Source organism: Telmatherina bonti, assembly GCF_933228915.1.
Source record: "Telmatherina bonti genome assembly, chromosome: 2".
Classification (NCBI taxonomy): Eukaryota; Metazoa; Chordata; class Actinopteri; order Atheriniformes; family Telmatherinidae; genus Telmatherina; species Telmatherina bonti.
The window spans coordinates 20,733,554-20,877,732 of NC_136620.1; the positions used below are offsets into that span (position 1 = coordinate 20,733,554).

The following is a 144,179-nucleotide window of genomic DNA, read 5'->3' on the forward strand; positions in this document are numbered from 1 at the left end:
TGCCTTAAAGACCTCTGAAGTGGAGCACAAATCTTATAAATGGTACTACCTCATCTCAGGTTGAGATTATCTGTAAACTAACAACAGAATGTAACAGGGATGTAACATGTATGTAATGTAATAATTTTGCATTTTTAATGGGAAGTACATGTGAGCTTTAGCTGGCGGCAGTTAAAACTGGTTCTGAAAAGCGAGGCTAGCCATCGACCTCATCTTCCTGCAGGGATTAAAGAAGTTACAGTCCGGAAGGACTAGTTCTGAGAATGTGCTTTAATCGCCGACAATCATCCAAGTTTTAGTCACCAGGAGGATAATTAAATTGGAATGTGAAGAACTCAATAATAATAATGTTTTATTAGGTAGCGATCTGACATTAACCGGAGCTAGCTTGATATGAAGAAAGACACAGCCATTCTGGGCTGCTCGACCCAGTGAAGGAAGGTTCTGGAGGTTCATTCCAAATCAGATGTGAGGCCAGGCGAGTGATGCCACACATGCTGATCCTGCGATATAGGTAAAATACACCAGAGGGACCTCTCCAGGAAACACCAAGACATAAAGCATTGACAATTTGACCCACATCTGTGACGTATTTGGATACCCTGCTGAGTAGGTTCACAGCAGCCCCTGAAACTTCACAGACACATATCCTCGTGTTCCCCATCTCCTCTGCGACTCCTACAGGGAGGGAGGTATGGCAACCATCAGAGTCTGGCATCACTTCCAGGACTGGAGGAAAGGAAGTCCCATGGCTGTTCAGATTTTGTCAAAGAAAACAGCTAACACCAGGGATGTAATGCTCAACAGGACTGTGCAATCATAAACCAGCAGAGAATTGGCATTTTGCAAGAAAACACATACAGAGGACAACGGCAAACAAGACTGGTCTGTGAACACAGGCAAGCTGAAACCACTGCTGCCTCAACAGGTGGAAACCATGCTCCTGTTTCTGTGAGGGTGATGCTGCTCCGTCCTGCATTTGGAAATGCCCACAACACAAAGTCACAAAGCTTTGCCCTCAGCTCTACCTGATTCTTTCATTTCCAGCCACCATATTTGATTTAGAATAAATGATGTGAACACTCAAGCAGAGTCTTCACACTATCTTGAAAATTCAAACTATTTTCGAGGAGGAAATGAAAATATCTGCTTTTAGAAATTCAATTAGGTTCTTTTCCTTTTTTTAAACTTTAGGTGTGTTTGGGGGGAAACTACAATCCAATTTAGCATGTAACCTGCTTGGCTTGGTGCCAAACTCATGGTTTTAAGAATAAAATCAAAATAGTCTAAGAAAATGGGGGTAATGACTTTTTAGTTAATAATTTGGGGATAAAACAGCTTCTGTCATCCATGTTCTTGTCTAGCAGCAGAAGGTAATCCACTTTTTTTAATGATCTGACCAGATGAAAGCAGACGAAAGTGCTGAGCATGCTACTAAAACTTGCGTACATTTTCTGTCAAGCTGTCTTAATCATATGTTTACATTCAGCTAGGAAAAAATGTGTGTGTGTTTACGGTAAAGCTTTGCTTTGCCAGGCACAGCCACTACTGGCATGACTTGCAGTGTGCACATCTACTTTATGTTTCTTACATCACATTACATCCTCATAAAACTGACAAACAATACCACACACAGCCTGTGCTCTGTGTTAATAGGAAGGGAACTGAGCTTTCCTAAGAAACAAAGAAGCTACTGAGTTGGAATCCACTTCATGTTTGTCAAGCACAGCGTAGAAAACAGCCAGCAGGCCAGCACCATACAGAAAGTTGATATGGGATCAAACCAACATTTCCTCAGAAGTTGGTGCTTATCTCTAATGTTTTTTTTTTTTAAATCTGCTCTACTTCTCTCCTTACCTTGCCCCGCAAGTGAGATCCCATGTGGAGAATTCATGGTCATCGCTGTCAGTGATCACCTTTGTAGTTCTTGACCAGATGGCGTGACGTTTAATGGGAACCAGCTCATGACCAGCCTCCCTGACCAGGTCGCGACTACAGCAGGTCCCCATCCTTTCACAGCAGAACAACTCTGAGAACTGATCAGGCTCTTAGCTGCTCACTGTCATGTATTAAGCACTCTTGAAATGTCCTCCACATCTCAAATTTACACTACAATATCCTGCCACTTCTGTTTACGCCACAGTTTTCACTTAAAGCATCACAAAAGCGCACGTTAAAGTCACAGATTCTCCTCTGTCTATTGCTCAGTCCAAGCCGGTGTCATCCTTCCTCTGCTTGTCATCTTACAGTCTCAGACCTCCCCACTCCTCACATGATACCCGTATCTCCAATTTGCATTACTAATGTTTTGGTTGATTGGCCCAGGCAGCTTCCCCCTCCTCCTTGTTCTGACAGAAATGTTACTGTCTCCCACCACTGGCCAGACTTGAAGGGCCACAACATTGTATCAACCATCTTGTTGTTTCTCTCACTCGTTGTTTTTTCCTTCAATCCCTCCTTTGTGTGCCCTCCTTTGCTCAGCACGGAGCACAGATGGAGGCCACACATTTTCCAATCCCAAGCTTTTCTAGCTGTCCACAGACAACAGTCTTGTAGCAAGGAACAAGGCATGTTGGTCCCACACTGTTGCCATGTGTGGGTTTGTCAAGTGGAGAAATTCAACAAACTGTCTCCATGTTTCCAACTGTGGGCTCTACATTTCATGCATTCTTTCCATATCTGACATTAAATAACATCCCATGTGCTTCTTAATAGCATGTAAACCCGTTTGATATGTATTGTAATCTGTAAGACAAATGGAAACTTTTTGAATAACAACAGCAAAAGTGTAACAGTTGAAGTTACTTAGTTTCAGATGTACCACTAGGCTGAGCTATTTGTAAGCTAATGTCATTAAGAAAAGTACATTTGCGATTTATTTTACATAATTATTTTTGTATTCCTAGCATTTCAGTAATCTTTATAGGGTCATACATTTAATAATATGGTACATTTAAGAGAAATTTTGTTTGTCAAACTATTAAGATAAGTGTAAGGTCATGTAAAGGTCACTTCCTGTGTAGCGCTAAGCAGTGAAAACAGCAGAAGCCGACAGACCCGACATCGTGCTCGTTAAGAGAGTTTTGAAGCTAAATAAGTATTTTCTACAAGCACCGGTTTGTTCACTAGCAGGCCAAAGTGGTATGTTTTACTTTATTGTTTGTATATTGTATAATTTATGTCATTTAAAAGCCTATGTTAATTTTATGTACATCATTTGTGTGTCACCAGTTCTACGGTGTGCCTGTGGTGTAAGAGAAAAGACTGCGGTAAACATCAGTTGAAAAGAACTCTCGTGCCTCCTGTTGTTTGTGTGCAACCCGGCATAAAAAGGATTGGGCTGAGATTTATACTCTTTGCGATTGCATAAAGATACTTATTACAATTGTTTAGGTCAATTCTAATTTCTGCTTTACCTGTTTGTCTTTATTTCCTTAAAGCATCCTTGGTTTTTCTTTTGCAACCCAAGAAAATGACTTCTGTAATTGCTTTTTATTGAGTGTTTAACTGCATTCATAATACATTTTGACAACAAGTAACCATAATGGGGCTTGCATTAAATAAATCAAACAATGATATCAGCAAAGGCTTGTGGTTACAATCATCAAACCTGCTACAAGTATTGGAAATGACAGCAAATTCATTTAAGGCTAAGTTGAAAGTCAGAATAGATTAGGAGTGAGAGTTTTACGCTCTTTAAAATGAAAAAGGGTTTATACAAAAGAAAGAAAAGAAATAATGTGCATTTTAAGCTTTCTCAATATGCAGGATGCTTGATGGAGTTCTCCTTCAGAGACACAGCAGCTATGCTCAGCAATCTACATTTTTATGACAGGGTTGACATTTGAAAAAATGTGTGGGAAACCTCTCTGTGAATGGATGGGTGGCATTTATATGAAGTACAACTTGTCAGAGAAATTTGACTTTCACAACTAGTTGAGGCCTTCTGTGTGTCTGTTTATAGCATGATTAAAAAAGAAACAACAAAATCATACTTTCTCAATTAGTGCTGGTTGTTTAATTATAAAAAGATAGTAAAATTGGATTATTTTGAGTATTTCAAAAGGGAATGTCATTTTTTTTAAAGTTTTACCATGATGAAAACTTCAAATATCAAAAACCTATTCAAACTTAAAAAAAGGACACTAGGCTCTCAAAATACTATTATCAAAATGCTTAAATAAGGCAACACAGAGGTACCGGTACACATATATACATGAGTCCACATCACCTGATTACCTGTTTTAGAGCAAAGTCTGCTCCAGCAGGTCCCTTGCTAGAAGATTTAAAGATTTATATGCAAAGATATGCAATCTAGTTACAGTAGCATGATACACATCACAGTTACGGCCTGATGTGGAATGACAGAAAACTGAACATCTGTCCAAGCTGCAGAAACCGCATGCAACACACTGCATGGTTGTAGTAGTCACTACAGACTAAACAAGTCACAACACTAATTTGATTTGTGCCAAATTATCTTTACTGTTTATCTATTAATAACGAAACAGAAAGATAGTTACCCAAAAAATGGTTTATTTCAATATTTTTTCCAGCTTTACAGTTGCTTTCCATCTTTTATATCCCCAAAGACCATCGTGTTGAACTATTCATCAGCCTGACAGATTTGTTGTACACAGATACCCCCTCTTAGAGAGCTGGTGGATTAATAATAGAGCCTCAGGCCAAGGTAAAATATTCAAGACATCCATTTTCAGACTATCTTCAAAGAAAGAACTGAACACACATGCTGTACTGAAAAGGCCCCAAAGAGAACCATTTGTATCCATAACAGTGAGAAGAAAAGGTAGAGAAAGAGGAGAGGGAGAGAGTCTCCAAAGATAATGCATCAGTTTGAAGAGGATCAGGAGAGAACATCAATGAGTGATGAAATATCAGCTACACAGAAGTGTATTGTCAGGACAAACACTCCTTCATGCATTTATGTCAATATGAGCAGGGAGTCGTCACGACAGCACAGCTTTAACAGTGCTGAACTCAAAAGACACCAGCTTCTTGATAAGGGAATAAATTATGTTAGAGAAGAAAAGTCAGTGATACAGCCCTTCACAATGAGACCCAAACCAACAAGGCAACAGCTCAATAATTACCCTGCGTGCTCAGCACAAATTGATCTGCTGAGTCATGATGGAAAATGGATAAGAGACAATAATAGAGGGTAGGAATAAATAGTCTTGGTATTTATATCCATTTACAACAATAATTTAACATTTTTGGGTTCATGTTTGTTTTCCTATAGAGAATTTGATAACAAAAGAGAACATCAACAATCATTACACACAAAGCTCAACAACTAATATTCCATTTTATTTATTCATTCATGAACAAAACAGAATAATAAAAACAAATAGATTCAGTTTTTCACAAACAATGATTATTTTGTGATGCAAACCTAATTTTCCCTTTCGGGACAATAAAAGGAACGGTACTGAACTGAACTAAGCCACACTCCTAGTTTAGGATCCACAGAAAAACAACATGAGTTATATTGATCCTGAGGCAAAATGTCCCACAATATTCCTACTACATGTTAACAAATATAATCAAAGATAATTCCATCCAAGCTGACAAATATCTTTCACCACAAGCCTTTGGATTGCCAAAAGTTTAAGATTTAGTGAGAAAGAGGCAAAGAACTACATTCTAGCTACATAAAAAGAGGCCAGTAGCCATGTAGGGCAGCAGCCACAGGAAAGTTTTATGAATTGCTGCCTTTATTTAGTATTGTCTAGAATAACAAGTAAACTTTACATTTCTCAGTATTTTCGGAATGTGAATCAGGCATCACATTTATAATAATAATAATATTGAATGTTCTCTTTGTACATTAAACCCCTTTTTGTACTGTATTCAATTTAATATAGGTTTAAAAGGATTTGAAGTCATGACTTTTCCACCATGTAAACCAGCCGCTTAGCTTGCAGTGAGATATGCAACACGACTCCATCTGTGCTCTCTTCCCACCAGCATCCCTTCTCATCATATACATCATATACATCATCATATACACTGTAATAATAAGTTTCCTGATGTAGGTCGGAAAAAATCAGCTAATGTATACCACAGTATATTCTCCAGACTTGGTTACTGATAATTAACGGAGTAAATCAGGTTACTGTCCTACTTTTGAGTGCACTTTTGGAAGTAAACTGCTGTTGTCATCTTCACAGTCTTCATGTAAGATGTTACTCTAAGGATATATGTTTCTGAAAAACTGTGTTTTGACCATTTCTGTTGGACCAAAGTTAATATCATCAGTCACGACTTGAAATAGCATGTGCAGGTTTGTGCACATAAAATTGGAGGGGGTGCACCTCATGTTTAAGGGCATGTGCACCTGTGCAAGTATGGAAAAAGCCAGTAAAAGCCTTGCTGTGTTGTCAACTTATTTACTATGCCACTATAGTTAGCTAGTATTCGGACCCTAATAGCATTTTTTTGTTGTTTTTTTTTGTTTGTTTGGTTTTGTTTTTTTATGTAACTAGCAAGATGTCTAGCGACTGTGTTTCTTCCTCCAGAAAATAGAAGAGGACAGTTTTGCTTTCAGGAGCAGAACAAGATGAAGCAGTAAATTCCAGACGTACTTTATCACCAGTCATCTCAACTTCCCCATGGTGTGTCTGAATGAACCAGCTCAGTCTGCACTACAGCGTCAAGGTATAGCCGTAACTGTTCAACGGAAAAACTAAACAAAACTTAAAAACTGTCTGCTACAAAACTGCTGCCATTCCTGTTGACAAAACTGGCAGGCATTATGGCGCTGACGTCACTTTCGCCTCCTTCGTCAGTTGATAACACCGCTGCAGTCCAGACAGATTTGACTGAATGACGGCGGTTTTTTGTTGGTCATAACAATTTTATGCAGGCACGTTTATTATGCAGTTCATCGAGAAAGACTTTTTGGTTTATGAAACATGACTAAAAAAAATATCAAAATTGTTTCATGAGTGCTTTTAAAACTGGAAAAAAAAACTCCATTTACTTTATATTGTTTCAAGAACAAAAATGAGCAAGATAAAAGTGAACAAAAAGGTAAGAATTAAAAGGTACAGTAAGAGGGGGGAAAAGACCAGAAGAACAGAGACAGAGTACTGTTTAAAACTAAAATATCAAGAGAAATGCCAAGAAATAAAAAATGGTCATATATCAAGCTGCTTCAATAAATGCGCTCTAATGGGAAAGTTCCTACATGATATTAAAAAAAAATTTATTTTTTTAAAAAAAAAACGGAAAAAGAAATGCACAACTTATTAAAGTTATTCACAATATAAAAAATGTTATTCAAAAGAAAAACTCGTTCAAAAACTTTCTTTTCCTTGGAGGGTAGGTATATTTCAAATATTCACTCTACTCAAAAGCTAACATTTCTGCAGTGGATGTCTTTCACATGAAACTCTTCTCAGCTGTTTTCTTCTTGGTTCACCTAAAAAGCTAACTTTTAATTTGGGGCATTTCATAAACCACAAGTTTAACATAAAATCCTTCTACTGTTTTTGTCGGTAACCTAAGCACACTAGGAATAACCTGAAGGCCAAAAAGTGTAAGCAAATTATTAACCATGTTACTGATTACCTTGATGAAAAAAAATGCAAATTGACAGTGAAAAACAAATGTATTCCTGCTGTGTGTGGAGATTATTTCGTAAATAAACAGGTGTTGAAAGCAAATATCGAATCATCAAGCACATGAAGAAAAACTGGATATTAATGCTGTTCGCAGGCACACATTTCCATTAAATAATCTTTAACTATCCGGTCATTCAGAAAACAAACACACAAACTGGTTTGCACCTTCAACAAATGAAAACAGAGAAGCTGCTGTTGACAAAGCTGTCTTTTCCAGTCTTTATTTGTCTGCCAGGGAACTGTTAGTTCTTCGGTTTAGCCACAGCTCTGCAGCTAAACAAAGCCTCTTTTTCATTTAAGAACAAAGAGCATTAGACAGCAGACACAAACCAAGCCTATGTTCCTCAGTCTTTGATACAATTCATCAGTTTTATCAATAGGTTGACAAATGTTTTCCATCAAGATGAGAAACAATGCTGCTGCTGGGAATTAATACCCATGGCATGCAGCTGATATTCTTGTAAGAGCAGATAACGTCAAAGCAGTAATGTGGATGTCTTCCCTCTGACATGTCACAGCTAACATCAGAATGTAAGTCTCTTCAGTGTTTTTCCTCACCTCTCAACCAGAATTGAGATTTTTGAAGAAAAAAAACAAACCAGCTCATAAGTAGTACTGGAGGACATGGTTTTTTGTCATTGTTCATCCACTGTTTCTTCCTGTTGCTTGTTTGTAAGTTTTGTGACAAAATAAGTCATTTCTATTTAGGGGTTCAGAAAGGAAAAGTGGACGTCAGCTACTGCGTTATCTTAATGGCCATGCTCGTTCATCATTTCCACACCTCTCATGCCGGATGGCCTAATGACTATGTCACTGCACACTGCTGACAAAAAAACCTGCTCAGCAAACCTTTCGAGGATTAAAGTCAACATTTCCTGACATAAACAACTCCAGCAGACCTGATGGTATCTGAAGTCAGCCTAACACAGAGCCTTGAAGAGTTTAGGTCTTACAAGGCCGTACTCCTGACATTATTGTAAGCTGCTTTGAGATAAGCCTCTTTGTCACAGCTCCGTGATACCATCATTGTGCTTACGCTGCCAGTCCACCAGTGTATAAATCACCAAATTCAGTTTTCTGACAAGAACATCACCTGTGCCGAACAAAGTTACTGTCTTTCAGTGTGAGCTAAAAGGAGCTGGGAAGACATTCATCTTAAATGTAAACGACAATGAATTGCATCAATCAGGACTTTTAGATTTCCCTCAAACATACCAAACTTATTGCTATTTAGATTATACCAACCTGTTATTTGATATCTTACAGTTGTCTCCATTTGTCACTGAAGTCCAGTTAAAGCTCTTATGAATTTTTAAATAAAATATTGCTGCTAATACTTATATTCATACCAAGTTTTATAGCTTTGTCTGGCCTTTAGTTTCATACCCTGCGGTCTTCTAATAAAGCCTTGCAGTACATCAACAAGTTACCTCCTATAAATATCAAAGCGATCATGCCGATGCAGCAAGAAATGATTTTAAAAAATGATTTCATAACTAGGCAAAGGTCACAAGAGCTATGTTACGTTTGAATCTATAATCCAGGGTTTTATCATCATATTAGGTATTTACCTTTGGTTTAATTTATAAAGAACAAATCCTAAAAATCAAAAGTCAGCACACAAGGAAGAGCAAAGAAGTTAAGGAAATGTATCATAGGAGACTTGTGGAAAAAAGATAAATAAGCAACATCTATCACTGAGTACTATGTGAGATCACTGGACAAGGGATGAGCTAATGGTGTGAGCGTAATGTTAAGTTTAATAGAGACAGGGTTGTACGTAAACATCTTTATAACACAGGAAACTTGTGGATCATTAAGGCAAACAGAAGTTAATCAGAGCATGCTGAAGAAAGAGGTGGATGAAAAGCTGCTTTTATTACCACCAAATGGCAGTAATCGGGTGGTATTACGTTGAAGGACATGTTTGATGCCCATATATTGACCTGAAAGCCATTGGGTGGGGTACACCATACAAAGGGAGGTTTTACATAATCTTGTCTTTTTCCTTTTTGTTTCCCTCTTTCTCTTTAAGTTTCACATCAGTCAATCTGTACTGACCAGGCAACCATGTCTAATGTTGCAGTGCAATTCCAAATTTATTCTTAGTGCTTTCTTGTAACATTCTTCTTCTCTTACAGTCAGATACATACAGAGTAAGAGTGAAGAGTTGTGTAATTCAACCAACGTGGAGACTACCTCGCATGCCTTTTTACAACTTGCCAATCTGAAAGGGATGATTGCAGCACAGTTCACAAAAAGAAATAAAGGAAGAACAAAGAATGAAAAGACATGAATGGAAGTCACAAAAAAATGGTGCCAAAGGATCGTGTAAATTGATTTCAACATAAAATTTGACTGAAATAGTAAGCTTAGCATACTATTACATATGTACATACATATTCTCATCCATATGTTTAGCATAATTCTCCTTGTTTCCACAGCAGGGCAACAAAAAAAACAGACTAAAGCGGCAAACGAGTGTTTGACGACAAGAAATTTGATACCAAAAACTGTGTTGTTGTTGTTCTTTTTTACCTTTAGTATGATATGAAACATATTAAACATTGGGGGGGGGGGGGTTTATAGATAAGCTAAAGCTAGAGGACACAAAAGTCCATGGTCAGTGGAATAAACTATTTTTGGCCCATCTGCTTTAATAATTCTCCACTCAAATCAGTATAAATGCTGCTCGGAAAAGATAAATATCAGACATAATAAAACTGGTAGAATTTTGAAAAATACCATGATATATGATTTTTTTTAAAGCACGACAGCACAAGTTGTTTCACATTTCTATGATACTGCCCCCAAGTGGCAGCAGAAAGCTGCAAAAGAAACCGTACCATGTTGTTTAACTGCAAGCAGAGATGGAGGGAAAACTCTTGTCTCCTTTCATAAACAGGCATTGTAACCAGATGTAAATGGACAGCTTGATTCTAGTGTTAATATATAGAGCTAAAGTCGTGATGAACATATCTGGTTCTTGAGGTCCGATGTCCTGCATGTTTTAAAAGTTTTCCAATTCCAACACTGCAGATTTAAATTAAATTGATCTCAAACAAATTGTTCACAACTTTTGCACAATTCTGCTCATATGCAGATATCCTAAATCTGGTGTGCTGAAACAGAAAACATCTAAAGCATGCAGGACCAGATGATCATTGTGCTGAGGACAGAAATACTTTTAAACCACCCAAATAATTTGCTGCATGGTGCTGCAATAACTTTGTCTGTGTTTTATAGACTTCCATATTGTACAGACATAATAGGTAAGTTAAGTTGTAAACTTTATATATCTCTAATTAGCTAAGAGTTTGATAAGTGCAATTTTGACTAAGCTCAGATTAATAGTCAGGAAATTAAATTGCAGAGTAAAACTATTCTGGGACTTTAATTTGTTCCTGTGAATGAAGGATCCTAAATGCACTGCAGCTGTGTGTGTATTTTTTCTTCTTTGTGTATGTGAGTAAAAGAAAATACAGCAATTTGTTGATAACACCGGTTATAACAGGATGCAATCAGTTTGCAACCAGTTATAACTTAGTAACTTAATTATCTAGTGTGATTTAAGCTAATCAGGCCCGTAACGTTAGAGGAAATCTTTAACAGAGTCACTGGTTAATTAGCACTGTTGCTATGTTTCTAACTCCTTTCTGATTAGTAGAAGCCCAGGATAAAGAGGTCTGTTGAACTGGACCAGCTGTCCTCTGCTACCAGCAGGCATCTTTCACATCTCTCAGATCTGCTCTCTCCCCCTCTTGTTTCAGTGTGTGCATATGCGTGAGTGAGTCCTAACCCCCACCACCCACACCCTACCTTCCTTCAATCCCCTCCAGTACAGCTAAAGTCATGCAGAAGCTCCTGCAGGTGGTTTATCTCTCTCCGGACCTGATCGGCTCTGCTCTCCACCTCCCTGCGCAAGGAGCCCCCTGCTGGGGGTGACTACAGAGTAGGGAGGAGGAAGACGTCAGTAGGCCTCTCCAGAGGGGGAGAAAGATCTGCATGTCATTTGTGTGTGCATGCATGTAGCTATGGGTTTCAGCAAATTTGAGACAGATGCTCAAACAGTATTAAAGTTAAAACATGATTAAGCAAACAGACTCGCTAAAACTTCTGAGGAGAGGTATGTGAGGCATGGTTTAGCCCGCAGAGAAGGAATGTGTCAAACAAGCCAAACGCATACTTAGACCCCACTTGACCATAAGGGAAACTTAGAAGGGGGTTGTTAAAGCAAGTCCAGGCAAAGAACCACTCAATATGAGTTTGACGACAGACAAGAGCAAAAAGTAAACAGCTATAAGCAGACAAACAATCTGGCTGCTGATGCTCTACAGCAAATTCATCAACAGTTCTGGGACTTTAGGGCCAAAAATGGGCATCTCTATGCCAAAACAAAACACTTTTATGCTGTGATTCAATATTTATCAATGAGCAACAGAGCCAGACGGGTTATACAGACCTCATATCATGCCGTGATCCATTATGTGGGCAGTAAATCCCCCACAAAGACAAAATTATGTCTTACCAAAAAGATGAGTATAATTTTCCCTGAGCCTCTTCCCTTTTTTCTGATGGTTTAGATTTTATTCAGAGGCTTTCAGTAGGTTTCACTCAATAATTAAAAGAAATTTAGAGCATATCAAGTCCATTTTAAAAACCAAGCATCAATGACAGATGCTTCCCTGCATCTGAAGCAGAAATTAAACTCTTCTCAGAATAAGCTGAGACCAATAACTCTGAGCATCTGAAAAAATATAAAGGCATAGAGGAGGCTGTGTTGTTCTTTTTGTCAAGTAATAAAGACATGAAAAACATTTTTCAGATAGAAGGGGATCCAGTGGTGGAGCCCTGGTGAGCTGTTACAAAAACATGGCCCCTAGATAAATAGCCCCCCTTGACGTGAAAAGGATATTGGATGTCAAGGTTGTTATTACTTCTTTTTTTATTTGGGTTCAAGAAATACCATCTATCAGCCAATTAAAAGTTTAGAGAAATTGTCAGGAAATAAATAAATGCTGTGCCAATGCAAAAGAAAACAGTTTGTCCTTGAAGCATGAGGAGCTTTCTCCGCAAACCTTGGGTATTTCCAGGGCCTGATTATGTGTCACCAGTGAAGCTGACAATGCAAAAAATATTTTTTTTAAAAACTCAAAGACATACGGACTATTTGTTGACACTTCACAGTAGACAATCGGTGTTTTTAGCCAGCAGGTTTTAAACACGGCAAAGCTTGAGAACCTAACATAGCAGACAAGCTACTTTCACTTCACTGTTTCAGAGCGCTGGAGCCCAAACTCAAGATAGATAAATTATTTACCAAACTGATCCAACAAAGCTGATTTCTCAACAGCAGAGTACAAAAGGCACATTCACCTGCCAATGCAAGAAACACAGATATATTCTCTTATTCCTCATCCACATAGATAGACCCAGTTTAAAGCACAAGAAATCATTCATGTGATGCCATACTCCCAGAGCATCTCCTAGTTCAGCTTGAAATAAAACTGGACATGGAAAAAAGCTGATAATGCTTAAGATTTTCAAGGTTATCCAGTAAACAATGTTTGCACTTAGCCTGAAACCTGATCATTCTCAGTTAAATTACATGAACAAATAAACAGGTTGATGCAGCAAATATATATATATATATATATATATATATATATATATATATATATATATATATATATATATATATATATATATATATATACACACTTTTCCTTAGCAGAGCAGAGTGCAAAACTTTACAGATCAAGTGCAATTTGGAAGTATGACAGTCCAAAAATCAGTGAAACATGAAAAGAAAAAATATGAACTAAAATAATAAAGGTCAGTTGGCATTATGTTGTTATATACAGGCTTTGCATGGGTTGCATTAAGCAAAATATCAATTCCTCATATAAAACACAAATATATTCGTTCCAAACAAAATAATAACCAAAAAGCATAAGATCATGCGCGAGACTTAGACTGACATGCAGCGATATCTGCATCATATCATGAGCAGTAAATAAGAGCAGCGAGGTCATCCAGGGGTCAACATGTTGGTCCCAGACACACCTGATTTAAATCCACAGTGTCATTAGTTTTGCTACTAGTGGGGAATTACGGACAGCAGCCATATTAAGCTGCATGGTAACTTCACGCAGCGACTGCGCAGGTGAGCGTGCCAAAAGCTGAGACGGCAGCTATCTTTTTTTTTTTAGGTTACTTACTTTATGAAGAAACTGGCCCCTTCATTGGTGAAACCCTCCTCCCAGCCCCGCGGTAGGTCTGAAATAAAACCAGACCACAGACTCATTGGTGACATCTGAAAGTTTATCCGGCACGCAACGTAAACCCAAGTCAGCAGCAGTAAAGTAGACATAAGGTCGACATGAAAACAGGTGAAATTAATGTACGTGAATAGCTTCGCTAGCTACCTGAACGGATCATGTGTCCGGAGTTTACGGGTTCACCGGAGCGGGGATGGAGCCAGGTAGTGGTCCGTGTGTCATCGCTGCCGCACAGACAGAGCAGAGAAAAACACCTGTTACACCGCCGGGAGGAGAAAAAAAAGAGAAGGAAAGCCTGCCAGACCCCGCCAACTCCCGTTAAAACGGGAGAGACGGCGTCATATTATATCCCTCTTACTTTATGAAGAAGACCCTGCCGTCCCTACAGACACCGTACGACCAGTGTTCAGGTAAGGCGTCCCGCCCGAGTGGCGCCGCCATGATCCACTCTGAAGTCCTATTTCATCTCAGTCCCTCTCCATGGAGTCTCCCGGGAGCTCAGCGATCACTGGCAGGGCCGGCGCTGCCTTCAGGGACTCCGCTGAAGCCCGTACATCTGAAAACCCAAGGCTGAACACGTGCTACGCGATGTGGCGCTGGCAGCAGACTGTGATTGCGGAGAGCAGTTGTGTTTTTTGTTGTTGTTTGTTTATTTGTTTTGGGGGTTTTTTTAGGTGGGATGCTTTTGTTTTGCCGTCATTGGGCTTTGAGTCAGCATTTCTCACACCGATTCTATTCAGTTCTTAAAACCCACAGGGGTTAAGAATTCTGTTATTCCTAAAACTTGTCGGCAATGTTTCAAACAAGGGAATTAAAGCATAAAAGATATTGCCATGGTCATCGACTGGTTTTTAATGGTTTTAAATGTATTTCTTGCTACACAATGCGTGCGCGCGTGTGTGTGTGTATACACATACGTCAGAAAAAGAAACACTAGTAGGCTATTTGTCAGCACCAAGGTGTAAAAAGACCAAAAGTGAAAAACTAGAAATGCTTTTGTAAAAGCAGCTATTTAAATTAGAAGCGCGATTTTTTTTGTTTGTTTTTGTTTCCTCAAATGATTGTGGGAAATATTTTTGAGTTTGCTCTAATGGCAAAATCATCCCTGTCTCTTTATAGTCAAGTATCCTTTTTAAAAGTAAAGCCTGGATCAAGGCAGTGAACCAGCCACACCCAAAGTCTGATGACTTGTTCCTTATTACATTTCAGAGATATGCCTGAAAATGTAAAGAAAATACATTCCTAGCATTTTGAATTGTGTTGATAACAGACACAAACCAACGCCACCAAGTATATGACCACCAATGCTGAAAAATTCAAGAAAATGGTTAAATGGATGGTTAGGACTATAGCCATCAAACAGTTCAAAATCCAGTCAGGGACCTTGAATGGTATCTCATGGCAATCTAAAATAATTGAGGAGCCAGTAGAAATAAATATATATATATATATATATATATATATATATACACACACACACACACATTCTAGGGGCGGGGGATTGAATAAAAAATATCAAATATTGGTCATTTTTGCTTCACAATTTTAAAACTGATATTTCTGTTTAAAAAAATCTATTTTTTTCCATATAAATAAAAATAAACCATTATAAAATTTGTCATTTTTATTGATGTTTTTACTTGTCTTCTTGGGCGGTATAGCGGCAGAATGTTCTGGCTCCTCCTTTGTTTTTTCCTAATTGAAATTTGGAAAAATGACTAGCAAAGAAGATTTTTGTTTATTATTTAATCTACAAAAATCAACAAGATCAAAGAATTGCCAGAATCACAATTTAAGTCAAATCGGCACCTAAAACAAATCGAAATAGAATCCAGTCGGGATGAAAGCATGTCGTTACAGTCGTTGTAGTATAAACACTGCATACACTGCTAACTCCTCCCAACCAAATCTCAGTGCTGTTTTCAGCCGGAACAGAGTCACATACGGCTAGTTCAACAACTCCTGGTAAAGTAGAGTACCCACTGTCTTTGCCCTTACCCAAATTCTCAAGCTGTACAGCAAAAGCAGGCTTTTGACCTGTCTGCTGATAAGCTGGATGGTCCGTCACCTCTTTGGTTAGCAAGACATGGTGTCCATGATCTCCAAAACAAATGTTCTAATTTAACTTTATCTAACCACAGAACAGTTTTCCACTTTGCCTCAGACTATTTTAAACAAACTTTGATCCCAGGAAGTCAGCAGCATTTTTGGATCATGCTTCTTCGCACGACAGAGCTTTAACCTGCATTTGTGGATTATATGGAAATCTGTGTTCACAGACAATGGTTTCTGGAAGTGTTCCTTAGGCCATGCTGCTAGAGAAGAATGACTGCTTTTAATGCAGTGCTGCCTAAGTGTCCAACTATTACAAGCATCCAGTTTGACTTTCAGCCTTGTCTCTAAATGTCGACTTGTCTGACTCTTTTGATGATCTCTAAAGTCATAAGAATTTTTCATTGAAGAATATTTTTCTATTTGTTAATCCAGTTTTCAATGCAGTTTGTCATATCTGTATGGAGAAACTGCCTCCTTAAAAAGCTTTTTTTATACCCAGTCATTTTATTAACTGGTTGACAATGAACTAGGTTCATTGTCAAAAGTTTTTTCTGTTGTTTGCATTTGTACCAATCACCTATCCAGCCTTTTCTTGCTCCCATATTGCTACCGTCAAATTAAAAGGGAATAGTTTAGTTTCTTCAAGGTAGCCTTCACAACATGTATCACATTATCAGTAATATATTAAACTAACTGAAATGAAATGTCAAAGCCAATTAAGAACCAGTAAAGGAAATTAAGTGAAAGTGTGATAAACCTAAACCAGCAGTGCCAGGTTACGGTCCTCAAGGGCCAAAATCCTGCAGGATTTCCATGTATCCCTGATCCAACACACCTGACTCAAACTAATCATTTACTGTGCAGAACTTCATTGGCTGCTGGATCCATTTAATTGAAGCCAGGTGTGTTGGAACAGGGATACATGGAAATCCTGCAAAACAGCGGTCCTCAAGGACTGACTTTAGGTACCACTGACCTTTATTATTAATAATTTATTAGGGTTATGAGCTTCATTATACTGCTAATACCAACTGAGACCATCTGAGAGTAGAGTGGAGATCCACACTTCTCGGGGTTTAAAGTCATGGAAATGTCAGCTGAGGAGTGGTTGAATCAGGCCATTTTTTGATCAAGCTGCTGCAAACAGAAACACTTGGACCAGGAAACACAACTCTAACGTAGATTTTCATATTTTGGTCTAAACTTGGATATCTATTTCCAGCTTATATGTCTTTGTAGAGTAATGGACTGAGACTGTCTAATGCAGAGGTCTCCAACTCGGTCCTATGAGGTCCGCAATCCAGCAAGTTTTCCATGTATCCTTTCTCCAACACAGCTGATTCAAATTATCGATTGTTTGTGCAGAACCTGATTGGCTGTTAGATCCATTTAATTTGATTCAGGTGTGTTGAAGCAGAAATAGATGGAAAATCTGGTGGAATGCAGACCTCATAGGACTGAGTTGGAGACCTCCGGTCTAATGGTCAGATCCACTTTCTGTAAAGTCACAGAGCTGAGCCATTGACCAATATCTCCACAAATCCCACTATGGGCCCATCACATACAATCACATACAGTATGTCATGTCCAAAAGAACTTGGCTGAATATAGAAGTGACTGATGTGAGTTTTCTTTGGTGGCCAGGATCATTTGAAACATTTGGAAATCTGAAAGAGGCTCAGAAAAATCTTGATGGTCCTTTGCAGTGAGATTACCCAATAGAAGTGGTTCATTAACCTGATAAGGATGCCACACAGTTGCAGATTTTTAAAGACCTACCATGTTTGCCTACTGGCCATATGGATTCCATCATCCAGATGGTCTAAAAGCAGTTTGGGATCTGCCCAGAGGACCTGGAGGAAGTTACTGCGGATCTGCTCCCCTCTTCCATAACCTTGAAATAGACTGCTCTGACAATTCTATAATGTAGAAGTATTTCATCTTCTGTATGTCATGATTTGCAATAAATATTTATTGGTATTTTTACTTTACAATATACTAAACTGAAAACTAAACTATTTCTTCTAGAAAAGGAATTTTCAATCTAATACAGTATTGATGTGAAAAATGAAGATAATGAGATCTAATTATTGACTTAGATCCTTGAGTTTAAATTGAATTTCCAGAGGAATTTCTTTCAGAGTGATAAGCTTCAGTTAAACCCCCGAAAAACACACAATAACAAAGAAGCCTCAGGGCATCCATAAACTTTAGATCCTAGCAGACAGCCCGTACAGTTCCATACTGATAAGACAGATAAGCCACTATCACATCTCTGCCCTCTGACAAGTCAGACAGGTGTTAATGTTTACTTGTGGCAAACATGTTGTAGTCATCCGTCCTCAGTGGACCATTAAGTTAAATAAGAGCCTTTGTTGGCTGTCAGACACAGTTTGTCATGAGTCACTCATAAGGAACTCTGAGTTCATCAGAGTTTTCTTTTCCAAAAGCATCTCCAGGTCCATAGCACTTGTCTTGGCATGCTCCCTCCTCATGACAACATCCTGTTATGTGTTCCATAAAGACATGTTATTTCTTTTAAGCCACACCTGGAATAAAAACAGTGCAACAAAGCTCATCACCAAAAACAGTCATTTTCTAAAGGCTGCAATGCAGTGTGCAGCGCAGAAAAGGCTGTGTTGTTATTTATCTGTGGTTCTCATCTACCACACCCTGGAGAGAGGGATTCCAGAGCTGCAGTGATCAATATTTCATAGTAACAACAAGCTGAATATCTGTGAAAAGTAAAAGATGGGGTTATGAGCCAACAGAGAATTACCCTCTGATGTTTCATCCAAACTATGTCTCATCTTTAGTGTCAGCTCATTATCTTGGTTTTTATGGGCAGTATTCATTTTTTGGAGTTTTAGTTTGTATTGATGCTCTGGCTGCACCAGACTCCACATCACCTGTGTACTTCACCAACAACATTTTTATTTGCAATTATTCTGTCATCCAGTCTATGGGCTTCTTCAAGCCGAAATAAAAAAAACCAAAATCCTAAGGATGATGCGGAAAATTCACTGTGGCTTACTGAGAAGGAAAGATGCCTGGACTTCACAATAAATCATCTGGGCAACGAAAAAGAAAAACATAACCTCATAATCAAAAGCAAAAAAAAAAACCTAAGTAGTTTGGGTACAAGATATGGGTTTGATTTGGTCTAAGATAGACTTGTTAAGAGCGCCATGTTGGTAGAGGACATCTTTAAAACTTCCACCAACAGCAGCCTTTATAGTTGTAAAATTTTTAATGCAGTAGGCTGTAATATCAGCTTTTGGACTATTTTGTCCACAACTAAACCCATGCAGCATTTCTGGAAGGAACAGAAACAAGAGTGATGACAAGGTTGTGGAAACTCTTCAGTCCACTATCCTTGTAGAGGGATGTGGTTGGTTTGTTACCAATGACAACCATTTGATTGTTGTGACAGCAAAAGGTTTCCTATTAACCCTTTAATGCCATTTATTTAATATTGAATACATATAGTATTTGACACCTGTTGCATTTTTTTTTTCAGAAAGAAAATTCTATTGAATACAATCTGGTGTTTGTCTTCTGTCCCCCTACCTTTTGCACTATGATCTCTGAAATAGCTTATTTAAAGGGTAATAAGTCGTAAATATATGTTGTATTATATTTATTGTTGTTGTTGTCATTGTTGTTGTTATATTTTCTTGTCCATCCAATTTGCATATACTGGAACCCATTCTATTCTATTCTATTCTATTCTATTCTATTCTATATTGTCAATAATGTTAGTTTTTTGGCACTTCATCAGTTGCATTTGCTGATTTAGTGACATTTATATGAAATATGTGAACTATAGATAATTGAAGCATTTTTAACCTACATTTAACATCTGTCTTGTATTTAACAGAATTACTTTTATACATATGAATGAGTTTTAAATATTCACTTTTTGGACAACGGGTTCTTAAACTCACATTTGCTGTAGAGCTGGAAGGATTTCTTTTACTGAAGTGATTCCAGAGCTTGGCTGGTAAAGCATCTCATTGTTCTTTTTGCTTTTTGAGCGCTTTATCTCTTCAAACAAACACACATCACTTGGTAGAAAGATTCCCTGAGCTGTTAGTGTGTGCCAACCTCAGTCTGGCCCTTACCTCACTCTACCCGATCAGAGCTTGGTTTTTGTTGATGTTGAGGTGGCTCCAGAGAAAGTCCTGCTGAGTGAAATCACACAAACACACATCAGACTCATCAGATTTGGGAAAATATGCATATGCCCCTTCAAAGAGTGTGTTTTGAATAAGTGGGTAATGTAAACCAAAGTGGTTATTGGGAAATCTAGACAGGAAATCGAGTACATAAAAGTAAAAAGTATGGATGTAGAAATCAATGGCAAAATTCATGATTGAGTGCATTTCTATATAAAATATAAATATACTTTCAAGATAATAATATTCTTAAACACTGGCATCTCTCAACATTCAGTTCATTTATATCAGGGTCTTTCTGATTAACCAGACAGATACCACTCCTTTCTGCACAATCCTGTTCTCTTGTCTGCCTCTTTCGTTTCTATCCCTCTTCAACTGAAGTGCAGATGCTCTTAATGCACAGAGACACTCAGAGAAAAACATTTGCTTCCTGACTGCTACACTCACTCCCCCAATGATTTTCTTTCCTGAATAATGGCCGTTTGAATTAAGTTGAGTTTTCTTTATTTCATGTATTTTATTTGATTTTCCAGCATGCTGGCATTATTTTACTCAGATGTCCTTGTTTTCTTTTATCAATCAGTCATATGTTGTGTCTGTGTTAAAAGCTACACCAAGGATGCCTTTAATCTTGCAGGATGTGGCTGATGCAAACAGATGGCTGTATGCTTCCAATACTTGAGTAAAATAGTCTAATTTTGAATGGTTTACCGACAGAGTAATGCATTGAACAAAGTAAATAGTAACCAGCTGATGTGTTTATCAGTTTGTGCCTGTTGCTTCTCTGTTTCATTCATGTTGCAGAAAGCAACACCCGAAAGGACAGCTACTATCTATGTTTGTGTGTGGAGCTGCTGAAGGACAAAAGAGAAAACAAAGAAAGCAAACAACATTGAGACGGAAGATGTGTGACTAGCTTCAGGATGGGGATTTGAGCCTCAAGCCAACCTCTGTAAACACTGTGGGCCTCTCGCCACATAAAGCTGCCAGCTAATTGATAAATAAAATATAAAAGCAGGAATACAAATAGTTTCCCACAGATGCAGCTGAATGTAGAAAATGAACATTTGCAATATGAATTTTAGTTAGACTGTACAACGTCATTTCTTAAGAAAGACTTAACATGTGTAAAATGTGAATGAAAACAGAATCTGGTTATCTGTAAATCTTATAAACTTTTGCTTTATCGAAACAAGAACATAATCCTCAAATTTTTAAAGAAATGCACTGTTTTTTTATTTTTTATTTTCATATTGGTAGCAACATGTCTCATCAAAAGTAGGGACAGGGTAATTTCTACCACTGTGTAGCACCCTCTTCCACAGATGCACCCGGTCTAGGAACTGATAACTGAGGAGTTGTTTCCCATTTCTGATTGACATAAGCTGCTACAACCTCATCTGTCCTGTGGCTTGGTCACATATGGCATTTAATGATACACTTAGAGGATTTTAATAGGAAGAAAATCTGAACTGCGGTCTGGCCAGTTCAGCACCTGGACTCTATTAAGTACCCATATTATTGTAATAGATGCAGATAATGAATAGTATGTCTTTGTACTGTCTCACTAAAATGTGCAAGTTTACAGACCTCCGCTGTCTTTTTTGCATTATATCCGGACTCAGAACTCTGTTATGTGCGAGGTTCAGTCAGTGGCTGATAGTTTACCATCACTGGAAGATGTGCACGTTAAGCACAAAATAACTTACACTGTCATCGACAGTTGGGCTTACATACAAACACATTTAAGTTTGCCATCTAGAGGCAAAACAGGTGTAAGTAGTACTGACATCTGCAGGCAACTCATAGCTCTTGCTGCTTCCTTTTGTTCTTTTTAGAGCTTGGATATTCATCCATCCTTTAGTCATGCTTATGATGTAGAGAGGTTAGCAGGGAGCTGAAGCCTGTCCTAGCAGTCCACGACTGCTGACGGACACTTTTGCTAGAACAAACTGAATTTACTTCTTTACTAATCAATTTTAGCCTGCTACAGTAAGTAAATCAGATGAAGACAAATGCTTTAATTTATCAGAGGATTTTAAGATAAACAATTAGCATCTGTTGAGGCATATTTACAATATGCCACACCCAGCTATTCAAACATGGTGAAGGAATTCTATAGTAATTTCTGTTTATTTAACAGAGTCGCTAATTCTAGCTTGACTTCAGGCCCTTAGCAAGCAGAACCTTCAAGTACAAAGACAAAGACACACAGAAACAAGATGAGTCTTCATCTGCTCTCTTCCTCCCTGTTTCTCTAGTCATAATGTGTAACTAAGGATGAGTTTCAGATTCCTTGCTCTTGTCTACATTGCGTCAACATCCGCTGGCTATAAGCAGCCAAAGCCTCTTGTGGCAAAGACTCAGCTCAGCCATGCAAATTCTTGGCACTTTTCTTTCATTGTTTTTCATGTAAATGCAGAGTCAAAAATGCATTCAACTTATAAATGCAACTTGTTTAAACCCCACAGGCCTGATGGCGCCTCACCCTTTCTGCACAGGTCTGGATTTAGAAACTTCATTCCTCATTTTGGCTGCAAGCAGCAAACAGAGAAACAGCTCTATGTCATAATTGCAGTCCTTTGTTGCTCTGTCATGCCAAGATGTTAGATTGCTTGATGTAAATCTTATTGGAAACTTTCAACAACCCATCAAGGAAAATTTGTTGTTGTTGACAGTTTTATTTAGCTCAAATAATTGGCATTTTATCCTTAAATATATACAAAGGAAGGCTTATAATGAATGCAGCAAGAAATCATAAGATGATGGTATTGATAGGATATTTGTCACAACAGATCATTATTATAACTTTAATGAAAACGTATTTATCTTCACATTTACAAAACAAAATAAAAATGTTTTAAAGGCCTTAGTTGCTTTGATATTCTACAGATGAAAAAAAAGTGAATGTAGATAAAAGTCTTGGGGTGGACCATGTCAAAACAAATAAAACTATGAAGATTAATTCAATCAGTCAGTCAGTCAGTTCTTCAGGATCTAACTATCAACTTAGACTGTCTGAGGCCTTTAAAACTTCCTGAACCATAGAGAGTTTATACATATCAAAAGCTTCAGGGAAAAAGAAGAGCAAATTAATGCTTCACTGTAAAATTATGACAATAAAATGTCCTGTATTCAGTGACTACATTTTTTTTTTTTTTTTTTTTAAACAACAACAACAACACATTTTACGAAGAAATTAATTTCAGGCATAGCTGTTCATTTTTGTCAATATTTCTACAAATAATCATGTTGATTCTCTGGATCAAAAGCTCTCGGGAAAAGCTTTCTGTGACTCTGTCTCCCTCTGTTGGATATCAGGATGAACTGCATCCACAAGACAACTGCTCCATCCTCTTCATTTCAATACAAAAGAAATAAAAATATTTACATGAAATTCTATCCATTTAAACTGCAAAGTACAGTAATTTCAAAATACTTCCTTCCCATTTTGTGATTTTCCATATTACCAATAACAATGTAGACATAGAATCTAATGCACTTGGGTAAGAAGTTGGGGTTTTTTTGTTTTTTGTTGTTTGTTTTTTTTGTTTTTTTGTATTTTCTTACAGATGTAATCAAATAATTTTGCTTGTAGGTGTTTTTTTATTGTCATTCTATGTAAGTAACTTAACTAGCTCTGATTTCACTGTGATGCAATCTCCTCCCATGTTGTCACAACCTCCCTCCAGACTTAATAAAAATCCCCATGCCCCCAAGCTGTCACTGGAATAGCACATGTCATCATCGTGGCTCTGATCTGATGAAGAAAACAATAACAACAAAAGTATTTGTGTATCAGTATGTAAACTAGTAATATAAAGAAGAAAAAGATTTATTTGGCATCTTGTGACTGGCTGAACTTTTGTTTAATGTTTTCTTTTAAACTGGATATGGCAATAAAGGATTTAATTCGAAGCATTTGTTGTGCATGTCATGTGTTGAACCGCAGTCTGGACAAAATGGCAACTAAAGTCCTACATGATTACTAACTGTAATCTTCGTGGACTACAATGTATAAAGACTTTATAGAGAAGATAAAGAATAAAAACTAATCAGTTGCAATGAATACCTTACAGCAGTTACAAATCTTAGTAAATATCAAACCACGAACTGAACACTGATTTAACCAGATTTATCTGGTTTATTCCTAAACTAAGAACAAAAGCATGAATATAGGAGTTTTGTTTATCTCATGATGACGCATAATTGTCTCTCCTCAAATTCCAGATTATTTTAAATCCAGAGCACTAAAACAAGAGGCTTTATAGGAAGAAACTCTTATCTTTAACAAAACAACCACCAATGCTGCTTATTAGTCTGAAACAGGTCCATTAACTAGCTAAGGACAAGAGAATCCTTCCAAAAGCAGATTAGAAGATGGGATTACACAGCAAGGATTGTTCGGCTTCAGTCCATTGAACTAAGATGTTCTTGTTTATATGAATAAAAGTAGCCTTATTTATACATAACAGTAGGATGAGGTACACACAATATTCTCACAATAACTTTGTTAATTATTTTTTAGAAAACTTAAAAATCTCTTAAATTTAGGTTTCAAAATAAGGTGATTTTGTTCTTTCCAATGCTCACAGACCTCTAAAAACAACATTGACGTTATCTGTTTTTGTTTACGTGTATCACCAGAGGGCAGCAGAGTCGTTGTTTACTTTGTATTTCTGGTCTCCAGAAATTAGCTTTAAAAAAGCCTAAATTCCATTTAAAAAACGAGGTTATGCATAATTAAGGGAAAACACAGTTTGTATGGTTTCATTTTTTTAAAAGAGTTGCATCTTTTATTGTTGTTTTTATTCTATTGGGGTGAGTTGAATTTAAATAAACTCAGTTGTACTTTGAAATTAGACCCAAAAATAAAATACATTTAGAAAATAATAAGAATAAAAATAAAGGTTTTTTTCAATGTTGTGTCTTTTTCCTGCTTTTATCAGTCATTAACCATGAATGAAGTGTGTATGTGTTAACTGTCACGTACCAGGGGGGAAATTGTGCGCCCCCTAGTGGTTGAAATTAAATACTACATTCATTCAAGACGTCATCCTGAACCACCCACGATCCAGTTTGGGTGTTGGTGCTGGTCACACTAATCTACATGACTATTGTGTTGGAACTGCTAAGTATTTACTGACTTACTCACTATTTCATGCTTTCCCTTAATGTTTATAAACAGAGGTTTTTTTGGTCTCTTTTTTTGGGGGGGGGGGGGGGGGGGGGGGGGGGGTTATTATCTGATTTGGAAATTTTTTAGAACCTCTGTGGAAGATTCTTCCAATTTTAGATATAAATGAATGAGTATGTTCTCATATTTTTAAAAGCTAATTTGCCTCAAAAGAATATTTGAATGAACACAATTTGAAGATTTTTGCTAAAAGGGGTTTACATTCAGTCCACACCCAGAATAGACTTCTTGTCTCTGCATCACATGCAGTCTGTCTGTGTGAATCAGTGTCAGACACAATAGCTGCTGGTAGGTTGCATCATTGGTTAATTGTTACCCGAGAGATACCCTTTTCTTGCAGGCAATTTAGAGGGGTAACCACATCACATGCATACGTGTGTATGTGTGTGTGTGTGTGTGTGTGTGTGTGTGTGTGTGTGTGTGTGTGTGTGTGTGTGTGTGTAACTTAAAAACCCACTGCCCCTGCTGCTGCTGATTCTGCCACTGCTGCAATCACCTGCAATCCTTTCAACGCCTCGCAGATCCAGCTGGTTGCCTGGAGACGGGGTCGCCTGGGCCACAAAGCTTATGATACAGGAGAGGATGAAGAAGGGAAAGATGGGGGGTGGAAAGATACGGAGAAAGAGGAGGGTACAAGAAGAAAAATGGAAGGCAAGGATGAGAGGCTGTGCTATTTGTTTTCTTACAGGAAAGTCATGGGTTCAACTGCCCATGTGTGTGTCTTGTTGCAGTGCCATGCTGCAGGACAATGAGCCTTTTGCTGTTTACTCACTGTGAGCTAACAGCTAAAACCCTGTTGTAGTGTTTTCATTAACAGGAAAATCCAATATGGAAATTGTAGCGCCAGGAAGATTAAATGAACAAAAGAACCCCCAATGCACTTGCAGTACATCCCCACCACTGTGTAAGCACACCACAGAAAAACAGCCTGTTGTTCAGCTCACCGCAAATGTTATCAGGTCACCCAGAACAAAAACACATTTCATCTAAAAATTGTACTTCAAATGAAAATCTTGATTTTATTTTGAAGGAGAGCTCCAAATTTAATCAAACAGTATCATGATTTTAAAAAACTGAACATGTCTTTAAAAAACTGTTTACTTGCTTTAAACGAGACCAGAATGATTTCTGGTGCTGATGACAAAATGCATCAGGCTAATAATATTAAAAACATAACTGAGGCGAAGTCCCATTAAAAATTAAAACAATGTTTTAGTTGGATTTGGACTCATTTTAAACCTCCAGCATAAATAGATTCTTATTTTTTGGGTGTGTGTGAGACCAGCAGGTGATGGATTACATACCAAATGTGCAGGGTGGATAGTGGTGGGAAAACATCAGCAGATGAAGACCTACTGCTGAGTTGACACAGTTGATTACTCACCTTTGCACCATACTGTGTGTGTGCCTGAGATAGAGAGACCTGTTAATTGATTTCCTCCCTTAGGAAAGTCATTTCATCATACTTTGTGTTTTTTAACCCTGGTGTGACGACAGCCTCACAGTAGTCAGTCGGCACAGAGACTCACAACCCACTGGGGAATTATGAGCTCCTCACTGGGTATGAAGACTAGAAAAACTGAGGAGAAAAAGCTTGAGAGGAAAGCAGTTAAGTATTGATCAATGTAGGAGCACAGGGAGAAAAAATGTATGCCAAAACAGAATTTTTGACATTTGCATGTATGAAATAGATGATGCACATTTAATCAGAGACTGAACAGGTTTAACTTTTATTTTTAAAGGGGCTTGAATGGTTTAACATGTAGCTATGTTAAAAGATGAAGATGTGCTTGTGTTTCACTAAACCAGTTGGTGTCGCATACTGAAAGCTTCACAGACCAACTGTGCTGATAGTGTCCAAGCAGGATGAGAGGTTAAACTGGCTTATATGACTGCAGGGAGTCTGGTGTTGTTGGTTTCCACTTTTAGATATGACCTGAAAATCCTGATTGTATGTTTGTGTTTAACAGTAGTCTCAAACATAGCGTTGTTGCTGTGGTATGCGGCTTTCCAACATCATCTAACACTTGCTTGTACTTCAGTTTGAATTGATACCTCCCCGCTTTTTGTTAAGACATATTTGGAAGAAAAGAAAAGAAACAAAACAATATAGTTACAATTTTTATTGATTCAACAGAATAACTACAATCAAAATTGCTACAAACAAATCTTTAGGCTACATGGTGTTACCATGAAAGCTGAGTTACTTCAGACAAAGTGTTGTGGCACATTTTAAAAAGGCCTGTTTTCACACTTAACATCAAAAGGCTGCCAATAAATGCAATAATATAGAAAAATACATAAAACAAAAATACATATCAAAGTGAAAAGTACTTCAACAAGGGGACAAGAATTGCACCGGACCTTGATATGTTTCTATCATGCTTGTATTAAACATCCCAAAACACTTTGTAATATAAAGCTCTGCTTTCTTATGATACCAGCATTCACTACATTAGTTTTCTACATTGACATTATTGTAGTTCAGAGGTAGGCAGCTCCGGTCGCCGAGTGCCACAGTCCTGCAAATGTTAGGAGTTTCCCTGCTGCAATACACCTGATTCAAATCAATGGCTAATTACCAGACTTGTACAGAATTTGATGTCAAGCCCTGAACAAGTCTGCTAATATCTTCTGATGTGTGCCAGGTGTGTTGCAGCAGAGACTCGTAACATTTTCAGGACTGTGGCACTAGAGGACCAGAGTTGCCTACCTCTGCTGTAGTTGCTTCACACATGTAAAAATGTACAAAACAATGTTAAAAAATAAACAACAAGCCCCATAGAGCATAAATAAGTTACATTACTAGGTCATTATATAAGGCATATAAAAAAAACAACATTCCACACATCAATGCTGAGGTTAATATGAGAAAGTGTCAGTCAGTGCAACAGGTACACAATGTAAAAAAAAACAAACCTTTTTGAGGTACAAGGTTGTTCCACTTGACACCAAACATGTAAAAATGGCCTAACATACAATTTCTAATTGGCCTAAATCAAAAATCACTGTTGCATTGCAACTAATCCAAAGTTCTCATCCAAAAAGGAAATAAAACATTCAGTGTGCAGGACCTTCGAAGTATTTCAAGGCACCGTCCAGGTATGCCCGGATCTTCTCTCTGTGGGACTGGGAGAAACAGTGACTGATGGCCTTCTCTGTCTCCAATATTCGCCTTCGGAAGCGATCACGGTCTCGCGCCATTTCTTCCCAGTGTCCTTTACGAGACGCCTGGCGAGCAAACGGCCAGGTGTGCATGACATGGACTTGGACAAGAGGAGAAAACCGCACCTAAGGTTCAACATAAAATAAGAAGCAAAAATTCAGAACATTTTGATAAAAGACAAGATTACAGTCAATTAAATAACTTCAAGAACATAGTCACACTACCCAATATATTAAAATAAACACAAATCAGTCATTCCTTCTATTTCTACTTCTGGGTTTATATTTGGAGTCTGATGTAACAGAGTATTTACTGACAGGCTTGAAATGTCATTTTGCAATCCTGCTGTAACATCCCTTGTCCATTTGACAATCAAATTCTCTACTGACTCACTGGAGTCACATGACCAGTATGGTCATGACTACCAACAGTGTTGCTAACCAACACCAAACAACAACAGTGCTTAACACACTGCAGTACATGTGTCACTCAGAGAAATCAGCTTTTATCTCTGACTTTGTCACAATATGCCATAAAATTCAGAAGCATCCTGTGACCCCACTCCTCCACCACCCACTCCTCCTCCCAACATGATTATGTTCTAACCTAAAAGACTGCATGGTCTTCATTATGTCTGGGTAAATTCAACTGAAGCGTTATATAAAATAGTATAAAAGTAATAGCAAATAACATTCCTATTATGTTGCTACTTAAAAGTTAGCTAGATAGACTTCTTATATCATAAGCTGTCAGTTAATGCTATATTTATTACTGTTAGAAATCTCTTTAATAACTAAAAAAAATAATGACCTTTTTCTGTGTGGCGCTGGCCTTGCTTTCCTTCTTCTCTGCAGGGTACTGAGGTGACTGCTTGGGTCTTTTCCAGGGTGCCAGGGTTTTGTCTGGGTGACAGTGATTCTTGAACTGCCTCTCTGGGAGAGTAGGCTTGACAGCTCTGGATGTTTTGGTTTTCTTCTTTGCTTTTGCTGGTGTAATTTTGGTGTGATGGGCATCAGGGAGAGTCTGGTCTTCATCATGCTGGAGTGTTGTTGAGGAACTATGAAGACAGGCCTTAAAATTTAGAGGGTGAAATGGGTCATCCTTTTGACAGAGAGATTTCCACAGCAGCTCTTCCTCATCATCTTCAGATGGAGGAAAACTGCTTTCCTTCTCCTCTGTGACTGCTTCAGGCTTGGGGGGAGGTGCAGGAAGTGAGGCCTGTTGTTTAGATAAGGTGATAGAGGTTGCTTGGGGAGATATGCAGCTCACTGTGCTGGCAGTGAAGCACATGGGATTGTAGGGGTCTTTGGGACTGCTGAAGAACTCCCACAGTCTGTCACTTTCCTCCTTGTCCGTATCAGCAACTGAACCCTCTGAACTGGCCCAGCTGCTCCAGCTGCTCTCACTGTCAGAGCGACAGACCAACATGTTCAGCCCTGCAGACCCCAACATCTCTTCACTGGCCTTGGTCACTGACTTAAGGTCAGCCTCGCTGTTGTCTCTCGCTTCACCTTTAATTTTTCCCATGTCTGTGTTGGTTGAAATGCAAGCAGAGAAAAAGAAAGGGTTGTATGGATCACTGGACTTTGACAAAGACTCCCAAAGTGCCTTATTTTCCTCACTGTCAAATTCAACTATGCTCTGCTCCTCCTCACTGCTCCAAAGAAAACTTTTCTCTTCCTCAGAAGTGTCCTGCTGGAAAACTTTCTCGTTAGACAAATCTTGTTTGAAAACCTTCTCACAGCTTTTATGGTGAGCGTCGTTTGAACTACAGCTGTCGCTGCTTGATACAAAGATGTTCCATTCACCGGGGAAGCCCATTTTCCACGTGGATTGGTGTCCAAGAAAGATGCTGTCCTCTTTACTTGCTGTTCTGGACACAAAATCGTCCACAAGTCCGCAGCACAGATCTTCGGCACGCAGGCTGGACAGCAGGGCTTCAGCAGCTGATTTGCCTGTGCTGGTGTCAGCACAGAAGTTAGAGAGGGGATTTGAACCACCAACCACCGAGGAGAACAGGAAGGTTTCTGGTGAGTTTGCTGCTGTGCTCATATGCTGGATGTGCTCTCCTGTTTCATCAGTGATTCTCACATGAACTTCAAACCTGAACATTTGGAAAACTGTAAAGGAGGAAGAAAACAGTGGATTAGACTTCAACAATGATGTGAATTAAAGCGGGACTTAATGGGAAAAAACAAACAAACAAAAAAAAACTTCTGCTATTCAAAAAACATACTGAAAGGAAGTTTCTGCTACAGTTGTGCTGAATTATTTTCCCTTAGACCGTCAACAATATTCCTGTCACACTGCAAGTAAAATATAAATATCAAGGATAAATTTGACATGGCAAATAATTTACACTGTAATATATGAAAAAGGTGCTTTGTAACTGTCTGCTTAGAGTCTAAGCACACAGTTAAATTAAATTATTACATACATACAGTTAAACTAAATTAATTATTGGTCTAAGCCTAGACCAATAATTAATTTAGTATGCTGTAATAAAAACGTTATTAAGGTGGTAATTACCACCAAACACGAAACTGGAACAATGTAAACAAGAAGGAAACATGCAAATAAGTCCAATACCATATCGTACACTACACTAACAATGTCGTGTCAGAATTTTAATACTAATATTGAATCAGTTTTAACATTTCCCTTTATTTCCTGGTTTGGGCGTATTGAACCAGCTTATACAAAGTTCATGAGGGTGGTGAAGGTGAAACCAGCAAAACACCCACATTGAGCGGTGAATAGTTTAAGAGGAAACTAACTAAAAATCTCCCTAGTTGCCCACGCAATAGCATTTCTGAATAGCTCACCATTTTTTCGGTTAAAAAAAAAAAAAAGAGGAAAAAAAGTTTAAAGGCAGGTAAAAGTACAAACAAAACACGTATCAATGCTATATGGTTCTCACCTGACATGAAAGTGTAGTAAATGACCTGAACCAGCAGCCGAAGCTGTTCCCACAGCACGGTGAGGATTTGTTTAGTCCAAGGCAGAAGTGCCATTCCTCCGCTCCCAAACCTCTCCATAGCCGTCTGCTCTGAGCCCCTCTCGGAAACACTAGTAGCCATTTTATAACTTCTTTCTTCTCCAATTAAAGCGAGTATCACAGAAAATCTTCACGTATTCTGGTATTCTTCAACGAAACCCAACAGATTCCGGGTATTAGTCGGTGACAGATATACGTCGGTATGCTGTCGCTTCATTTTCGGGCAGGTTTGCGCCATTTTTTGCTCTTCTTCGTCAAACGTACTCGTACAGTTTCTCCATGTTTCTCTGTTGTCTTCGTTGTAGTAGGATTGTCTCGATGTTGCGACGCAACCCATTTTTATAAAGCCTGTGACGTCACATCGTACAGTGATTGGACGAAGCTCATGTCAATCACCCAGAGAACTCCACTTAGTACACCGGTTTCTCCCGCCCCTGACGGTACGTGACATCTGACGCATAGAAAGAGCCCGTAATTTCCTCGGCGATCGGGAAAGCCCTTAAAATAGCCCACGGCATACTAGTAAAGCAAATGATCTAAAACGAAATTTTAGAAGGAAAGTAAAAAGATCTTCTGATACTGTGGAAAACGAATAAACATTTCTTACACTTGCACTTTTTGAAGTCAAATATTTACATGTTTCTCGGCCAAAATTATATTAACATTAATTAATGTGAATGAATTACAAACAAAATTTATTTTCCAGATTTAAAACACCATTAAGACAGAGGAAAGAAAGGAACCCAGCCAATAAGACATTTTCCAATTTAAACTTTTATTAATCCAAAAGATGTTGAGTTTATGCCACCAGAGCAGAAGCTGTAGAAGACTCGCTGTAAAAAGAAAATAGATATATATATAAATAGAGGTAAAATGATCTGACAATAATTTTTAGAGCATATTTGGACATACATGCAATATTTAATTTCTAGCTAACTAAAGTAAGATACATTACAGGAATGACATAGTCCGATGCCTAAAATGTAAATGAATGCAGGAAAAAAATTATTTAATGTGTGAAGGGGACTGGCAAAAAGGCCATCAAGTGACCATTCTGCTAATTTACCTTCCTTTTTTTCTAGCACAACAGAAATATCACTACTCTTAACAGAAGTGAAGAGCAGGACAATGAATTGTGCATATAGTTAATTTAGCATCATAAACTATATAGTTCACTAGTGGTACCATACCTCTAAAACTGCAATTAATTTAACATGCCAATTTTTTTTTTTTTTGTTATAAGTGGTTACAAAATTTGTAAAACATTTTGATCAATTTATGAACATTTTATAAAGAAACTTGTGAAGTTGAAACAGGCACTGAAGAAACAATACATACTACTTCCAGTTGGGGGCCAGTACTCTCTTGGTCTTGTAGTAACGGGCCAACCTGTGGATCCTGCTCTCAATGAGAATCAGGCGGAACTTGGCGTCCTTGTCCTGCAAGTGAAATATGAAAAGAATAAATAAAACCATTTTAATGAATAAATCTGCTTGTGTAAGTATTAAAATTTTATATATATATATATATATATATATATATATATATATATATATATATATATATATATATATATATATATATATATATGTGTGTATAAAAAATTGTAGCACGAATGCATTTAATTGTGGAATGTTAATTGTCAAATTACACTGATGCACACACTTGATTTTTGAAGAAAAAAAACAAACAAAACTAGTTTTTTTTAGTCCCCTCTAGCTAGTTTAAGGAAAAAGCAACTGTCAACAAGTCTAGATACTTTTTCTTGTGTTATTCAAGACTTTTGGTGTGCAACTTGAAAGCGTGCATCGTTTACTCTTCTAAGGAGCAGCTGTTGCTTAAGCAGGAGGAGATCATCTCTGCTCTGACAAGACTGAAGCCTCAACACACTCTGGTTTACTGTCACATAATGTGTATTAATGAAGAGTGTGAACGAAAACATAAAAAAGTTCAAAATACTTTAACATGTTATAACTAGAATTGTTACATTACTTAAAAGGACATTTTCATTTTAAGCTTCTTCAGTTTTGGCAGGGGATATTTTTTATTTTTCCCTCTGTTTTGAATAGAAATTAAATGTATTTTTCTGAATAATAATAGTGCCAGAGTTGAGTATTTTTGGTCTGACACTTACCTTTCTGTTTCTCTCCAAGTGCTTCCTGACTGCAACAGCCTTCTTGATGAGGTGGTAGAGATCCTCAGGCAGGTCAGGGGCAAGACCCTTGGATTTGAGGATCCTCAGGATCTTGTTGCCAGTGACAAAACGTACTTGGGCTACTCCATGCGAGTCCCTCAGAATCACACCTAGAAAAGGGGTTAAAAAAAAATACAAAAAAACCCCAAAACAAACAAAATAAACCTCTAAGATCTTTCAAGTAGGCCTGAAACTTGGCAAATTAATTCTGATGTATTAGAAGCAAAACTTTAAATATGGACAAAGAAAAAAATCTATGAACTCTAAATCATTCAACAACCTATTGCCCCCAATATCAGTAGTTTATCAGTAGTATTTCTGTTTTGACGAATGAGTTATATCTCCTTGAGCAAAAACAGTTCAATGGGAAAGCTTCTCAACAAGACTTCAATTTTACTTAGGAAGGTCGTTATTATAAATAACCATAATTTAAAACAATAGAAATAAATATGGAAGATACAGCTTGCATTTTTTTAAAACTACTTGCAGTCACCAAAGTGAAAGCTCCTGCCATTTATAGCAATGTTTCTTAATCTGGGTCCACAAGATCCACTTCCCTGCATGTTTTAGATGTGTTCCTTCTCCAATACATCTGATTCAGATTGTTGAACTTCCTAATAAAGTTCTTTGCAAGCCAGTCGGTACATGACGTTAATGTCAACTTGCATCGTTGTTAGGATACTAAGCAGCTCACATTTAAGAGGTCAAGATAATCTTTTATGTACAAGACCCCCCACCCCCCCCCCACCCCCAAAAAAATGTTAATGCTAATGTGAGTTATTAACCTGTGTGATATATAAGTAAAAGGCTAATCTAAGGTATACATTAACATTAAACACTGATGAAAGAAACATAACCATCCCATCCACTACTTGTCTTCTAAAACCAGCGCTTGACATGTCAAGATTTTTGTTAACGACATGATCAATAGCGTTAGTCTATCCTATACTACATTAGAGATACTTACAATTGTACGCTGACTGTAAACATGAACTAAAACTGAATAAGTCCCCTTTCTGGATAAAACATTGCAATCATTAAAATAAATCTCACTGTATGTATGATTGGATGTCATTGCTTTTATATGTATTCATATACGTACCAGAGATAATCAATTAGGTCCTACGAGGGTTGCAATCTAACATTTTTTCCTTGTATTCCTAATTCAACACTCGTCAATTATATTAAATGGGATCTAGCAACCTATCAGGTTCTGCAAAAAGACATCAATTTGAGTCAGCTGTTATGGAGCACAAATACATGTAAAACCCTCATAGGATCCATTTGAGTTGGGTGTTATTTGATCTTACAGGCAGAATCAGTGACCCCGTGTGCGTTTGTGGTACCTAAAACTCCAAAACCCAATTAAATAATTAGTCTGTTATCACATTTATTTGTTGAATTAAAATAAAAACAAAGCAAAACACAGCTAAGCAGTTAAGGATAGACTTGAATTACTCAAAATTGAGCGTACATTAACATCCAATTAACATGTCTTACTTTGTCAAACATGCTGGTGGTTCTACCCAAAACAGCTGAATTACAGGGTGTGCAACGGAGAAATGCTCTACAAAACCTAAATTTTCATTATGTGTAGTCTTATTTACCACTCCAAATATATTTCCAAATAGTCATGACAGCATTAACACCAATCTCATGAACAAGAAAGTTATAAAAATCTGTATTTTTTTTTTCTTTTTTCTGCATCTTGGGAGGGGGACATCACATGCCCAATACATACACAAACAAAACCCAAAAAACAAGTTTTACTGTTTAAAACGGCAACGTTATATGTGTAATGGACGCAATCTGTTTCAGGTATAACAACTCACCAATCTGAGAGGGAGTCAGACCCTTTTTGGCCAGTTTGAAGATCTGCTCTTTGACATCATCAGATGTGAGCTTCAGCCACTACAAGAAGAAATATCTTGGATTATCACCTAATACACCAACTCACTGAGAAGCTAAAGTTAAAATACTGTAATGCCATAGATATACTCACAGTGGGAACACTGCGCCTGTAAGGCAAAGCTGACTGGGACAAGCCCTTTCTGCGAAGGGAGGGGAAAAACATGTATAGTTACAATGAGTACTCAATTTGATTAGAAAAATGGAAAAACAACTGTTCTGGGGATACACACGCTGAATATGTAAAAGAAAAAGAGAGATAGAGAGAGAAAGAAACAATTGAACCCCTAATGCAGGAACTGGGCCGGCTAACTTTGGCTTCGTACCATATAGTACACGGCATGCACCGTAACTATAAGGTAGTGTTTGCAATGTTTTGATCTCATCACTAGTTCAAGACAGATTATGTTTTTGTTTCAATGACATAGTGCAATCAAGAAGAGAAAACAGTATGTCCACGAAAAAACAGAAAGGCGCTTACTTGTGTTAGCAAGTTAGCGCATTTGCCTGAGATGGATGTTCACTGGTGAGTCTACTAAAGACCCTTTTCCATGTTGAAACTTGAAAATACAAACTTATTTTTTCTATTTGTGAACCAGAAAATATTAACAAGCCATGTTGTGTAATTGAAACCGATATATCATAAATGAAATCAAGGTTTTAACGGTATAAAAAGAGCTCACCCGGGAGCGTGCATGCGACCCATGATGGCGGTAGAGGAAGAGAGGCCGCACACGCGACAGAAAATGGTATTTTGCCCTTGCGTCGGAAATGACGTAACCACGCAGGAAGCAATCGTATATTCGTTTTTTTTTTTTTTTTTTTTAAATTTTAATTTCATTCCAAATATCATACATACATAAAATATACATAAAATACATTTGATATACATCAAATGCAGTATTTTATCGAGAAAGAGAGCATACAAAAAGAAATGGAAATACCATTATGTCGGTAGTATCATTAAAGTATGACGAAGTCCGATGATAAGCTTCCCTGTCACCGTTCGTATCATAATTACTTTATGTGGTAGTGATACTTTGTTTAAAAAAAAAAAATAAAAAAAAAAGTTAATTTATTTTTTCTGAAAAAGTGCTGTCTATATAATTCTGACATAAGTTTAAACATAATGCAAGTCACATGCCTGTATCAAATAATGTATCCACCTCACATATTGTTTGAATAGTTCTATGTATCAATGTATGTTGATTAATATATTAAAAATAGATTACAATAGTCTTGACCAAACTCATGCAAAGTGATTCAAAGTATCAAGTTGGAGCCTATCTTAGCAAGTAGCAGGCGAGAGGCAGGAATACACCCTAAACATATTGCTAGTCTATCTTTCACCAAAAATAAAATAGTTTTATATAAAGCTGAAAAAAAGGATTTACTTCTATGCAAAAGGAGGAGGGGTTGGGATAATATAAGGTTTTACTTCCTCCCACTCCTTTTCAGATATGTATAAAGACTATGAAGTTGTCAGTTTGTTTGCTTTATCTGTGCATCACTATTTTTGACTGTTTAATACTGTATGGCTATTATTTGCCTTTTATATGTTCAAAACAATTTCAATTCAATTGATAGCTCTTAAATAAAAGAGGTTTGACTTCTAGCTCTACCTCCCCATCACATACAAATGAATTTATGTGCCCAGCTAAGGACAAAATTAGTTAATACACTCCAAACTCAAATATAAACGGTCATAATTTAAAGAAAAACAACTTTTTATAAGAATAAAGAGATTAAGAAGTTAGCTTGCTAGTGCAGTTTTCTTCAGTGTTTTGTTTACTCGTGAGTTCAAAGAAGAAAAAACTGCAATTTAAAGGAAAAAAACATGCATCTGCAGTCATGTTTTCTTAAACAGTCTGCAGTTTCACCAAGAAACTGATTTTTTTTTAGGTTTTTGGATAAAAAGAGAAGCTTACTCAACAATTCAGCTAAAGTACAGTCCCCAGAGCTCATACACACATCCTCACACAAAGTGACACTTAATATTCATTCAAAAAACATTTAATTTGCTTTAGGAAAAGAGAGATTACAGTACACACTGATCCATTCTGGCTAGAGGTCACGAATTAAGAATAAATAACTGGCCATGTTAATACACACTCTCCTAATTTATTGTACAGTCACTATAAGAGCTGATAAAACCACCATCAGTTATAGTGTGACATAACAGCTGTACTGCAGATCTTAAAAAGCTTTTCTTGTAAATTCATTTTATCTCTTTTTTTTAAACAACATTTTTCTAGTTAGGTGGAGATAAAAGCAGTTAACTCTTGCTCAGAATCTTGTTCCCTTCTTGAAAAGATGTTTTACATCAAAGTTGCCGATCACAACATTCAGACAATTTTCTCACTTAAATACGAAACCTTATTGGCTCTGGACCTCACTGGCAGTTAATGCTGACTTTTTGCCCAGTAATTTATCACAACGTCATTAAACCACATTTAGGCAGTGGGAGCAGAAACAGCCTCATGTCCAGACTCAAAGAGGGACTTGGTTCTTCATTTGCGGTTTAGAACCACTGAACTGACTTCTGATCAGGATTATTAAGGTGTCTGTCATTCTCTTTTAAAACACAGATAAGAGTGTGTTCCAAAGCTTATAATACAATTTCCCCTTTAAAGTGTGCTATGTAAAAAAAAACAAAACAAAAAAAAAACAAAACAGTCAAGTAATAGAATGAAAGAAAAACCTAGTCGAGTGCATTTAGTGACAGTCCACTGTTAGAAAGGACCATGATGCCTCTGGTCTGGCACCAGACCTGCTCTGGAGGAACTACTGATTTAACTTTATAGAACCTATTTTTTTTCTTAAATGAGGACATATCACATTGTTATTAAAATACATATATTAATAAGGCCAAGATGAGCACTAAAAAGAGATTGTGAGAACAAACAAAGGCACCCTGATCTGCTCCCTACTAGGGAGAGTGGTTTGATTCTCTGTTCTCTCTATCAAATTTGGCACATTTTGGGGGAATCGTAAGGTCACTGTTGATTTTCATGTAAATGGTGTGTTAGACTTTTCTATCCAGAACTGTCCGATGCAAAGCAGAATCCTCTGTTGCCCCCTATAGATCTATATAGAAAATAAACAAGTGTAAAAAGGAGCCCCTCTCATTTCCTTAAAAAATACATGTCAGTCTATATATAATATATACTCTTCTGAAAGTAAGCCGTTTTGGTCCTCTAATATCAAAATGTACAAAACATTACAGCTCTTTGTTATACTTAAAGAAAGAGAGACATGAGATTGTTTGTCACAAAAACAATCTTGATTAGTTTAAAGGTAGAGAGATGAAGTGAAAATGGAGACCAAGTTCCCCTTCCAGGGTTAATTAATGGTCTGTTCGGTTGCCCTTTGAAGTTGTGCCTGGAGGAACACATTCATGTCACATGAAAATAACCCACAGAGCAATATGAAACTAATAAGCAAACTCATAATAAGATGAATCAGAATCAAGTCAGGGCAACATGTTTGTAAATTGTGATGCACTTTTTCGGCTACAAACACTGCCACGTCTTACTATGAGATCCTAATTATACCACCTACAACAGGATTCATAAGAAAGAAATTGCAAATTTGGTTTGTTCAATTTAAAGAAATAAAATTCTTGTTTATATTTCAAATGTGAAATTGTCAGAAATTCCTCATCCCAAAGAGAAACCAGTGTCTACCCCCAAGGCCACAAATCCTGACTGGTAAAGACCTTATGTATTGCGAAACTGAGACAACCAAATTTTTCAAGTAAGGTCACATTTGTTGTATTTCCCATATGATGTGAATACACGTCTTGTCATCATCTACAGGACTCAGAAGTAGGGGACGGCCGTTAATTTGTACCACTTGACTGTCTCCTTGCTGAGGTCAAAGTCTTTGAGTCTGAGTGTAATACCACCCAGAAAGTAGTTCTCACGCAGTGACTCAGCACTGAGCACGCTCAGCTGCAGCTCCCGTAGACCAAGTGTTTCTTTGCTGTAGCCGGTGTACACCAGCTGAGGGAAAGAGAAGAAAAATTATTAAAACAAGCAAAACAATGTTCAAGCGCATCCGGGTTAGAACTGTCTAAAAGTAGGCTGCAATAGGATTTTCTTACCATCTCGTTGAAAGTGGGGTTCCTGGTTTTCCTGGAGATTTTAGTCTTGCGTTTGGAAGTCTTGTGTGGATCTGGAAGCAGGTAGGTTTTCACATATGGGTTGGGATCTGTTCCATCTTCAGAAACCTGAAGGAAAGGTTGTGGGTTTCTGGTGAGAAAACTGATCATCAAATTAACAATAAAGTCACAAGGGATGTGTTTTATATTAGGTGTTTACCAGGTCCCTGATATGCATGACCATGATGAAGAGTGTGCTATTCCTGTAGGAAATGGAGAGCTTTACTTCTCCTTCAACTCGACCAGAGGTGGGACTCAGTGGAGGATCTGCAACAATCAGATTTGACAAACGTAAAACATTTCAGAACTATTCATCAATTCTGCTTGTTGACTCTTTCAACAATGTAGCTGTCCAAATTAATCAAATGATTGTATACATTTTATCTAAACAATGTAATGATGGAGGAGAGGAAACTAAAATCAGACACAATGAAATGCAAATGAGTTGAACAACAAGAGGAGCAGGTTTTTACCAGGTGCTTTGGGTGTGGCATCTAAACCCTCCGTTTTGTCATCCCGTGCAATTGGATGGAAAAAGGTGTAGATCAGGTCACACTAGAATAAAATAACATGTCAGTCCTGTAATTACTAAAATTTTGGTGTGCTGATACTGAGTGTGTATGTGGGTACCTGGGTGACTTCTGTGGAGCTCCTCATCAGATTGTGGACATAGTTGTTGAGCTCCAGCTTCCTCTTGACTGCCACTTCTTTGATGTGAGTGCGACCAAGCACCATTTTGTTTGGAAAACTATAAATAGGAGAGAAAGTCAAGGTATTTAATGAATACATTTCATTTACATTCCAACTGCACAAAAGGCAGATAAGAAATACAAGGCAGTTTTAGGAGAATGACAAATTAAGGGACATTTTTTGACAGTTTTTTATTAAGACTACAAAATTTGTCGTTTATTAATTAAGGTATATAAATGGAGGTGGTGGTGTCCTACCCTGGCAGCTTCCAGAGAGGAAAAAGGATGGTCAGTTTATTGTGAAGCTCCTGAAACTCGTCAAAAGTGCGGAAGACAAATTGAGGCTCATTCTGACCTTCCCTGAGGATCCTCACTACGTATGTCTGAACAGAGAGGATGGAAAGATGATCACACGCTCTGGTATATTACAGTCTGGTGAAATGCAACATGAGTTGGAACATAAAAAACAAAATTAAAAGTCAAAGAGCTTTGGTGAGGCTCACATAGTGCTTATCAGGGCTGTATCTCTTCTGGAAGGAGAAGATGGAGGCATGGAGGATGCGTCCCTCCTGCTTCAGAGTGTATGTCTTCGGAGAGAAAGACAGGATTGGCTCATCGTTGGCTGGGAGGCCAGAAAATCGGAGCTGGGCAAGGTTGTGGATGAAGAAGTTGAACTTGGTGGCCACGCTTCCCAAACTAGACTCTATCAGTCTGCAGCAGAAAGAGGGGAACAAAGAAAACATGGAGGCAAATAGAGCAAAATGGGGTTGACGTAGAAAACGACAACAATAAATACCACAAAAAGAAATATTTCCTGTCAGCAGACTGACTGGTGTTAAGTTGTCAAGCTTTGTTGCTGCGAGACAGATATTAGTTTCTTCTTCTAAGCCTGCTCTGCCACCTGGTGGAGTTTTTGTTTCTAGAAAAGGAAAATCTCCTGATGTGAACATGAGATCACACTAGATTAGAGTCATTTTGCAGTAATAAAGACAACAGTTTATTTCTTCCCTTATCTGTCACCACTGTGAGAATGGAAGTCAATCAATTTACCTTGTAAAGAAGATGGTGGCCTCAGCATCTGTGTTGTGGGGCTGTAGGGCATCAAAAACATACTTTAGATCCTGAGAGCCTGTCAGCTCTGGAAGGCCTGACGACATCATCTATAAAACAAACAGACCAAACACACACAGTTGAAGAAATAATTGCAGTATAAGTGCACTAGAGAGTTGAATTATTATTCAACGTATCACCAAATTTAAGTGGGTTGCATAATGGAAATTCATTGCTTCTTTGCAGATGCACCAAACAAATAGTGATTCTTTTCAGAATTAGTATTTAAAAGTCAGCAGCACTATGGTATGCTCTATAAACAGAGCAGTGATTTATCACACTATTAAGACTGAACTGCTGCTTGGTAGCATACTTGTTAAACTGGGTTGTGCAGGTGCAAAGAGGAAAGAAAAATACACCTTAAAAACGGAGGCCAAAATGACCACATAACCCAGATAAAAAAAAGCTTAATCAGCATAAAGATAAAAAAAAAAGAAAAACATAGCCACCAATACATTATATGACGTTAAAACAATCCAAGAGGTCAAAAGCAAAGCATTCTTTTCAGCCATCTATGTGAGTTTTATGGTACGAGTGTCTGTGTGTTCTGCTTCACCAGAGACAGCAGGTTGAGGAAAAGCCCAGAGTGCTTGCGGATGAGGTTGTAGGCCTGGCAACATAGGTCTACAAAGAGCTGGAAGCGGCTGGTTGGACGCTCACCCCCATTGATGACGTACGCCATGTCAGAGGTCAAAACAAATGGAGCTCTATCTCTGCAGGACGAAGAATAACGGGGGGGGAATTAAGTTTCAGCTTCTCATTCAGAGTGGGCCAGAAAGTAGAAGATCAGTGGTTTAAAACCATGACACCATTAGTTATGAACATGATGATGTGTTATATTTTGCACCCCTGCAACAGAGACACATTTCCTGCTGAAATCAGCTGATATAGGACCTTTCGCTTACACTCAGATAACAACATGGTAATAAAACAAAGTCAGCGGTCAACACCCTGGTCCACCCACACAGAAAAACCTTCACACCCTAATAGCACAGAAGGGGCATTCATCTGACAAGTATGTGTACATGTACAAATGTGACCTCATCATCACCTTTTAAAGCTGCCAAACATCTGGGCATGGCCCAGGAACTTGCCAAAGTCAATGTGAAACATGTGACCAGTGGAGCGTAGCATGATGTTGTCATTGTGACGATCACAGATGCCGAGTACATAGGTCGCAACACAACATCCAGCACAGGAGTAGATGAAGTTCTCTGATGCCTGGAAAGATTAAGAAGACACTTAAACATCTGATGAGCAAGTACTGGAGTGATGATGATGGGAAATGACGTCTGAATTAGTTTGGATGGTCTGATGTACAACTGCTTTAAATGTCTGATATCTTTATTCAAGTGGCTATGGCTAAGGGTCAGAATCTCTGCAGTAAATGTTCAGGGTCAGAGGTTGGGAAATGAGAGCAAGTCAAGTGAATGTTTATACACTTTATCTTCACCTTCTCATACTCATCCTCAGCAGGGTTGTACTTGCGAAGCCACTCTGCCAACGGTTTGTCTTTAAAGGATCCAGTAACACCATACTCCACCTGAATCTTTCTGAGTGTGTCCGAGGATGGGACCAGCTCCACCATACCTGCAAACAAAAAGTCCTCTGTTGACACTTTGCAAGCCAAAGGTTTTCAGGATGCCCCACTGGAACAACCATGGCATTAAGACAAGTGAATACTCTACAATCAATTTAAAGTGGAACTATTATGTGCATTTCAGGCTAATTTATTTTTATTTCTGAGACCAGAAGGGCTGGGATTGATCGAGTTATTGTCACAAATCGCTTTATTTACTTCAGACCGACCCTCTCTGTAGGCTGTCAGATCAGCCTGTGGGCAAAACGAGTGGATTGAGACTCTTCCACATTAAGCCCCGCCTCCCGCCACTGCACTACATCGGGAGCGCGCACCGCAACTGCTTTCGCCGTCATTGTAACATCTCATAAACAGAAGGATTAAACTCATTAAAAAAAACAAAATACAATGTTAACACATAGCATACAGCCCTACATGTTGGAACCTGAATCAGACCCTGAAAACAAAGTGGAAAACAGCAACCCACAGCAACAAATGCAGCAGGATGTCTCTCTTTGGTAAACTCACCAGCCATCATTGGAAATAACTTTATCCGACGTTTTCCACCCGCCTGATGTATTTGTACATGTCCTTGTTAACTAGTAGAAGGTAACCAATCACCGAACCTTATTCCCAGGACGTCACAAGAATTTCCAAGTAGAAAAAACTCTCTAAAACGACGCGTTTTTCGTCGCCATGGAAACCGAACGGAGAGAGTGCTGGAACTCAAACTCAAACATGCATTTAGGTGATAAAAAAAAGGTGCCGTTCACATGTCTGATGAGGATTCAACACTGTAACACTGAAGAAAGCTCAGAAAACTTGAAATACCAAAATTAGACCCCTTTAAGGTTCTGAAAGGTTAAAAATTGTGTGCTTTACACAATTAAAAAATTCAACAAAAGGCAACGTGCCTCTGTGCATTTATGAAATTACCTTTGTCCTTGCCAGTGGAAATACATTTAAAGTTGACTATGCGGAGGTCAAGACCCTCCTGTAGCCAGATGCGGTCCATGATGCGAATCATCTGAAGAGCCAGCATGTCCTGCCTGAGGTCCTCTCCCACCTGACAGATAAACAGACAAACTTGAAGAGTCCTCTCACACCTGATACATAAACAGACAAACTTGAAGAGCAGGTAACAAGGATACAGGTTTTTTTTGTTTTTTGTTTTTAATAAAGTCAGTTTAGAGTTCAACCACCAGGGGGTGCAGTGTTTAAATGAGACAAAAGTAAACAACAGTAGGTTACAAGAGGCTATGGTGCATTTGATGACAACTCCCTGGTTTCACTAATGGAGTACTTTCAAGCTAAACCAGCTTGTAGGTTAATTGTTTTATTTTCCATAAAATGTATGTAAGGCACCTTAAACATGACATTGATCTCCTCTCCAAGAGGGTCAGCGTTGACCAGGGCCAGCTTGAGCGGAACTGCGTTGGAGTTGAAGAAGGAACAGGCCTACAAAAACACAAGTAACTTTATTTTTTTTTCCCTTAACAGAGATACTTGAGTGTAAAGTGAAACAGAAATCAACTTCTAATGACTAATTAAAGTATCAGGCCTCTGTGATGCCTGCAGGCTGCTGGAGGAAGCTTGCAGTCTTATAGGACACATTCCTTTGTGTCTAATTAGAAGATCTTTTAACACCCACCTTTCCTTTTGAGCATGGAAGACATGCAGCAAAAGAAGATGATGTTTAAGAAATCTTTCATTGTTCATAACCAGTATGTGATACCTTGACGTTAAGTTCTTTGGCCACCAGACTGGGGCTGAGGGGCAGTCGGCAGCTGTTCCTCTGGAAAAAGTTCTGGACATTTTCAAGACCCTCCTGCAGCGCGACCTAAATGTAACAGGCGCACACAGTTAGAGGCACATAAAAAGTTAATTGTTATCACAAAAGCACAAACACAGACACACCTGTCGCGTGGATCCGCCTGCCTGTCTGACCCTCTCGGCCACAGCTCCCAGTAGCGTGACAAGGTGAGTCTGTTGCTCCAGCTCCGCCCTCAGTCTACCTCCACACAGGCACAGCAGGGCCCCCAACACCCGCTCATAGCGCTGTCCCCAGGTTGGATCCTGCACAGCATCTTTTAACAGCCTGCAGACATTACATGTATCACAAAGGGACACTAAGATCCTCTTTTCTAGCTTTTATCACCATGAAAACACTTCGACTGCAGGATAAATTGTGCATTTTTCTTTTGGCACAAATGCTAATTTCTAAATCAGCAGTAATTAAAGTTAAAGGATAAACCACCAGATAACACCTGTGTTATTCTGCATTGTCTTAAATATTAACTGATCCATACCTGATTCAAAATGTGATAACCATGATTAAGAGATGCATGAAGTTTTAATATATTACTAGTTGTAAGGGGAAAAGCAATGTCAGTAATCCACTGAATTAATTTTTGGATTTTTGTGATCTATGCTTTTTTAGGTTTAGGTAAACTTTATTCATCTCAGAGAGAAAATTCAGGTTCAGGAACAACTCGTCCAAGATTTAACAGACAAACATTTAATATTATACACAAACATTTGATACATTATTGAAGTCTGTCTTTGAACTTCAAAACTTGTCGCTCAGTTGCTACTTACCAGTAGAGGTAGTGGGCTATATTAATGTTGCCTTGTGCTCTGGACAGGAGGAACATGATGAGTGCATTCTTTAGGTGACACTCAAACTTTATAGCCTGGAGAAGAAGTAATAACAGTGATTTGTAATACCAAGTTTAAGAAAGTTAAGGACATGATAAAAATAATAGACTATTTGAAAGGAGCATATTCATCTACTTTTGTGTTGTTAGCTAGCTATACCTGTACTAGTTGAGGCAGGTAGTCAGCCAGCTCATCATCACTGCTCTTTTCAATCCAACTTACAGCCACACTTCTCACTTCCGTATCTGCAAACCTAGATTGAAGATCATAACAATTATACAGGCTGACAACAAACAAAAAGAAACTGAAGTTTGGCAGCATTTATAAATCAATATGCATGTTGTACAACCGCTACACTCTGTTACAATGTTATGCGATTTTTGTTTGCATGGTAAAATGCATTACATAGTCTATGTGCAAGTACTGAGCACAGTGCATACTTTGAGTCGAGCAGTTCCAGTGCAGTGACAGGGGGCAGGGTGGGCCAGTGGTGCAGAAGGGAGTGAATCTGTGCCATACTAGCCCAGTCCCAGCTGGGGGCACTGGCTAACACCTTAGGGAGGCTGTTGGGGTGGTCTCTCCTGCAGTGGAGGCGATGATCCCATAAGAGCTGGTGATCCGACCGTTTCAGCCTGGAGCAAAGATGCAGATAAGCAACAATACATAAGTTCTGACCTTAAAACTTTGTGTTTCTGATAAGTTTCCATGATTCATAATGTACAACCCTTGTGCTGCCATGTGCTGCTGAAATGCTAAACTTAACCCCCCCCCATTATGGATTTTGCTTTATGGCATTGCACCAAACTCAACAGGACATTGACAACAGTGTTGGGTACATTTCTTTAAAAAGTAATAATCTATTGTTACTAGTTACATCTCCCAAAACAGAGATAGTGTTTGTAACAGTCACAGCATCATATAAATAATTACAATAAGTAATGGTTCCATTACTTATTTTTCAAATATTTTCCCTCTACATAAACTTTAGATGCATTTGTGAGTTCAGTTATTCAGAATAAAACCGAATGTTAGTTTGTTTTTCCCTCAACAGAGCTTCAGATTATTCTAAATGCTTACAGCCAACATGGAGGAACTCTTTGATTCTGGTCATAATGAACATTTCTCATAATCGCCTTATCTTTTATATCCAGTAGGGAAAAGGGATGTTCGATTGATACATTCAAACATTTTCTACACCACTCCAATGGTCCAATCCATGGTTGCGGGGAAGCTGGAGGTTATATCAGCAATAACAAGTGAGAGGACGAGTCAGTGATCCGACATAGTTTTGCCACACCGTCTCCAGTTGTTACCTGATTCAGATTTGACATTGTGTAGTGTTTTTTTTTTTTTTTTAGGAGTAATGAAAGGTTTTCCACTAGTCTTCAAAGACTACTTACAATGAAGACAACGTCATTGTCCTGAATTATAGTTAAGTGCTGCATTTCATTGTCAGCAACGGCATTATAATGATCAAAACAATAGCTTTTTTTCCACATCAAGCCTAGATTGCTGCACTGCAAAACATAAATATTGCAATAAAAAACTGAACAGAAACAATTAAAAAACCTCTTAAATTTTGTTAAAAAGTTCTTGTGGTCTCATGATGCTGTTTTTTTTTTTTTTTTAGGTATATCAATATAGAAGTATATCACAAAGGTTTAATGGACACATTTTTTCACATTTGCATGTCACTGGAAATGCAAATGTCCACACACAATTCAGGGTAGTATGTAGGGACAGAAGAGGAGAGGGATTTTTTTATTATTTTTTTTTATAAAAATACAAAAGAAAAATGAAATCACTATGCTTTTGCTCCAAAGTGTAAAATAATTTGTATCTCTTTTATCCTCAAGTGGAGTATCTTGGGATGAGATTTTACGGCTTATGGACCAAGCACCATTCAATGGAAACACCTGCAAACCACAGTTGCACTTTGTTGTCAATTTAGAAATAAAGCTTTTATTTTGCAAAAAGTACACTGTGTGATAGTGATTAGATCACACATTACTGAAAAAAAGTTTATTTTAAGTCGTTATTCCCATTACTAATCAAAACACAACATAGCCAATTCAGCGAAGAAACACAAGAAGATATTATCAGAGGAAGAGAGGGGGAAAAGTGATCAGGGGAAAAAGCGAGAGATGGAAAAGAGTCAACCTAATAAAAGAAAATGCATGCTTGTATGCTGACCAAGTTTTATGCAAACACACAAAATGTTCCTCAACATCTCAGAAAAAATGCATCCCCATGAGTGCTTTGCTTGCAGAAGCTGTAGAAATGAATGGGCAGGACAGAAAACAGCCGGTGAGAGCTCAGTGAGAGAGGGCTCTGTGCATGTCAGCTGAATCTCACGGATGTTTGGCAGCATGGTGGGGAGATTTGGCTGGCGGGAAGCATAAGAGGGCATTAAGCTTGGCTCAGAGCAGCTGGACGAAACAAGACGCACTGGAGCAGGCGTTGATGGGGAACTGTTGCAGGCAAGTCTGTTACATCCCCAAAAAATCTCTCTTTTTAGATCTACTAAATCCAAACGATTTTAGGTGGTCTGAGAGAAAGCCAAAATAAAGCTGCAAAATGGCAAATTTATGAAGAATTTATGTAGTTTCTGTGCATTTCTTTTAATTTTAACAATGCTAGAGAATGTATTTCTTGGGGAAAAAAATGTACTGTATGTTTAGAATCAGGTTTAGGTATTGTGTCATTTTGGAGACATTGCAGTTAAAATAAGTTAAACTACCAGGTGTTGCTTCAACATTGTTTTATGTACACAAGTAGCAAATGTGCTTTGCTCTTCCTCAAGCTGAGAATCATTGACTTAAGTGCCATTATCTGACATCTAGTGCCTTCATCTGAATTCATTCATTCATTCATTCATTTTCTGAACCGCTTAATCCAATTCAGGGTCGCGGGGGAGCTGGAGCCTATCCCAGCTGGCTTTGGGGAGAACATGCAGACTCCACACAGAAAGGCCACTGACCAAACCCCTCCCCAGCCAAGGATCAAACCAGTGACCCTCTTGCTGTGAGGCCACAGTGCTAACCACTGTGCCACCGTGCAGCCTTCATCTGAATTCTGCCCTGTAAACCAAACTCCCCTTATGAGCTTTGTTTATAAGACAGCACAGAGCAGTGTTTCTCAGTCCAGGTTCTCACACACCCTGCATGTCAGAGGTGTGTTCAGACTCCAACACACCTGATTCTGATAAATTGAATTTCCTCATCAAGCTCTACGCAACTCTTTTGATGACCTATTCATTTCAGTCAGGTGTGATAAAGAAGGATTACCGCAACAACACAAAAGGCAGGGGGTCCTGAGGAGCAGGAATGAGAAACACTGGTATGGAGTGCTGACATAGAAGTTGTTGAGAATTTTTTTTTTTTTAATTTTTGTTTTGACCACTCATCCCTACCCGAAATTGGAGGCTCGGCTACAGATTTTTTCCAGCTTGCGTCGAAGGTCTGGGTCCAGCTCTTCCAGTGTGTGCGGCTCAGGGCTGGGGGCCACCTTTGGTCCCACATATAAAATATCCACTGCTGAGTCTGGGAAATCCACCTGATGGTTAAATAAATACCAGAGCTGGGATCAGTTTATACGTTTGACTTTCTTATTTAACTTTAAATCAAGAGGATCACTTGTACTTTGCTTCACAACCACCAACTAGGTCTCTTTGTTCTCCTCAGATAATTGTTAGTGAGGTTATCTGAGTACTTGGGCATTTATTGAGGCTTTATGCTTTTGCATATTCAATTTAAAATATGATAATAAAGACTATAAGGTTTTGCGATTAAGCTTCCTTCAGGTTAACATCAGACATTGTAGGAGACTATTTCTGTCACATTATGTTTTTTTTGGACCATATGAACCTCTTGTAGTTCAATAGAATACTTAAGGAGGTTTACCTTGTTTGTACACAGACTACAGGAATGGTGGCAGGTTATAGCTCATAGCGGCGCTTAAATTGGGTCAAGTTTTAGTGCGTACATCAGAGTTTGAGGTTCCTCAGCAAGAGAGGAGTCATTATACACAGATGTAGTGTGACTAGTCAAAATGGCACACCTGTACAGTGGCTATTAAGGTGGATTGCTTCAACATTGAAACACAACACCAAAAACTAACTTTACACAAATAACTTAATCAGTAAGAAGTTGGTCATATATAATTAGCTTTTAAAATCCTAAACAAAACACAGAAGAACGAGCCAGCAGTGAAGAACAGGATATATTAAGCAAATATGCAACAGAGGAATTACAACATTATTTTCACTTGTCTGCTGGCTGGCTTTTACATTACAACAGCATTTTTATTAGCGGTGCAAATGCAACAAGAAAAAAACTCATGAAGGTACACTGTTCCTCAGGAAGCTTCCTGTAACTGGAGGAGATTTACAAGAACTATTTGGTCCAAACATGCCTGTAGTGCTGTTTCCACACAGGAGTCTGATTACAATGTTAGACCTAACATTAGTTTATGCATAAAAGAGATTAGAGATGCAGTCTGCAAAAATAAACAGCTCAATCTCTAAAACAAGGTTTTCAGAACTGGTCAATTAAATTTATCTTAAACCCAAAACAAAAGGACAACATTGATGAAGAACAGCCCAGAGAACCCAAAATCAACCTCTGCATTGCTTTAGTATAATGATGTTCCTGGTATAGTTCATGTATGTGACGATTCCTCTGAAACGGGCACATTCACTGAAAGCTTCGTTTGATCTCAGTCAGTACAGCTGAGTGTTTAATCCAGTTCCTTAAGTCAAACTTAAGAAGGAGGGATCTGAAACCACAGCTGAAGACAACAAATTCATCAACTTCATGATTTCGTTTGACTTCATGTGTACACAATATATTTTGAACTCCTTTACTAAGAGCACCAACATTATTAAGTCAGAATAAAGCTGGGACTTGGTATTATAATCTAATGCAGTACACTACATAACACTGATCCAAATGAAATGTTCTCACTTAAATAGCTTCAGAAACAACTGCTCAAATACTTATGAAGAGTAAGTCTTAGGTTAGACTAATTCATGTGCAATTGCTACTTTTCATGCATATTACATATAACTTTCCACTGTCACCTTGTGAATCCTTAGGATGGGGGATTGGATCAAAGTCTAGATTCGATGTGATCTATTGATTTTCTTAACTAGACTATTTATTATGAACTGGCTGGAATTGATGTGCCTGTCAAGTGCCTCATTGTTGTGAGGTGGCACTATACAAAAAAAGCTGAATTGAATTAAATTAATAATAAGAACAACACTGTGCCATAAATACAAACCTGTAATACAATTCTTTCTGTGGGTACCCTCTTGCGGTTACCTCCAGGACCAGAGGCAGCAGCAGCAGTTCCCTGTGCAGATGTCCACAGACACAACAGCCTGGTGCCCCGTTCAAGCACTCTACAACACAGTCAGGAGTTATCAACACTGACCAAAATATTAAAAGCAAGTAATGTTTCAAATATTACTTTAAGTTTCATGTTTATATTGCTTAAAAGTATGGATTCCTATCATTTCAATTAATTTAGTTTGTAGTACAGAAAAGATAGGGAGAAAATCGGGATAGGGAGAAAAGAGGTAAAATTAAAGAAAAGAAAGTTGAGAACAGCTTTTACTGACTGTTCCTCTGTCCTCACCCTCTAAAATCAAAGAGGGGCATGGAGACTTTGCCCAGAAGCTCTGGAGCTTTCCTCTGTTTGTTGGAGTCGGGGGAACCGCTGGCATTCTGATTCAGCACCCCAAAGAGACTCAGGCTCAGAATGGACTCCAGTGGGAGCACAGCTACTGCTATGGGAAAATTGATCCTTGAAAAAAAAAAAAAAACAAGAATAGTGTCAGCAGCATGGGGGGGGGGCAGTGAAAATACCAAAATCTAGAGGAGAAAAAAAAAAAAAAAAAAAAACTTGCAGAGAAAAACAATGAAGTGGGAAGGAAAAGGAGAAGTCTTACAGTTCGTCCCATTTGATGTGGTAGAAGAAGCTTTTGTATGTGCCCACTCGCTTGGATTGGATTGGTTTAAATAGGTTCTTCCCATTGTGGGTGAGAGAACACATCAGGAAGTACTTCTCGTAACTGAAACAACAGTGAATATTGCTCATGTGTATTCTTGTCTGTGATTAACCATCATCTACAAGTACTTGTAGGTTTTATATAACAAAATAAATAAATCCATGTTTTATATAGTAGAATGCTGATATTTGCTGTTGCTTGGATACAGGCATGAAAACAGTGCATGATGATAAGAACAATAGCTTCAGAGGTCTGTTACACAAATAATTCATAAAGTCAATCACTTACAAAATCAATCATGTATACAGTTCAAACTAGTACGATACTTAAAATGTCAGGAAGATAAATCTGAGGGCTGGATTTAATGTTCAAATGTAATTTTGTGGTGATTAAACTTATGTTCATGCTCACATATGGCTGAAACAAAGTGTAATTAGACAACATTAACAGAAGCGAAAATGTCTGTGTGGGTGTACCATGCCGTTGCAGAAGCTTCTAAACAACAAAGGCTGACAATCTACGTTGCCACACACAAACTCAAATGTCAATCACAAAAGTTCAAACATCATGCATTGAGGCACTTTTTTTCCACAACAAAGGATTCAGAAGAAAACAAACACACACAAACATACAGGTGGAACCCATTGCAATTCATCTCTTTTCTACTGAAAAGCCAATTATTTTACAGAAGCAATAACACAGCTCTATGATGGATTTAGAACAAAATTTCTCTAAATGTTATTTGTTATCCCAGTGCATTGTCATGTAAAAAAAGAAAAGATCGACTGGGAAGAAAACATTTCCAAGCAACTGTACATTACAAAGTGTTTTCAGTCAGGCAAGGTCGATACACTCAGGCAGGACAAGTGCACACCAGGAAACAAGTGAAAACACCTGTGTGACCTGGTTATTTATCAATCCCACATGCTTCAATCGATACCATGCAGTGCCTAAACTTTAAAACCTCTCTGTAACAAAAATGTACAGAAACATTAGGACTGGAAAAACAACTATTTATCTGCGTAGATTTTAGCAATTGATATTTCCAGATGTGCTGCAATCAAACTCACGATCCAGCACTTGGTTTCTTCCATAAATCTAAAAATAACCTCTGCTTTAATTCATCTTCAATACATGTGAGCAGAGGGAAAACACAAGCAGATACAGTTTTTTTTTTTTTTTTTTTTACTACAACCAGCTTGATCCACTGCTAAGTGCCATCTGTGTTGGCAGTTTCACCACTACTCCTGGTGTCTCATATGTTGGCAACACTGTGGCATCCACTGAGCCAGCAGATGGATGACACATGAGCCACAACAATGCCAAACACTCAGATCTCAATAAGGCAGCATTATAGTATCACCACAACACAACAGATATGCTTTGGTTCCTGTCTGTGTAAGGAAATACTGAACTGACTGTGTCCCTAAGGCCTGAGGAGCTAAATAGTTTTTTTTAGGAATGACTGTCACGGCAGCAAGATTTGTAGTTAGCTCAAAATAGCTGCTGGAAGAAGCTGTACTGGTGTGAATAGGCCTGCTATTAAGCAGTCCTTCTATATATGAAGGCCCCAATGACTGACCAGAAAATTTCCATGGAAGAAAGCAAAACAGCAATCCAACCCCCCCCCCCCCCCCCCCCCCCTTTTTTTTTTTTTAAAAACAATTTTCCACCTCACAGCCAAGATTAAAATGTATATCTATTTCTTTATGTTACAGTCTTTACTTTTAATCACACCTTAATATCTTAATCTAAGGTCTCATTTGAACTTCACTATAATGTACAATGCATGCTGATTTACACCTCTGTGATAAAACAAAAATTTAATTCATCAACAGCTAAGAACAAAAATCCTGGGATGAAAATTTCTTTTTATTTTAGGAATAATTTTCATACTGTGCTAGAATTTCTGAACCTTTTGCAGATCCTCACTCTGATTCTGGTCACTGATGTGTGGCAGAGCTGGGAATGGAAAATTTGGCTCAGCTCGGCTTCAGATACACAGGGGAGATAAAGTCGGCTGAAACCAGACACTGGCATGGAAAAATAAGACACGAGCAGCAACACCAGTGATGTTTGTTTAATGCAGGAAAATCTACGCTTGCTGCTGTGACTGCACAGCCCGAGAGAAAAAACACTGATGTTGTCGCAGCAGAGAAATATGCCCCTCCATACCACCTTTAAATCTATAAAGGATTTTATACAAAAAAAAATATCGCACATTTATTTCTAATCATATGAATGACTATTTGGTATTGAGTTTTTAAAGAGTTCATAGAAATTAAAATAATGATGCCTGGTTCAGATATGTGAGAAAACTGACAAGTTTGGAGCAACGCATCGATAACTACTTGTGTGTTGCATCCATAGACTGTATATAAAGAGATGGACGTAGCCCTCGTGACGCCACCCGTAGGTTTCTGAAGAGCAGAACTGAAGCTCGGTGGGCGGTTCCTACCATTGCCATCTTGGCAGAGGCATGTCACACCCAGAAAATACAAATATGGGCAAAGAGGTGGAGCTGAGAGGGGGGCTGTGAGCGTCATGGTGGATGATTGACATCGAGCGAACTCCGAGCTTTCTGTAGCCAAGAGCTAACCCGGAGATAACGGGAGCTAACCAGCTAATGGAGGAAAGCGAGCTAAAGCTAAGTCACATTGTTAACCGGCTAAAAACCGTGGTTGTTCTACGTTCTTGGTATGTATCATTCAAAAGGACACGCCCCTAAATATGCCGAATTTCAAGATTAAATTACTTTTAAACGGGCAAGTTAGAAAAAAAATTCACTCCCCCCACAGCTGTCATGAAGCTGTGGGGGGACATATTAGCCGAAAATGGATTTTTGAACCAGGCTGTAAACATGTTTATTTCTGCTATGAAGTTGGTCTTTTTAACATGGGAGTCTATGTGGATTTGCTCTGTTTTGCAGCCCCTAGTGGATGAAGGGGGAACTGCAGTTGTATGCACTTCCGCATAGGTTTCACTTTTAACCGCCGGAGGTTGCAGCTTGGTTGCATCATAACCAGGGTGTCAAAAAATATCGATGCCTATTTATAAATACTTTAAGAAAGCAAACTAGTTATTTTTATAGGTTTCCTGTTTCAGTATTGTAATTTCTTTAAACAACACTTTTAAAAATCCCAGTCTTCAAACTTTTACTGAGGGATGAAACATGGCTTTATCCCCTGACTGTGTACCTGCTGACCCAGTTTCCCGGGATGCCGTGCAAGGCGAACAGAGTGAACTGAAGGTGGTCTGTGGTCCCTGAAGCTTCTTTGGTGCTCCTAGCCTTCATTATCTCTACTGCCTCCCCTCCATCTGCAGCCTGTGGTAATGGAGGGGGGCTGAAAGAGGCAGATGGAGGACAGAAGGAGCGCAGGTAGAGCTTGGCCAGGTCATAGACAGCCTTGGTTAGCAAGGCCACACCCTCCTCAACAGGACGGGAAACACCTGTTGGGATCACATGTGATTAAAGTGAGCTTAGAGATATCCTAATAATATAATATTATCAAACAATAGGTAGTAAACATAGGAGACAAGAAAAAAAGCCCAGCCAGAACACTAGCAGTCTTTTTTTCAAAATAGTAGGTGATGAAGGGGCGCGATGTGTGACTTAATGGGTTCAGAACTTACCGTTTGATGACTGACCAGATGATGTGGATCCCATCTAAGAAACAATGAATGGTAATCTTAGGAAGGCCTAATCAAACTAACCACATCACAAATACATCAGTTTATCGGTGTGGCAAGAGCCCACCTTCGGTGAGCGTGTCCTTGATAAGTTGACGGAGTGACGTAGTCTTTTAACAGCCTCTGTAATGGTCTGAGTTTCCACTTCATCAAGAGCGCAGCACAAATTCTTCACAGTCTGGACCACCCGGTCCACTGTCTTGTATTGGGTACTCTATATACAGAGATACAGAGAAGGTTGATATCACATCACTATCATAAAATGCATCACCTTTAACCATGCCTTACAGTACTTATTATATTTAATACATAATGTTTCTGAGACCTTCTGCATTACTCCATGGTAAAAACTTTGCTCAAAACCCAAATCAACACGATTCGATACTTCTCTTCTAGCACCTCGTGGATAAGTATCGCACTACAATACCTATCGCAGAGTAATTAAAGCTAAATGCACAAAAATTATGTTTGTGATTTTTTTTTTTCTTTTCATTTTGTTAAAGTGCCAAATGAAGATTTAAAACAAAAGAATTAGGATTTTCTCCCCCTTTTTCTTGTGTCAGGCTTTAAAGGGTAAATATGTATAACACACCCCTGCTTGCAAAATGTACACAATTTATTGTACACTAAACAAATATATGAATGCACAAACAAAAAATGCTGCTTTAAATAACCATACATGGAACATTAATCCACTTAATTATTTCTTTTGCTCAAATCCAAACCAAATTCCAGTTGACCACTACCATGCCACTTTCCATTCCACCCATGAACAGCATGAAGCACGACAATTTGGTGGCAGGTTAGCATGGCCAGAACATAGACGATCCTTCCACTGTGGACAATGAAGCCCATCCAAATATGTGGAATTTAGTCACAAGTCACATACGTCGACATTTAACGTGAGTGTTTCACTGATAGCAGAGGAAGGGTCATAGTTTTGGCAGGTATATGCCACCAACAGCACACTCTTCTCCTTTTTTTGATTGCAACGCAAACAGGCAATGATACAGAGACAAAATGCTGCCAGGATTTCCATGGCCCTCCTATAAAAGGAGAACGTCCATGTTTTTGTTGGCATATTCACCGAGTGATGTGAACTCTGACCACACTGTTCACGCTGTCATCATTCATGAATTGTTGACAGAAAAGTGAAAATGTTGGCAAAAATAAGTAAAAAATAAATGGAATGGTAAAATATTTCAATGTTGCTAAAGTCATTTTAAAAAATTACTTTGTCCATGTACATATATATTTATTTGGTTGAATTTACATTACAAGGTGCTCTTCAGGATAATTCAAGTAGATTTTTATGTTACCATCAGATTTAAAATGGTTTAAGGTTAGTGGCACAGTCTGAATCCTGAAGCTGCATTAACAGATCCCCATAATAGTCAGTAAAGGCTGAAAGCTTGATGTTTCATTTTAGTAATAATGTCTTCTGACAATATTTATTTGTTAGGTTAATGATTTTATTGTACAATTTAATGGTATTGAAATGCTGCATAAAGTTAGTTTGTCTAAATGTCTATAATGACATGAAAATATATCACCTTTTTAGACTCTTCTTTCATAAATTTTTATTTTCCAAACCAAAGACATGAAATCATCACTATCATTCTCCATGGTTCTCATTTCAATGCCTGAACAGACCACACATACCTCATTTTGTAAACAAATGTTGACTTGATTGTGATAGCCTTCCAAGTAGTCGATAAGGCCTTGTCTGTAAGAAGAGACAGATATGTTTTTTGTGGGAAATGGTCAAATCAGGGCAGAGTACAGAACCTTTATTTTTGAACAGCAAGAATAAAATAGACCTAAAAAATAAACTTATATGCAACTTTGTTCAGAAATGTTTCCAAAATGTGGGATCTTCCTACCTGGTAACATTCTCTTTAAAAGGCCTTTCCACCTGGGCAAGGTGCTTTTCCAAGTCTATTCGAGACTTGTCATCTTCTGCCTACAAACACAATGGAAAAAAACATACACAAAAGAAGAAAAGTACCTCATTGACCAAACATGATCTAATTAATTCACATACAATTAAAACAATGATTTCACCAAATAATGAAATAAGTTTGTTAGTGTCCAGCTGTAGGGGAATGGTTAAAAGCATGTCAATGAATCTGAAATACCTCATGCCAGAACAAATTAAAATCTCCTACAAAAGCTCATATGATATCTATATAGGGTGACTTACACTGCGTGCCAAGTCCCTCCTCATAGTTGAGTGAGAGAGCAGTTGTAATGTGATCTCATTCTCCCACGTCCTGCAGTTCTGGACGTACTCATGGCTGCCAAGGCTATGTTTACTGTGGCACAAGGTGACACAAGCTCAGGGTTAAAAAAAAAAAGAAAAAAAAGAAGAAGAAATAATTAAAAAAAAAAAAATTACTATATGGCAAGAAAAATAATGACGAGTTACTGGAAGCAACAAAACAAAGACGAACATGAACCATCTGGTCGAATTTTAAGGGTTTTATCTGAAAACTAGACCATTATAATAAGAAAGTATATTCAAAAGTAACTTAGGTAGCAAATAATAGCAAATAATGACGGAAATATATCAAAATACAGTTTAGGTTTGTTCATTATTTCTAGATTATTCATACAGTAAATTAAAATAAACTACCAAGAGCAAATAGTACCAACATATATCATTTAATCACAGCTTCAAACTTTGATTATTGATGAGGCAAAGATGCAGCTGCTGAAAGGTTCGACAACAATTATGTGTTATAAAATTGGCTCATAGAAGACATTTTAAGTTAAAGGGTATGTCTGACAGTAATAAGGGTAAAAGAAATATCTGACTCTTTGTGACAACTTATTTTCTGATGTCACAATGATTGAACTCATAAAAGCATTATTTCATAGTACGGGCATTCTAAAGATTAGTTATCTTTATGACTGCTCCTTCATCCAGCTTACAGTTCCAGTAGTAGGTGATTAAATACACAGCTTAGTACATCTAGGTATGCTGGAGCCTTTAAGCGCTGCTACGGAGGAGAGCCTTTCCCATGTATCCCAGATTAGAGGTGGAGGAGGAAGTTCAAGGGTGAGATACAAAAACATTTACTAGTCTATCAGTACAAGACGGGATGGGGGTTGGGGGAGATAAATTTGACAGACTAAGACAGAGATGAAGGAGAGAGACAAGGACATAAGAAAACAGACTGAAGTGATTTAAAAAAAAAAAAAAAACTCATGGGAAAGGAGGTTTCTGGAGGTTCACAAAAAGGCAGATGTTTTGGAAATACTGACTTCTGCAGCACCTCCTCCCGACCACAGACTTTGAGCAAGTAAGTAGAGAAGTCCACCTGGTCCAAGTCATCGTGGACCCAGCAGAGAGTCTGACTGATCAATAGCTCCACTGGAGAATTCACTGGAGGGGGAAAAAAGGGATGAGGATGAGACAGAAATGATCAATGCTAAAGTAGGGTTGTTGGGTGCTGCAAGGTCATCTTAGAATCAGTTAATCTTTTGCTACATGTAACACGCTTCAGCTCAAGGCCTTTTTTTTGATGATTTTATAAAGAACCAATAGAATTTGGATAGTCACAGATGACGTTATGCTGACATCCATCGTGTTTCTGTATCATGTGGTATGGCCATTTTAGGGAGACTTGGCTAAAACGAGTACAGAGGTTTTCAAAAGACTGCTTTCGCAGGTGTAAAAACTCAGCCTCGGGTCTTATCAGCATTCCTCTCAGACCGCAAAACATCTAGCCAGGTTTCTAGTGACTTGTGTTTCAAATTCAAAATAAACTTGCTCTCAAATCAAAGGAATTGCAGCAGAGTCCTGTGTAATGATATTAAACGAAGGGGAAGAGGGGTCAGCTCTTTGTGTGTGTGCAATCGTCCGACAGCCGATCTGTCCAGCCAGGAGATGACTGGGTGGAGAGCATAACCTGAGACGCAGCCGATTACTCTGCTGTTTATCTACTCCTTCTGAGGGTTTAAGTACGCACTTACTGTACATAAACACAAGCTGACTGACACAAAGACAGATACAGACTCTCTGCACGCAGAAACATCTTGGCTTTGATCTGAGCACCTATGGTCAGGTTACTTCACAGGCAAGCCCAGCAGAGGCTCATTCCAGCAATAACAGACCACCACCCTACAAAGGAATGGAGCCTTTTCTTACTGCTTACTTTTGTCCTGTTTGCGTGGACAGCAGTGGTGGCATAATTACACATTCCATACATCCATTTAGAGCGGACTTTCTGAGGAGGCTTTTTTTTTTTTTACCAGTAGCTTGAAGAAGCTGTTTTAATCCATCAATAATTTCACAGAGGGATGGAAAAAGCATGCTGCAGGGTCAGGGACATAAATGGTCAATTTGGCACAAACATGTACTTAAAGGATGTTAAGTAGGATGCTGCATAAAACTCCCACAGTAACTCATCAATAGCCCTTAATGCAGATACAGGGTTCAGATCTAATAGGTTTCATGAAAGATTTGTTTAGAAAGGCTAACGAGAAGTTTGAGCAAAGCCAAGAGTCACTCAGTTCTTGTTAAATCCACAAGACAAACACTGAAAAGATATGAAAAGGAAGGTTGCAATTCCCTTGTAACTAAAAGCGAATAATACATTTTAGCTTCTTAAAGAAGCACATCCTTTTGGAAGTAAAGAACCAGAGGGAGACAACCGCATCAAAGGCATCAACATCTTGTATTTCTACAGTGGAGAACACAAACACAGCTAAAGGGACAACAGTTTCAGAGCTAGCCCTTCTTCTACTCTGAGAAACAACATAAACGTTATTCAATATTTTGACACGTTCCACAAAAGGGTGATATTGTTTTGCTCAGTGTGTTTGCACTTTGCATGTTCATTTGTAGAAGGAGGGGAGTGGGAGGAAGATGTCGAGCGAGGTATGGCTCATGACACACTTTGTCTTGGTCTAAGGGCAGTGCAAAACAGCAAACCTTGCTGTTGAGTACTGCCATTTTGCCTTTTGCTCCTTTAAGTTTAAACACTGCATAAAACTCTTCACCGACCTTTTTTTATAAGAAAGGTTGTGGGAGGCTGTGGGCCCCCTGCCTTTATCTCTGTAAGTTAACAAAAATAAAACATGACATGGTCTCTCCAACTGTTGAGCTCAACTTCTAGCATTTGCTCGTAACAAGCATTGTTCTTACATCCATCGATGCAGCTACCTACCTCTTACATGCATTGCATGCATTTTTTTTTATCTGCACAGTCACCATTTTCAGAACTTTCACTGGCTGTTAATCTTTTAGAGTCCCCCTATCTCCATTCTTATGTCTCTTCCAACATTTCTCACATCATCCCCCTCTTTGTGCATTCTTTCTCTCATTTGCACTTCTTATTGCAAACCCCCCCCCCCCAGCCATCTTCCCTATCTCCACCTCAGCCACAGAATACAAAGAATCTTTAGAAGCTATTGGTAGTTTGCAGCCAAGTCCGTGAAGAACCAGTCACCTTCCTCGTTGCCTGATCTCTTGAGAATAGGCAAAGGATCTCAGAACATCTCATCAAGTTTCCATCAGACTGGGAATATTTTGGAATTATTCATTAGTTCAATCATTTGAACAAAAATAACTATTTACTTATTTTTAACATGATTACACAAGTATATTAGCCTGAAGTGGCGATCATATCTTCACGGAGTATTAACTACAAGTTACACAACTTAGATACTTTCCCAGCACATGACTGGGGGACCGTCCACACAGTAGTAAAACGGCCAAAGCATTTTGGCAATCTGGCCTTTCATCCACATGAAACCGCGGATTAACTTCCATGAAACTGATCATGTCTGAAAGCAGGTACCAAGGGGGATTGGTTTAAAACCTCTCCAGCCTGTGTTTAGTAAGGATAGTGTAACCGTACAACTGGAGAATATGACATCAAAGTGACAAACACGCACCAAACACAACAACAATAGTGGCGTTGGTGACCAACTGTGTTGTGGTGCTGCTCCAGAAAGTCCTGGCTTGTTCACAGTTTTTGCACCAAAATGCTTTTACAACAGATTATCTCACTGTACCACTGTACCATCAACAGGGAAAGCAAGCAGATATGGAGAACAGTAAATGTCAGATCTTATGTGAATGTAATATGAACATCCAGCACAGTGAGCCTTTATCTGTGCACAAACTACGTCTGGTTCTAGCGTCGAAGTGTCACTCTCTAATCATTTTAGCATCGCTCACAGCCTTATAGTATGTACTACAGCAGTTTTTTGGGGGATGGTGAAGCCTACATAGCCTACATAAAACAAAAAAACACAGATAGGAGGGAATTCATAAAAGTGGAAAAGTGACCAAACATAAAGAAAGAAAATGCATTTATTTTGATTTTAGATCTCTTAAAAGAAAGAATCAAGAAATCTAGACGGACAATAAAATAGGGTAGTTATAAGATGGAAGAAGGGAAAAGGGTGGGAGAAAACAAAAGCAACACTGAAGGAAAAATGCTGAATGAAGAAAAGGGACAATCATGTGAAAGAGAAGCGCCATTCCTGTCCTCTCCATTACTCCTTTTATCCAACAACTGAGGCCTTTTGTTCTTGAGAGCAGAATTGTGTCCAATCAGAGAAATCCAAATATCAACTATGTGGGTCAACAGTGTACAGACACATAGGAAGTCACTAAGGAACAACAAAACAGAGATCATCGTGGGGAAATTGGAATTTTTGGAATTGAGACAGCAGGTAGGACTAAAGCCGGAGAATCAGGTAAAGTAAGAATGAACTCAGTGGTAGTAAATATATATCCTTCACGTTGTTTCTGAAATAACCAATGTAGAGTGGAGCCTGGGTCATTAGAACATAAACACTCACACTAATACTTGCCTGAATGCAAGAAATGTAGTGATTCACAAACACACAGCAGACATATTAATATAAACATAGATATACATACCAATGCAATGTGAACTCATGTTCCCTTTCAGTCGATCCACTCGGTACAACACATATAGTATGGGATATCACGCCCTTGCGTGTCCTAGCTGAAGACACCTCTAATCACATATTTAGGCAAATGACGTGTGATGATGTGGGTGGGGCCTCGTCCACACTTATATACCACAGTCATTACCGTCATTCCTTAGTTCTTACGCTCTTCACCTCGCTAGGAACACCACTGGCCAACTAGCTACCACTAGTTAGCTTTGTTCCAGAAGGCTACAGCCAACCTGAAACTAGCTAAACTGCTCTTGTTGGTATTAGTCACTGTTGCCTGCTGGTTAGCGTGCCTGTCCGCATGGCGCTGTTTCGGATTCATTCTGGTAAGAAGCTCGGTTTCTCATAATGAGTATCAAGCCAAAGCAAGTGAAGCGAAAGTCTTCTCTTCGCCCCTGTCCTCAGGGGTGCGGCTTTCCGCTTCACGAAAAAGACCAGCATGAAGCGTGCCCCGTCTGTCTCGGGATCATCCACGCCAGGAGAGCGTTGATGGAGCCTGAAGCCTGCGAATTCTGTCGCCAGCTTCAGCTCTCAACCCTGGAAAGACGGGTCAAGTTTCTAGAACGAGTGCTGGGAAAGACTGCTGCCGCAGCCGCTGACCCCCCTGCTCTCTGAGTCCATAGACCTGGCCTCGTTCGGCTCCGAGGAGGACGAGCCGTTGGTCGACGTCCCCGTCACTACCTGGGAAGACCACATGGAGTATGTTACGGGGCTAGCTGAAACAAAACAGGCACACCTGGAGGGCGCCATGGATACTTAGTACCAGATGGATGCTCAGGAGGTGGACGAGGACGTCCTGGACATTGGTCTGGAGGTTCATGGCCTGTCGGACGACGACCATGACGAGTTTGCATCAGACCAGTCTGCGGCTGCCGCTACTGCGCCAGCATCCCAGGATTTATCTTTCCTATCTCTGTGCAGTCGGGCGGCGGGGAAACTTGAGGTAGACTGGCCCTCCCCTCCTCCGGCACAGAAGACCTCTCGCTTTACCGGATTTTATCTTCCGCCCGAACCGACTATGGTGAAAAACCGCCTGCCGATGTACCCGGACTTTGTTTCCGGGCTTACATCGTCATGGACTAAGCCTCTGTCTAACCGCGTCACAGTACCTGGATAAGGACAGTGTTCGGATTTGGAGGGTGCTGAGAATGAGGGGCTGGTTAACCCACCGCCCATGGAGCCCTCTTTAGCGGCTTATTTGGCCCCATCCCACAATCACAGTGTGAATGGCCCGACTACTCTCCCATCCAAGCACTGTAGATTCTCCGCTTCGCAGCTGGATAAAATCTACCGGTCGCAGGCGGCTACAGCGCGTGCACTTAGCACCGTAACAATGCTCCAGACTCATCAGGCCATGTGTCTGGCGGAGCTTGGTGCAAATGTCCCTCCGGAAAATCCACTGACATATACTTTGAATGAGGTCAGGATCGCCACGGATTACATCCTCCGTGTTTCCCGCAGCGCGGCTCTTTCCCTAGGTAGGGGAATGGCTTCCACCGTGGTGGCACACAGACATCTGTGGTTGACACTCTGACGTTCTGGAAAGAGACAGGGTTGCTTATTTTGATGAGCCAGTGTCTGCAGGGGGTTTGTTTGGGCAATCCCTCGATGCTATACAGGCTAAGTTTGAACTAAGAAAAAGCAAACTGAAGCACTGAGAAACGTCATCCCCAGACGTGATGCGAGACCCAAACTCCATACGAGTACTCACAAACCTGCAGCACCTACTCCTCCTCCAAAGAGGACAGCGTTCACTGCTAACTCAGGTCCTCACGCAGCGAAACCGCAGGACCAAGTACCTCACCAGTCAGCCTGGAGCAAGGGTCCCCCCAAAAACTTCAGAAGAGACGCAACGCCTCGTAGGAAGAAGCCACAGCCGTCCTAACAGTGGACACATTTTGTCAGGCACTTCAGCTATAGGGAGACACTGCTGCACCGCTACCGTTGCCGCCCGAGAGGCGTCATGTTTGTTCTGTTCAGGGACCCAGCCCCAAAAGGCATTGTGTTTCCCCAACACAGTCTCCCAAGCACACCTTTCCCTCTCACACAGAGAATGTTTCAAATGTTTGTGCGATTGTACAAAATGTTCCAATAAAGAGTTCATTTTGTGTTCAAAACAAAAAAACGGAAAGAAAGAGGACAGTCACTTTGTGTTGTCCCATTCCAACCCACAAGGGGGCAACGTTCCCCAGGTGGCAGCGCTGCAAGTCGGACGCTTGGCAGCCTGCCTCCCTCTTTGGCGTGCATGCGCACCTCCTCAATGGGTCGAAAGGACTGTTGCCATAGGTTACCGGTTGCAATTCCGGGTGAGACCACCACGCTTTCTGTCAGTTGTAAATGCAGTAAGAAGCGAGGCAGCGGGAGTTCTCAGGGAGGAAATCAGAACGCTGTTGGAGAAGGGAGCGATAAGTGTTAGGAAATGTCACAGGGGTTTTAAACCTGACAATAAGTGTTGTCCCCACCGCAGATGTGAACAAAGGTTGGTACAGCCGGTATTTTGATATACCGAAGAAAGACGGAGAACTCCGTCCTATTCTGGATCTAAGGGTGTTAAACAAACACTTAAGATCGTACAACTTAAAGATGCTAATACTCAGACAGCTGCTGAACTCTGTTGGTCCAGGAGATTGGTTTACAACAATTGATCTCACGGATGCCTACTTTCACATAGCTATTCATCCAGACCACAGACGGTTTCTGAGGTTTGCGCCGAGGACGTGGCCTACAAATACAAAGTTCTGCCGTTCGGTCTGTCGCTCGCACCCCGCACCTTCACAAAATGTGTGGAAGCGGCACTGAGTCCCCTACGAGAGAGGGGTATCCGTATCCTTGCTTATCTAGACGAATGGGCTCTGATAGCAGATTCAAGGGAGCAGGCTACCGCGCATCTGTCGATAGCGCTGTCTCACATTCAGGCTCTGGGATTTTCCCTGAACCAGCAGAAGAGTTCACTAGTCCCGAGTCAGCGGGTTTCTTTTCTCGGACTGGAGATTTGCTCCGTGACGAGTCGTGCGCGTCTTTCGGAGCGCCGCGTGACCGCCTTTTACCGTTGCCTGGCTCAGTTTCAGTTGGGACGCAAACTGTGTTTTCGAACCGTGTTGCGGCTCGTGGGCAAGATGGCATCTATAATAGCCATGGTGCCTCTCGGCTTGTTGAAGATGCGCGCGTTTCAACGCTGGATTCGCTCACACCGTTTGTGCACATTGCGTCACCTCCGCAGGAAGCTAATGATTACGGCATCCTGCATGTTAGCCCTCCGTCCTTGGAGAGAGCCTGGTCTATTGCACCAGGGCTCCCCAATAGGAAGGGTGTGTTTTCGCAAGGTGGTGTCCACAGACGCCTCCCTGAGAGGAGGTGACGCAATGTGCACCGTTTGTGCACATTGCGTCACCTCCGCAGGAAGCTAATGATTACGGCATCCTGCATGTTAGCCCTCCGTCCTTGGAGAGAGCCTGGTCTATTGCACCAGGGCTCCCCAATAGGAAGGGTGTGTTTTCGCAAGGTGGTGTCCACAGACGCCTCCCTGAGAGGATGGGGAGCTGTGTACAACGGTACAGTGGTGAAGAGAGTTTGCAATCTGGCACGGTCCAAACGTCATATAAATTACCTGGAGCTATTAGCAGTATCTCTGGCTCTAAAACATTTTGCCCAGCCTTTGACAGGTCACCATGTCCTCATCCAGACAGACACCACAACCGTGGTGTCTTACATAAACAGGCAGGGAGGGACACACTCACTTCCCTTGCTAAATCTGACTCGCTCTCTACTGCAATGGTGCAGTGTTCATTTTCTGTCTCTCAGAGCTACTCATGCCCCAGGTTGCTTCAACCTGGCAGTGGACCTGCTCTCCAGAGAGGCCCGCTTGTCAGAGAATGGAGACTGCATCCATTAATAGTAGCCCAAATATGGGAGCGGTTCGGCAAGGCTGCAGTGGACCTCTTCGCCACTTCGGTCAATACCCACTGCCCGCTCTTCTTTTCCATAACGGACCAGAGTGCACCCCTGGGGATGGATGCCCTAGCCCATCCATGGCCCAGAGTGCTGCTGTATGCATTTCCACCTGTGGAAATGATACTGCCAGTTCTGGAGAGGATCCGCAGTCAGGGCCTGTCCCTGATTCTGGTAGCCCCAAGATGGCCAGCAAAGGTGTGGTATGCAGAAGTAGTCAGTTTGCTGGCGGCCAGACCATGGCGACTCCCAGTCTGCCGAGATCTCTTGTCTCAGGCACAGGGCGAGATACTCCACCCTCGTGCAGAACTGTGGCAACTGCATGCCTACCTGTTGAGAGGACTAACATGATTGCTAAGGGTCTGCCCCCTGCGGTGGTGGCAACCATTCAGAGTGCTAGAGCATCTTCCACCATGGGCTTGTATGCTTATAAATGGCAGGCTTTTGAGTGGTGGTGTCAGGAAAGGGACATAGTGCCTTTTCAGTGTTCCATTGTGGATGTCTTGACGTTCCTTCAAGAACTACTGGATAAGGGTCTCTCTTTCTCCACAATAAAGGTCTATTTAGATGCTATTTCTGCCTGGCACGTTACTTTTGATGGGATAACACCTGGTGCTCATCCTTTGACCATTCGGTTTCTGAAAGGGGTCCGCAGACTGAGACCTGTGATTAGATCAAGCATCCCTGCATGGGATTTGACTTTGGTACTTGAGGCCCTTTGTGGTCCTCCTTTTGAGCCTGTTGAGTCTATTGGCATGAAGTTTTTGTCATACAAGACTGCTATGCTTCTTGCCCTGACATCTGCGAAACGAGTTGGGGATCTCCATGCACTCTCAGTGGATTCCTCATGCACTCAGTTTGCAGCAGATGGTTCGAGGGTAACATTGCGCCCAAATACCGCATACTTACCAAATACTATCCCATTTGACTACAGTTCCATGGTAATTTAACTGCTGAGTTTTTGCCCCCCTTTTGAGTCGGAGGAGCGGAAATTACACTGCTTGTGTCCAGTACGGTCATTGCGTGTTTACACGACCCGCACTCAGAGTGTACGATTGTGCGACCAGCTGTTTGTTTGCTTTGCTGGTTCAGCCAGGGCCAGAGCTCTGTCTTGGCAGAGGCTGTCACACTGGATTGTTGAGGCTATTTCCATAGCTTACAGTAGCAGGGGTCTTTCCCCACCTCGTGGTGTCAGAGCTCACTCAACTAGAGGCATGGCCGCATCATGGGCCCTTTTTAAGGGAGTCCCTGTACGTGACATATGTGCTGCAGCCAGTTGGGCATCACCACACACGTTTGCACAGTTTTACAGCTTGGACATTATGGCCCTTTCAGTGGCCAATTCTGTTCTCTGTACTGGGTCGGCGCCACATTAGGCTGCTGCTTAGGCCCAGGTTCGGTAGCTGCTCGGCGGGGCGTGTGTATATATCCCATACTATATGTGTTGTACCGAGTGGATCGACTGCAAGGGAACGTAATGTTATGCATATAACTACTGTTCCCTGAAGGAGAGGAACAAGGTACAACACAGGTTGCCCCCTCGCAGCTGTGCTCGGTGAAGAGCAGCTATTAAACTGAGGAATGACGGTAATGACTGTGGTATATAAGTGTGGACGAGGCCCCACCCACATCATCACACGTCATTTGCCTAAAGGCGTGATTAGAGGTGTCTTCAGCTAGGACACGCGAGGGCGTGATATCCCATACTATATGTGTTGTACCTCGTTCCTCTCCCTTCAGGGAAAGGTAGTTATGATGCATAACATTACGTTAGTTCCTCAGGGACCCAAGAAGACAGCGCTGAACTTGGGTTACACAGTTGGGATAAGATGTCTGATAAAAAAGCTTAGAGGTTTACTGACAGCCTCCAGGGTGCTTGTCCTCAGACATGTCCTCTCAGCAGTTGCAGATATGTGTGTGGATAAAGAAGGGTCAGCCAAGGTCAGTTACCCAAACACCCAGGGAGCAAACCCTAAAATCGTATCCCTCATGAGCATTCAGGGATAAAAATGGAATTAAATCCAGTCCCTTCTGCTCAAAATTGCTACTCAATAAAGAGGAGACAAAACCATTTTTCTCATTTGTGTAAAAAAGGAACAAAGTATAAGCTCCATGACAGGGGAAAATTAAGGCCGAGAGGGGTGAAGATTTTGGCAGCTGTGAATGTCATTTCCTCCTTCAGTCCTGTGTTATCTGAAATGCAAGCTGCTCACTAGTAAAGACAAATGGATGAAACAGCTTTTCGTCAAGTTTGAATTACTGTAACATTATTACCAATTCTACCAATACCATTCTAGGAAAAAGCAAAGCAAAGCAAAAAAGGACAGATGAAACAGCACCATTTTTCATGATTCCTTTATAAACTCCATCATTTAGATGTATACTCTCCTGCAAAACATGCTATTAAAAAATCAGATACATTCTCATGTTTAACAGTTCTTTTATTAAACAAAATTTATTTTTAGGACACTAATTATCTTCTTACCATCACAGGTGAAAGTCACAGGTTGCTGAGATTCAGAGATTTCAATAGAAACTTTGACAGAGCAGCTGTTGTCACCTCCGCCATCTCTCTGGGCTATGACAGGGCTGAAAACGAAGCCAGGGTTGGTTGAAATATCACCATGAGGGAATCTACAACGCAAGCTGCAGTGGAGCAAAACAAAAACAAAATAAACAAACGGAATAAATGAAAGGGAAAAAGCAAACACACAAACAAAAAACAAACTGTAGAAAGAGAGTCAATGTATTCCCCTTCAGCTACTGAGAACACCAAAAGTAAGAACACTGCAAAGGTAAAAGTCTCATAATTTTACTGTTCAATGAAAAGAAAATAGCCGTCATATATCTCTCAATTGATCATTACATTGTGATTGTGTAAACTGTGATTGTGACATCGTTGCTGGATGACAAAAAACTCTATAAAAATGGTTATTTTTCCCATTTACAAAAACAGGATTTACAGTTGTGTAAACTGTGAGCTACGAAAGACACACAGAGAAAAGGGTGAAGGGAAGATGGAGCACATTAACTATGTGATCAGAATAGATTGGATTCCTCGAGTGCAGCTTCATCGTCACGCCATTCAAACTAACTTCTGGAGTGAAAAATTCTGTACTGCACCAAGAAAAAAAAGAGAAAACATGCAATTATGTGGCAATGTGAATGAGCATTTGTGAGTACCATAATTTCTGGCCTATAAGCCGCTACTTTTTACACACAATTTGAATCCTTTGGCTTAAACAACGTTGCGGCCAATGTATGGATTACTCCGGCTAACAAGTTATTTTATGCTTCATGCACACAGCTTCATCATGGAAAACACACAAAGAAATGCAACCTTCAAGTTAAAGGCAATCAATGTGGCTGACGAAAAGGGAAATAGAGCTGCTACATGTTTGAAGGCGCAGCTTATATCCAGGCGCGCTCTGTAGCCCAGAAATTCCTGTATGCATCCCCTCACACAAAAGGAAAAGCATTTTGTTTGTTTATTTCAATGGCCTTATTTTCCTTATTAGCTATAATGTTGCCATTATTTCAGTGTTAAGTACAACAATAGATAAATGCTGCTCTATGTTGTTTGACATGTGGCAACATTAAATCTTATTTTTAAGTGAATCAATTGCAGAGAAACAAGAGTAGCTCTGGTGCCATTGTTCATTGCTTTCAGCACTGTCCAGCAGAGTACACGTCACACAAAATCCCAAAGGAGCCAAATGAAAAACGTAATTGTCATGCCAACAGGAAGGATCTTACGTTGCTACGTCTTTACAGAAGGCGACAATCTCCAGGTTCTGAGCGTCCTGTTCCTCCAGAGCGACATTCTTCACCAAACCTTTTCCTTTTCCCTTATCCTACAGTAGCAAAAGCATCAGAAACAAACACAGATATTCAAGGGATTAGAATAAAACATGAGTAACCTTCTTATTTTCTACCTTGCTTTAAACAATAGCAGCCGAGATGGAGACAGGCAGGACAAAAAGAGTGACAGGAGTTTTTTCTTTTCTTTTTTTTTTTAATTTATAGTGCACACACAAAACTTTGTTAGCAAAACAATACTGACCACAGACAAGAATGTTTAAAAGCTTTATAGTGATTCATGTTTAAAGATTGATGAGGCAGTTTCAGTGAAACAAAAAAAAGAAAAAACGAGATCTCAGTGCTATAACTTTTACAGAGTGAATAAACATGTCTCTGAGTGTAAAGGCATGACAGAAAACACACTGATAAATCTCAGCCTCTTTTATATTGTTGTCAAATAGATAGACAAACTATTGATTAAAGATTTAATCAGGGTTCAATTCTTTTTAGATTTGGATTTAAATAGCAGTTCAGCCCTTTCAGAATAAGCAGTCTCTTATACATTCCCTTTTAAGAAAAGTTGGGAAAATTTCTGTAATGTATTAATAGTGTGTATAAAAGAGTGGTAATATGTCATTAAATTTGTATCTTTTTTATACATGCTTACAAAAAAAGGATTTTCAGTGTCTTTCCAGATAAAAAACTTTATTTTATTAAGAAAATTTCAAACTGAATAGAGAGAGGAAAGTTTAACACTGTGTTATGTCAGTTTTAAATAATTTTTAATCATCTGGCAACTGAGCACCATGACTGTGAAAATTGCAAGATGAAATTGTCACCCTACTTGAGACATTTTATATTATAAGACATAAGAGAAGGTCACATGAATCCAAAATTGGTTTCAGTTCTTGGCCCTAACACCCACAGATTTCCTCAGACTCCATAAATATTTTATTTTAAAAAAACAACAACACATATTTAAACAATTATTATCATTATATATGTTGAAATACCAGAAAAAATCTTGCAATCTTGCAAATTTTTATAAAGATTTTCTGAGTTTGGCATGAAGTGGCTGGCCCTAACTCATCCTACCTCAGATGTATAAAACCTATAGTAGATTGTTCTTTTATACCTCATCACGACACCCTGAGCTCTCATAACAATTAATATGATGGTTATGGAAAAGACACCAACAAGGTGTTGTTTTTCTGATTTTATTTTTTAAAACTTTTTTTCACTTTTTGTGTCAGATCTCCCACGTTTTATTATCTTCAGCAGAAGTGGTGTTTTTGGTTTCATCTGTCTGTCTTTTAACAACACAACTCAATAACTATAAGATTGGTTTTGTAAAAAAATAAATAAATAAATAAGGAAATCACAAAAATGGAACAAGGTATTACATTTTTTTTAAAAGTAATTCTGTTTTGTTTTGTTTTGTTTTACAGAGTCTTTACAGAAGCAAACATCCAGGAATATCAATGAAATTCACAACTGACATCCAGGTTACTAAATGCAACACCAATGGATTTTTAGCATAATTTTTTTCTTTAATTCTCAGTTTCCTTTAAAAACATAAAAAAAAGTGTGTTAAAGATAGCTGTCAGAAACAGTTTATAGACAACAAGACATTGCTCTTTAAACTACAGAGAAGACACAAAAGACCCCAAAAGGGGATAACTGGCTAACTGCTATCAAATATGTCAACACTGATGGTACACATTGAAGTTATGATACGATTGTTTATGTTTAGATGCAAATTCATCATTACATGACTGGTTACAGCAACAATAGATCAGTAGGTGGTTTTTGTGAATTTTTTAATGTTTATTGTTAGCAGTTCCTTCACAATGTGATAGCAAAAAGACAGGGTGTTTGTTCAGTCCTACTGCCACAAGCTTCACCTCAAACCCTTTTCTAGTCTTGAAACTAATACCTTTCTAATCAATTTATCACACTATGACATTATGGATCTTTTTCTATTAAAAGCCCAATGGAGAAAACTTAAAACAACAAGAACAAGTTGCACACTACATCAGGGACGCAGGTATGATGCAAGTGCCCACAACCATTGACAAAAAAAGAACAATAACTTTGTAAAGGTCTGAGCTCTTTTGAAAGCTTCTAGTTATTTTTATGGCATCAAATTTTTATTTGCTTAGATTATCTAAATACACAGAAGTTGTCATTGACAACAATGAACATGGTTTTATTGGACTGATGTCAAAAGTATTTTCAAAAGAATACTTTTTTTTTTTTGCAACTTGAAAAAAATCCCCAACTTCTGGGGAAATTGAAATTCAACAGAACATCAGATGGTGAAATTCCTACAAGGTTCATTGAGAAATGTCTTTCATCAGTTTATACTTCTTTTGGACAATAACATTTTAGGAACAGAGTCTAAAAAGCTACAAAACAGTCTCACTGTCTCTCTTACATTTACACACACACACACACACACCAAAATAAATCCTGAGACAGCTCCCTTGACAATTGTTCCAAGAGATTCCTGGAGGTTTGCTTGCTGCCGGAAACTCAGTTACACTCTGCTTTTTACTGCTGTCTGACTGCAAGCGGCTGAGGAATGTGCTTCCTATGGCACAGGAAATGAGAAGTGAAAGGGTCCCTCCTTTTTCCCTGCTACGCTTTGGGCTGTCTGCAAAAATGCTCAGTCATGGCTCAAAAATCTGTGCCTGACATCATTTTCAACCAGGGTCAGAGAGGAGCAAAGATGGAGTGGACTGAAAGAAAAGGGGACGGAAAAAATGTTTGGAATGCCACCATGACGGTTTATTCTTTTTGCTCGGAGCGTAGAATTAACTTGTCGTGTACGCCAACGGAGAAACTGGATAAGTCGAAGCATTTACAACAGCATGCTTAGTAACAGCTTGCTAAGTATCAAGTCAACTTGACATTTACTTTAGCATCAGATGGTCAGCTGTTAAAATGATTCCCACAGAGACAAAGAATCAGGTTTCATTTTTAAATATACGAGGAAGTTCAAATGTGCTCACAACAGAAAACAAAACAGGAAGGTGATAAAGTAAAAACAGTGAATCAGTGGTGCAAAAAGAAAAAAAAAAGTGTGCAGTGAAACAAAAAGACAACCAGGAGTCAAACAAGAGTCGCTGAGCACAAGTGTTTACTGTATGTTTGAGGTCAGGATGATTTTAGTAAAAACAAACACTGGCAGATAATTCAATAAAGAGCACTTTGCTAATGGACACTCAGAAACTCATACATTTCCAGCAGGCTGTACAACATGACAGATCTATCTTTGTGTCTTTCTATCGATTTAGTTGGACACAGACTGAGCACTCCTGGTGTCTGAAATCATGGGGAAAGCTTCATCAAATTCACAGTGACTAATCTTTCATCCTTTCTTTGCACTTACTGCAGTGTGGAACAACACTTACTGAAATGCCTGGAACATGATGTGCAAGCTAAATAAAAATTACACAAGAGTTGTTTTTTTTTTCCAGAACAAGGGATAGCTGCACAAGAGGCACTGCATGACTGCTGATAAGATACCAGTCTGCCACAGCATTAAAACCACTGGACTGACATAGACTCCCAGTGCCATAGCAACTCTGGGTTAATGAGGGAACGCACACAGAAGCATGTTTGAACACATCTCAGGAATCAGCTGGATTAACATATGTGGAGTGGGGTCAACACTTTGGGCATATGTCATGTTCACTGAGCTGTTCCTGTTCAGTTTAGTGTGTCTGGACACATTTATCTGTAAAGAAAAACTCATTGAGAGCAGCAGCCTCAAAGGGACATAGTATGAATTCCAGCTATGTTTAGTTGGGTTGTACCTCAATGCTAGGTAGCATCGGAACAAAGACCTGAGTAAAAACTCCACCTGGTGCAAAAACCTTCCTGCTGTAGATCAGTATGGTATCAACTGGAACACACTTTGTTCCTCCTTTGGGTGTAAAGCAACTTATGCAAATGTTACCCAAAATGTACAGATATTAGGAAATGTATGTCTTACATCAAGTGTCAACCACTGCCTGAGAAGCACTGCAATGCAAGACTTAAGATATGGAGAAGGAAGGCAGTGAGTCGGCCTGGGGAATCCTCTGTATTAGCAAGAGCACCATGACATGAAACACGACTTATGATGAGTAGCTAAACTATTATTTGTCTTGCAGATCCAAGACTAGTTAAATTTGTTCCTGTCTGCAATGGCCTCTTTAGAACCAATGATTGGTGTCATTTGAGCTACTCAAGAAAAAAAAAACACAACATTGCAGAAGGGCAAAAAATAAAGATGTCAACATCAGACAAAAATAGCTTTTTTTTTTTAACTTGGTTCAATATGATGAAAAACAAAAGCGTGGACGCTAAATTGCATTTCTGCTATGGGAAAAACATCCTAAAATCTCTAAAATTGGAGTATTAACTTGTCATCTATACAGAAGTAGTCACCTCCAGTGTCATGATGGTTGAAGGTATGGTTATAAAATTGATTAAAAACAAAACATCCTATACAAAAGTAATTCCATAAAATACCATTTCCCCTCACTAGAAATGAGCTACTGCACATGAATCTAGACAGACACCTTATACTTTCTCATTTCTTTGTTTGGGGGATAATTAATCTTTAATCAAAGATCTGCATGCTATTTCTACCTATTTAACAACAATAGCTATGTTTACATTGAGCACTTTTAACTTGACTGAAAGTCCAATCAGAATAAACAAAATGAGTCATGTAAACACAGCAGCTGATCCAATCGGCCTCAACCAGAAAGCATTTTCAATCTGTTCTAGAACGGTGGTGAAACCTTTTGAGGATTAGTAGTAAAAATAACCACGCATGCGCTCATTCCTATCGTTTTATGGTGGATGTTTCTGTGCATGTTTGAACCCCATGGGAATTACGCGACGTAATGAGTTTTCAGAGAAGTCTTGAAAAATGGTAGTAGCAAAACAGAACAGGGTAGTACTGGGAAGTACTTCTTTCTTTTTTTTTTTTTTACTGAAAGAGTTCAGGATTATTGCACATTTTTAAGGGCGAAACAGTTCAAAAGAAAAAAATAAAATAAATCCCTAGTTTTTATTGACAAGTAGATACTGTGCATGTCAAAAGTGTTAAGATCATATTAAATCTATCATCATGTAAATACAAATTATCAGATCGCATAAAGCATCTGTGTAAATTTGTGAGCTAGAAACTTAGATTAGATTGATTTTAATTGGACAGATGAAATATTTGACCATGTAAATGCAGCCAGTTTGCCTAAAAATCACCAGCGTGATCTCAATTGGCTCAGGAATGTCATGCACATAAGAGACAAAAAAGGAGTTTGAATCACGTCATCTTACAGTACTCAGTGTCATCCTTGCTCACTGCTTTTAAATTAACTATAAAAAATGGCAAATAAACTCATTAAAATGCAACCTGACAGTGATATATCTATGGAGAAGCAAAATCTCCCAACATCGACAATGCACACAGTTCTACATTGCTACCTCAAATATAGTGTTGGGGAAGAGAATAGCTTCAAGGTACAGTCTGATTTCAGATTTTTCACTCATGTGCAAAGCTGTTAATGAAGCTTAGATTAAACACTGAACAAATGTGAAGCTTTCTGTGAATGATGAATCCTCTGTTTAACTCTGCCTTCTACTGAATGTGGCAAAACACATCTCAAGTAGCCAGCAAATGTACTTCGGGATCAGATCCGAAAGCACCAGGTGTAAACAGTCTTAAAGAGACAAACGAGCCATAAATATAACAGATATGCCTTTCAACCTGTTTTTATACACTGAAGATATAATTATGCTCATACTGAACAATAAAAATCCCTTTAAGGTCTTGCAACAAATCCTACATAGTAGTTAGACAAAGGCTAAATTCTTAAATTAACCTAGTCACAGTCACAGTTCTCATAATTACACTGATCATGATCTAATCTGAGATAATTAATGACACAGTTTTAAATAAAGATGTGCAGTAAATTTCTTCCACCATGTCCACGATGGATTCCTTTGTTGGAATTTGCCATACGTCTACGACAGACAAGACACAGGAACTGGTCAAAAGTATTTTCTACATTTTTCCATTGGACTGAGAGCTATGACATAACCCTTTTAACTAACGGCTCTGTTGGCACGATAACATTTCTGTTAAGGGAGGTTGTTTTGTTGGCCATGTATGTCCTACATCACTGAGCTGGCCCCAATTGGCTCTAGAGTGAGACAAAATCAATTATACACATGTGACTGCTGCTGCTTCTACAGAATGACACAGATGAAAAACTATTCAGAACATTTGGTGGACCAAGGAGAACTATTGCATAACTCTAGATACACTGATAGATGACTTAATATTTTAGACATCTGTTTTTCAGCTGCTTGCTGAAAGAGACTAAAGCTTCACCAGTTTTTTGTTTTTTCCGGAAAATTTTGAAAATACCTGCATGTTGTCAGTAGTTGTACATTTGCTTGGCTGCTACAAGAGAACGGAAGAGAATGAAAGAGAAATTTAATACACCAGTGTCAGATTTTACGTTATTCTTTATACAGACAGAAACCATGCTAACATTTCTGTGCATGTTTCTCCTTTAAGGGGTTTCAACATTATTGGCGTTAAGTTCACTGTAGCTGATTTGGCAACTCAAGTTCTGTGAATTCTGCAAACTTGCCAAAATTGTGGTCATCCAGAACTAGTGCTGGTTACGTAGTGTTCGTATCTGATGAAGTGCGACACTCCGAAGAAACTCAGGACATATGCTTGTATCAACGGGAATGTGAAATTAAAGGAAAGTGTGGAGATTCTGACATAGTACAAACGGGGTTCATAATAAAGACATGATAATCTTTTGGTAGGTTTTTGTGGTTTTTATATCAACAACTCCTATTTGCAGGAGTTTAAGATTTATGGTGACAATCGAGCAAAACAAACAGTGGTCAACAGAGCCGACATTATGTTGCTTTTTCCCTGCTGGCTTCTGTCACTTTGTAGTTGTGCTCTTTCAGAAATCTTGATCCCCTTCAGGAAAATTATCAGTACTTTAAATGCCTAATGGGTGCCATATTCATGAGTGTGGGACAAGGTTATACAGTGTGGAAACACATGCACACTGGGCAAAAGATAGCAGAGGTTAGTATGACTACAACTGGCAGTAAAATGTTCCAGTTGAAGCACTTTAGTTTCAGAACTGACTGAAGGACTTTCTTTTAGCATTTGACGATTATAAACACAGTGAAGCTGCTTGTATGACCGGGCTCCTCTTATGTTAGTGACATTTAAGCAACTTTGTTAGATCTTGCAACCCTATATAGGTCATATTTTATAGTACGCTCTTGGTAGATAAAATTAGGTTTTCTGACTCTAACTTTGTAAGCTATTACCGTGTTTTAATAATTATTGCTGAAAAAAAGAAAAGCCTTCAAAGTTTACCAAAATAAGCTTGATGAATACATAAATGAATACATGTATACAAGTGACTGAACACAATGGCAAAAGTTAAAGGCTGACTATGGCTGAAACCTGTGGTTGGTGCTATTAACTTTCAGTACTGGGTTACTAGTGATTTTCACATCTCAGATGCACCTTATTTCTACAAATAGTACTTGCAGCTGATTATCCTCTGTAATTCATAGATTAACACACACGATTATGTATCGGCTCAATTATACCTGCACTATTATCTAAAGTAGCGAGTTCCTAGATGTTGACTTACCCTTACATACAGCTAGTTTTGACTTTTTTTATTTATTTATTTTTTTACTGTCTTCCTTTCTGGCTTTGAAGTGCATCAGTAATGGGTGAACCACATGCTGCCTCTGATCTTTCACACAGCTCTAATGTGCAACAAAGGCACATCAATATGGTGCTAAAAGACACAAGTGTGTCATTTTAAATTTTTTCTGAATATCTCAGAAACTGACAGCAATGTGCTTTGATGAGAACTCTAATATTGTCTCAAAAATTCAAATCAACTTATCAAAGCTAAATGACCTTTTGCATATTAACAAGAAAACACTCAAGATGTTCTTTGGAGATCTGTTTTATGAGTGGGAGACAGAAGAATGGACAGCCCAAAAACAAAGCTGCTAAGTGCTAAGGTAATCATAAAGCAGACGCTCTAAACATCGAGACATATGTAACACTTAACGTACTGGATGCAAAAAGGACAACAATTAGGGTTTAGTTTTACAATATGTAACCATGGAGAAAATGCTGAGAGGTGCTTTTGCAGGAATTGCCCACAGAAAATTGGCTCCAAAGGAATGCAGATTTGCAGCAGTTCTTGTCAGTCAAAACATGTTTGCTTCATACACTGACAAGGTTTCCTAAGCACTGGTTAAAGAAACCTTTTACAAGAAGAAACGACTGTGAGAGGCTCTGAAGTTTATATCAGAGGAACCAACTGCTCTGTAACAACTACTTCTTGTTTCAATAAGGAAGTGACTGACAGCTATCTATTCATACGTCCTGTGATAAACTGAAATCCATGGTTCAACCACTGAAGCTCAGTGGACAAACCCAAGCTCCAACTGAGTTAAATTTGTTCATCATGTGTAAAGAAAGGCCTTTTAAATATTTGTTTAATTTATTGTATTTACTACCCAGTTCCCACCCGCTTCGTTACCACATTTCCCATAAGAGGTTTCCTGTTGTCTGAAAGTAAATAAACAATATAGTTTAGGAGATTGAGAGCTGTTTGCCCAGTGAGTCACATATTTGACAGGAATTCATGGCACATCTCTGACCAACAGCATCTTTTAACCTCACATTTTTCTGGTGGACTAAAACTTGGAGAGTGAATAATGAAGCAGCATTTCACATTTGGGCATAAGGTGTAATTAGACTACAATAAAAGGACATTAAGTAGAGTCTGGAGTGGGAGAGTGTGAAGGTGTGAGACATATTAAATAGCTTCTGGAGGTTTTAAAGTCTGGGAAGAAAGAATGTGACTTTACAGGATAAAAACTTGTACAGTACAGACTAATACTGCAGGTTTCAGTCTCTTTCTCTCCTCAGTTTCTCTTGCTCTCAGACACATTATTTTAAATGACAAAACACATGCAGAAAAAAAAGTCTGATAAAAATTAGCCTGCAGGTCATTCTGAAGAAAAGTGTTTGAGAGCATAGCTACACATGCTCAACCAGTATGCATCTGAGACAAACTAAATACTTTAGTGTGCACTCGAACATCACATGCAAAAGTGTAATTTTAATTAACGACAATCTCAGAGTAGATTTGGTGAAAACAATTAAATAAAAAATATAAACAACATAAAATATTGAGAAAGAAAATCTAAAATAATCTTTTCCACAGTAATAATTTGACTCAGCATGCTAGCTAGATTTGAACAATTATTCATGCTGATGGCTGTAAGAAAGATACAACTAATTTTATTACTCCTAATTATCATTTACATACAGGTCTACACACAAATATAATGTGAAGACTGAGAAAGAAAAACATGGCAAAAACAGAGCAAAAACTGAAAGTGAGATAAAGTGAGTGTGTGTGTATGAAGTGTGTGTGTGTGTGTGTGTGGGGGGGGGGGGGGGGTAAACATCTCAACATTTGTTGCTCAAAAAAAGCAAAAAAAAAAGAAAACTGAAAACATGAAAATGGAAATCCCTGTGGGAAACAGAATTGAAATAAAGTGAAACAACAACTGGTCAAAAATACCATTACGCCAGGCAGATTTCCCAGTGATTTATGACCTTGGATGTTACAAGCGGGGCAACAAAAGAAAATCAGCACTTAACTATGTTTTCATGTCTATATGTACATTATGTACATACAAAGGCAAAAACTCGGGCATGGGAGGAGTTCGGCGAGGCCATGGAGAAAGACTTCCGGACAGCTTCGAGGCAATTCTGGTCCACCATCCGGCGGCTCAGGAGGGGGAAGCAGTGCTCCATCAACACTGTGTACAGTGGAGATGGGGAGCTGCTGACCTCAACTCAGGACGTTGTGGGTCGGTGGAGGGAGTACTTCAAAGATCTCCTCAATCCTACCAACATGTCTTCCGATGAGGAAGCAGAGCTGGGGGACTCAGGGGTGGACTCTCCTATCTCTGGGGCTGAAGTCGCTGAGGTGGTCAAAAAGCTCCTTGGCGGCAAGGCCCCGGGGGTGGATGAGATCCGCCCGGAGTTCCTTAAGGCTCTGGATGCTGTGGGGCTGTCCTGGCTGACACACCTCTGCAGCATCGCGTGGACATCGGGGGCAGTACCGCTGGATTGGCAGACTCGGGTGGTGGTCCCCCTTTTTAAGAAGGGGGACCGGAGGGTGTGTTCCAATTACAGGGGAATCACACTCCTCAGCCTCCCTGGTAAGGTCTATTCAGGGGTCCTGGAGAGGAGGGTCCGCCGGATAGTCGAATCCCGGATTGAGGAGGAGCAGTGCGGTTTTCGTCCTGGTAGCGGAACAATGGACCAGCTCCATACCCTCTTTGCGGTCCTGGAGGGGGCATGGGAGTTTGCCCAACCAGTCTACATGTGCTTTGTGGACCTGGAGAAGGCGTACGACCGTGTCCCCTGGGAGCTCCTGAGGGGGGTACTCTGGGAGTATGGGGTACCGGACCCCCCTTGTGTGAGCTGTCTGGTCCCTGTACGACAGGTGTCAGAGCTTGGTCCGCATTGCCGGTAGTAAGTCGGATTCGTTTCCGGCGAGGGTTGGACTCCGCCAAGGCTGCCCTTTATCACCGGTTCTGTTCATAACTTATACGGACAGAATTTCTAGGCACAGCTGAGGTGTTGAGGGGATCTGGCTTGGTGGCCTCAGGATTGGGTCCCTGCTTTTTGCGGATGACGTGGTCCTGTTGGCTTCATCTGGTGAGATCTCCAGCTCTCACCTGAGCGATTCGCTGCCGAGTGTGAAGCGGCCGGGATGGGAATCAGCACCTCCAAATCTGAGACCATGGTCCTCAGCCGGAATAGGGTAGTAATAGGACCTCACTCCGGGTCGGGAGTGAGGTCCTGCCTTAAGTGGAGGAGTTTAAATATCTCTGGGTCTTGTTCACGAGTGAGGGAAGGATGGAGCGCGAGATCGACAGACGGATCGGTGCGGCGTCTGCAGTAATGCGGACTCTGCGCCGGTCTGTCGTGGTGAAGAAGGAGCTGAGCCAGAAGGCGAAGCTCTCGATTTACCAGTCGATCTACGTTCCTACCCTCACCTATGGTCATGAGCTGTGGGTCGTGACCGAAAGAACGAGATCTCGTATACAGGCGGCTGAAATGAGTTTCCTCCGCAGGGTGGCTGGGCTCTCCCTTAGAGATAGGGTGAGGAGCTCGGTTATCCGGCAGGGGCTCAGAGTAGAGCCGCTGCTCCTCCGCATCGAGAGGAACCAGTTGAGGTGGCTCGGGCATCTGGTCAGGATGCCTCCTGGAGGCCTCCCTGGTGAGGTGTTCCAAGCACGTCCTTCTGGGAGGAGACCCCGGGGAAGACCCAGGACACGCTGGAGGGATTATATCTCTCGGTTGGCCTGGGAACGCCTCGAGATCCCCCCCGCAGAGTTGGCAGACGTGGCTGGGGAAAGGGAAGTCTGGGCTTCCCTGCTTAGGCTGCTGCCCCCGCGACCCGATCCCGGATAAGCGGCACGAAGACGAGACGATCAACTTTACATACTTCAACATTCATTAGCCGGACACCGAGACAGAAAGTTGAAGGTAGTTTTATTTTGGTACAAAGGGGTTTGGGGGAAGGGTTAGGTTTGTGTGTGTGGTTGTGTGCGTGTGTATATCTGTAGAATTGTTTTGATGTTGTAAAACACTTTGCAAAAAGTGCTATATAAATAAAGTTTGATTTGATTATAACATCTGCATCAATTTGGGTCAATAAAATCTGTAAATATTACCAGGTTCAAGCAAGGTAAAAATCCAGTATTTCACATCATGATCAAAGAAAGCTTTCCACATCTACAAGTTTTTAAAAACATACATATGTATACATTTCCATATATGTCGTAATCCTGGCCACCTAACTGACTCACCTCGTAATATAAAACTGAAGTTAGATCTATTAAGAAAGAAAAGATAGAACAAGTTATGCCTTCTCCAAGTACCCCAATGGGTACACAAACTCCCGTTTGAGAGGCAATGTTCTGACAGACATTTGTCTGAAAAGACAGATGCCTTTACATCAAATATATCAGTTTATGCAACTTGCAGCCACAATACAGCTCAAAGCCGTATATAAATGTATGCTGCTTTATTGTTGACTTTATATATATATATATATATATATATATATATATATATATATATATATATATAAATAAACAGAGGACTTTTATGTTTTAATGGTCAAAAAAAGAGCCAATTTCTTCAAACCATTTAAAAACTTTTTTTTTTTTTCACTGACAACAATAACCTCTCCCTTCACACCCTTAAAATAATCCTTTGCCACTGTTGGGGCAAATATTGATGCATAGATTAAAAGGTGGTGGGACATACCTTATACAAAATTAAAAAGAAGAAGAAGTTGTTTTTTTTTAAACCTGATCTCATGGGAGTTTCTGTCAGATCTGTGAAATTTACATTGTCTATGCAACACAGAGCTTGACACGTCTTCCTCTGCTGAGCTCTGTCATTTATGTAAGATGACAGTCTCAATGCAAATAGAGACTGTAGTAACCGCTTCATGTAGCCAGTACAGTTTAAAGTCTACCTTTATTCCATCATTCTCGATCTTTCCAAAATCCTACCAATTTTCTTTTATTCCCTTTTAATACTCATTACCTTTAGAATAGCTATGTTAGTCATTTTGTATCACACTACCATTTTTCCCCACACTGAACATTTAAATCTGTTGTTCTAAATAATATAACTTTTGCAGACTTATCCTTGGGCAGGTACAGAAGTGTATACCCCCTACTTGAGTCTAAACACTAAGTCAAAATTGCTTAAAGTGCAACACAAGGTACCAAAAGTTCAGTTAATATAGTATTACCCTTTCCTATGCTTCCACAGGAATTGGGATGGCACAGCAACTCGTAGGGGTGGTTTTGTAAGAGCATTCGGTTGTTGCTGTACAGCAGACCTGTACAGACGTGCTCCTGTTTATGATAGAATGGATGCCAGCAGATGGAACGGGGGGGGGGGGGGGGGGGGGGCGCAAAACCATGTCTGACACACACTAAACTATGTTGGGTTCAAATTAACCAAACCATGTCTGACACACACTAAACTATGTTGGGTTCAAATTAACCAACATAGTAGTCTCAGCATCAAATATATTTGAATTGAGACACAACATATAGACTAGAGTAAACAAGGAATGTTGCATCTTAGCAAGAAAAAAAACATTCCTTAACCCTGAAAGACACATCTGGGTTTACAGACTGGACAAGCTGCCTTTGATCAGGATTAATTTGTAAGTCTGAAGTCCTAAATATGGACCTGAGAGATCCTATAGAATAGTCCACTTAAACTGCACTTGGATTGTGTTTTTAGGACTTTTTAAAAACTGAAATGTACCACAATTATTCCCAACAACCATCATCAAATTACATCACATTGTTTTGGTTTCCTGCCACCATAAAAAAAAAGTCTGAAAACAGAAAGGTTCGTCCAGTGTTGTAAGGCTAATTATCACCTTGGTATGAGCAACAGGCCACAGAGCCAGATTGTTGAGTCATGACAATTGTAAACACAATAAGCAGGAAGTGGGTGTAAACAGAAACACCAGGGAAAAAAATAGCATCAAACAGAACTGCTTGGCTAGTCCTTAAACTCAAAGTCACAATTCAATGCAGTTTATTTCTAGTCCAACTATTCCTGTAGCTTGTACTCTGGCAGTACATGTATTCAAAAATGGTAAATGCATGTTAATATATAGACTTAGTACTCATCACTTATGAAACTTTCAAGGGTTTTTTAATTCTATTACAAGAGATAACTTTTGGTTAGCCTGAGTGCCAGATACTAATTAAAGAAGAAGACATAATAATGCATTTTTAATTGGCTGAGAGCCACTTAGCATGGCTGACATGCTTGCCTTGTGTAATCACTTTAGTTCAAAATGATAAGCCAAATAACAGATGGTTGTTCTTTTGTCAGAGGAGCAAAAATGAAAATAAAATAGAGGCAACAATATCACATGCCATTTGCCCAAAGCGCTGTCCCAGATGAATGCTCTAAATATTAATCTCAGGAATCTAGATCACTTGTATTCCATGGAAGAATCAATTAATCACAAAATGTGGTTGAGAGCAAACTGTGGGGTGACACAGTGTTTATCTAATCACGAAGGAGCACTTAAAAGGAGGGAGCAGAAGTGAAGAAGATGCTTTGCTTGTGCATCTGAATGGTTGAAGAATATATTGTATGCAGTTATCACCAATGCACTGATGAGTGTTGCAACTGATCCAGAAGATCTGCCACAATCTGTTCTGAATCACCTTGGTCTCCCTAATCTTTGGAGAGCTATGGGTTTATTTCCTCTTTGTTCTGCATTAAATAAATTACTGTATGTTTTGAGCAATTTGGGAAATGGCACTTACCCATTTAAAGTGCATGGCAGCATTTTGGCTATATAATACTACAATATGACAAAATAGGTGGTTCTGTGTGGTTGTAAGTCAAACAAAGTTGTTTTCACGCCAATATTCAATGTTGAAAAGAGCACCACTCCAGTTGCTGGGAAACCCCACCCCCCGCAAACCACAAAACATGGGAAATACATGACATGTCCTTTAAAAAACTTGACCTACATTAATGCATGGTTAGAGCTGATGAATGACCAGTTGTCCCTAACCTAATCTGATTTTCTCAAAAGTGTGAAATTTTAAAACTTGAAACAGATTCTGATTCAAGCACTGCAAAAGGTGCTAAACTGATTGCCTGCTTAACATGTTCTTACCTGATTGTTAAGTTTGTGCGGGGAGGAAGCCCCATGGATGTTCAGTGAGTGACTCCTAGTGACAGGTGCCCCAGTTGATGCTCTCCTGTGCTGTGATCGAACTGCCAATGATAATTTTCCCTCAAGAGGGGGACAACTACTATCACTGTTCCCTTCAGTCTCAAGTACTGCATCCCATGGATCTCCTGCAGTAACTCCTGGTACTGTCTGTCCAGCACCTCCCAATGCCTGGGTAACTTCCTCATTCTCAGCTTTACGCTTTGTAAGAGGGTCCAGATCTAACCAGTCAAAGCGACTGATTTGAGATGCTTCAATCGCTTCTGGCTGCTGTGGTGGTGGGTTAGGTGCCAGAGAGGCTGTGCCTGCTTGAGAAGAATCTAGGTCAGTGCTGGCTGATCTGCCGTTCTTCAAGTATTCCGAGGTGCTGGCAATCTTGTCAAACAGTTTGGCCATCTCTGGGTTTACAGGTGGTTGTTGAAAGACCATGGTTGCAGCAGGTTGAATGGGAGTGAAAGCCATGAAGGATGGCTGCTGTGCCGGCAGGGTCATGAAGGGTGACATGGCTGGAGTGAAACCATTTTGAAATGTGCCGGGTTTGGGAAATGGAGCTGAGGGAAAAATTGGGGTGGGCTGATGGGTTGGAGTGGACACACTGGAACTCGATGGGGTGGACAGCACAGATGTCCACTGGCTGCTCTGGAATGGCGAGGAGCTAAAGGCATAGCCTCCAGGGTAGGAGGCACTAAGGTTGAATTCCAGAAGTGACGGGGAGCGGGAAGCCCGGTTATTAACTCCAAAGTTTTCATCGAGCAGAAGTTTTTCCAGCTCCTCCTTGGTCAGCTTGTGCACATCGATATCTCTGAACTTGTCCTGTTCTGCCTGTTTCTTGGTCTCTGGGAAGACAATGAGGTCCTTGTCAGGTTTATTCATAAAGGGTGAAGGTTTAGGAGCAGTAGTGGTAGATTTTACTAGTTTTGGTTTTGAGGAAGATGAAGATGCTCCAGATGAGGATGAAGATGCTGAAGTTGAAAAAGTGTGTCTCTTCTCCCTTTGCAATTTAGCTAAAGCCTCTTCTTCCATGCGAAGTGCTTCCTCTTTACCCACAACCCCCTTTGACTGGGGGACATCCATCTTGAACCCATCACTACTTGATATCTGGGCCATTCTATCAAGTGGAATGATCCATAAGTATAACAACTTTTTAAGTCAGTGTGGCCAAGAGGGTTGCAGAGCAAAGTGTTAAACACCTAAAAACAAAACAAAAAAAGTTATATTTTGAATAAATGGCATCAAAAAAGAAAACTACACAAAGTATCAATCACATAACTGAAGTATAACTAATAACTGCGCAGCAATACATCAAATGGCAATAATGCATGTTTGTTGCTCTGAGCACATTTTGATTGCTTATTGATCAACTCCTATTTCTCACATATTCACAGCCAACAGTTATCTGCTTTGAAGTGAGGGGTGTCAGGTTGGTCAGATAGCTGGCATGTGCTTCAAAACCAGTGTTCCCATCATATTCAAACTCACTCACAAACTCCCTCTTCTTTCTGTCATCAATGTATGTGCCATTTATATTTATAGGTAATTGATCAAATGTGATATTTTATTTTTGATAAATAAGAAAACATTGTAGCAAAGAGTGTTTTGTCACTCTAAAATGACACAGTGCCTTCTCAAAGCAGCCATTGAACAATCACAGCCCAAGGGTTGAGTGAGTTCCTTCTCTCCCCAGGCGTCACTGGCCTCTCCTGAGCTTCCCCTCCCATTGTGGTGGAGAAGGCTGGCTGTGCTGGGGCTCAGGCTAGCCTAACACTATTGTGCAGCTGAGGAATTTGGCATGCTAAACAGCCCAACGGGTCTCTCTCTTCCTCAGGCTTTTTCCCACTCTGTTAGCATTATGTTAGTGTCACAGCCCAAGATTGTCTTATCAGCTGTGCGGACACCAGCAGGCTCTGACAATGTGGCTGCATTCATTAAGCATTTGACTAGGAGAACTTGGTGTCGACTTCGCCAAGTACACAGCTTGGAGAAATTAGCGTATGAAGAAAGGTCATCATCTTTTGGTCTGTAGTGTCAATGATGGCTTTATTCTTTGCAGTAACGGCATCTCTTCTGTCAGAAGATCTGGACATGACTGATTCTGACTAACTGGAGCTTATTATTATTATCTATCAATTTAAAGGACAAAGCCTCTTAACCGGCATGTTTTAACATACTGAACACTAATCAGTAGCTACTTCTTTACAACCCTGGGTCTATAACCATGGGTCAGACTAACTATGAATATAGGTGAAATTCATAATCACTTTAGTTTTTGTCAAATGTTTTGCATTCTTGATCATTAAAGATAAAAAAAAAAATCTAGCCATCATACTTACATACTTATATACATTGTTCTTATTGTGGCCCGATGACAGTCATATTACTGAATTAAAGCTACTATTTTAAAAAAACACAACCAAAACATAAGACCCCAAGACACGATTTCCATATGCTTTAAACCCATATATGTCAATAGGAGACAAAAAAAAAAAGTGATGTCTGATGCCCTGTTCTGAAGACTTTAATGCAATGCATGAGCATGACATTAAAACTACTGACACTTCTAGACTAAAATGTGGATATAAAATCAACAACAAATAGAATTCAAGGAATCTGGGGAATTTCCAGATAGAACCGCATCGCGTTCGTAACCCCATGACATGCAATTCACTTTGATGAATTGGTGGTGCAGTGGTTAGCACTGTTGCCTCACCGCAAGATGGTTCCCAGTTCAAATCTCATCTAGGGCCTTTCCATGTGTTGTTTACATGTTCTCCTTGTGTGTGTGTGTGTGTGAGTTCTTTCTGGATACTCCAGCTTCCTCCCACAGTTCGAAACATGCATATGAGGTGATCCGGCAATTCAAAATTGACCCAAAGACTAAGTGTTTGTCCCAGAGTTAGTCCTATGATGGTATGGCAGTGGTTCCAAACCTATTTACCTTGAAGGCACCCTTCTTGCACATATTAAAAAGCCATGGACCCCCTGCCGACACCATCCTGAAACAATGTTTGGATTTATGCTTTCAAAAGTGATATTGTCATCATAAATAATGTTTTCTGGCTTAGCCCTGTCCTTCAATAAAGCCAAACTTGAATGTACAACATAGAGCATGACGTTTTTATTTTCTTTCTTAAAATAGGGACTATGTGTTGACATTAATCTCAATGGCTCTGAATGTTCAAAGCCTCAAGGGCCCTTTGTGCTCTTTGGTGGACCCCCTTGGGGGGTCCCAGACCCCAGTTTGGGAACCAGTGGTCTATGGTGTACCTCTTCTCTCACCCTAAAGTAGCTGGGATTACCTACAACTCCCCCTGACACTCTGATTATCATAGCAACACAACATACTGCATACAATGTATGTTTTGCAAAACCTTATTTTTCATTTAAGCTTCATAATTTGGGCACGGTGATATGCATGACTGCTGCTCCAATTTTTTTTTTTTTTTTTTTTTTTAAATCTATGTATTTCAATGTAATTAGAAAAATGTATTTACATTTAGCATGATTTAATTCAGTAAAAGGGATACAGCTGTCAGGAACAGTGCACAAAAGCATAACAAGAGCTTGCTCTACTACTCTGATTTCAAGCCAAATGAGTCGTAGAGTTTTGTTTCCCATAAATGCAAAAGTGCAGATGCTAGCAATACACTATGCAGCTGATCAAAGTGCAGTGCAGCATCTTAAATAAGTAACCAAGTCTTCCGGTTTTGCATTTTTGAAAAAAAATAAATAAATAAAATTAATGGCTCTCAATAGAGGCTAATATGATAAACCTGCTCCATATTTTTTATCCAGGTTTTTTGTCCACAGACTATCGTAGACAGATCATGTCTGCAAGGACAAACTGAACACAAAACTGACATGATAATGTTGGAGTACTAAGGAGCTGAGATAGCAAGTGGTTCACCTGGCTTGTTGATGACCAATAATTCTTTCAGAATCAGTGTCTGCAAACCCATAAAAAGTAGAAAAAACTCCTTGTCACCTACAAATTAAACAGACTCTTTTATCGACAAATTCCAGCAATGCAGTTACTGCCCAAAGTAGCTTGTGTCCGCTCACTCCCTTGTATGGTCATTTATAGATATATTCCAGTGATATAATGTATCTGTGTTGTGTATTCATTTATTTATTTATTAGAATGGAGTAGACACCGCAGAAGATCCAATTGTAGACATGTTAAATTGAGCAACCTTGCGAACCACTCGGCTGATGTTCACCTGACACACAACCTGATGATCTGTTTATTGTCAGTACGCTGTTTTCAACTTATGATCATCTTATAATGCGAGCCATATTGCCATTGACACGATATAATAGCGCTCTTCAAAACATCGTAAAACAATAATTTCTCAAACCAGCCAGATCAGCCGAAACAAAAAGTCACTTTGTGCTACTTTCGGTAGCCCCCTTATTAGATGTTTAACTTTTGACTTTGTTGTATGCTAACTTGGCCGCTAAACCTGCTGAACCTGTAAACACTTTTAGCAAACATCTCGCTCACACTAACGAAAATCCAGCCGCATTTAGCTACACAATGATAACTTGTGTGTCTCTTTCGTGCTTTAAGAGACACTGATTTAATAATTTAAAAGTACCCAGGCAACTGCTTGCTTTGGTCCTGCCAACTAACCACAAGGAGGAAATGCTGGCTCTTTTCAAACGGGGAACGGCTAAATACGACGATGACTTAAAACTTGATTTCGGACATCTACGACCTACAACTTTTGCTCGCAGACTTGTGCAGTTAAAAGGCTTGTTTCTCACCTTTCAGCGGTACGGCGTTTGGAGCCATTTTTCTTGCAGCTGCATTTTTCCATCCACTTGCACAGTGGAGACGTCAGTTCCTGTTGAGGTGTTTGGCGGAGTTTTGGTTGGACAGTGTTGGAAAGCAGCGTTTCTGCTTGGCTGGGTATGGTTTGGGTGAGCATGGAGCGGGAAAGCAGCGCCACAGCGTGGAACAAAACAGACACTGTCCACATCAGAGCAATTAATGTGAATTTTTGTGTGTGTGCAACATTAAAACATAATCACATTTTTATGTAAATAGTTCTGAATCTAAAATACAGACGAATATATCCTTTGACAGAACCAGTTGTAGACAGGGCCGGATTAAAAGTGCACAGGCCCTTGGGCCCAGAGTATTTCAGGGGTCCCCTTCCCCACCACAGCATTGTAAAAAATTGTGAATGATACACTGTAAAACGGCATTTCTAACATCTTTCAGCCATTGGTACCAACTACAGTACAGTAGACACTGTGGTATAACTATCTGGCTTTTATGTACATTTTGTTTCATGTTCAAACTGCTGGTATATGCCCTACATGGACCCCGAGTGGACATGGGCCCCTAGTGCTGTGCCCATAATGCCCATTGGATAATCCGGCCTTGGTTGTAGGTCTACGATTATTTACATTAGTTTGGTTGGTAAAGGTGGATTTTTACATATTTCTGTTGCTGTTGTTTTAAAAATGAAATGCCTCTCTCATTTGCAGATCAAATAAACCTATATATGAATATTATCTCTCTCCCTTGTTTTTTTTTAAATTTTTTAAATTTTTGAGTTATTAAAGTGAGAACATTTGATAAACAGTTTGATTCAATTTTTAATAACCTTATATTTATTCAGGCAATTTTCTTATTTTGTTAGATGACACTTATTACATGAGTGCAATCTGAGGAATATAAATCTGAGGACCTGTAATCAAGTTTTAATCTGAAAATGATTATTTATTGTCATGAACCTTGAGCCCGCCCCTGGCCGGGGTTGACTGAACGCCACGTACAGTTTGGTTCAACGTACCTTTAAGCGGCTTTTTTATTTCGACATCATGTAATTGGCAGGCGTAGCGTCCAATCAGCATTCAACGCGACTGTTTTATAAAGAAAGTATACTTCAACTATCCAATAGGAGCGGTTAAGGCGGGACGTTGCCATGGTGAACACAGCCTTTTTTTCAGTAGGTTGTGGCTACCTGAGGCTTGTGGTAGATAGATGACAGCTGTAAACAAGGTCCGCAGAATCCCAGGCACTTCGAGTAGCACTTAACGGTGAAAGCCCGGGTAGAAATAAAGAGCCCAAGGTAAGCGCCATTTAGCAAACAGCCTGAGTGTTGTTTTACTTGCAATTTAATTAATTAAGTTTTTCTGTATGATTCTGCTTGGATTGGGTCTTCTCCAGCTCTACGGGATAATGAATTAGCTATCACACCACCACACAATCCTCACTAAACAAGGCGTTCAGTTAGCATGGTTTTTTTTTTTGTTTGGTTTTTTTTTTTTAAATTTATTTTGAATGACAGGTCTTCAATTATTAAACCACGAGGCTCTAATAAAAGAGCTTTTTAAACTAAAATCTCCCAGTCTTTATCCAGCAAACACAGCTCAGACCTGTTTTTCGGAGTGTGGCGTTTGAGATTAGGACTAACTTGCATAACCCCATCCCTATTTCGTATCTATTTGAAGTTATGGCTTTTGCTCATTTGACAATGGTTGGGAAACCAAGGGTGGTGTCGTATGAAAAGGTGAAGGTCTTTTCTGACTTTGCTCTGCATCCAGCCACTAAATTGAAGAAAGGAAAGAAAAACTTAATTAAAGATGCACCATCTTCAGGTAAAATGACAAAATAAAAGAAAAAACTGTGAAACCTTATCTACTCTATTTTCCTCTTTCCTTTTGGTCTTGCTTAACTAGATGTTGAAAAGCAAAGCACTGGCCCGTTGTGGGCTGGTTCTGCTGAGTTTGTGGTTGTGTATCCACTCAGTGCCTATCAATGTGGACAAGGCCAAAGACAAGCCTGAGGTTGAGGAACTGGAGCCACCCAGGAGTGCTGTGAGTCATCAGTACTTTGTCTGATACAGGGATATCATACTTACATTGAGGTCTTAGAAACACAAAACAGAAAAAGAGCTTGCATCAGACAATGTAAATAAGAAGTGCACCTACTTGTGAGTAAAAGGCTGGTGGAAAAACAAACAAAAGCAGCATCTGTTTTGATAGTGTGTTTGAACATTAGTATATATTACCAAGAGTTAAATTACCCAGAAGCAATTTGTAAGACCCTAATTGCCGCCAGGCATTAACAAAGTATGGGCTTTGGTCTGTTTCTCAGGACACTGGACTGCACTATGACCGTTACCTCAGGGAAGTCATTGATTACCTTGAAAAAGACCCCCATTTTAGAGAAAAGCTGAAAAGTGCCAATATGGACGACATCAAGGTACATACTCACAAAGCAGCCTAAGTTTTGCTAAGCAGTCTATTGACTTTTAAGAACTTTTAATTTACCTCTACTGTGTTAACTCTCGACTTGCAGCAAGGTAAACTTTCCAAAGAGTTGGACTTTGTACAGCATAATTTTCGCACAAAGCTTGACGAGTTGAAAAGGGAGGAGATGAACAGGCTGCGGATGCTCATCAAAGCCAAACATGACATGCAGGAGGGGAATGGTGAGTATTTGGCTCTTGTTGATGATGTGTTACTCACAGACTTACAATTTCATAAAATCCTCCTTAATATAAGTCTGTTTTTATTTATTTTTTTATATTAGGTACTTTTTATTTATTTTAGTTCATTTATTAGATCCAGTTTTGCTGCAGCTAAAGGGAATCCAAGTAACTAACTGTACCTGATTAAACTTTATACACATGCACACATACACACACACACACACACACACACATATATATATATATATATATATATATATATATATATATATATATATATATATATATATATAGAGATAGATAGATGGATGGATAGATGGAGATAGATAGATGGATGGATATAGATATATGGCAATGAAAAATGACCTCTGACAGCATGTCTATATGTGATTTTCTGGTGTAGGAGATGTTTTGGTCATTTCTGCTCAGCTTCAGGAAGTGAAGAATGAAATATTGAGGCGATAGCTCGCCATTTGATAAACAGATGTGAAGTCAAGCTTTTTGTGTTATTTAACTTATTACCAGAATAAGTTTAATTTAATAGTTGAATAAATGAAGCCTCTTCCTTCCTCTAGCACAGTTAGTTGTCATCTCTCAAAGAAAAGTAGTAGCTTGAAATGTCAATGAAAGTGCAAGGAAAGTTCAAGGACCATTTGTGTAACCCTTGTGTAATTTTCTTGAAAGACAGTCACTTAGTGTCTGTGACTGCTGTCTAAATGAAAGGTATTCTTCATTGTTAAGTTCCCAAAGGATAAGTAGACATGACCTGACTGTGGTGCAGTTTAATTATACCAACCATTATTCTCCTCCTTACAGGTCATATATTGGACCATCAGGCCTTGCTGAAACAGTTTGAGCACCTCAACCACATGAATCCAGACACATTCGAGGTGGAGGACTTGAACCGCCTCATCCAATCGGTAGACCTGCACAGCACATCCACACACTGCTGGAAGTGCAAATCCTTTTGCACTGTTTGTGATTACTGCAGTGCTTTTGCTTGCATATCAGTGCATCATATCTATAGTTATTACCACATATAAACCGTGGTTTATATTATAGCTATGATTAGTGCTGTTGAGCCTACAAAGAATTACAAGCTTCAATCTCTGAAATTTGTATGTCTGCTTTTTTAGCTCCTCTGACTTTGATTTAAATATAAAGGGTGTTTATAAAGTCTTTTGACAATTTAATAAATTTATTAAAAAACAAAAGAATAGATCATTCTCTGGCAATTATTACAAAAGGGGGAGCAGATATGTAAGTTTATTTTTTGGGGGTTCTATTTTACATACCTCTATCTGTTTTCTTCTGATGTTCTTTGTTGTCCACTCCTCCCTTTATCCAATACTGTCTCCATAACTGTCTTTATGGAAACAGGGACAAATGCACAAATTGGGGGACATGATGGTGACTGATAGCCATAATTATACCTGTAGTTTTTGACTGTGTGGTGTTAATTTTGTGTCAATATACATTGTGCATTTTTTGTTAAACACCAGCCATTTTTGTGGTTCTGTTAAAAACAGGCTTTTTTTTTTTTTTTTTTTTTTTTTTTTAAAAAAAGGGGGGGGGGCACCTGATATACACAAATGAAATGAAATAACTGAAAATATGGAAGAAATTTGATTAATGTATATTAACACCTGTCTTTGGAACACTTTAAAAAAAAAAAAAAAAAAAAAAAAAGCATGTAAAGAGACTTTATGGACACCCAGTAGTACATTAATAGCTTGATGCCATGTTTGGCTGGGGGAGGGCTAGCTAGAGGTAGTTTTTTTTTGTTTGTTTTTTTAAACACATTCCTGTGCAGTAAGAATTATTTGTAAGTCATCTAATTGGGGTTACAATGAAGGCTGTTTCCTGGTTTTTAAAGGACGTGTCCAATGTAGTTTTAATAATTGCTGGGCACCCATTACATTTTGCAAGCATATCAGGGTATGAATTGATACATGTTAAAAGGTTGCACTTAAACAGCAGGAATATGTCAGTAGGATGTAGTCTATAACTGAGCTGAATGCTGCCAAAAGAATCCTGTTCTGTATCAGAGTCCTGTCAGGAACATTTTTGCACCAAATGCTGAGTGACCTAAATATTTTTCTTCATCCTCTACTGATGTCCTGTTGTCAGTTCCAGTAAGTTGCACAACTCTATCATTTTTTATACATGTTTATAGGCAACCAAAGACCTGGAGAACTTTGACAAGGAACGCCATGATGAGTTCAAAAGGTATGAGATGAGGAAGGAGCATGAGAGGAGGATGCGCTTGAACAACATGAATAAGGAGGACCGCGAGAAGGAAGAGCAGCACTATGAAGAGATGAAGAAAAAACATGCCGACCATCCGAAAGTGAACCATCCTGTAAGAAAACCATATTAATGTGGGTCATTAAAAACGTTCGTAGACATAGTACTGTACTACACCCTCTGTCTAGGATTTGAAGTTCTGTCCAGCCAGGTTTTCTGCGTTTTGCTGAGCCAGAGCATTGTTGTTTAGTCAGTGTGAATGAGTGCCAGCATAATGAGGGTGTTCTCACAGTGACATCTTTGTGTGTGAGAGAGGGCTTTTTGTTTCATCTGTCCAAAGGCTACTGCAGAACCAGGCTTTTTTATTCTTGAGACTCATGAATGGTTATTTTCTTAGTGGTAAACCCTCTGCAGTTGCTCTGTCAAGTTTTCTTTCATGGTAGACTTGGATAATGATATGTCTACTTCTTGGAGAGTGGTCTTCACTTGGCCGGATGTTAAAAGGGATGTTTTCTTTACTTTAGAAAGATTAACTCAAAATACATCAGTTTCCTTCTGTGGACAAGGGATATAATAATTACAGATTTACTTGGTGCAATCATTGTCAAATCAATCACAATTTCATAATTATCATGATGAATAATTTATAATTATCATGATTAATATGCATTAAAAAAAATTCACATATGATCTCTGCAAAGTGACAATATTGAGGGATCAATTCACTGTGAAATTAAAAAAAAAAGTGGCATCTCTACTATGGACATGAAGGCTTTTTTATATTTCTTAAAATGTACCATACTGTTAATTTGACCACTCCAAAGATCTGTTTTGTTTCTGCTGCATTATGATGGTTAGTTGGAATTTGAAAACTATTGACTGCCTGTGGTTCCAATTGACACTTGGAACAACCTGCCTGTTTTTATTCTGCCAGCTGATAAGAAAATACTGAAGGAATAAGTCAGTTATCAAATGTGTGTGTGTGTGTGTGTGTCTAGGGCAGTGAAGACCAGCTAAAAGAGGTGTGGCAGGAGGCAGATGGCTTGGACCCAGAAGATTTTGATCCAAGAACCTTTTTCAAAATGCATGGTAACCACAATACAAGTTGATACCCAAGAATGTTATATATATATATATATATATATATATATGTGTGTATGTATGTATGTATGTGTATGGTATGGTTAAGCCATCAGCCTACATTTCTATATATCTAGATATAAAATACAATATAAGATAGATATAAAGTACTTCTTTATTGAAAAGGTGTATTTGTCCTACTATTCCTGTTGTACGTATGAGTGGCATTATATGTTGATTAGAAGTTATTTTGTATTGCAGACAGTAATGGAGATGGCTTCTTCGATGAGAGTGAGCTTGAAGCCCTTTTTACTAAAGAGGTATGTGTTTGTATCATATGTTCTTGTTTTTGTTTTTTTTTTCATTTTACATTTTGAAGCCGTTTTTAAAAGCCAAAAACTCTGTGGGATAATATTTGCGTTTTCTTTAGCTGGAGAAGGTGTACAACCCTCAAAACGAAGAGGATGATATGGTCGAGATGGAGGAAGAGAGACTGAGGATGAGGGAACATGTTATGAATGAGGTGCGCCCCCAGAGTAATACAACATATATGGAGTCTCCAATGTTTTTAAGATCTGATTAGGTCTGGCAAGTACTGGAGCACATCCATGGTTAAATATTTAGTCATTGAAGAGTATCCGTCTATTATCAAGCAATGACACAAATGATTATTTTTAGACAAGGTTTTCCACAGAACTGAAGCTGCGCACAGGCTTGCACACAGATTTGTTCACTCAAAGTGGGAATAACCATGTTGCACAAGTTGCAAACAACAGCAGGAAATCAAGTCCTTGGTTGAAGAGATATAGATGACAGGTTTAAATGTGAGCATAGGCTAATAATTAATCAAGGTAGCCAATACAGAATGAAGCTGTTTCATATGCTTATGTTCAGGTGGACACTAACAAAGACAGGCTTGTGTCACTGAGCGAGTTCATGGCAGCCACCAAGAAGGAGGACTTCTACGAAAAAGATGAATGGGAGGTAAGACCTTGAAATGCGCGAAATTTAAATAATTTGTTTCGGAGCCCAAGTCAAAACTGGCATTCCAAATCCTATTGTGTACTGTTTGATAAAGGTATATTTCAGCATCATGAATGTTGTGATGAAAATCAATTCCCTGATCTCTGCAGACTTTAGATCAAAATCCCCTATACACAGAGGAGGAACTGAGAGAGTACGAGCAACAGCTGACCAACGAAGAGAATGACATCAACAAGAAGTCAGCCGAACTGCAGAAACAGAGGGAGGAACTTGAAAGAAAACAGGAAGAACTTAATGCTCAGAAGATGGGACTAAAGCAGGTAAATTTGGAAAGTTTTGTAGTTGAATTCAAATTTTGGAACTTTTTCCTGTTTTTGCTCTGTACTAACTTGATCGTAATCCATACTTGACATGATTGTTAATGATTTCTGATGGAACAAATATCTTAATCTAATGGCACCTAAATCATTTACTATGTTGTTTCTGAGCTACAACTACATGTTATATTCTAAAGACATTTGGATACAGTGTTGCGAGCTGCTGCCAAGTTTGATGTGAAGTTTTTGTTTAAAAAAATATTTTAACCGTTTTCTTTATTAAAAATAAAAAAAATTAAAAAAGGGAAGGAAAAAAATCATGGTTGTAATGTTTTCTGTGCTTTTCTTTCTCAGGCAATGGAAGAAATGGAAAGAGTTAAAGCTGAGAACCTAAAAGCTGAAACAAAACGTAAGTATGACATTGCAGTTAATGTTATCTGATGGTGATTTACCCATTACCCAAATGACACATCTTGTTCTCTTTTGTAATGTTAGTGGATTTGCTTAAGTAATTAGAAAAAGAATGATCATGATCATGACAAAAAGTAAACAGGTCTGTGTCTTAGTCTCTAATCCTAAAGAGATAGAATACTATTGATTAAACAAAACTGGTCACCCACTCCCTGCTTTTTTCCTGTCTTAAAGGTGGTAACTGTCTATCATCTGCTTCATAACAAATTAATCACAACTCATCAACTTGTGCACTTGTGACTATTGCAGATCCAGTATCACCTGAAACAGAAAGTGGACCAGCACCAGTTGTACCAGCAAACAGCCAGCCACTGCCCCCTGGTCACCAGCAGCAAGATGTACCAGTGCCGGGACACTCTTAGGAGGCCACAACATCTGCTTGTTATGGGTCACCGTGTGCTTGTCTTTGTTTTCTTGGTTCCAGTTTTGTGTTGTTGATATTTCCGAAAGATGTCCTGATGGTTGAAAAAAAAAAAAGCCTAAGCACTATGATCGTATTCGAGAATCTGATTCCATATTTCAGATTTCATGCTAGTGCCAACAGTGGCCCTCACACGACGGCCAAATCAGTTAAGTGGGCCAAACTTGAAATGTGGAGCTGCTCCTGTTTGCTATGTGGACAATCAATCATTTTGTCTTTGTCATTTTCATCATTTACAACAAGTACTCTGCTCTCCATGGGAAATTCTTCGGGGTGAAATAGGGAGGACATCAGCTGGAATAACTGGATGTTTTGTGAACACTGTGACTTGTTATGACTGATACCATCTCTTATAAAAAAAAAACAAAACAAAAAAAACCAATGAAAATGTATTTTCTGGCTGAAAAATAGAGAATTATTGAGAAGAAACATTTAATAAATTGAGTGTTGAAACTATCCTACTGAAATTAAGTTTTGAAAGTAAAAAAAAAAAAAAAAAAAAAAAAAGAAAAAATGCACATTCCTTCCAAATAAGATATTTCTAGCTGTCTTTTGGACCAGACCATGTGATTGCAGAACAGAGGAAGTTACATATGTAAAATGAATAATTCTTTTCAATAACTGTGTCGTTTTAGTGGCATGGGTTCTGAGGTCAAGTATGTGTATCAGTGCTCATGAGTGTGAATGTGTAATTTTTTATGATAAAATATTAGATTTATTTATTCAACTTAAAACCACTGGAAATGAACCTGCAGGAAGATGGTAAAAAATTTGTTACAGGTTGACAATAGAGGGGGGGGGGGGGGGGGTGTAAGTTAAACAGGGGTATGTTCTTAGGGGAGTTCACCCATTTACTTATTTCATGTTTTTTTTAATATATATATTTCTTTAAAGGGGCATTCCAAGAATAACCAAGATTAATTCCAGTTTAGTTTTCTTTACATCCTATTAAAACCAAAAAAAAAAAAAGAAAATCTGTTCATCTTGTTTATTAAGTTCATCAAAATGTTCATGGTTTGAAACACCAATTAAATAAATGAGCTTACAAATGTACCATTTGAATCTTTGCATTGCACAAATTCAGCTCACTGATTAAAAGAAAAACAATCATATTCAAGTCATTGTTAAAAAAGTAAAATCACTGTGACACAAGGTTACATCATATTTGTGACCAAACCACATTTGAATCACAAACTTATTTTTGAAATTTGTGGACAAAACCTTTGAACAAACTGGTGAAAGTGATTTCATTTACTCCCATATGATTCTCTGAGGCGCTCCTCGACGTAGGTGCCTGATGTAATTGGTGGGTATTTGTCTGAGCCATCACAGCAGGTGATGAGAGCCTCATCATCTGGATGGACAAAGAAAGCCAGGGACTGACGTGTGCTGGAGTCTCCAGTAGGCGGCAGTAAAACCCTGTGACACTGTGAAACAAAGACCAATATTATAAACTTAAATGCTTTTTAAACAATGGTTTAAATAATATTTTTAACTACACATCTTTAAAATCAAGATGCAGGTAGTGACAGTATTCGAAAGACTATTACATCACAAATATTGTTGACCAAGGTGAGCAGAAAAGTAAAAGTATGCAAAAATGTTTGGGGCAGGATTTTTAGTTTCTCAGTTTTGGTCGCCCATTCATTAAAAAGAAGGCACTTCAACTATTTTCTTCTTCTTTTAAGTACAATAACAGATTTTCTCGCCTATTAAATCAAACATATGGTATTACTTATTTCTAAAAGACTCAAAAGGTACTTCCAGAAAATATAAGGACAGTGTGTAATTACAATGCAATATGCTACAGTTTCTGCAGACTGTCTCCAGAAACGTGGCACAATCTTCATATGAAAACTCGCTAAAGCCTGATGACAGAAACAAACAACAGTTTCTAAAGAAGAAAAAGGGTGAAAAGTGCTATCCTAAACTCTAGCAGCATTTAAAAGGAGCTAAAAGAACTTATGCTACTTTTCTTCCTGATTAATTATATCACCAAATTCTATTAACTATTTATCCTAGACCTGTTGAATTCAAAAATGCAATTATGTATCTTTATGCAACAAATTTATTTTTGTGTTTATTTTTGCCAAACATCCATCCATCTATCCATTCATCTTCTACCACTGATCCGGGATCGGGTCACAGGGGCAGCAGCCTTAGCAGGGAAGCCCAGATTTCCCTCTCCCCAGCCACATTTGCCAACTCCGTGGGGGGGGGGCATTCCCAGGCCAGCCGAGAGATATAATCCTTCCAGCTTGTTCTGGGTCTTTCCAGGGTCTCCTCCCGGAGGGATGTACCCAGAACACCTCACCAGGGAGGCTTCTAGGAGGCATCCTCACCAGAGGCCTGAGCCACCTCAACTGGCTCCTCTCAAGGAGCAGCAGCTCTACTCTGAGCCCCTGCCGGATGACCGAGCTCCTCACCCTTTCTCTAAAGGAGAGCCCGGCCACCCTGCTGAGGAAACTCATTTCAGCCGCCTGCATAGGAAATTTTGTTCTTTCGGTCACGACCCACAGCTCATGACCATAGGGGAGGGTAGGAACATAGATTGACTGGTTTTAGCCAAACACTTATGACAATTTCATAAATATTCTTCACTCACCACCGAGATATATTGATCACTGGTCCAGCGTTGCATCAGGTCAGCAATGTTGAGGAGGATGGCTCCAGGGACAGACGGAGCAGAGATAAATTCCCCAGAGCAATTACAGACCTTGAAGTTTGCAAGTGACACTATGATTAGATGGCTTAATACATATTTAACCATTTAGTTAGAGGGTAACTGTAATTTAGGTATAATAGAAGGCTAATATATAGTTTGGGCATTAAGTTAAATATAAAGAAAACTGAGGAAGACCAAACAAAAACAATAACTACAACTTGAACTGGATTTCTACACATTTTATGTTTTCATTGAATTATCAAACACTTCTTGTGGGTGTATCTCATTTGTTGATATAGCAAGGTGTTACCTGCAGGCCATCAGAGCCTTAAAACAGTAGAGTGATGCAGCCATAGTCTGAATGCTCTCCACACCGCAGCTGACCATCCCTTGCTGTCTCGCTGTTCACAGGTGGGTAGTAAAGTGCCCGGAGTGCTGTCCCATTGCAATCAGCTGTAGTGGAAACAAAGTAGTATTGTCAGTTTTCTCTCATATGTGGATAAATGTTTGCTTGACTCAAAATTTATTTCTTTTCTGGCAGCATCTTTAAGAAGAAAAAGGCAAAGAAAGGCTTGGAAGTCATGAGGTTCATTATTCATTGGATGCAAGTCTTTTTTATTTCAGTTTTAAAATTATGCTCTTGTTATTTGAATCAATATTATCATATTCTCATAGCACTTAGTAAAGTTTTTCTAAATATAATGCCTCAAATGTTCGAATTTGACTTAAAAATCTGTAAAGAAATTCCCACATCAAAAATCTAAAGTCAGTATCTGGTTATTATGATTATTAATATTAATTTTGTACATCATGTAGACAGTTAATGTGGCAATCATACTTCCTATAAGGTGGTGTCTGCTCAGGAACACATCGGGGTCCAGACCCAGGCTGTGAGCCATTACCCTCAGCACACGGAGACTCAGCTCTTTACAGCGCTGGAAGAAAGTTGTGTGGATCTCCTGGAAACCCATCAAAGCGCCCTTTGATGGCCATTTCTACAGAACAGAGAACAACGGCCTGATTAATACCAGACCTGAAACTGACACTCAAATTGAAATATATAAAGATTTTAGACACCAATCTTTGTGTGTTTTGCTATTTTGAAGCATTGCTTGTTTTGCACTTCTGTACAAATACACTATGTTTGTGGATACTTAAAACTGGCAAATGTATTTATTCATTTGCTTCCAAACACAATGGTGGTTAAGTGATAAGCACTGATTATCTTGTACTTCAGCCTTCCAACTTGAAAAAAAAACCCAACAGGATCAATGTGGACTGTCTTGTGACTGAATGGAAAAAATTGAGTAAAAAGTCAATTCTTACTATGTCAGGGTGAAATGATGCAGTGTTGAATGACTCCTTTAAGCCTGCAGGTTGAGTTGGATTCAACCTAAAAAGGAATTAATTCAAGATCAATTCAATTGTGCAAAATATGAACAAAGTGTCTGTTTCTCACTTCTCACGTTCCAATGGCACCCAGCCGTGGTTGGGATTGTTTGCAAAGGTGCTCCTTTTGAAGGGCTGTTTTAGTTCATCAGGCTGCAGAAAGAATTTCTTGGATATGTCCATAACACGGTTTACCTGCTCAAACAGACCACAGGGGAAAGACGCTTTTTAATTGAAGTACTTTTGACCAACTTACTTGGAGTTTTCTTATGTTGTCCTCACCTCCTCTTGAGTAATACCAGAGTTCTTTAAGAAAACAAAGCCAACTTCCGTGAAAGCCTTTTTCAGCTCTTTACTCAGATAGTTCAGCTGGTCATCATTAATATTTTCCTCATTTAGCCCGTAAGCACTGAAATCCACCATAGGAATGGACATTTTTTGCCTTTAAACCAAACGAAAAATGCGCTTGCAAAAGTAGAAGCAAAAGTTGGGACTGCTGTAAAGTCACGCTACCTTTAATTGACTGTTCAGTCATGTGACATTTTTCAACCAATGGGCTAAAAGGCGACCCTTGAGACGCAAGTAACTTTTCAATTTTGGAAGCGAATTACAGGTGTGTTTTGAAGGTGACAGCTGGTTATAAGGATGATCTAACATTTCAGCTGGTTGAACTCGGAACTCGTTTAGTGGATCTTTTTATGTGAATGTAGCGCCTATTCAGTGACGTGCAGTGAGGTTCAAGGCTGGTGAGGCACTGACTTCTCAAGAGTCAGATTTACAATTTAAGAACTGGAAAAAACAGCATCTTTCCACACAGCCAGTCTTTTCGCTTGTCCCACTCAGTTTGAAAAGAACGACTCTTTGACTCAGTTTTAAGCAAACCTTTTAGCTCTGGCGTTGGTCTTCCATCACGTATCACCCTCTTTTTCGACTGGAAATCAAGTTTTGAGACATTTTTTAGTGTTGAAATATAATCCTCCACAATGAGATGGATCAGCCAGAGTATTAAATAGCCGCTGGCTTCAGTTTGGCGCCGACTTTCAGTTGCCTCTGCTGAAGCCGCTGCAGCTAGAAAGCCCCTGCCAGATTGCGTACGCCCCCTTGAGGTGAGGCAGGGTACTGCGTGCCTCACCGGCTGACTTCTTTGCACTTTATTGTACAATCGGCAAGGATAACTCTCTCACACATTCATAAAAGACATTACACAGACTGTAGAATGTCATGGTGTATAATTAATATTTATGTAAAGTTAATATTGGCAATAGGCCGAGGAACAGAAACGGGCACGCATCATTCTACCCAGTTTGTATTGGATTATGCTTTCAGGCGTGATGCACCGCTCAAATTACAAATTACGATAACTCAAATTCGGCAAAAAATTTTGTGATAAAATGTCAGAAATATGTATTTAGTAATACTGAAATGTATTTTAAATACAGATTAATGAAAAACATTAACATTTATTGTTTGTACTTTTTTCCGTTTTTAAATTCATGACAGGTGAGGCACTGCCTCACCTGCCTCCCCTGACCGCACGTCACTGCACCTGTTTGCTGCACTCAGTATCTGCTTCAAACTACTTTTTAGTGGTGTGATTTACTCACCAGCTCAGTAACCACTAGGGGGCAGAGCAAGCAGTTTTGTGGCTGTTACTGCAAAGATAAAGAAAGAGAAGGGTGTGCATATGGAAAATGGTTGTTGAAACATGCGCCCGGTACTGTTGCATCTAAAAAGTTTGTGCACTGCCCATCTTTGTTGGTGAAAATAAATAAATTTTTCTACACCCAGAGCCGTCGGTCTGAGTGGTTTAACAATTTGGAGGTTCTACCGAGATTACCAACGAAGAAGGTGTGTAAAGAGCTAAGCAAGTAGCATAGAGCTAAGTCCGAGTGTAACGTGCACGACACTGAACTGTTTTTGTCTTTTTCAAGAGAGATTAGCTCAGATCAGCAAATAACAAGATGTGGGAGCACCGAGAGGAATTTCTTCAGGAAATTGAAAAGAAGCTGTTTGAACTGACAGTGGAAGAACTGCACGATGTTTGCGATTTCTGCAGACTTTCTGGAGATGACATTCAAAACAAAACTCGTCGTGCACTCGGTGAATACGTCATAAAGTTTTGTGAACGGCACGAACTGTTGGAAGGAGGACGAAGAAATGTGTTTTCTTTTGGAGCTGAATGACAAACTCGAGGATCTGCTGCAGAGCCGATCGGCGGGTGACGTCGCAGGAGCAGCCGCGCTTTTCTCTTCATCCACCGGGGAGGAGGCGGCAGCGGTGACGCGGTCTGCGGTGTTTTCGTGCGGGGGACAGCAGGAAGACCGCGAAGCATCTTTGTCATTGCTGGAGCAGCAGGCGCTTCAGGAGACTCAGCGAAACCCGGAGGTTTGAGTTGGAAAAAGTGAATTTTTAATCAACCAATACTGTGCTGTTTCTTCGGGATTCAGAAAAGAATTCAGAATAAAGCGACATGTTGGCGAGTCAACTTCTAAAGACACACTAAGTTTCAGTAGCTTGGAAAATCCGACTGTGAGCGGTTTAACCCCTTAACAGTCACCCCAAAAATGCCAAATAAGCCTGAAAAAGACATACCCAAATCAAATTAGATACTATTCTTGAACCCTTTGGAATAGATTCAAAAGCATGGTCTCTTTATTGTGACCGGGTAAAATTTTAATCCACAGGACACAACTTAGATTTCGGGGTCTTTAATCTCGACTGCTCACAAAAACACAAAACCGAATAAGAGCAGCATTAAATAGATGAGAAGTCGCTGAGTGGTCTGTTTCACAGTCAGATTTCCACTTTACTGCATTAATGTAAACTATTGAGTCCATCAGGTGGGCCACAAAACAAACTTCTTCAGCACTTTTAAGCTGCTGCAAAATGGCGCCACTGATCCGTGGGCGATCAAAGTAAAACCGAAAGTACGTCGGTTATAAAGAATACATAAATGAACCGGTGTGCTAATGACAGGAGGGTACATGAACAACTGAAGCGGTCTCCTGTTAGATAAAAAAACAGAAATAAAACAACACAACCGTACAATCAGTCTCGTAAACGGGAACACAGAAAATACTGGAAGAAAATTCAGGGTGCTTTACAGGAACTCACTGTCCAGAATGTCCGGGTAAATAATCAACTTCCAGAATGTAGCGGTGGGTTGCCTCGTACAACCTTAACCAGTTCGGCAGCAGATCCACAACCACTCTTATCTGATAATCCCTTTTTTTTAGCCGGTGGTTGCAAGCCGAAATAGATATGTTGCGTCTTCGTAGCGTCTTCGTAGCGTCTTTGTAGTGTCTAAAAAAAAGTTTTTTCTTCCTGTTCTCCGCTCGACATCGTTTCCGCCCAGTCACTACCCGACATGGAATGGTATGCAGTGCCACCTGGTGGCTAAAATGGGAACGGATTCCTCACCGGCTACATACTCCCCTGCTAATAACTCATCGTCCTCGATGATTCAGTTCAAGGCCCGTACTTCATTCACTGCTTCCCGAAAGAGGGCCGCTCCTAAACTACTTAGCAACTCAGAAAGTACATCAGAGTTGAGTGAGATCGCTTTACATGCAGAGACAGGTACATTATGAGGGTTTGAATGTAACCCTGCGGTCGCCCTCAGCGTTCTACGTGGTGCGGGAACTGGTGTAGTCCCATCCAACCCTGTGTCCATCACACCCCCAAATTGGATGCGGGGGCTTGGCTTACCCAAACCCTCCCCAGGAGGTCTTTTGTCTCCCTGCTCTAATCTGGTTGTCAAGTCGGGGTGTATTGCGGGGTACTCAGACGTGGTCTGGCCTTCCCGGGCACTCACATCTAGGTTCAGACCTGGGGCCTCCTCCAGCACCACATACTCTGGGTCTTGACACCCTGGCAAAGGGTCAACAGGGGCCCTACTATGCAAGGTCACTGGAACCCTGGTTTTTGTCCTACGAGGAGCAGGCACAGGGTGTTCACAAAGTCTGAGGTCATCCCTATGGACTCTCTTCACTGGACCCCCCTCCACTGGCTCTACTGCATGAGTGGTACCTTGGATCTCTACCACTTTATAAATACCAGGTCCCCAGGCATCTTGGATCTTATTTCTACCCTGAGGCCTGTTCCGGAGGTATACTAGCTGCCCCACCCTCACTGGAGGACAGTATATTTTGGGTTTGTCCAGTTCCAGGCGCACAGCAGATTTCTGTTCCATAAACTGCTTTGCCCTGGCATGAGCCTCATCGAGTCGCTGCCGGTGCATCTCTAACCAGTCACTTTTCCAGTCTTTCCCAGTTTCTTGTCCCAACAGTGCATCTATGGGAAGACGAGGATGAACCCCGAACAACAAATAGTGTGGTGAGTAACCTGTAGTGGCATGGGGTGTCACATTGTAGGCATGTACCAATTCTGCTAAATGTTCTGGCCAGCGACGTTTTTTCTCTGGCGGCAGGGTGCGCAGGAGGTTGCCTCGTACAACCTTAACCAGTTCGGCAGCAGATCCACAACCACTCTTATCTGATAATCCCTTTTTTTTAGCCGGTGGTTGCAAGCCGACATAGATATGTTGCGTCTTCGTAGCGTCTTCGTAGCGTCTTTGTAGTGTCTAAAAAAAAGTTTTTTCTTCCTGTTCTCCGCTCGACATCATTTTTGCCCAGTCACTACCCGACATGGAATGGTATGCAGTGCCACCTGGTGGCTAAAATGGGAACGGATTCCTCACCCGGCTACATAATAAAGATAACACCCTAAGGTTTTACCCTGAGCTTTCCAATTTATTGTAACTGTAACCAGCATAAAGTTATTGAAGTTGGAACACAAGGAAATTTCTTTTTTTTTTTTTCCCTCGTCTGAATTTCTCTTCCACTTTGTCAACATGCTGCACATGGAGAGATAGAGATATGGACTGCCACAATTATTATTCTATGAGGGCTTTACTGTAAGTATATTCATGCACATGCAAAAAGTATCCAAAGTAGTATCCAGTTTGGAGTCTCCAAATGGCCACTTTGGATACTCCAATAAGCTATAACTCCAGAACACTTCAACATACAGTCATCAATGAGACCTCAGCATTGTTTTAAGTGTGGTAGTGATACACCGGGCAAAAGGGTGCAGAATGGGAAAAGAGCAGAAGCCGTTGGAAAACTGGTGGAGGTTGTGCCCGAGGGATGCGCCAAAACCAGAGAGCCACAGTCCCATAGTGACCCAAGCCCCAAACTGAGCCCAAAATCCAAGCTTCAGAATGCAGACATGCTTCAAATGAGAAAAATAGGAGCAGCTGCCCCTGGCCTGGACTGGCCTTCGGGGGCAGCTGCTAGTGCTGCTAGTGCTAGTGGGGGACGTACCTAGTGCTGCTAGTGGCTCATCTTCTTGAGCGAGGCTCTCTTCCCTCGGGACCTAAATCCCCGAACCCCCCTCCTTCCCTTCTTCCATCACACACAGGCAGAGGGTTGAGAGGTGGGCACATTGTTCTGGGTGGTGAGAGGGGCCATCAAGGTGGACTCGATCGCTGCAACCAGCATCGGTTCACCTCCCAGTTTTGATTACACTTAACATAACACAAAAAAACATACACTGACAACACATGGACATGTTTTGGGGGGCGGGCCATGCAGTGCTGCTTAGGTGGTCCCTCTCCCAACACAGTGTGATTACCTTCCCTCAATTTTAATTGCATAAAACCCACATTTCACAATCGGTGTTGGGGAGGGAGGCGGTGTCGATGGGGTCCTGCCACGCCCCTATTTCCCAGGCTTTGCCGGGGGTTGGGGTTCGGGTGGGGGAGAGGTGATATTCAGCGGACCTGGGTCTGGGCTGGCCTGGCAGGGGAGAGAGTGCTGCTGGCCCTGGGTGGAGCTGGATCGGCTGCGTGTGTGAGATGGTGGGGGGACGCTGGGAGTGGTGGGCGGTACTTGTGTAGCCCTGATTGGGGCCTTCCTGTCCCCTGCTCCCCTGGGGGTATCTCACATGGGACACATTAGGAAGGGAAGATGAGGGCGTGCAGAAGCAAATGGATGAAGTTGCGAATGGAATATAAGAGTAGAGGAGGAGGGTGGTAAGGAGCAGAATCAAGGTGAAAGACGTAAGGAAAGTGGGTGGCCGCTGGGCTAGGAGGGAGGGGGGTGTCTGCAGAAGGGTAGGGGTGTGTATGTGGGGCGTATGTTGGTGGTAGGGGGGAGTGATGGGGTGGGTGTGGGTATGCTGAAGAGCGCTTGTGTATAAGGAGGAGAGTGAGTGTAAATAGAGGGTGTGTAGGGAGGTGAGTGTATGTGTGTGTGTGTGTGTGTGTGTGTGTATAGAGTGGAGGTGAGTTAGGGGAGTGCGCGATGGGGGAGCATGTTAATTGGGGGGGCACTGAAATGCTGTTTGAGCCTGATAAGAACGCAGAGGAGTGGCAAGTCAACTCTGTAACAGCTGAAAGTTCAGTGGTCACACCCAACTCAACCTCTGCAAAGTCCCAGAGTGATCCCCTGGACAAACTGGGATCCACCTGTTACTGTCGACCACTTGACAAGTGAACAACAAACACTGGTTAAAAGTCTGCTCAGAGAGGAATCAGGTGCTTTTGCTAGACACAAGGAGGAAGTAGGCCATATTTAAGTGGAAATGAAAAAGTCAAGTAAACGAACATTATTTACTAGACCCAGTCATAATCTCATCAATAATAATATTTCAAACTTGACAAATATTAACATTTACAAGAAAACCAAGAGCGCCGCCATCTTGCAGTACCGTAAACGGTGATATAATAATTCAATTGCCTACGCTTTCGAGCCAATACGCTGGGTGAGTCGAGCAGTGATGAGGAGAGAGGAGGAAGATGCGGAGCCGGTGCTTCCGGCACTACCACCTGTGTTAGGTGTGGCTGCTGTTCTGTGATGCCCACAATAGTGGAGTCAATCTGTTGCCAAGAGGCTGACTTAGACCATGTCTTGCGCGGTAAGTCGTGCATAACGGAAGTCTGCACGTTTGATTTACTGTGCTGGGAGTTGACGTTTGGGAGGTGGCCCTGCTGTCCCTGAAGGATGTCCAAGCAGAGACACTGGAGCATCCGGTTAACAGCAGGTAACTGTTAGAAAGGCTAGCTAATGTTAGTAATCACTGCTGGTTTAATCTCAAATAAAATAAACGGCACAGTGAAACAGTAATATGATGGAAAAAGATGCAAACAATATTTCCATTTGCAATTAGCTAATAAAACGTCTAGATTTATTTTGCTCCCGGCTAACGCTGCTAGCTAATTACTAGATAAACGTTAGTGTTGGCTAATAATAACATTAGGAGCTCGTCTGATGTGTGAACTTGTTTCCTGCTGTCAAAACATTTATAGTGTATAAAAACTGTACTTTTGTAATTACAATAAAGTTTAAAGATTAAAAAACCATCCATCCATCCATCCATCTTCTGCCGCTTATCCGGGGTCGGGTCACGGGGGCAGCAGCCTAAGCAGGGAAGCCCAGACTTCCCTCCCCCCAGCCACATTTGCCAACTCTGTGGGGGGGATCCCGAGGCGTTCCCAGGCCAGCCGAGAGATGTAATCCCTCCAGCGTGTCCTGGGTCTTCCCCGGGGTCTCCTCCCCGAGGGACGTGCCTGGAACACCTCACCAGGGAGGCGTCCAGGAGGCATCCTGACCAGATGCCCGAGCCACCTCAACTGGTTCCTCTCGATGCGAAGGAGCAGCGGCTCTACTCTGAGCCCCTCCCGGATGACTGAGCTCCTCACCCTATCTCTAAGGGAGAGCCCGGCCACCCTGCGGAGGAAACTCATTTCAGCCGCCTGTATACGAGATCTCGTTCTTTCGGTCACGACCCACAGCTCATGACCATAGGTGAGGGTAGGAACGTAGATCGACTGGTAAATCGAGAGCTTCGCCTTCTGGCTCAGCTCCTTCTTCACCACGACAGACCGGCGCAGAGCCCGCATTACTGCAGACGCCGCACCGATCCGTCTGTCGATCTCACGCTCCATCCTTCCCTCACTCGTGAACAAGACCCCGAGATATTTAAACTCCTCCACTTGAGGCAGGACCTGACTCCCGACCCGGAGAGGGCAATCCACCCTATTCCGGCTGAGGACCATGGTCTCAGATTTTGAGGTGCTGATTCTCATCCCAGCCGCTTCACACTCGGCAGCGAATCGCTCAAGCGAGAGCTGGAGATCACGACCAGACGAAGCCAACAGGACCACGTCATCCGCAAAAAGCAGGGACCCAATCCTGAGGCCACCAAGTCGGATCCCCTCAACCCCTCGGCTGCGCCTAGAAATTCTGTCCATATAAGTTATGAACAGAATCGGTGATAAAGGGCAGCCTTGGCGGAGTCCAACTCTCACCGGAAACGAATCCGACTTACTACCGGCAATGCGGACCAAGCTCTGACACCTGTCGTACAGGGACCGGACAGCTCGCACAAGGGGGTCCGGTACCCCATACTCCCGGAGTACCCCCCACAGGAGCCCCCGGGGGACACGGTCGAATGCCTTCTCCAGGTCCACAAAGCACATGTAGACTGGTTGGGCAAACTCCCATGCCCCCCCCAGGACCCCAAAGAGGGTATAGAGCTGGTCCACTGTTCCGCGACCAGGACGAAAACCACACTGCTCCTCCTCAATCCGGGATTCGACTATCCGGCGGACCCTCCTCTCCAGGACCCCTGAATAGACCTTACCAGGGAGGCTGAGGAGTGTGATTCCCCTGTAATTGGAACACACCCTCCGGTCCCCCTTCTTAAAAAGGGGGACCACCACCCCAGTCTGCCAATCCAGCGGTACTGCCCCCGATGTCCACGCGATGCTGCAGAGGCGTGTCAGCCAGGACAGCCCCACAGCATCCAGAGCCTTAAGGAACTCCGGGCGGATCTCATCCACCCCCGGGGCCTTGCCGCCAAGGAGCTTTTTGACCACCTCAGCGACTTCAGCCCCAGAGATAGGAGAGTCCACCCCTGAGTCCACCAGCTCTGCTCCCTCATGGGAAGCCGTGTTGGTAGGATTGAGGAGGTCTTCGAAGTATTCCCTCCACCGACCCACAACGTCCCGAGTTGAGGTCAGCAGCTCCCCATCTCCACTGTACACAGTATTGATGGAGCACTGCTTCCCCCCCCTGAGCCGCCGGATGGTGGACCAGAATCTCCTCGAAGCCGTCCGGAAGTCTTTCTCCATGGCCTTGCCGAACTCCTCCCATGCCCGAGTTTTTGCCTCGGCAACGGCCGAAGCCGCATGCCGCTTAGCCCGTCGGTACCCATCAGCTGCCTCCAGAGTCCCACAGGCCAAGAAGGCCCGATAGGACTCCTTCTTCAGCTTGACGGCATCCCTCACTGCTGGTGTCCACCAACGAGTCCTGGGATTACCGCCACGACAGACACCAACGACCTTGCAGCCACAGCTCCGGCTGGCCGCCTCAGCAATAGAGGCACGGAACACAGCCCATTCGGACTCAATGTCCCCCGCCTCACTCGGGACATGTTCGAAGCTCTGCTGAAGGTGGGAGTTGAAGCTCGCTCTGACAGGGGACTCAGCCAGACGTTCCCAGCAGACCCTCACAACACGTTTGGGCCTGCCAGCTCTGACCGGCTTCCTCCCCCACCATCTGAGCCAACTCACCACCAGGTGGTGATCAGTTGACAGCTCCGCCCCCCTCTTCACCCGAGTGTCCAAGGCATGTGGCCGCAGGTCCGACGATACGACTACAAAGTCGATCATTGAACTGCAGTCCAGGGAATCCTGATGCCAGGTGTACATATGGACACTCTTATGCTGGAACATGGTGTTCGTTATAGACAATCCATGATGAGCACAGAAGTCCAACAACAAAACACCATTTGGGTTCAGAGGGGGGGGACCATGCCTCCCAATCACTCCCCTCCAGGTCTCACTGTCATTGCCCACGTGAGCACAGTTCTTTTTAGCAAAAGTTTGTGAAAATGAACTGTTTTACCCTCAGCCCGAACTCCGTAAAACTCATTTTTATACCCGGGAGCAATGCAGTAGTGCCCCCCTTCTGCCTCCTCTTTTCATTTGGTTCACAAGTCTCCATTGTTTACTCTGTTGTCTCTCTTAATTTGATGTACACAATGGGACTCACATCTGGACCGAGAAACCAACCAACCTCGTGACGTCACCGTTTACGGTACTGCAAGATGGCAGCGCTCTTGCTACAAAAGATAAAACTAAACTATGGTTTTCTTATATATGTTAATATTTTTCACATTTGGAATATTATTATTCAGTCCCTCCATGATTTTGCGACACTTTTTTGTGATTGTTGTGACCTAAAAGGGCTGATTTTGCGGCTGCTTTTGAGAAAGGTTGCAACAGAAGTTGCAATGGCTTTTGGTGATTTTTTTTTTTTTTTTTTACAAAAGCATCTGAAAAATGGTTTGGAATAGAAAATTATAAAAATAAAAAAAAATAAATAAAATCCAATTTCTAATAGACCAACATTTTATTGTAAAAAGTAAACTGGAAGAATACTTCCTCCACAACATCACTGTCTAGGTTGTCATAGTTTAAAACAAAAATAAAAATTTTGTGTTCATATAGCTTTGGAGTACAAAAAGAAAAACTTCTTTTCAGTCTGTGAAAAAAATAACTCAGCAATGACTGAATGAAATAATTTCTCCATTCCATATAAACTTGCTTTTACAACTGAAAAGTGTCATTAAATTTGAGCTGAAAACCAATAATGTAACCCTGTTCTCAACAGATAATAAATTAAATAAATACAATTCTGAAAATGAAAACAAAGTGCATAAATGCTTAAAGTATTTTTTAACATAAGCAATCCAGGTAAAGGAAAAGTTGTTTTTTATTATCTAAATATTTCTTAAAATATAAAGAAAATATTGTTAATCTGACAAGTAACAATCCAGAAGTTCACAGTATTTTGCATCTGAATATAGCTTTGCTTCCCGAAATACTTTATATAAACATAAACTGAATGATAAAACTTCAAGTGAACCCTCCATCCTCTCAAAATCCCAAACATCTGTATATGCTTGATTTAAACCCTTTTTCACAGCATGCATAGATTAACTGAAATAATGCAAGGATAGCAAAAAAAATCATTTTGGCTGATTAAGGCTCAATGTCCTCCATGTCCTCCACAATGTCCTCTTCTATGTCCATTTCAAAAGCACCACTGGTGAGTCGTTGGTTGTGGTATGGGAAGACCAGGGCTTTGAGATTTTCATTGGTAACTGATCTCCTACAACTGGACAGCACCAGTTTGTAGATGATGTTGCTTTGCTCAGCATCTGCTGAGTTAATGACAACATCTTTGTATCACTTGGCCAGGATGCTGAGCATAGGAAGTCTCTCCTGCAGCCCATCCCAGAAAACATCCAAATCTACCACTCCACAGGCTGAAGCTTTGAGTGATGCTGGCCCTAGGTGACCAAAGTAGGCATTCAGTTCATCTTGAGGAACACCACTAAAACCTGGGATGTGTTTGTAGGTGGAAACACTGTCATTCATAAATGCAGTGTGACGAGGATCAAATATCTTGACCTCTTTAAGGAAGCCAATAGCAGGTTGTCCATCTGACATGTATTTGTCTAGTTTTTCCTCTGCATTGTTGTATGCTTGCTCCACTAAGTTGAGGATTTGTGTCTTTGTGGCAAAGGAAAGGTCAATCCCTTTAAAGTACTGGGCACACGGGGCAGATCCTCCAGGTAGTCAAAGAGCTTGGTTGTCACTGGACATCTGCTCTGGAAGAGGTTGAGAAGTTGTATGATGGCTTTGCATTTATCCGCCATGATGCCGATCTGAACCTGTAGACTTTGAGCAGTTTCTGGATTCTGGAGTATTTCATGGAGTCGTTCCACCGATTGTGGTGCACTTTTGCCACATACCTACAAATAGAATAAGAAATTAGTCTGGTTGATTCCAGATATTTGTGTTCTTTTGAGTTAAACCTTTATTTTGTTATAACTATACATTGCAAAAAATAAATATTCTTACATTTATCTCCATCTCTATGAACTCCTTGTAAAGCCCGAAGTGCTCTCAATGATACTGTACTGCAGTGAACCAGGAATTCCACCTTGTTGCACATGGATTTGGAGCCATGGTTGCCTTCCTTCCTGATGGCAGTTTTTCTGTTAGGAACCGGAGGTATCCTATTTTGTGGGAACCAGTTTGATAGAACATTTGTGAGAAGCTCAACATGAATCCATTCAGCTGATTAAAAGGTTTGCGGAAGGCACCATCAATGAGGATGATGTGTGCCATGCATGTGACATGAAGGGAGTTTGGGAATAATGATTGCAGCGCAGCTCTATATGCCTTCTTCATATAAGCTGCATTATCTGTATCAAACACAATAACATCATCATTGGCTATGTTATATTCTTGCAGACAATTCACCACAGCCATAGACACTGTGGAATGGTTGCACTCCTCTAGGAAAACAGTGTTGGCAAGATAAGCAAGGATTTTCCCAGATTCATCCTTTTCTAATGGTGCAATGAGTATGTTCAATACACATCTCCCCTCTACATCCGGAGTCTCATCAAATAAGACAGCAACTGTTTTTTTTTAGCTAGATGTCCTTTAAGGGCTTCTCTTTCTTTCTGATATACTGCTCCTAAATATTTCTCTTGTAGTTGGTGAAAACCAGGAATGGCGCCTCCATTAACAGCTTTCTCCCTCAAAAATCTTCTCATTGCAGGGTGGTCACTCTTGGAAAGTGGAATATTAAATGCTGTGCAAGTAGCCACCCAGTCTTCACAAATCTATTACAAAAAAAGGTAGAAGGGAAAAAAAATAAGTAAAAAATCTGGATGACATGCTGATGTTTATTTAATAAGGACTTTCATTCACAGGAAAGCATGTTTTACAAAAAAAAAAACCCATAACAAAACAAAAAAAACCCTTTAATTTAATTGGAACTAAACCTTTTCTCTCCTTTCACTCTCTTCTCTGGTCTTTCCCACGACTTTCGTACCATGTTATTGGATCTCATTTAAGCATTTCCCGCATAAATTCTTTTTTTTTTTTTTTTTTTTTTTTGTCTTGTCCAGCATTTAAGCAAGCAGACTGATGTTCTGGATGCTGTGTTCTGCTGAGCAAATTTATTTTGCCAAGGGGAACTTTTGTAGATGTAATGATCCCCTTGTATTTCTTGATTCTTATTTTATTTTTCAATTTGTTTTGGATAATAGCTTGTATTACAGAGTTTATGCTACTGGACCCGACCGGAAAGGACAGGAAAGGGGCAGAAAGAGAACAGAAAGGAGAACATAAAAAAAAACAAAAAAAAAAAAACAAAAGAAAGAGATCAATGCATACATGTATATGCACATACATACCCACCTACATATATATGTATATACACTCGCACATACATTATATATATACATATATACATACATACATACATATACACATACATACACATGCATACACACACATGTACACATACATGCATACATAAAGATAGATATACATACATACATATACACATACATACACACACATATATATATATATATATATATATATATATATATACATATATACACATATACATACTCACATACATACACATACACTCACACATATGCATACATATATACATATCCATACACATACATACATACACATACACATAAGTACACACACATACCCACCCACACACATAAATATATACACCCACACAAGCCAACTCTAGATTCGTGGAGAACAAAACCGTTGACAATCATGAAGACCAGAAACTAGCAAGTTAAGTCAAAAAGACAGAAAGAGAGCTACCTGCTGTTAGTGAATAAACTTGCTGGATGACTCAGTGACTGTGACACATGCAGAACATTCATGCAGAACATTCAGAGTGGAACGTGTTTAGAGAAGAGTGATCATGCCAATGTGACCCCGCCCGCCTACAGCTAGAGGAAGGCCAGGAGAACCCAGAGACCCGGGTAACCGACAGTCACCCCCAGGTACAGATCCCAACCCCCCCACTCCAGAGCCAGCCATGCATCTGCCCAGGAGGTGGCGAAGGAGGTGCCCAACCAGAGTCCCCCGCAGTCAGGGGGAACAGGCCCCAGCAGGCCCAGGCCGGCAAGGGCCGATCCCGCCGGGCACCGGCCACCTAGGGCAGACAGAGCGCAGGCCCCAGGGCCCCAAGAGCCCGTGAGCAGCCCCCCGCCCCCGCAGGCAGAGGGCACAGCCCACACCGACGGAGGACCAGGATCCCCAGACCGCCACCCAGCGGCAGCCAGGTCGCACCCCAGCGCACCAGCTGCGCCCCCGGGTACAGGACACCACCCCCCCCACCACCAAACCACACACACATATACATGCATACCCCGCCCCCCCCCCCCAACACGCACTCCCCTCACACATATACATGCATACCCCCCCCCCCCCCCCCAAACACGCACTCCCCTCTCAACCCCCATCCACACAACCCTCTGCAATCCATGCACATCATCCATAACATATACAACCCCACCCCACCTCTACTCACTCACCCATACCAAGTCACACGAACCCCAATCGCCCCCGCCCCCACACACGCTCACCCCCCCCCCCCACACACACACACGCTCACACCCCGCCACCCCATCCCTCTACTTCTACCCAACCACACATGCCCCACCAAACACCCCTCCACCACCCATAGCCCCCCTCCAAACTTCACCCTCACTCACACATCCCATTCCGCATATACACCCCCCCCTACACACACACACACACACACACACATACCCTCACTCCTCCAACACAGGCACACCCCAATACAACCCACGCGCCAACATACCCCTCCACACACACATCTACTCATCCTCACACATCCCTATCCCCTACCCACCTATATCCCTAACCCTAATCCCCCCCCCAGCCATCCCACCATCCATCTGTAACCCCATACACCCACTCCCACACATCCTCACCTCACCCCTCCATCATGTCCCATGTGAGATACCTCAGAGGGGGCAGAGGACAGGATGGCCCCGATCAGGGCCCCCATAATTACCGCCCACCACTCCCAGCGTCCCCCCCACCACCCCACAGATGCAGCCGACCCAGCACCCCCCCAGGGCCGGCGACAACCCTCCTACAGCCAGGCCAGCCCAGACTTAGGCCTAATGGACGGCACTCTTCCCCCACCCGTACCCCCCCCCAGTAAAGCCCCGAGAGCAGGGGCATGAGAAGACCCTATCGTCCCTGCCTCCCCCCCGCTTATGACTGATTGTGAAGTATGTATTAGTTGCAATTAAAACTGAGGGAATTGCCACGCGGTGCTGGGAGAGGGACCACCTAAGCAGCCCCGCCCACCATACACCGCATGCTCTTCCCCCTAATCATGTGAGTCGTCAGTGTTTTGGTGTTTGGTGTCTAAGTGTAATTAAAACTGGGAGGTGAGCCGAGGCTGGGTGCAGCGATCAAGACCACCTTGATGGCCTTTCTCACCACCCAGCGCCACGTGCACACCTCCCAATACCCTGCCTGTGTGTGATGGGGAGCGGGGAGGAAGAGGGGTTGAGGGATTTAAGTCTGGAGGAAAGTGAGCTTTCCTCCAGAAGGTGAGCCGCCCGCAGCACTGGGCATGCCCCCTACTCCCAGGGCCCCCCAAGGACCAGGACAAGCCGGGGACAGCCATCCCCGTAACCAGAGCCTTCGGCGACTCTAACCAGAGAGTCATCACCGACCCAAGAGGGGACCAACTCACCACATGCAGAAGGGGGGCACGAGGACAAAGAGGAGGCGGGGCGGCAGAAGGGGAATCCCAGACCGATTGTCCACCGCCCCCTCACTCACAGAGGACACCCCCACCTGGGGACATGAAGTCCCCACCTTGTCCACACATCGGCACCTCACACTGTCTCAGCACAAACCTACAGCCACACACACACACACACACACTTCCGGACACATTCAGGTCCACCCAGCCACCCGTTCAGCCCACCCTTAAAACCATCCTCCTGACCCCCACGTCACATCCAAATCTCCCCCACTCCCATCCATCATATCTACACTTATCCACCAACCTACCACACACATGCACCACCCACTCCCCCATACATACACCCCTGCCCCCCCCCCACACACACACAGACAGCACGCCCCCCTCCCCCCTCCTCCCCCCCCATACACACACCCGTATACATGCACCACCGCCACTCCCCACATACACGCATCACCCCACTCCCCTACACACACGGCACTACCCCCCCCACAGACACCACGACACCCCCCCCACACACGCATCATCACACTTCCCCACCCACACACATCCACATACCTATGTACCGCCACCAGTCCTCAACGCACACCCCCTACACACATCCCTCCATACACACTCACATCCCATCCACACTATCAAACACCCCCCACTCAACAAGTCCCAGGGTCGCAACCAGGCACCAGAGCACGTACCTGCCCGCCGCCGCAGCGGCAGGTCCAGGTCAGCCCAGCCCCCCCCCGGCACAAGCCGACCCCCCACCCCCAAGAGACAGGGGACAACCCCGGGCACCGGAGCCCGGGACCCCGCCCAGCCCACCCCACGGCGGCACAGGCGCCCGTTACGGAGTCACGCCCGCCAACCCATCCCCCGCCAGCGACCTCGCCCCGCCGCTGCGCGGCAACTCCAGCCGCTGGCCCATCCAGGTCCACAGTAGGGCTAGAAACCTAGCCACTCCAGCAATGGAGCAGTCAAAATCCCCCCCCCCAGGAGCCCACCACAGACCCACAGCCCCCAGAGAACCCCAACCGGCCACCAACCCCGAGCGCAATAAGGTCACATTCTCCCCCCATACTAAGTGATGGAGCTGATCACAGGGGACCAGAGGGAATAAAGTTCAGCTGACTGATCTCTTGAGGAGGCAGACATCATCTCGACACTGATGTGATCTAATAAGAGATTTCTGAACTGCTGGATACACAGACTTTGTTTGCTTTTCCAGTTTAGAAGGATAGTTTTCTTTGCGATACATAAACTGGTGAGGATTAAGTTTGCAGAATTAAATTCTATGTTAATTTCACCCAAGTAACCCAGTAGGCCCAGTTTGGGGTTTGTAGGGATGTTACATTTGAAGCAATTTGACAGATCTTTACATACCTGAAACCAGAATTCCTGGACAGGTGGGCAAGACCACAAAGCATGGTAGTAGCTGTCAATTGTGTTGCCAGTGCAGTGTGGACAGATGTTTGATTGTGACAGACCCATCCTGAACATCCTGTGTCCTGTATAATGAGTTCTATGCAGAATTTTAAATTGTATTAGTTGCATGTTTGAATTCTTAGTCATTGTAAATGTATTTGAACAGATTTGTGACCATTCATTTTGGTCAAAGTTACTGGATAAGTCTGCTTCCCATTTAGAAGTTGGGAGACATATGGAATCGTCTAGCTTTGATAGTAATCTATATATTTTGGATAACAGTTTCGGGGCATTGAGATTTAAGAATTCTGCAGCCCTGATAGGTAGCTGCAAGTTTAATTGATCAGGGGTGTATTTCTTACCTATAATAGATTTAAGTTGGTGGTATTCTAAGAATTTTGTGCTGCTGATTTCATATCGTGAAGTAATTGTATCAAAAGGGAGAAAGTTCCCATTTTCTATTAAATGTTCTAACTGTTTTATTCCTTTATTCTTCCACTGAGGGAAGTTTATCATTTTCCGGTTTTGCTGGATGTCGGGATTGTTCCAAATAGGTGTAAGTTTGCATGGAATAAGCAAGGATTTGGTTAGTTTAAGAAATTCCCACCAGGCCATTAGTGAGGAGCTGATATTAATGCTTTTAAAGCATTTTTGGCGTTTGACAGCTGTGCTGATAAATGGCAGGTCTGAAATTGCCATATCCTCACACATAGCTTCTTCTATATTAAGCCATGGTTCATCTAGATAGCTAGGTTTAAGCCATTTAGAGATGTATTGTAGTCTATTGCTTATAAAGTAATTTTGGAAATTAGGCAAGTCTAAGCCACCGCTATCTTTAGTCTTCTGGAGTGTTTTTAGACTAATCCGTGGTGGTTTGTCTTTCCAGAGAAATCTAGTAACATTAGAGTCCAGTGATTTAAACCAGGTGGAGGGAGGTTTAATGGGGATCATTGAAAACAGATAATTGATTTTAGGTAGAATCATCATTTTTATAGTTGCAACTCTTCCCATTAGTGATATGGGTAAAGATTTCCACCGTGTGAGATCGTCCTCAATTGTTTTTAGTAGAGGGACATAATTTAGCTTTATAAGGTCTGACAGTCTGGGTGAGATGTTTATTCCCAAGTATCTAATATCTCCTGACTGTAAAGCAGTGTCAGGAGTATTATGGAAGGAACAGTTGATGGGTAGAACGGTGGTTTTAGACCAATTAATGGAATATTCAGAAATTGATGAGAATTTATTGATGAGTGCGATTGTCTGACAGATGGATGATTGTGAATTTTGAAGGAAAAGTAATACATCATCAGCATAAAGACTGGTCTTATGCTCCATATTTCTACAGTTAATGCCTTTAATGTCTTTGTTTTGTCTAATGCTAGCTGCTAAGGGTTCAATAAAGATTGCAAAAAGTGAGGGGGAGAGTGGACAGCCTTGTCTGGTGCCTCTCTGCAATCTGAAGCTGTGAGAAGTTTGATCATTTGTCCTGACGCATGCATTTGGATTGCTATACAGTATCTTTATCCAGTCGATAAACGATGAGCCAAACCCGAATTTTCTTAATGTTGCAAATAAGAATTTCCAGTTCACCCTGTCAAATGCTTTTTCAGCATCTAGAGAGATTATTGTAGTTTCCAGGTTATGTATGGTGGCATAATCAATTAGATTTATTAGTCTGCGCGTATTAGTGGTGGAATGTCGTCCCTTGATAAATCCTGTTTGATCAGGATGTATGATAAGTGGAGTTATTTTTTCTAGTCTTGTAGCAAGCACTTTACTGATTATTTTAAGATCTACGTTCATTAGTGATATTGGACGATAACTAGATGGGAGTTTGGGGTCTTTTCCTGGTTTTAGTATTACTGTAATACTAGCCAAATTCATGTTTTGAGATATTTGGCCTTTTTCCTTAATTTCTAAAACCATTTTATAAAAAGTGGGTGCTAGTATAGACCAAAATTCTTTATAATATTCAACTGGAAAACCGTCTGGTCCTGGAGCTTTATTGCTGGGCATGTGTTTTAAAGCTTCATGTAGTTCCCCTACTGAAATGGGTGCGTCCAAAACCATTTCCTGATCCTGTTGTAACTTTGGAAGATTGAGGTAGCTGAGAAATTCCTCAATGCTGTTGTCTGATGGATCTGTTTCTGAGGAATATAATGTTTTATAGAAATCCCTAAATGTGTCATTTATTCCATCAAGATCATGGAGGATATTTCCTCTTGAATCTTTAACAGAGGAGATGGTTGTTTTCTCCTTGTTTGCTTTTAATTGATTTGCGAGAAATCTTCCAGATTTGTTGCTATGTTCAAAATTCTCTAAGCGAAGTCTTTGTAGCAAAAACTGGGTTTTTTGGTTAATTATTTCATTCAGCTCTAGTTTAGCCTTTCTTATGTGATTCAGCACTTGCTCTTCTGGAGAAGCCTTGTAGGCATCTTCTAGTGATTTTATTTTAAGCTCTAGTTCAGATATTTTTGAACTCTCCTTCTTTTTCTTATGTGCCCCGCATAAATTCTTGATGACAAACATCGCCGAGGACATCAATTTTTTCTTGCTAACTTTAGTCCAGCCAATCTTCCAACTACATATCAAATTATTATAAAATCAAACTCACCTTGATTCTTTCAGCACTCGCCACAGACCTGGATGCTAAGGATTCTGTCACTGTGATTTGTCTCGCATTTTCGCGCATTTCAGCAGCTTTCCGTTGGTGTTTTGCAGTGGAAAAATGTTTGTCGATTGATGTCTTCCTCTTGTGTTTGACCACAATATTGCATGGGGTACAAAATAATTTACCACCACTTTCATGTAGAGTATTCGGAAACTGTACAGCGCGCACTTTAGCCGTTATTTTTGTTGGCAAATGCGACATATTTCCCTCTCACAACAGGTAAGCATGTTTTAAAACAAGAAACAGGAAGTGAATCTCACGGGTAATGGGTTATTTCCGGTTATATCACGAGAAGGAATGTTGCGATTGGTTGAAGTTGCAATAAAGTTGCAGTGATTAGAAAAAATTGCAGGGCAGGCAGAATTTGCGGCAATTGGCTGAATTTGCGTTAATAGTTGCGATCGCAACATCACGAATTCCTGGAGGGACTGATTATTGATGAGATGATGACTGAGTCTAGTAAATAATGTTAGTTTGCTTGACTGTTTCATTTCCACTTTAAAAACCTCAAAATGGACATTAAACTGACAATGTTCTAGTGGCAAAACATATTATGCCACACCCTGACCACTGTAGGATGAGGTAAAACCCCACATCCAGAACTTGCTGAACAAGGGCTTCATCTGCAAACTCGTCTCTCCGTACGCATCTCCAGTAGTTTGTGTGAGGAAAAAAGATGGTAGTCTTAGACTTTGTATTGACTACACGGGGTTAAATAAAAAGGCAATTCCAGATAGACACCCCATACCATGCATTCAGGAGATACTTGATGGGTTAGGTGGAAATGCATGGTTCAGTGTGTTGGTCCAAGGAAAAGTTTACCATCAAGGTAGCGTGAGTAAGGACTCCCAAGAAATACACAGCCTTTACAACTCCATGGGGGCTGTATGAATGGAACAGAATTCCATTTTGACTCACAAACATCCCCCTCAGCTTTTCCGCAGAGCCGGGAGGAGAGCTTAGAAGTTCTGAGGGACAAAATATATATCCCATACTTGGATAATGTTTTATTTAGTAGAAAGACATTTGCACAACAAGACATTTGAGGATGCAAGTTCTGTCCTAAAATGTCAGCAAGCCTGGGGCATTAAACTGAGACCAGACAAATGTGACCTTTTTAAAAATTAGGTGTGCTACATTGGGAAAGTGATTTCAGCTGAAAATTACAAGACAGATGACAAAGAAGTGTCAGCAGTGAGGGCATTAAAAACTAACCCTCCCTATCAGAGAGCTGCGTAAACTTCTGGGATATCTGGGGTACTATAGAAGTTACATGCAAGATTTCTCATGCCATGCAAAATGTTTATCGACTGCTTGGGGCAGTCGATAAACATCAGCTGCCCCCAAGATCAGCAGGTGCAGCCCCAGGCTTGGACTCAAAGACCAACTACCACTCAGGTAAGGTGAGACAGACAGCCCCTCACAAATCAGAAAATAGTGTGGACTGAAACCCACCAGAATGCCCTGAATCATCTAGTTGATGTGTTGACCAGCCCACCAGTAATGGCTTATACAAGATTTGAGGATCCATTTATTTTGCATGTAGATGCTTCAGAGGAAGGACTTGAGGCAGTCTTGTATCAGAGACAGGAGGGCAAACTCAGACCCATTGGAAGTGGCTCACGGACATTGAGATCGGCAGAAAAAAAACTACAGACTGCATTCTGTAAAGCTGGATTTTTAGCACTCAAGTGGGTTGTTGCAGAACGGTTTCGAGACTGTTTTATGCTCCCTCTATGTACAGTTATAATAACCCCGTCACCTATGTCTTGGGCACAACTAAACTGAATGCAACTGGCCATCACTGGGTCTCCAAGTTAGCTGATTTCAACATTACGCTGAAGTGCCGTCCAGGTAAAAGTAACGCAGATGCCGATTTCCTGTCCCGCACGCCTGGAAGTATGGAGTCTTGCATGTCTGAGTGCACAGAGCAGTGCCTTCCTGTAGTGTTGGGTGCAATATTCAGTGCAACTGAAACACAAAATCAGTGCAATGTGGACTAAAACTTAGCAGGACTAGTGCAGGCACAGTTGCAAGAGGGAAGCAACTTAGGAAGCACACTGATTGACAATCAATTTTACATGTTGTTGTGCAAATGGAATAGACAACAGGTGGAAATTTTAGGCAATTGGCAAGACACACCCAATAAAGGAGTGGTTCTGCAGGTGGCGACCACAGACCACACAGGTTCACACTGAGCACACGTGACAGACATGACAGTCTGGAGGCGCTGTGGAGCAAGTTTTGCTGCCTGCAACATCCTCCAGCATGACCAGCTTGGCAGTGGGTCAGTAATGGTGTGGGAGGGCCGGACAGCCCTCCATGTGCTCGCCAGAGGTAGCCTGACTGCCATGAGGTATCAAGATGAGATCCTCAGACCCCTTGTGGGACCATATGCTGGTGCGGTTGGCCATGGGTTCCTCCTTATGCAAGACAATGCTAGACCTCATGTGGCGGGAGTGTCAGCAGTTCTTGCAACACAAAGGCATTGACGTGATGAACTGGCCCGCCCATACCCAAGACCTGAATCCAATTGAGCACATCTGGGACGTCATGTCTCGCTCCATCCACCAACACCAAGTTCCACCACAGACTGTCCAGGAGTTGGTGGATGCTATGGTCCACGTCTGGGAGAAGTTCCCTTAGCAGAACATCCGCTGCCACATCAGGAGCATGCCCAGGCGTTATAGGGAGGTCATACAGGCACGCGGAGGCCACACACACTACTGAGCGTCATTTTGACTTGTTTCAAGGACATTACATCAAAGTTGGATCAGCCTGTGGTGTGTTTCTCCACTTTAATTTTGAGTATAACTCCAAATCCAGACCTCCATGGATTGATACATTTGATTTTGATTGATCATTTTTGTGTGATTTTGTTCTCGGCACATTCAACTATGTAAAGAACAAAGTATTTAATAAAAATATCAAATTCATTCAGATCTAAAACGTGTTACTTTAGTGTTCCCTTTATTTTTTTGAGCAGTGCAATTCACCAAGTTAATTTAAGAGTCTGATTAATTCCGCTTGATTATTAATCACATTAACTTTGAAGAGACATAAAATCAGTGTCAGAGATTATAAAATTGGGTCACTGACAACTAATTGAAAATCACAATGCCATCACATTTATTTAGGCCACCATAAGTCTGAAAATATGTCTTCAGTGAGCTGTTCAGATTTGCAGCGTGTAAGAGTGGCACAGACTATAAAGGCCCTCTTCTCGCTGTAGAGACTGAGCATATAGTTGACGCATGCTTCCAAAAACCACCTAAAGTCCATGGCTTGCTTCTATGTTCTTTACTAAATCTTTTCAGCATTACAGGAAAGAGAAAAAGGATATACTCAAAATAAAGGTACTTCTGATGAGTAAATACCCTTCAACATGGTCAAAGACTAGTGTGCTCTCTGGGCTCCACACCAAGAATTAACAGAAAAGATAAACTTAATCTTCATGGATGGCTTGTTAAACCAGAACCAATCAAAAGCCAGAGCTCAGAGCAGACCTAATTGTCCTCAATTAAGCTTGTTAAAGCCCAAAGTTTTCTCACAAACAACTGAATATTTTACTAACAATATTAACTGAATGGCTCTAACACCGGGTACAGTTACAGACTAAGACTGACCCAACCATGTCATGTTTGTCCTCAGTACATGCTGCAGTCACTGGACCTCAGAGGTGGGAAGTTCTTCTTTTGCACTTGCTTTTTGCTCACGTAATCACAGCAGATTGTCATAAGTACAGTAGTTATATGTAAGATCACGTTAGGAATAAATGAGTTGAAATCAAAACTTAATGTAATGTTTTACATCTTGACCAAAACTTCTGACTTATTTTTGTTGTGCTTGTATCTCACCCATTACATATATTCTGTGTAGATAATATTCTTTATATATTATATCTTTTTGTTGTTGACTTTTTACCAGCACTCATTGTGGTATTAAATTTTACTTCAGTCACAGAACAAATATATATCTTTCTGCCACCCTGCTTGTCTGTCTATTTATATTCAGACTGATATAAAATTTAAAAAGATTAAAAAAAAAAAATTTAGGTTTGAAATTATCCTACTTGAATTAAGTTTATGAAATTAAAACATGAAAGAAAGCACACTCCTTTCAAATCAGATATATTTCTAGCTGTCTTTTGGACCAGGCCATGTGATTGCAGAACAGAGGAAGTTACATATGTAAAATGAATAATTCTTTTCAATAACTGTCTTGTTTTAGTGACATGGTTTCTTAGGTTAAGTATGGGTGTCAGTGCTCATGAGTCTGAATGAGTCATTTTTTTATGATAAAATATTTTAGATTTATTTATTCAACTTAAAACCACTGGAAATCAACCTGCAGAATGACAAAGATGGTAAAAACAATTTGTCAAAAACAAACCTGTCAATCTGTCAAAAACAAAAAAAAACAGGTTAACAATAGAGGGGAGATAAGTTATACAGGGGTCTGTTCTTATAAGAGTTCACCCATTTACTTATTACATGTTTTTTTTGTTTTTTTTTAAATATTTCTTTAAGGGGGCATTCCAAGAATAAGTCCAGTCTCGTTTTTTTTTTACATCCTATTGAAACAACCAAAAAATAAAAAATGAAAATCTGATCATATTGTTTATTAAGTTCATCAAAATGTTCAGGGGTCTGCATGGTGGCGTAGTGGTTAGCACTTTTGCCTCACAGCAACCAGGTCGCTGGGGTGAGGTTTGGATAGTGGCCTTTCTGTGTGGAGGTTGCATGTTCTCTCTGTGTATGCGTGGATTCTCTCTGGGTTCTCTGGCTTCCTCCCACCGTCCAAAGACATGCATGTTAGGTTAAGCGGTTTCTCTAAATTGCCCAAAGGAGCGTTCGTGGGCAGGAGTCGTTGTTTGTCTTTGTGTTGGCCCTGCAATGGACCAGGGAGCTGTCAAGGGTGTACCCTGCCTTTTGCTCAAGGACTGCTGGGATAGGCTCGAGCTTCCCAACGACCATTCATTGGATTAAGTGTTTAGGATAGGATGATTTGAGTCTTTTCATTGCACAAATTCAGCTCACTGATTCAAAGAAAAACAATAATGTTCAAATTGTTGTTAAAAAAGTAAAACCAATATGTGTGACACAAGGTTACATTATATTTGTGACCAAACTTCTCATTTGAATCACAAACTAATTTTTGTAATTTGTGGGCAAAACATTTAAACAAACTGATGAGAGTGACTTCATTTACTCCCATATGTTTCTCTGAAGCGCTCCATGAGGTAGGCGCCTGCTGTAATTGGTGGGTATTTGTCTGAGCCATCACAGCAGGTGATGAGAGCCTCATCATCTGGATGGACAAAGAAAGCCAGGGACTGACGTGTGCTGGAGTCTCCAGTAGGCGGCAGTAAAACCCTGTGACGCTGTGAAACAAAGCTGATATTATAAACTTAAATGCTTTTTAAACAATGGTTCAAATAATATTTTTTAACAACACATCTTTAAAATCAAGATGCAGGTAGTGACAGTATTTGATACACTACTAGATCACAAATATTGTTGACCAAGGTGAGCAGAAAAAGTTAAGTATGCAAAAATGTTTGGGGCAGGATTTTTGCTCTCAGTTTTGGTCGCCCCTTCATAAAAGAAGGCACTTCAATTATTTTCTTCTTCTTTTTAGTACAATAATAGATTTTCACACCAATTAAATCAAACATATGGCACTACTTATTTCTAAAAGACTCAAAGGTACTTCCAGAAAATATAAGGGCAGTGTGTAATTTCAGCAAGAACTTCACCGTATGCAATATACTACAGTTTCTGCAGACTCTGTCTCTGGAAACATGGCACAAGGTACATCTTCACATGAAAACCCGCTAAAGCAAGCACTATGACAGAAACAAATAACAGTTTCTAAAGAAGAAAAAAACACTGAAAAGTGCTATCCTAAACTCCAGCAGCATTTAAAAAAAAAGGAGCTGGAAGAAATTTTGCGACTTTTCTTCATGATTAATTATATTAACTATTAACTATTTATCCTGAACCTGTTGAATTTAAAAAATGCAATTATGTATCTTTATACAACACATTTATTTTTGTGTTAATTTTAGCCAAACACTTATAACAATTTCATAAATACTCTTCACTCACCACCGAGATATATTGATCACTGGTCCAGCGTTGCATCAGGTCAGCAATGTTGAGGAGGATGGCTCCAGGGACAGACGGAGCAGAGATAAATTCCCCAGAGCAATTACAGACCTTGAAGTTTGCAAATGACACTATGATTAGATGGCTTAATACATATTTAACCATTTAGTTAGAGGGTAACTGTAATTTAGGTATAATAGAAGGCTAATATATAGTTTGGGCATTAAGTTAAAGATAAAGAAAACTGAGGAAGACCAAACAAAAACAATAACTACAACTTGAACTGGATTTCTACACATTTTATGTTTTCATTGAATTATCAAACACTTCTTGTGGGTGTATCTCATTTGTAGATATAGCAAGGTGTTACCTGCAGGCCATCAGAGCCTTGAAACAGTAGAGTGATGCAGCCATAGTCTGAATGCTCTCCACACCGCAGCTGACCATCCTTTGCTGTCTCGCTGTTCACAGGTGGGTAGTAAAGTGCCCGGAGTGCTGTCCCATTGCAATCAGCTGTAGTGGAAACAAAGTAGTATTGTCAGTTTTCTCTCATATGTGGATAAAAGTTTGCTTGACTCAAAATTTATTTCTTTTCTGGCAGCATCTTTAAGAAGAAAAAGGCAAAGAAAGGCTTGGAAGTCATGAGGTCCATTATTCATTGGATGCAAGTCTCTTTTATTTTAGTTTTAAAATTATGCTCTTGTTATTTTAATCAATATTATCATATTCTCATAGCACTTAGTAAAGTTTTTCTAAATATAATGCCTCAAATGTTCAAATTTGACTTAAAAATCTGTAAAGAAATTCCCACATCAAAAATCTAAAGTCAGTATCTGGTTATTATGATTATTAATATTAATTTTGTACATCATGTAGACAGTTAATGTGGCAATCATACTTCCTATAAGGTGGTGTCTGCTCAGGAACACATCGGGGTCCAGACCCAGGCTGTGAGCCATTACCCTCAGCACACGGAGACTCAGCTCTTTACAGCGCTGGAAGAAAGTTGTGTGGATCTCCTGGAAACCCATCAAAGCGCCCTTTGATGGCCATTTCTACAGAACAGAGAACAACGGCCTGATTAATACCAGACCTGAAACTGACACTCAAATTGAAATATATAAAGATTTTAGACACCAATCTTTGTGTGTTTTGCTATTTTGAAGCATTGCTTGTTTTGCACTTCTGTACAAATACACTATGTTTGTGGATACTTAAAACTGGCAAATGTATTTATTCATTTGCTTCCAAACACAATGGTGGTTAAGTGATAAGCACTGATTATCTTGTACTTCAGCCTTCCAACTTGAAAAAAAAAAAACAACAGGATCAATGTGGACTGTCTTGTGACTGAATAGAAAAAAATGGAGTAAATAATTCATTCTTACTGTGTCAGGGTGAAATGATGCAGTGTTGAATGACTCCTTTAGGTCTCCAGGTCGAGTTGGATTCAACCTGAAAAGGAATTAATTCAGGAACAATTCAGTTGTGAAAAATATAAACAAAGTGTCTGTTTCTCACCTCTCAGACTCCAATGGCACCCAGCCGTGGTTGGGATTGTTTGCAAAGGTGCTCCTTCTGAAGGGCTGTTTTAGCTCATCAGGCTGCAGAAAGAATTTCTTGGATATGTCCATAACACGGTTTACCTGCTCAAACAGACCACAGGGGAAAGACGCTTTTCAATTGAAGTACTTTTGACCAACTTACTTGGAGTTTTCTTATGTTGTCCTCACCTCCTCTTGAGTAATACCAGAGTTCTTTAAGAAAACAAAGCCAACTTCCGTGAAAGCCTTTTTCAGCTCTTTACTCAGATAGTTCAGCTGGTCGTCATTAATATTTTCCTCATTTAACCCGTAAGCACTGAAATCCACCACAGGAATGGACATTTTTTGCCTTTAAACCAAACGAAAAATGCGCTTACAAAAGTAGAAGCAGAAGTTGTGACAGCTGTAAAGTCACGCTACGTTTGACTGACTGGCTTCAGTCATGTGGCATTTTCCAGCCAATGGGGTAAAAGTGACCCTTGAGACACAACTTTATATGATCTTTTCGCCTTTAGATGCAAATTACAGGTGTGTTTTGAAAGTGATAGCTGGTTATAAGCATGATCTAACATTTCAGCTGGTTGAACGCGGAAAGTTTAGCGGATATTTATGTGTGAACATGCTTGATCTGACGAAAGACTGGAGCATCTCCTTTGCAGGATGCGGTTTCATGGGAATTTATTATGTTGGTGTCAGCAGCTGTATACTTGAAAGGTTCCCTCGCTTCATACAAGACGCGTCTAAAATCTATGGAGCCTCAGCAGGCTCTCTGGTGGCTGCTATTCTCACATTAGGAATTCCCATAGGTGAGTTATTGGTCTCTTTGTGTCTTTTAATCACAAAACAATTATATAAGTGTTTTATTTGAAATACACATTAAGAATAACCTTATTGAAAAGACGAGTCTTACAACACTCATGATTAAATTTAAATGTAATTGGATAATTAGAGAATACAGCGCAGATCTAATTCACCAAGCTCATTTAAGAGACTGATTAATTCCGCTTGATTTTAAAGAGACATAAAATCAGTGTCCGAGATCATAAATTTGGGTAACTGACAACTAATTTGAGATCACAATGTTGTCACTTTTTTTTTTAGGCCACCATAAGTCTGAAAATATGTCTTCAGTGAGCTGTTCAGATTGACAGGGTACAGTTACAGACCAAAACTGACCCAGCCTCCTCATGTTTATCCTCAGTACATGCTGCAGTCACTGGACCTCAGAAGTGGGAAGTTCTTCTTTTGCACTTGCTTTTTGCTCACGTAATCACAGCAGATTGTCATAAGTACAGTAGTTATATATAAGATCACGTTAGGAATAAATGAGTTGAAATCAAACTTAATTTAATGTTTTACATCTTGATCAAAACTGACTTATTTTTGTTGTGCTTGTAACTCAACCATTGCATTCGTTCTTTGCGTTTAATATTATTTATATATTGTATATTTTTATTGTTGACTTTTTACCAACACTCATTGTGGTATTAAATGTTTGCTGCACTCTATTTAGATTCAGACTGATAAAATAAATAAATGAATTAATTTAAGGTTGAAATTATCCTACTTGAATTAAGTTTATAAAGTTAAAAAATACTTTTAAAAAAGCACACTCCTTTCAAATCAGATATGTTTCTAGCTGTCTTTTGGACCAGATCATATGATTGCAGAACAGAGGAAGTTAACCCTGTTCTTAATATCTTAGTTTGTTAGTATGTTCATAATATATGTATTTACTTAATACATGTATTTAATCTAATCTAATCTAATCTATTCTAATCTAATCTAATCTAATCTAATCTAATCTAATCTAATCTAATCTAATCTAATGTTTCCCATATTGACTGAGACTTCTGACTTATTTTTGTTGTGCTTGTATCTCACACATTACATTTATTCTTTGTAATGAATATTCTGTAAATATAATATCTTGTGCTTTTCTTCTATCTATCTATCTATCTATCTATCTATCTATCTATCTATCTATCTATCTATCTATCTATCTATCTATCTGTCTGTCTGTCTGTCTGTCTGTCTATTCTTATTCAGAGACAAATAGATCCACCATCAGTGGTAAATAAGTGAAACTTTGCCTATAAATGCCTATAAATGCAACTCTCAAAATTAGCACCTAATAATCTAAGACAGAGGGATAAACTGATAGTGAACCCAATAACTATTTTAAAACATTCATAAAAGAAAATGAATAGGTATTTGTAAAGTGTTGCCAGTCAAGTACTTTTCTTTCAGTTTGGTGTATGGTAGTGTGAGTTCAGTTTGCTGTGTATGCCAGAGGGAGCTCTTGCATAATTCACTTTATGCTCTGTGAAATAACATGTTTCAGGAGTTATCAAGTCTAGACATTGTCCACACTTTTGTATTTTTGGTTACACAAAGCTGCATTATTAATTTTCAATGAGCAGCACCCTGTATAAGAGGGATTTGATTTAAATTGAGTGCTTTGAACATGGTTCAAGGGAATAAAGAGGTATAAAAATTAGAAGAGAGAGGAGTGGTACTATATCTCCATGGTATTTTTCACAGAATAAAATTTAATTAAAACCCCAGTAAAAATAGGTCAACTTGTGAAAAAAAAGTCTCTTACTTAAAGTCCAGTCTTTCATCAACATACTAGAAAACTGCAAAAATAATCTTAAAAAAAAAAAATCAAATTTCTAATTAATTTGAAAGATATTTCCTACTTTAAATATGTAAATGTTTTTCATCCTTTGGATTTTCAGGCAAATTTTGGATTGTAATAGTTTAATATCGTTTTGCTTCTGAAAATGTGCCCTCCCCTTTAACTGTTTTGTTCAGTAATTTTATCATGTATGCAAGATTTAATACACTGCTCTGCCTCTGCAGATAAATGCTGTGCCGATTTAATGTACATGGCCAAAGAGGCCAGGAAGCACAGACTGGGGCCCCTGCATCCAGCATACGACCTGCTACAGTTGGTACAAGAGTCTCTGCTGAAGAAACTTCCACAGGACGCCCACATTCGAGCATCTGGGAAGCTCTGCGTGTCCCTGACCAGAGTGTCTGATGGGAGGAACTTACTGGTCTCACAGTTCGACAGCAGAGATGAGCTAATTCAGGTAAACAGCTTGGAAAATAGGCTGGCCCTTTGTAATAATTGGTAATACTCTGAACTGTTTTCGCTCTGCTATGTTTTAGTAGAACTTATCTGTCTCAACGTGTCCTTCAGCTAGAACCCTCTAAGTACACAGTGACAGATAATCAGGAACCAGATGTATCTAGAATCATCAGTGGGACATCTAAATCAGATCTGTTACATCCAATACACACCTCAATTAAACATTCACACCCTCTAAAAAGCTCATCGCAATCAATCTGATGAGCAATGGTTGGCCAGCTCACATCAGTGATAACTTGTCATTTACAATCAGATGCGTGTCAAGCCAGCCATTGTACGAGGCTGTCTTCAGTCAGCCATAATCTCAGAGTGAACAGTTAACATGCGATCTTGGTCATGGCACCAATCTGTTAACCTGATTCTTTTACTGAAAGTCTGAGACCAGAAAATAGGAAAAGATCTGTTGAATCTCAGTGAATTTATTTGAAGTTCAGGTGACAAGTGAAGTAATGCAACGTTGAGCTCAGAAGGACAGATAATTTTCATTGGCCTGAGCCATGAACACTAAATATTAATCACATTTCATCTTCCTTGGCTGTCCTATGGCTGCAACCATTGCTCGCCATAGCTTGGGATGAGCTGTTCAATATGTGTGAAAGTTGAATTGAGCTGCGTTTCTAATGCAACAGAGCTGATTGATCTCTAACTGATGATTCTTAGTTACATGTGGTTCTTGCTTATCTGTCACTTTGTACTGGGAGAGTTCTTGCTGAAGGACAAACTTAGACAGATAAACTCTCCTAAAACCACCAGTTTTAAAACATTCATTTCAGAGCTACAACATTTAGCTTAAAATATTAACTATTGTCACATCTTTTATTAGATTGTGTTGCCTGACCAGTAGAGGCGTTGACTGGGTTCTAAATTGTTCTTTTCCAGGCCCTTATATGCAGCTGCTTTGTTCCTCTTTACTGTGGAGTTATTCCACCCACTTACCGTGGAGTGGTGAGTGAACCAGCAACACACAACTACTGATACTGTTAAGACACCAAGAAGAATTTAACTCAGGAAGCTTGTGTTACAGCTCATTATTTACTGCATCAAAGTAGAGTTCATGTGGTTGATACTGAATTTAATTACTGACTACAAAGAAAATTCAAGCAACAGAGTTTTAAGAAATGAAGGCACATCATCTTGGTCTCTTTCAGAGTTCACTAGAAAGCAATTGCCAGATGTATCACATCTGTGATAAGTCTTATCTAGAGTTTGTCAAATCAGGGTATAACATTAATGGTTATGGCATACAGTAATGGTAATAACTTTCTCTATCCTCTCAGCACTATGTGGATGGTGCTGTCAGTGACAACCTTCCTCGCTGTAACCTGGGAAAGACAATCACAATCAGTCCATATGCAGGTGAGAGTGACCTCTGTCCCAAAGCAAGCACGCTGAGCTTCCATGAGGTGCGCTTCAACAATGTCAGCATCCAAGTTAACTCAGAGAACTTGTACAGAGTGACCAGCACATTCTTCCCCCCAGATGCTGAGGTGAGTTTCAGATGACACTGGATATAAGTACTGGTGTTGTTTTAATATCTTCAAATGAGCTTATACATTAAATTGAAATACAAAAACAACAAAACAATAACAGCACACAATGTTCTCAATTTCTAGTTTTCAAATGGCCCAAAGTCAAGATGCCTGCCACCAGAAGCACTGTTAATAAGAAATTTAAATCAACAATCAATTGTAGGAAAGAGCCACCACCTACCATGCTGGATGTTTTGTGATGTTTGTGCTAATGGTACTGGAGGCATTGAAAAAAATGAAAGAAATTAAACTCAAAGTCAGAGACAAAGGTCTTCTGTCTTTAGTTAGATTTAGAACCTAGAATACACAAGAAACAGTAGAAAACCTGATGGAAAGGGAATATCATCTGGAAATGGGTCCAGGTACTAAATCCCTTTAGAAAACATTTCCAGGCAACTAAAATGGACCAGTAGAAAATGCATTGCTGTAAATTTAAGAAAGCTTGTACCTGTGTCCGAGACTGCAAACAGGTACAAGAAGCTTCAAAAAGGCTTTTATAAATACTCAGAGGTTGTGATTGCCAAAACGTTTGTAACTCAGTATCATTTAGGTGTAGTAGTAGCTGTGTCTGGGGTATATTTTGTATTTGGATTAGTCATTTTGACATATGATTTGATGATGTGACATGTTTGGGTTTTACTATTAAATAAGTTTGTGTGTTTCACTTTTCAGGTTTTAAGTATTAAAAAAGCCAACGATATTGCATCCATTGAACAAGTACAGCTTGCATTCTCAATAAGCACTCTCTCAATTTACAGGCAATGGCTGAAATCTGCCGAAACGGGTACATGGATGCTCTTCGCTTCCTGCAAGAAAACAGTGAGAATCTTTTGTCATGTCTCTAAAACACAGTTTACAAGGAGAACAATTAACTCATCAATCAGAAGCACTAACTAGATTACATACATTTGAGCTGTAGAAAACTAACCAGTCAAACGTTCTGAGCACTAAAAGTGCTTCTTTATGTCCTGGTATCTATATTTTATAACTTAATTAATCAATAACTTAATTTAACTACTAACCACAGAACTGATCAGCGCTGAGAGCCCAATAAGAAGTTTGGAAAGCGATGCAACACGACGTGCTTGTTGTGAGCAGGTGAAAGAATCATCTGAAACTGCAAAGTCTGGTGAGAGACCAAAGAAGCCACATGGCCATCACTGGTGGCTGGATCCACAGCTCATAGAAAACCTCCCAGTTAACATTCAGAGGGGTAAGAGAAGTTATTTGCATGTACGGAAAGAGAAAAGCAAAAACAAGCAATCTACAGCTGAACCAGTACTATCGTTTGACTACATGTTTGTCACTGTTTTTGTGTCAGTTTTGTGTCACGCCTGTAAAGAGACACACCGTCCTGTTGGTCTGTTGACCCACTTGACTGACTTTTTGCCAAAGAAAGTGACATCTTATCTGCCTTTTGAGTCTGCCCGCTCATTAGCTCAGAGGTACTAACTTGTATTTATATTGTGCCCTACCACAATAAACCAAATACTGTCCTCATATCTTGATTTTTCATCAGCAATTTATTTTTCTTGCTATAATGCATTAATGGGTGTTTACAGTTATTTTATTCCACACAACTTTGATTTTTCCTTTAAGAATCAAGGGCTGGATTCCAGACGTACCACGGGACATTAACTGGCTCTTTGGGACAACTGCAGACAAACAAGCTTTGAAGGAGAGCAGTATCAGGTAAGCCATGTTCTGAACTCATCCTTATGTAAGACTTTGACCTTACATGGAACACTATATGTTATCTTAAATTACTGATAAAGCGGATTACTTTTGAAGATATCTTTCCCTAACTTTGACCTGCCAGAGACACTATATTGCTGATTGAAAGTCTGTGTTTGTATTACATTATTTTGTCTAAAAGTTGGCATGAAATGTTCTAACAAACCAACCAGTAGTTGTCAAGATATATTACTCTGGACCAAAGGATGAACACATAATTATTATCATCAAAAACTTTGTTTTTTGCAGTCAACCACCTCTACGCAGATGCACAAGTCTGCCATCAGACCTGGACCAGTGGACTCAAGGAAAAGAAAACATAAACCTTTTACTGGGAAACCAGGAGGCTAATCTTTCCTCTGACCATATGTTTAACTGGAACAGCTACAGTACATCAGACTAGATGTCCAATAACAGCTCCAGCTCTGGAGTTGATAAAGTCACCATGAAGTCAGCTCAAAGTGCAGATAGCAGCTGGAGTTTGGGCGGAACAGTGGGATGGCTACGAAACTTTGGATCCAAGCAAACCTCAGAAGGTTCAGTGTCCTGTGATGTCCTCAAGAAAAATTAGTTAGTTTGGACTTCAGATGGAAATAATAATTATTAATAATAATGAAAACAATCTGGCTTGTTTGTGGTGTTATTGTCATACATCACAATTTAAAAAAAAAAAAAAATCTGGATCGTATAAACGATCCTGGATCGTATAATTTTTACCTCTGCTGAGGCAGAAGTCATGTATTTGTCTGTCTCTCTATTATCATCATAACTCAAAAAGTTATTGACAGATTTTTTAAAATCAAATTTTCAGGAAATCTCGGAAATGGAATAACAAACAAGTGATTAGATTTTGATGGGGATTCAGATCACCGCCTGGATCCAGGAGGTTTTTTTTTTTTTTTTTTTTTTTTAAAGGATTCTTCACTACGGGGAGATTGGGATCATTTTATCTGTATAACTCAAAAATAATGTCCACAATTATTGGCACAAAATAATTACAATGGCTTGATGAGGGTCTGCACTCTGGGAATGCTTCCAGTTCTTGCATTGTCACTGCTCTTTAATTTCCTGTTTTTTCGATCAGTATTTTCATGGAGTTCATTAAAACTGAACAATGCATACTTTTTTTTAAATATTGATTTTACTACTTTTCTCAGCTTTGTGGGGTACTTTACTCTCTTACAGTTCACTGCTGACCTTGTTCATTTACTGCTTCCAAACTTATTTTCAGTCCCATCTGGCAGTTGTTGTGATAAAGCTGTGATAAAAGTCCAGTATACTGATGGTTGAACCTCATAAATTATTAAAACTGTTGTAACAAAATTGGTTTTGGTAGTTTTTGTTGTTTTTTTCAAATGGAAGACTATAAATCATAAATAACAAGAGATAAACAAATGGATTAATTCAAAACCAATCCGACTTCAAAAAAAAAAAAAAAAAACAGATTAAGAGAGCTACTGTCGTGGAATTTATCCAATGAGAAATAAATCTATAAATCAACTGTTTTCTGTTCAATTTATTGGGCATGTACAGATGTTGCGGGCGAGAGGTCTCGAGAGCTCTGCCCCTGCTCAGTGTGCTACAGTGTTCTTTAAGTATACACAAACAACCTTTGCCTGGCAGCACTAGTCAGCTTGGAGATAACAACAGTCAAAGCTGAAACAAGCCTTGAACAGAACACTTAGTTTTATGCATAAATCTACCAAAGCAAGCTTACTGAACTACTCTAACTATGCAGAATATATATCTTGTACTACTTAAAAGAAACTTAATAAATGAGTAACATATTAAAACTACACTATACGCATAATTCCACCACAGCTACCTTGCATAATTTTCCAGGATGAAATTCATTATAGCCAAGTTTCTATTTTAAACATTTTAATATTTCTACGAACATCTTTTTTTATTTATTTATTTTTTGTTCTTGCTTCTGCAGGACTTGGTAAGACTCCTTCAAAGTCCCGGTGAATCATTTTAAGACCTAAAGTGATCACAAGTTCAGAAATATTCTCTAATGTTTCAAGTTTATGCCTTGTTTTTGTCTCATTCTGCTATCCTAAAGTTGCTAAATAAGCTTATTAAGTTGTGCCATACCACACCATGACCAAACAAAGCCCCACCTACTTTCCTTCTGAATGTGTCTGAAATGAGATGACAATTCAATACTGAAGGGAGCTCACGTGAAACAGGCTGTGAGAGATGAATGAATAGATAGTGATATTAAAGACTTCACTTTGAGTTTTAATAGATTCTAGCGTGATGGAGACTTTAGAGAAGATGTTTGACTGGACAGAGGAGTGGAACATCTCTTTTGCAGGCTGTAGTATTAACTGTGTTGGAGCTCTAAGTTGTCCTGGAGAGGGTCCCACAACTGGTTCATGGTGCTTCCAAAATCGGTGGAGCTTCACCTCGTTGTCCTCTGACTCTGACTGTTGGGATTCCCATAGATGAGACACATATTTGTAAATTCTGGGTTTGAGATGGTGCAGCTCATTCAACTCTCCTGCATGGTTCATAATGACCATTGAATTTTATTTCCTTGTAAAACAATTTATTCAGTTTATTTTTTGTATATATTTGATTTGGTCTTGATGATAAAGGCCATGGACATGTTATCTCAAAAAAGGATACTGAGACACACACTGAGTTTATGCAACAGTGAGAGCAAACTCCATAGGTCCCATAATATTTGAAGACAAGAGTGATTAAAAGTAAATCATCTGCTGTGCGCTAATAAAGTTGGGATGTTGTGAAAATGTAAATAAAAATTATATAATATATGCAAATAATGATATGCAAATCCTTTTTAAGCCATATTCAACTGAAAAGATAGACAGACAGATAGATAGATAGATAGATAGATAGATAGACAGACAGATAGATAGATAGATAGATAGATAGATAGATAGATAGATAGATAGATAGATAGATAGATAGATAGATAGATAGATAGATAGACAGATAGATAGATAGATAGATAGATAGATAGATAGATAGATAGATATCCCCGGGGGGGAATTCAGGATGTTCCAACAGTTCCTTTTTAAAAAAAGATAAACAGATTAAATTAAAGATTAATATTAAACAGTCTAATTGCGGCTGGAATGAAGGACCTTTTGAACCTCTCAGTCCTGCATCGAAGAGAGATTAGTCTCTCACTGCAGCTGCTTCTCTGTCCTGCCAGGGTATTATGGAGGGGATGTTTTTTGTTATACAAAATACCCTGAAGTTTTCTCATCCTCTCCTCCACCACAGCTCTGACAAGGTCCAGAATTCTGCCTAGGACAGAACTAGCCCTCTGGGCTTTTTTGTCCAGACGTTTGCAGTCCTGTTTGTAATGCTGCTCCCCCTGCAGACACCAGCGTAAAACATCACACTTGCGATGACTGGGTGATATGACATCTGCAGCAGGTCACTGCAGACATCAAAGGACCTGAGCCGCCTGAGGAAGAAAAGGAGACTCTGTCCCTTCCTGTACGCTGCGTCTGTGTTGTCTGACCATTCCAACCTCTGGTCCAGAACCACCCCCAGGTACCTGTAGGTCTTCACATTTTCTAATTCCTCTCCACCAATACAGACTGGCTTTCTGTGAGATGTAGATCTTCTGAAATCCACCACAAGCTCTTTGGTCTTGGAAGTGTTCAGGAGCAAAACAGTTCTTGTTAGTCCAGTCTGCGAAGGCCTTTACCAGGTCCCTGTACTCCCCTTCCAGTCCACCTCTCACACATGGCACAACAGATGTATCATCTGAATACTTCTGTATGTGGCAGGACTCCGAGTTGTATCAGAAGTCTGAAGTGTGGAGTGTGAAAAGAGAGGGAGCTAATACAGTCCCCTGTGGACCCATTGCTGCACTGCAGAGTCCAGAAACACTTCTCCCCATCTTGATATATAGTGGTCTTGATGTTAGATAGTTCATAATCCAGGATGTCAGGGAGGGGGCCACCCCCACATCTAAAAGTTTATCTTTCAGTATGGGAGGCCTGATGGTGTTAAAAGCATTGGAGAAGTCAAAGAACATGATTCTGACATAAGAACCAGGCACTTCCTAGTAGACATATGCCCAGTGCAGCATGTGAAGAACTGCATCCTCAACTCCTAAGTGTTTCTGGTAGACAAACTGGAGAGGGTCGAGATCCTCCGCAACCTGAATCCTCATGCAACAAACAAGGAGCCACTCAAAGGTCTTCATTATGTGAGCTGTCAAAGCTAGCCGTCTAGTCATTCAGCTCCACCGGTCGTCTTTTTTTGGGCACCAGTATGAGACACGATTTCTTCCACAGAACCGGGACTTTCTACATCTTAAGGCTCATATTGAATTGCATTTGGAGAGGAATGGCTAGCTGCCCTGCGCAGTCTTTCAGGAGCCTTGGACCTAACCAATCTGGACCTACAGCCTTTCCTGGTCAGAGTTTCCTGAGTTGAACTGCAACCTCTCACAGAAGATGTGCACTGCTCGCCTGGGTGCCTTAGTGCTACAGATGGAACATAACATCTGGGGATTTCCACTTGAGAAGATGGACCAACTCTCTTACACACAGATGGAGCTCAGCGGGCTCATGAGGAGAATTATTAGCAGAGCAACAGCTGCAGTGGTCAAGGAAACAGCCACAGAGGTGGAGGGAGGTAGAAGAATATACTACAAAGACAATGTTTTTAATGTTACCACTGCTAAACTTTTTTTTTTAATTTTTTTTTTTTTACAAATATAATTATATTTCAGTTGTCATTTCTTTATACAAAAGACTGTGTGTGTGCGTGAGTGTGTGTGTGTGTGTGGGGGGGGGGGGGGGGGGGGGGATCTTTTTCTTTTATAAAAACCTTTTTTTTTTTTTTTTTTTTAAAAAGAGTAAACTTTTCTGAAAAAAAATATTTAAAAAATGAATTAATTCTCTTTTTGTTCTGCATAGCAAATACAGTTGTAATGGATGACTTTCCCACATGCTATTTTTCTGCTTTTTACCCTCAGAACAACTCCGTTGCAATATTCTGACCATAGCAAAGGAGACCAGAAAACACACACTTGTGGTTTTCCACCCTACCTTCAGTCTACTAAGAACAGTTTAACGCTACATGATAGAGAAGCTTCCAGAAGATGCCCATCTTCAAGCCACTGGAAAACTCTGTGTCCCTCACCAGACTGTCTGATGGAGGAAATGTTTTTGGTGTCAGAATTTGCTAGCAGAGAAGAGCTCACTCAGGTAGAAAAGAAGGCAAATTTCATTACAGCATGGATGCCCAGGTAGGGTCCTCGCGTTCTGCCAACCTGCAACTATTAGATAGCAGCCCTTTTCCACCACACCCGAATAACGCCTGGCTTGTCACCAGGCCTCTGCAGAGCTTGTTGAGATGTAGAAGAGGGAATTCAGCTTCTGGTGTTCATTCAGGTATGCTGGAGAATCGATGCTGCTATAAGTTGCAGGATGACAGAACTCAAGTCTGGACTTGGGCACTCCCCCATTACAGCTACAAAAAGACATGAGAGTGTGATCTGTAAATATATATTGATTTCACTTGCATTGTATACATTTTGCAGGTTCTCACATGCAACTGGTTCCCTACCAGTAGTGTTAGAAGTCTGAAGTTGAAGTGAGCTGTGATGAAGGCCTGGACCAGTCTTTTGGTATCCAGTCACAAAGCTGCATTGTTTTAAAGACATCTCTGTAATCTGCTCATCTGTTTTTATCACTCCTGTCTCTCAGCTCTACATGGATGGAGCCCTGAGCATAAACATGCCTCGGTTAAGTCCCTCTCCACAGTAACTAGCCTTAAATTAAGTGGAGTTTAAACAATATTTTTCCTTTTTCTGTGTGTGTTGAGAAGTGTCTATGCATAGAAAATACTCAAGTCATTTAAACTTTTTTGTATGTTTTGGACAGAAGCTTGCTGAGATTTGTCACAATGGCTACATTGATTTTGTAATCAATGTAGCCAGAAGAAGCTATGTAGCTTCCTCTGCTACCTTGGGAAGACAGATGTTACCATCCAAAAATACTGAAACAAAGAAATCACATCATATGCAAAAAGTCAGAGGTTTTTTAACTAAAACAAATCACTTCATTTTTACTTATCCTTCAAAATATGTGGGTTTATATTTCCAAAAAAGCACCAAACAGTTAAAATATATGAAGAAATAAAGGTTATTGTAATAGTTATAAGAAATTAAGCTGTTCAGAACAATTAATGCTGTGAAACTGGAAACAAATTTGAACATGTGTTATTTTTGTAGTTCTTTATTGGAACTGATCTTTTTTTCCATTTTTGTTAAAATGTGGCAAATTTTCCAATAAAATCAGAATGCTCAAAACACAATAATACATTGAAATCAATGCCATTGTCAATTATGAACATTTTCAAGATCAAAGGTAAAAACCAAGGGTTTCATAAAGTCAAGTCAATTTTTTGAAGGGGTACTAAATAATTACAGCATCAGAATAACCACAGCAGTAAAGTGTGTAATTTTTTAATGTAAGTAGTAGGATTATCTACAAAAATTTGCTACTTTTTATGTAATGTTAAAAAGAAGTGGATTTTCTGGCCTCTTTCCCAGTAATCTGATCAAATGTGTGATTTAATACCAAATGCTACATGAAGCTAACAGCCCGATGAATTACTTTTAAGGCATAACATTCTTCCCTGTCTTTCAAGATGTACATGCAACCAAATTTATCGTAAACATAACAAATGAAGTGTTTACGATATCCGTGGTATCTGGTTTGCTTATGTGACAGATCTTGCAGATTTATGAGTGTAAACTTTCTTTATCTACCTCTGGCAAGGTTTTTCTAACCATTGTTATGTTACACACACCCAGAACTATGACGTAAAACATATGAAGAAACCCAGTCCTTCATTTTAGTTTTCAGTTTTGATTTTTTTTTCCACGTTATAAATTGTCTCAAACAAACAAATGAACTACTGCTGTAAAATGATTAAATATTCTGTATGCAAATAAAGATAAAGCAAGGATAAAAAAAGCATCATTAGGATATTTTATTTCACAAACGTTTCATAAAATTCCATGTGAATGACAGCTTTTATGAACATAATATACTCCTAAAACAGGGAAAAAAAGAGATAAAAAAAAAAGAAAAGAAAAAGCATTTTGAGTTGTGTAACATAATAAAAGGCCTGTAAAAATGTCCCCCTATGGGACATCAGACATGTCTGGTTTTACTGTGTGATCATTTGAATCTCAGTTCATAGCACCATGAATGTAAAACAGTAATGCTAGTTAAATCCATACTGCAAAAAAGCATTGTACACACTAACTGATCCGTTAAGCTTAAAGAACCAGCTTTATCTACTGTATGAACAGTACATATGAGCATTAAAATGTACTGCAGCTTGTGCAGTAAAATAAAGCACAAGGACAAAAACAAATGTTTAAATATATGATCTTCTCCAAAGACAGTCAAACAACAATGTCCCTGATTTCACATATTTAAGATGACTGTCGTAAAGACAATTATACATGTTTACAAAACTACAAACAAAAAAAAGTGCAGAAAAAGTACTCTGCAAAATTTCTATAAAGTTCTAAAGGTGGACAGATTCCACTCCATCACTAGCAAAAGGAAAAAAAAATCTAAAACCTGACTTAATGAGGTAAAAGATGGAATTGGCTGACATCTGTGCATGTCAAAAAGAGACACTTTTTCCTCATATGCTGCCATGTTTGGGTCCACCGCTTATGTCTGGAATCTGATCTGCAAAGGACTGCATCATCCACTGTCCGTCTGGGAGCTGGCCCTCCGCGGTCTGCGACGTCGTTGCTTCCTCTGCTACCTCTGAACGTGGACAACATGCACACAGATGTAAGTATGTGCAGTAAAGCGCTTTATACAGGCTACATTTGAATTTACTAAATATTTTTATACTCTAGCAGCTGAGTTGAAACAATGAGTCATTTAACTGTTAAAATTTTTATTTATTTATTTACTTTTTTTCCTGGTCTTCCAAAAATCTCAAGACTACACACTTGGCCGTAAGATATTAAAGATGCAATATGCAGCTTCCTGACCTTAAAATGCTACATTTCTGACTCATTTGATGGCATAATGGCATTTATTATGTACAAGTCCAATTAAGATGGGATGTTGAGAAAACTGTAAATAAAAACAGAATACAATGATTTTAAAATCCTATTTAACCTATAATAAATTGAATAAACTACAAAAACAACATATTTAATATTCAAACTCATACACATTTTTTTT

General features: G+C 40.1%; 9 protein-coding genes across 10 annotated transcripts in view; 2 read left to right on the forward strand and 7 right to left on the reverse strand.

Annotated features, from left to right (window-relative positions):
* LOC306765006 (pleckstrin homology domain-containing family A member 7-like) overlaps positions 1-2,186 on the reverse strand; it is a 120,605-nt gene extending 118,419 nt beyond the window's left edge. For both annotated transcript variants that reach the window (XM_079252326.1, XM_079252325.1), the window contains exon 1: positions 1,858-2,186. In XM_079252326.1, coding sequence (XP_079108452.1) covers positions 1,858-2,009 — 152 coding nt within the window. In that variant the 5' untranslated portion in view covers positions 2,010-2,186. The remainder of the gene's footprint in view (positions 1-1,857) is intronic.
* Positions 2,187-27,562: 25,376 nt separating this feature from the next.
* Positions 27,563-31,817, reverse strand: LOC306764003 (uncharacterized protein). Its single transcript, XM_079250986.1, has 3 exons — positions 31,447-31,817; positions 29,337-30,646; positions 27,563-28,651 (listed from the first exon to the last, which is right to left on the reverse strand). The coding sequence occupies exons 1-3, from the start codon at positions 31,604-31,606 to the stop codon at positions 28,421-28,423; spliced, it is 1,701 nt and encodes a 566-aa protein (XP_079107112.1). The 5' UTR covers positions 31,607-31,817; the 3' UTR covers positions 27,563-28,420.
* A 461-nt stretch (positions 31,818-32,278) lies between these two features.
* Positions 32,279-36,357, reverse strand: rps13 (ribosomal protein S13). Its single transcript, XM_079250875.1, has 6 exons — positions 36,310-36,357; positions 35,721-35,769; positions 35,551-35,629; positions 33,659-33,828; positions 32,863-32,963; positions 32,279-32,357 (listed from the first exon to the last, which is right to left on the reverse strand). Exons 1-6 carry the CDS (start codon positions 36,330-36,332, stop codon positions 32,324-32,326), a joined length of 456 nt encoding a protein of 151 aa, XP_079107001.1. The 5' UTR covers positions 36,333-36,357; the 3' UTR covers positions 32,279-32,323.
* A 1,272-nt stretch (positions 36,358-37,629) lies between these two features.
* pik3c2a (phosphatidylinositol-4-phosphate 3-kinase, catalytic subunit type 2 alpha) lies at positions 37,630-89,937 on the reverse strand. The gene is made up of 33 exons (XM_079253801.1): positions 89,880-89,937; positions 85,059-86,305; positions 70,174-70,271; positions 68,903-69,063; positions 58,795-58,915; positions 57,731-57,842; positions 57,411-57,490; positions 57,190-57,253; positions 55,595-55,741; positions 55,471-55,504; positions 55,035-55,287; positions 51,778-51,900; positions 51,465-51,632; positions 51,108-51,228; positions 49,237-49,379; positions 46,265-46,456; positions 45,984-46,077; positions 45,765-45,859; positions 45,084-45,264; positions 44,902-45,006; positions 44,532-44,624; positions 44,103-44,232; positions 43,041-43,177; positions 42,639-42,808; positions 42,144-42,300; positions 41,528-41,637; positions 40,981-41,188; positions 40,736-40,860; positions 40,419-40,536; positions 40,262-40,343; positions 39,949-40,055; positions 39,732-39,857; positions 37,630-39,630 (listed from the first exon to the last, which is right to left on the reverse strand). The coding sequence occupies exons 2-33, from the start codon at positions 86,220-86,222 to the stop codon at positions 39,448-39,450; spliced, it is 5,202 nt and encodes a 1,733-aa protein (XP_079109927.1). The 5' UTR covers positions 86,223-86,305; positions 89,880-89,937; the 3' UTR covers positions 37,630-39,447.
* Positions 89,938-91,805: 1,868 nt separating this feature from the next.
* Positions 91,806-98,021, forward strand: LOC306767490 (nucleobindin-2-like; the record flags this gene model as incomplete). The annotated part of the gene is made up of 12 exons (XM_079255524.1): positions 91,806-91,943; positions 92,224-92,331; positions 92,428-92,560; positions 93,377-93,480; positions 94,737-94,922; positions 95,806-95,896; positions 96,149-96,207; positions 96,318-96,410; positions 96,782-96,871; positions 97,021-97,191; positions 97,543-97,597; positions 97,909-98,021. The coding sequence occupies 12 exons, from the start codon at positions 91,806-91,808 to the stop codon at positions 98,019-98,021; spliced, it is 1,341 nt and encodes a 446-aa protein (XP_079111650.1).
* A 1,306-nt stretch (positions 98,022-99,327) lies between these two features.
* On the reverse strand, positions 99,328-102,569 carry LOC306762249 (uncharacterized protein; the record flags this gene model as incomplete). The annotated part of the gene is given in 8 exon segments (XM_079248690.1): positions 99,328-99,507; positions 100,686-100,796; positions 101,056-101,073; positions 101,077-101,198; positions 101,584-101,740; positions 102,072-102,138; positions 102,205-102,329; positions 102,417-102,569. Coding segments are annotated over 8 exon segments (933 nt in total).
* A 24,517-nt stretch (positions 102,570-127,086) lies between these two features.
* Positions 127,087-129,879, reverse strand: LOC306768409 (uncharacterized protein; the record flags this gene model as incomplete). The annotated part of the gene is made up of 7 exons (XM_079256762.1): positions 127,087-127,266; positions 127,994-128,104; positions 128,364-128,506; positions 128,892-129,048; positions 129,382-129,448; positions 129,515-129,639; positions 129,727-129,879. The coding sequence occupies 7 exons, from the start codon at positions 129,877-129,879 to the stop codon at positions 127,087-127,089; spliced, it is 936 nt and encodes a 311-aa protein (XP_079112888.1).
* A 277-nt stretch (positions 129,880-130,156) lies between these two features.
* Positions 130,157-137,928, forward strand: LOC306768419 (patatin-like phospholipase domain-containing protein 2; the record flags this gene model as incomplete). The annotated part of the gene is made up of 7 exons (XM_079256776.1): positions 130,157-130,343; positions 132,403-132,635; positions 133,574-133,639; positions 133,972-134,181; positions 134,982-135,042; positions 135,251-135,436; positions 137,897-137,928. The coding sequence occupies 7 exons, from the start codon at positions 130,157-130,159 to the stop codon at positions 137,926-137,928; spliced, it is 975 nt and encodes a 324-aa protein (XP_079112902.1).
* Positions 137,929-143,039: 5,111 nt separating this feature from the next.
* tdg.1 (thymine DNA glycosylase, tandem duplicate 1) overlaps positions 143,040-144,179 on the reverse strand; it is an 8,836-nt gene continuing 7,696 nt past the window's right edge. The window contains exon 11 of the mRNA XM_079246754.1: positions 143,040-143,750. Within this exon, the coding sequence (XP_079102880.1) occupies positions 143,623-143,750 (128 nt within the window). The 3' untranslated portion in view covers positions 143,040-143,622. The remainder of the gene's footprint in view (positions 143,751-144,179) is intronic.

Coding starts and splice junctions, on each gene's coding strand:
- LOC306764003 (XM_079250986.1), bottom strand. CDS start 31,606: ATGGCTACTAGTGTTTCCGAGAGGGGCTCAGAGCAGACGGCTATGGAG. Junction 30,647..31,446: donor TTACTACACTTTCATGTCAG/GTGAGAACCATA, acceptor CCTCCTTTACAG/TTTTCCAAATGTTCAGGTTT. Junction 28,652..29,336: donor CCAGCGCCACACAGAAAAAG/GTCATTATTTTT, acceptor GTTGAACCTTAG/GTGCGGTTTTCTCCTCTTGT.
- rps13 (XM_079250875.1), bottom strand. CDS start 36,332: ATGGGTCGCATGCACGCTCCCGG. Junction 35,630..35,720: donor ACAGGCGCAGTGTTCCCACT/GTGAGTATATCT, acceptor TTCTTCTTGTAG/TGGCTGAAGCTCACATCTGA. Junction 32,358..32,862: donor CTGGCCCCCAACTGGAAGTA/GTATGTATTGTT, acceptor TTCTTTTTACAG/CGAGTCTTCTACAGCTTCTG.
- pik3c2a (XM_079253801.1), bottom strand. CDS start 86,222: ATGGCCCAGATATCAAGTAGTGATGGGTTCAAGATGGATGTCCCCCAG. Junction 51,229..51,464: donor CCCCTCTTTGATTTTAGAGG/GTGAGGACAGAG, acceptor ACTGTGTTGTAG/AGTGCTTGAACGGGGCACCA. Junction 46,078..46,264: donor CTGGAACTGCTCGACTCAAA/GTATGCACTGTG, acceptor TCTTCAATCTAG/GTTTGCAGATACGGAAGTGA.